Source organism: Molothrus ater, chromosome 4, assembly GCF_012460135.2.
Source record: "Molothrus ater isolate BHLD 08-10-18 breed brown headed cowbird chromosome 4, BPBGC_Mater_1.1, whole genome shotgun sequence".
In the NCBI taxonomy this organism is placed as follows: Eukaryota; Metazoa; Chordata; class Aves; order Passeriformes; family Icteridae; genus Molothrus; species Molothrus ater.
In genome coordinates this window covers 18,815,704-18,959,882 of record NC_050481.2, presented here as the reverse complement: position 1 = coordinate 18,959,882, position 144,179 = coordinate 18,815,704, and the positions used below count along the sequence as shown (strand labels likewise).

General features: G+C 40.9%; 1 protein-coding gene across 1 annotated transcript; it reads left to right on the top strand.

The window, feature by feature from the left end:
- Nucleotides 1–31,254: 31,254 nt before the first annotated feature.
- TECRL (trans-2,3-enoyl-CoA reductase like) lies at nt 31,255–90,465 on the top strand. Its single transcript, XM_036382100.2, has 12 exons — nt 31,255–31,507; nt 44,806–44,857; nt 64,133–64,177; nt 65,513–65,616; nt 77,363–77,478; nt 79,495–79,600; nt 80,664–80,736; nt 82,499–82,542; nt 86,110–86,167; nt 87,054–87,139; nt 87,558–87,603; nt 88,718–90,465. Exons 1-12 carry the CDS (start codon nt 31,274–31,276, stop codon nt 88,843–88,845), a joined length of 1,092 nt encoding a protein of 363 aa, XP_036237993.1. The 5' UTR covers nt 31,255–31,273; the 3' UTR covers nt 88,846–90,465.
- The last annotated feature ends 53,714 nt before the right edge of the window (nt 90,466–144,179 follow it).

Sequence of the window (144,179 nt, the reverse complement as noted above, 5' to 3'; positions counted from 1 at the left end):
CAGTAAATCAATAGGGGCTCTTGTGGGACGAAACCCTCAGCAAATTAACAATGTGTAATGACCTTGACAAAGAAAACCCTGAGAGCCGGGCTAAGCATACAAAGTCATTGAGAAAGCAGTGGGGATACTAATAAATTAGCCTAATTCCACAAGGACTGGCAAATTCTCCTCTCCCCATTCCTAAGCCTACAGAAAAAAAGGAAAACTAAAGACAAAGGCGTCAGGAGGAGGCTGAGGGCTGTCAGTGCCCTCTGAAAGAGGGACAAGTAGAGGGCCATGCTTAAGAAAGATGCCAAAACTACAGTAAGCCTAGAAATAGAACAACCAGAAATAAAATTGCTGATGTTTCCCAACAGTGCAGGCCAAAACATGGTTCCTGTTTGAACCATTCAGAGACTTAGGTTAGGGTTATAATACTTGATTCTGAAAAGACAGACTTTCAGTCAAGTTTTGATTGAGGGGACTCTGTGGAACCACTGCAAAGTGCACTGCACTTATCTGGTTAATGGAGCATGAGAGAGGTGAAGCTGATGGTGGTCAAGGGAGCAACACACTATAAATTAAAGGAACTGGCTCAAGAGGAAATGAGCACCACTGAGAGTGAGTGCAGAACTGTTGTACCCAAAGTTATCCGTGTGTACAGATCATTTCACTGTCAAACTGAAGATCATGAAACATGCCTAACTCTTAGATAGCTAAATTGAGGTTAAAGCTGTCATTTATGCCAAGCAAAGAGAAATTCTAGCAAAACAACAAACTAACAAAACCCAAGCAAGCCCTTCATCACATTTTGGGCAGCCTCACTGAAATTCAATCAACACAACAGGATGAAAATAACCACATGTTATCATGTTCTCCTTAGAACACTACTTTAAAGGGAAAGTATGCATTAGGTTCAACTAGTTATGAAAAGAACATTTTGCTGCATGTGTCTGTAATTTTTGAAAATGATGTTCTTTTCAGTGTTAACATGTTTATCTTGAACTACATTATGAACATACATTGGTAAATGGATGCCTGCACCAATCTATTTCCAGTCTTGGATTAGGACTAACGTACATGAAAAAATCTAAGTGTTAGGAAAGTGACATCGTTCCATTTTCTGCCAACAGGTCAGCTTTTGAAAAAGCATAAGGAATAATACATATGCTTCTGATATTCAACAATCTGTCAAAAAAGGTTTATGTTGTTTTGAATTCTCCTGAAATTGCATTTCATTAACATCAAACCTCAAAAACATTTGTTGTGCTGGTAAGAAGATGAAAACCTAGATGGAAATGGATATAGGTTTAAAAGGAAGGAAAACCTTCTCTTTTATTGCTTTTAATCTTCTACCTTCAATTAAAATGATTTCTAAGAGATATGCCAGAGGCTGCCTGAAGGAAAATTTTCTGTTGACAACAGTGGTGACTGTATTTTATTCATATTTGTGATAGAAGGGTTACTGCTTTGAGTGGGGCTTATTTGCTTGGGTGCACATAAAACCTCAAATGATAGATTAGATTATTAATACTTTCTCTGTGTTTACACAATGAGTAAACCTAATAGCATTCCTGCTGATACTGCCACTGATTTTTATTTACTTTCCAGAATATGATGCATAGTGAAGTTTTACAACACACAGTTCATTTGGGCCTTGCTTTACTTCTGCTTTTGCCTAAACCCACTTCCACTTGAAAGCATCTAAGCACTGCATAATTACTGAGCAACGTGGCCCAAGGAATCTGTGGATTTGTGATTGTGTAACCTGCCACTAAATGTTACATCTTTACATCCCTGAGTTGTGGATCAGGTGGGATACATCTTCCTTAAGCATCCAGACATTTTCTATTCCTAGAATGCTAGAAATAAGCCAGAACTATCTTGGTTGGATCTCTTTTTCTTCCTGGAGATTTACCACAGTAGAAAAAGAAGGACCTGCAGAATAATTTGGAATAATTTATACCTACACAATACTGAATTCTTTGGGGCTTTTTCTACATCTTTTTGCAAATGGAATAGTGAATTACCAGGAACACAGATATTATTATCTGGTTCTTCAGGCAGTCAGATTACCAGGGAAAATAAAGACAAACGTAAATCAGACTGCGAAAAATATCCTTCAAAAATATTCTACTGGGAAAATTTCAAAAAGGGAAAACAAAAAGCCATTCATGGAGCATGCTGTGAAAGCTGAAATATTTGAAAACAACCTAATCTGACTGATCATATCACAGGTTTTTCATTAAAACTTTATGTGGTCAATATATGAGTAAAATCATTCAGGATTCCCACCCATAAGTACTCCTGAATATTTCTTTCTAACTCGGATTTCTGAAGTGATATGTACCTTTCTTTACATTTGCTCTTGGGTTTCTTCTTCTGCTAAATGGTGATGCAACTTAATTTTCCAATCATAAAATGGCCTTCTGAACTTTCCAACTTGCCGGGAAAATTAATATTTTAACAATACTCACAAGTAACTGCAAGCCAAGTATCTCCAATGCTTTGCCTCCCAAGCAGCCATAAAAATAAAAATAGCCAATCACAGAAATGGCTGTAGACCTCCAAACCTTTTCCATTTCAGATTTTTCACCTTCCTTCAAGTGGCTCATGATAGAAATGAAAATAGCAGTAGCAGCAGCAAAAAAAAAAAAATCAAAACAACAAAAAAGGGAGAGGGGCAGAACTGACTGTAATTAAAAAGAAGTCACTCATTATGGGTATAGGAGTGGGTGATGCTGAAATAAGACCAAGAACTGACATTTACGGTTCCTTGGTTCTCTACATGACACATTAATGTACTCTGGATCACTGGATAAATGAATGAAGAGGGAAGACACAAAATGAAGCACTGAAAAAAGAACCACCCAGGCCAAGGTGATTCCCAGTAAAAATGCTCCTCCTTTTGTACTTGCTCTTTCAGTGATTACCTTTTGCCATTAATTTAATCCAAGATGACAGGGTGCTGCACATCAGCCCCGGCTGCACATCAGTCTGATCAAATGGCAGAATCCAAGGAGCACGGAGCACAACTGGCCCTCAGGTGCTCCAGGAATGCTCACAGTCCAGTTATGGCTCATGGGTCAGACATGGTATACATCAAAGGGATGTTCTACAGACCTCTCAGCATTAATTAGGCTATTGCATACTGGTCTGTGATGACAGTGAACACATCCTACAACACATTTCAAAATTCTGTGGTGACTGCAAAACCAAATATAATTCTAACATTTGATTTGCAAATAGTTGGGGCAGGTGAAGAACAATTCTATAATATCCACAGTGATGCCTTCTTATTAAATTCATTGAGTGTGGATACATTTCAGATCTGTAGGTATTTGCATAATGAGCATACTTGATAAATAATTACTAAGTTACAGTTAATTGTCCAATTAATTATGAGAAAATCAATTTGAAGAGTTGAAATTGAGAAGTCTTACAAGTTGCAGCAAGAAGACGTGAAGAGCAGATGAAAGGAAACGGTAAATTCAATTAAAATGCCATCTAAGCCAACTTCATAATTTTTAAGACAGTGAAGAGGGGTGGGCAGCTTGCATCCTACTGCTGTGAGATACTTCTCTGCCATTGAGATTTCCAACACCATTAGCTCTGATCCTCTGAACCTTTGCACAGTAGCTCTGTCTATTCCACAGAGACCATTAGTCTCACTGAACTCCGCCTGCTTTCCCTCAGGGAGGTTTGCACACATAAACAGAGATGCTTGAAAGCTTCTCTGTTTAATAATACATTATTGCTTTCTAAATTGGAGCGTTTTCATTCATTTTTGCAGGCTAAACACAGGGCTTATAGCAAATACAGCTAGATCATGAGTACCTACGTGATGGTGCCTCTGGCACTGCCCTCAGCTCTGATGGCCCTTATCTGACACAGATCTGTCAGCAGCAAACTTCAGACCAAATTCTACCAAAAGCAAGAGCCTGGGCTAGTCTGGCTGCACAGGACACAGCAGCACATTAGCCACACTGTGGGGAAAAGAAAAGCTCATTTAAAGTTTGCTTTTTTAAAGAGGAGAGAATAAGGCCAGTGCCTTACAACAGAAGAGCTGAAGAGCAGAGGGTGAATTGCCCTTTCCATGAACCAGCACTGCAGTCACTCAAGCTTGACAAGACAGGAGGCAGCACCTTGGAAGAGTTTGGGAAATTCTGATGTTCACTTTCCTTAATCAATTTAAAGCACAGCCTCTACTTTTCACGTGCTGCTTTCCGAGTCTCCCATGTCTTAGTCATGCCTCCATGCATCAGCAGATTTACTTTTCCAACAGCACTTGAGGTGAGGAGAGAATACCTGCAGTTTTAATCATGAGCATTTTCAGATGTGTATATGTTTTTAGTGAGCAGAGTGCTCCTTTCCTTCCTTTCCCAGTAATTAGGTATAGATCTCCTAATAAATCACCTTTTATTCTTTGCCATTGTCTTCTGAGGAACTTTCCTTGTCACTCACACTTCCTGGGTAGCATAGGAGGTCTGCCAGTGTGCAATATGGTTTATTGATAACAAAAAGAATGGACCACCTGGCTATTTCACCATGCCAGTGTGACAGATAGTCCTCAAGGGGTAAGTGAGGGCTTCCTTTATGCTCCCCTGACTTTTTTTTGCCAGGGAAGGTGGGCTATGGGTGAGAACAGAAAAACAGATACAGATATCCCAGCTCAGCTGACCATGGATAACTGTACTAAGTCTTCACAATCATTGGAAAAGAGGAAATCTGGATATGTCCTAGTGCTTTTCACAGTGAGAATAAGCTGATTTATAAAGGTTTGTTTTGTTTGCTTTTAGGAAATTGCCAATTGTCTTCCCAATTCAAACATCTCTGTGTTGCTAATCACAAGTTACTGATGCTCCCCAACCAATCTTTCAGTTATTGCTCATATTGTTCTTGCTCCTTGGCATTTTCCTATTGTGTTATTTCAGATGTCTGCTTCAACACTAACTACAGACTGTCTTACAGAGTTGCACTGTAACACAATTTTTTTCACTGAAGGAAGCAGGCAGTGTTGAGAAGTGATTGGCATCAGATGATATTGGGGAGAAAAACAGGGTAATATTTGATGCTCAGTTCCACCAGGATGGAAAGTGCAATGGTAATTCATAAGTGAGAGATATATATGAGGTAAAAGCAAAGCCAGGCTAGTCTGAAAAATAAAAGATCTGCTTTAAGGTGCTCTTGGTCTTACCACCCACCAAGAAAACAGTGTGTTTGTACAATGTGCTTTCATGCTCAGAGATTAATCTCCTAATATCATATTTGTAAAGGTGTTTAGGGACAGTTAATTTCTAGTGATTTTACTGAGTTACAGGTGCCTTAGCAGCTCTTGAAATAGGCTTTTTTCTTCTACGGGCTCAAATTACCTGGACGTAAAACAAGCTCCCCAAAACAAAGTAATAAAACTTTTTTTTCACAGTTACATGGCATTCAGGTTTGAGATGCTGAGGTGGTTTGGTGATGGAAGGGCTGTGGAATGCTCAGAAATCACCAAAAATGTTTCTTTATGTACCTAGATTAATCCCTAATCCTTGACTCAATCAGAGCCAAACTCATCAGCTCCAGCATGGCTGAAAGCAGTGCAAGGATGAGGATGGAGAATCTCCTGGTGTCACCACATCGGTGCAGAGGCACTACCAGCAGGTCCCAGATGGCAGAGCCAGTTTCCCCTCTGGGCTCAACTGAGCTGCACTGAAATCAGCATCATCTCTCTGACCAAGCCATGCTGCTCAGCAGTTCTTCAGAGGGGTCATTCAGGGCTGCTTTGTTCTCTGATGTGGGACATGCACCTCACTGGGCTGTAATTAGGGCCCTTGGCAGATGTAAGAAAAGTCAGGCTTTTCTAAAAACCTGTTACAAGAGCCTCAGAGGCTTTTGAATTCACAGACATTTGCCCCTGTAGCCATGTGCCCATCAGCCCCAGCCATACAGCTCTTTCCCATCTCGTTTTACGGCGGGATGTGAATATTTGTTCTTGGTTATTTTCTGATAAAAAGGTGGCATTTCAGGGGACACTTGGTCTCCTGTCTAAGGTGGAGGATCAGTTCTTTGCCGAGCTCTTTCCCTCGGTACCACTTGATGGCACACTTGCATAGCACACTGCCGGCTGAAGGCAAGAGAAATCCACATGCAAATCCTGTCCAAAGTTGTTCCACTTAATTTGTTCTGCATCATGAATGTACCTGTTTAATTGATTAAAGAAATCTAACACTGTACTATTGAGTAGGAATAAGCAGGGCATACAAAATAATTACATCAAGAAAGCCCTGTATTTTGCAATTTTAATCCCAGAAGTTTGCCTGGATAATTCATTACTTTTTCATTATCTCAGTAAGTTTGGTAAGAAACTTGCCTTTGTCCTGCTGAGCCTTTTCTTGCAAGGGGGACAAATTTTCCTTTCCCAATATTTTATTCTTCCTTTTAGAAGGTTTGCAGCAGGTTTGCTCATTGCATGTGTTCCTGGGTGCTCCAGGGTTTTCTTTTGTCCTCTCAGTTCAAAATAAATAATAAATTGCTATTGAAACTAAACAATTATACCTTCTGTTTGGCTAAACTGTAGGTGGTAATTAGTTTATGTCCTTTGAGTAATAAAATTATGATTCAACTTCATATCAAAGTAACATTCTCCAGTGGTCTATTTGAGTTTAGTAATGCATATTAAATGTTGTCACATATGCCACTTCTCTCTGCATGATTATACATACATCAGTGAATGCTGCAGATGGCTACAGACCACAGGTAGAAACAACTTGCTGGTCTGTTGGACTTTATGACTTCATGAAGAAAACAGAGAAACATTTATTAGCTCTTTATGGGCAGAATCTTAATGAAAAAATGTAAATGTCCACAGCCTGAAGTTAAAAAATTTCAGGGACTGGGGTGAAATATGTAGAGTGGCTGCCTGTCATAGGAGCACCTTCTGTTCAAGGGCTGGGATCCAGGTTCTGAAGGGGAACCTCGAGAGGGAAACGAAGCACCTCAGTCCAAATTAATGAGTGACCCTTGTATTTACCAAAGCCTAAATCCCACCACCATTTCTTACAAAAACTTTATCTAGTCCACAATGCAGTAGCTAAAATTCTTTCCTGGCCATGACTTTAACTGTCTCTTACTTTGATGCTTCATCGGCTCTTCAAGGGCTAAATTAGCAAGGGCAAACTTCTTGCCTTTGTTCTCTAATTATCCTTGTTTAACTTAGTGACTTTCTTCCCCTCCTCCCCCAGCGCTCCTTCCCTACTCCTTCAAATGCACGGGTAAAAGATGAGCTGCATGTTTAAACCAGGGAGAATTCATGCTTTTTATTTTTCCTGAAAAACCAGAGAGCAGAGTGGGAGCCTCATCAATAAGTGTCATGGGAAGGTAGCACCTGGGAGGTTGTGAAGCGTACACTGTCCTGACTTCCTCCATTACCCACTGAATTGCATTGGCAGTGATAATTGCAGCTTCAGGAAAAATAACTGCTAAACAATGATAGCACTAAAGCCCTACAGCCTTTCTCAATTAAATTAAGTGGAAATTTAGTCCTTGAGTACTACCTCTGGAAGGGGCTGAGCAGAATGAGAGCAGGCACCTGGTGGGCTGCAGGGTAGTGTAGGGCAGGAGAAACACTGCTGGCTTTGCTCTGTCACCTCTGTCCCTGTGCCCCTTCTGAAAAGTCATTGTCCACCTCTGCCCTAGAGCTAATGTTGGCATGGGAATAAAAACAACAGATTGCAGGCTAAATCTGCTCTAACAGAGGCCATGTAAGCTGGTGAATTTAGGGGAAGGCCAGTGCCACCTCTGTAGCCATCATTTCTCTTCTGGTTTTGCATCAGCAGCTTGTGCTTCCACCATTATTCATTTGTCTCAGCTACAACCTCTTGATCTTTGAAGGCTATTTTAGTATTGTTAGAATGTCCTTTCTACCTCATTTATTTCTATCCTTTCTGCTTATCCTGGCACTTTTGCTTTTTATCAACACCATCTGCAAACATCTCACATTTGCTAGTGGGTCTTACAAACTTTAGTCTTACAAATTAGGACTTTTTGTCTCTCTACATTCCTGTGTGAGGCAGTACTGGAATAATTTTTGCTAACAAAGGAAATGTCTTTATACTCATTTGATGTAAACTATCCAAAATGAAAGAACGAAGCAAATGAGTACGAAGTCTTTGTCACAGTATTCAGTGAATCCAGAATTTCCTCAAATAACATCTAAGAGAGCATCTACTTCAGCTTTCATAAAGGAAGGGGAACTGAGCCTTAATGAACATTATTTGAGACAAAGATGGGATAGGAAGGACAGGTTTTTATGAAAAAGAAACACCCAGAAATGAATAAAGACTTTTAACCTCTTTCTACAGTGCTTAGAAACAATAACCCAAATACCTAGGAAGGTTTTTAGACAACCTTTACATAATTTAACTCTTGAATTGCTGTCTCAGAGATTCTGAGCACAGATTTCTGTGTCCAAATTATTCACAGTGCTTAGAAAAAACACCTAAAATTTGGGAAGCAGGTAGAGCACATGGCTATGTCCTAAGAAATCTGTGTGAGCTCATCTTTGTCTATCAGCCAAAGCTTGTCCACCTGACTTCAATTTGAACTGTTCTCCCAGTAAAGTGACCAAGTTTTTCAGAGTCCTCGGGTCTGTGAAGCTCCTTTTCTGCCTTTCATGGTTTCTTGTGCCAGTTCCCCACTGCTTTTGGTATTTTGAGCAGCACTTAACCCCAGCACTCAGTGACACGCATTTATCGCTGCAACAAAGCGTCTCTGCTCTTGTGCCAAACAGAAGTAGTCATCTGTCTGGAAGTTGCCAAGGCTCACTACAGGTTGACATGTAGAGTCAGAGGCTGAGAAAAGAGAACTTGTCAGCTTTACCTTGATAAGCCCATGAGTGTGAAAGACATGTCACATGCAATTTCCATTACAGATATCATCAGGAATCCATGAGAAGCATGAATGAGTGGAAGGAGTCAGGCATTCAAAAAATGGTTTAAACTGGAGTCCTTGGACAGTTCCAGGTCTGCCTGCTTTCCATAGGAATCAAGGGGATTCTCAAAACTGTTTTACAAGATCAAAGCAAGATCATCCATTATCAAGTGCATCAAAATAGCAACACAACATTTTCAGATTAACCTTCCTATTTCTCCCTCCCCACCCCAAGCAAATAATAAATTCTCTCACAGTAAGAAAACAGGTTTAGTATCATCCAAAAATGTTTTTGTGCTTTTCCCACTTATTTGGGACCATCTTCTTGGTTCACTTAAGAGCAGTGTACCACATCCTCCATGCCTTTCCCTGTTGATCCTCTCCCTTTGTGGTGTAGGAGGGATGTGGACTGCTGGTGCAGTCCAGCATTCAGAGGATGAGAGCACCAGCTGACCTGTGAATGAGAGATCAAATACTTGCACTGCAGCACCACTGCCAAGCAGTAGACGTCATATCCTTGAATTTGGAGGTTTTGTCAGATGAGCAGTCATAATTTGAAGCATTTTGTACCTATAATTTGTACAGCACTTTAATTCATGCCTGAACCAGCCTACAGTGGAAGAGGTCATGGAAAGAGCAGGGCAGGCAGTGGGCTAAAGGAGGTACTGTCCCCCCCAGACACTGCACACGTGCCCCACTGCTGATCAAGGGCCAGCATGCAGCTCAGCATCCTTCTGGCACAGATGTGAGACTAGCTAGGGGACTGAGGCTCATGTTCCTGAAGATGGGTGTTTGGTGTCAGCTGGGACAGATGCAGCTCAAACATGTCACAGTGCTTGGTTTCCAGGCACTGACTTTGTTTTAAAAGCTGATTGTAGTTTAGGGAGGAAAAAAGCTTTTGTTACTTGCATTCACACTCTCACACAACCGGTTCTGCATGTGGAAGCTGGTGGCAGCACAGCATACTTGCACAGGTTAAAAATACAGCTTCACTTAGGAAAAATAATGTCCTTTTCAAACCTGCACTTAGCTGAACAAGCGAGGTAAGATGTATATAAGGCCTTTCAGACCAATGCTACCCGTAGACAAAGTGTTTGTTCATCAATACAGTGCTAAAATAGCATCACTGCAGAAGGTCAGCAGCCCAGTTTCAAGAAATAAAGTCAGATAATGGGTAATTTTGTAAGACAAGTAGAAGCAAAGTCAGCTTGTGTCAATCAGTGTGAAAATGTAATTTAATTCAGTGCAACAGAAATCAATTTTTTTCTCCCAGGATCTAAGATAACTAAATATCACACAGTCAGCTTAATTAGTTTCTGATATTTGTACAACTTCACCTTTAAACTCTGGGAAAAAAATCCACAGTTCGTGTGTTTATTCTTTGTAATTCCATTCTTTTCTGCTTTACTGCTTAGAAGAAGGAGACTTACAAAGCTTTACTGTGGCAATAAAATCTTATCCCAAATCAGACTTCCAGTTGGCAACCAGGAGATGGAATCAATGCTCCATCAGATCCATCAGGCCATCGCTTTAGTATCACTAAGGCAAGCTCAACAAAAGAACACACTGAAATATATTTTCTGTAGGAGAAATCTTCCTTCCTAGTGGGGGATCTTTCCTTTGTTTTCCATCACTTACACTGTTTTAATTCTGCTTCTGACAAAAGATAAGTGCCATTACGGCTACAGGATTATTTTTCTGTCCCTGTAATCCAACCTGAAGAAGAGCCCAAAGTCACGCAGGACAAAGCGCCGATTTCAGCCCCCATATGATTAAGGTCAGGTACTCTACACCACAATAAGCACTTTTACAAAGCCATGCTCACCAAAGGGGGCTCCTCAGCATAGTGTGCTCCAGGTCTATCCAGAACTGTCTTGGAGAGAGAGGGGATGGTTGCTTTAGCACAGCTAAGTGCTCTTGTAAGTGCAAAGTCATGGCAAAGTGAAAGATGGAAATCTGCATCGTGCAGTGATAAAGATGATTATAACTTCCAGTTCTCTTTAAACTTACCAAGGGCAATGGGGTGAGAGCTTAGTTAATCAATCCTGAGGAATCCTTTCCTGATATCTTTTCCATCAGCAAAAGAATGAAATCAGAAATGATGAAGATGATTCATAGCCAGCAAACAAAGGCAGAGGAAGCTCAAAGTGCAGTTGATTCAACACAGCTTAATTAAAGCAGGCATTGCAGGAGACATTTGATAATGCCCTCTCACATTTCTTCTTTTTGAAGTGGTTGCATCCAAATTAGATAGGGTCTTGAGGTAAAACTGCTCTAAAATTGAAGGCAAACATCTTGTCACTACCCTAACACTTAGGTACACTGGGAAGAAATCAGCACTAGTATTTGGAATCAATGTGGTTTTGCATAACCAAGAGGTTAATCCAAGAGGTGAATTTTTCCAGGAAGTCTTGAAAATCTCAAAACATACAAGGTTTGTGCTTAATATCTCTGCAGATCTGACTTACAGAACAGGATAACTTTGGAGAAAAGTAGTCTGTGCCATAATGGGACTTGGGTTTGTCAGCAGCAGAATTAAAACAGTATAAGTGATGGAAAACAAAGGAAAGATACCCTCCTAGGAAGAAAGACATCTCTAAGAGAAAATAGATATCATTTTTCCTGTATTTCATTAGTTTAAAAATTGTCTAGTTTCAAACTGTAGCTTTTAAAGTCCAGGATAATTTGCAGTGCACTGGCTTGTCAGAACTCCTGATGAGAGCTTGACTCTTGACTCAGGTCTAGTTTTGTCTTTTCAGCCTTACTTGCCACTTTCTCTTCCTATAACTTGCTGGGTAAACTACACAGATTTCCACTTTTTCCTGTATTGACTTCTCTCTTATCATCTGATATCAATAATCTTTCATGAAATTTGGCTGGACTCTGTTACATGCACCTTACTTCATGCTACTCTAAGGGCCTGAATTAAAATTACAGCTTCTGTGTGGATTTTCCTTGGGATTAGAAAGACATCCCAAAGCTCTAGGATGTGTCACAGCTGGTGAAAAATGGTGTTTATGTGGGAATGGGAGATGTTCCTGTCAAGAGTTAATAACAGCGTTAATTTCTGGATCACTGTGGCTGTACCCACATTTGGCACAGATCAGGGCCAAACATTTAGTGGCTGAGAGCAGAATTGACCTGTGAGATCACTGATGAGGCAAATATTACCACTCATTACAATATTACTAGCATCTAATAATGAAAGAACAAATATGCAGCCCATATGGAAGGAGGTACAGAGCATTATCTAGCTGGGGCCTGCTGGTTTCCTGCTCTGGTACTGTCTGTGTTAAAATCCTGGGTGTGTGATGCAGCTTAGAGCAGCCCCAGAGCAGCTTTAAATAATGTGGCCAGTTCTGGTCTCAAGAATCAATGTGTTCGAAGCAGCTTTCTCAAAGTCTGCAGTTTCTAATGTGTTAATCAGTTTGCTTTGAGAAGTTGAGAGTGTTCAGCCTGATGTATCTGAAGGTAAAGAACAGGATTTTCTAAAGCAGTTGTGATTAATTTTGGTTATTTAGTAAGACATAGCAAGGAATTGTCTAATTAGCAAATCCAAATATCCGATTCCCTGACTGCTCTTTGGTGAGCATGAAGGGCTGGTTTTTTGCTAGTGTTACTTCCAGCGTGTCTTAAAGGACAGTTTTTATTGTGTTAACCTGCACTCAGGTAATTCTCAGCTCACCATCCTGTTGTTGCTCTGTGGGATAGATGTTTATGCCTTATGGGATGCAAAAAGTGTTGCATTTTAGGGTGGAAGGGCAAGAAGTAGCTACAGTCATCTTTCCAGAAGCTGGCAGTCACGCCACTGTCCCTTCTGTTGCTATTCTGAGAGAATGGGCAGGATGTAATTCCCTTCATCTCACACAGAAATTACTTGGCCATGTTGACATTTGGGGCCCTCTGGGATAGCCCCAGCTACTGACCTGTTTGCTAAACGCTAGCTCAGCTGTGTCAGCTCTGTCCAAAACTATTTCCTGGCACTTGTGTTCAGCTCACACTATTTTGCAATAACCCTGGTCGTGATTTTTTTCTTTCTGGAGGAAAATAATCACTCTACTTAGGCAATTGAAAAGCTGGGTGTTAAATGCCTTTCATGTCTTTTCCCAGCACTGTGAGCCTGCCTTTGTTGTGAGGAGCCATTGCTGCTGGTAGCACGCCTGTTTGTCACGCTTCACATCCGCAGCCTGTTTGTGGGTGCCGTGCTCTCCGAGGAGCTGCCTGGCACAGAATGACCTCTGAGCACTCTGGCACTGCATTTGTGCTCAGAAGCAGAACTCAGAAGCACAGTCCCTGGAGCAGCAGAAACAGCAACATCTGCCTTGGGCTGTGAGGGAAGCTGAGTCCTCAGAGACACAGAAGCCTGAAGCTATTTCCTTCTGTCAGCTATTCAACTGAAGTCACTGGGAAATGACTGAGGACAATACATCAAATTAGAGAGATCAGTTCTGCACCTCATCACAGCACTATGCAGCAGGCATAGTTCCTTCAGTAGCAAGCAGTAAAATTACTCACAGACAGGCCTGCAATTCTTTGAATTACATGTGCTGCAAGCAGCATAGCCAAGGACTCGTTTTCTGTTTGCACAGCAGCTCTAGCACTACTAGATAATAATTCAGATTGGAGGACTTTAGCTTTGTTCCTTCACTTCTGCACTGTTGCCCTCTGTAAGCATCACAGGTGTCCCCTACATCTCTCCTGGTTGTGTCATTGCATTTCAGAGGTAGCTAATCCCAAACACTTAAATGGCGCACGCTCCAAGGAGATTTGGTTGGGGCTTGTGTTTTACTGAATGAGATAAACAGACCTGAGAGTCTGTGATACAAAAAGACAAAAGCATTGGAGTGGGGAAAACCCACAAAATTATACCTGGAAGTGAGGTGAGTTTTATGAAATTGTATTTTTCCCAATGAGTTTTATCAGAATCATCCACACTTACGCAGCACGGAAAAAAAATACTGAAGGAGACAGAGTCTACTGTCTGGATAGCAGACCAGAATTAGACATTGGCTTGCAACCTGCTTGGAAAAAGGCAGTGGCAATCTGGGTTGCCTTTACACAAGAACCCTGGTGCACTCATTTCTTGAAGGTTGTGCTGAGTCTGGGCATTGTGTTATCAGCAGGGAGAGGTCAGAGCTGAAAGAGAAAAAACTGATGAGCAGATTGTTGACTTGGAATGAACAACTTATACAGTGTAAGAAAGATTAAAAGTTCTGAAGTGATTTATGCCAGCTGAGGATCTGAGCTGGCTAGTTTTGTTTTGGCCACTAGCCAACCTAAAGGGTGAGAACAGGGCCCAGTGGTCTGCAAATAACTAAAGGCTATTAAATACCAAGGAGGAAATTAAATGATTTAATGAAGCACACAAAGGTGTAACTAGAAGTAGTTAGACTTAATTAAGTAAGGGAAAATTGTAAATGAGAATCCAGAAATCTTCTTGCTAATGAAATATAATGCTCTGAAAATCACCTTTGCCTGAGACTTAGAAATGGGTGTGACAGAATACAAGTGTCTTGAAGGTTGAGAAATTTATAGTGTGGTAAATTTATAGTTGCTTGCAGCCTTGGGCTCAACCATGTGCACCTTACCTTTTGCATGCCATCATGTATGTTTGAGGGTCATACAAACCCACTATATTTTTTTCTACCTTTAATGTGTATCCACTCCTCTCTCTTTTGGAAAAGAAAAACCCATAACCCAAACCAACAAACAATCTAACCCAAAATCTCATACCAAGGTATGCTTAATAGAGAGCTGGTTTTATGGCTAGATGGACAAAAGTGCTGATAACTATGTGGAAGAGTAGCCAGGATAGTCCTTGCCCAAATTCTCAGATTAAGATGTTTTCTGAGCTGCCTCAAAATTCTTAGAAAATGTCCTCCCTGCAGTGAGGGCGGTGCAAAGAGACTGTGCAGTCTCAGGTAGGAGAAAAACTTGAGTTTGCCTGGAGCATTCAGGTACCTCTATGATGTAAAGAAGAGATACAGAATTGTTGCTGCTCCCTTTACATTCAAACCAGTAGCAACAGGCTAGGGGAGTGACATTTCCATTTCTGAACAAGCTGTGTGAGTCAGTAGCTCAGGTATTTGAGAGACAGAGATTATTCTGAATTTGCTAAAATGGCCACATCTGAATTTATTTCACAGCTCATTAGGGAGCTGTGTATAATAAATTACCTAGCATGTTATGTTCAGCTAACCTGCCAGCTCCCTGGTTTGTTTTATGCTCTGGGTTGCTGAGTGTGAATAAGCAAATAGTGCCTATTCGACCATTGTCTCATTGTGCAAATGACAGAGAAAGGGACTTGACAGAGGGTTTTTTTTATTTTACATCAACCCTAAAGTGGTTTCTTGCAAACCTAGAGTTGATTTTTCTGCGCCCTACATCCATGAGGGCTGTTTCCAGTTGATAAGAAAGGACATGTTAGCAGGAGGACTGAGCTACCCAAAGGCAGGAGGGTTTATTTTTCTTTCCTAATTGTTGCTTACAGGGATGCTTCCTCTCTGCCCAATACTTTACAGTGATGAGTGGGCAGGATTTCCAGAGAGACTGGAGATGTCTTGTAGACCTCAAGGACATGCTGGACAGAGGCTCAGCCTCACCATTTTGCTATTCACGTGGGGCTGTGATTTCATCTGTGTGCTGCACAGCACTGGGCAGAGGCAACAGGCTTCACTTCAATTTTCATATGTAATTGCTGCATGTTTTGGTATTTTTACTTGACTGTGCAATCCCTCTGAGAAGGCACAGTTGCTGATGTGGGGGATAGCAGTAAAGCAGGAAAAATTTCTTTATCATTTTTTTAACCAATTCAGCTGTTCAAATGAGAGGGACTAAGGAGAGGGACTCCTCTTTATCTTTTTCTCTTTTCTTTTCTTTTCTTTTCTTTTCTTTTCTTTTCTTTTCTTTTCTTTTCTTTTCTTTTCTTTTCTTTTCTTTTCTTTTCTTTTCTTTTCTTTTCTTTTCTTTTCTTTTCTTTTCCTCTCAGTATTTGAGCCCTGCTCTTATTTTTGCTTAATTTTTTTTCCTTATGTTTTTCACAGTTATTATCCCAAATAAGCCTCTGTAGAGCGAGAAAATGTTTCACTGACTTCTTTGATGCTTCCTAGAAAAAAGAATAACTGATTACAGGGACTAGTAAAATCCCTCAAATATATATTTATCTTTATGCTTATACTTATATTTCTATTTTTACTTATATATTTATATTTATATTAATACATTTATATTTACAGGTATATTTATATTTCTATTTTTGTATGTCTAATGGTATTTATACTTCCTCGTAGCAAAAGCTTTTCATGATGAAGAGAGAGCTTTGGGGAGATGTCTCACTGTAGTGTGTTTCCCTTTTCTGTCAGTACCATCCAGGATAAATTTTTATCACAGGCTAGCTGTTCCAGGACATAATGACAGCTGTGGGAGATTGTGTGGGGACAGCTCCTGTTTTCTGTTCTGGCACGTTTGCATTAAATCTGGTCTAAACACAAAAGCTACACTGACGGTCTACACAAATTTCCCAGTTGGTTTCATTACATCAACTGCCTCCATGAATTTTATAAGTATTTTAGATTGGAGGTGGCTTTATTCAGTGTTCCAGAAGTTAAAAGGAAAAAAAAAGCCAACAACTATTGGATAGTCTTATCTCATATAAGGAGTCTTGTGTGAAGGAAATAAGTATGTCTTTACTAAGGCAGGTTTCAAACAGATAGGGGATTGGTGCTCAGATAGACTCAGGTTCTTCTGTGAAGTAAGTCACAGAGTAGACTTTAATTTCCAGGCTGGTCTTAAAGGATCAGTGGCTTTCACAGGTACATGAAAGCAATACACAGGTGTTAAGGCACCTGAAACCAGTTGCTGCATTTTTAAAATCAGCCACTTCCAGCTTCTGGGATGAGGTTGGGCTTTTTTTAGCTGGTGTGGTTGTGTGGCAGACCAGTTTGTGTGCTGAGCCAGCATTTGGGAGCTGTAGGTGCCTTGCAGCAGGCAGGAGCTGTGAGTATAACCTGAGGCAGGCTCTGCCATGCCTCTGTTTCACCAGCTGTGGCCAGGGGAAAAATTGCACTCAACTTCTTTATGTGTGTGTTGATGACAAGTGCTCTGTTGGAGCCAGGCACTGGGGCTAAGAAACCTGTCTTTATTCCTCTGCAGCTGGTAACACAACTAAACAACCATCCCCTCCCAGACACATACACCCAAACAGCTCTGCAGGCTTCTGATGTTGTCTGACACTGACCTAAGTAAAAGGTGGAAACAATCTGCTCTGTGCAACAGAATAGAGGGATTTCCATTTCCCTGAAACCGTGCATTCCACCTTAATTGCTTTCCTGTAATAATACAGAGATATGGTGTTGGCTTTGTATGAATAATTCAGGGCAGTAAAATGATAAAGTTATCAACAGAAGATGGCTTACAGTGATTATTTAATGCAGTTCATAGATATTTCAAAGACAAAAAGACATATCTGCAGGTGGAATGCGACATGCTACATTGAGAATGTGTACAAATGTATTAATGCTATTACTGGGGTAGAGGAAAAATAAGAGTCAGCTGAAGATAGTGAATAAAACATTTTTATATTCCCTGAATGTATGCTATCGTCTTCCAGTAAATAATGAACAAAAGATCTCTGCAAAATTCAGATAATCTCTTGTGCAATTGGTACACTATATTTTATGAAAAGGAATGGGAAGGCTGGAAGAACAGGGCTCTTTTCAGGTGGGGTGGTTAATAAATGTGGCAGTATGTGTGCAGCAGCAATTTGTAAGGGGGCAGATTTTACAGGTGGGCTGCACGTACCAGGGGGTGCTGGGGCTTTGCATTAGAAAACATGCCCTGGGTGCAAAAGCTCTTCTTTCTTTGTTCCCCTTACTCCCCCAGTCCCCTGCTCTGCAAAGGAACAACTGAAGGCAGCTTAAAACCAAAACCTGAAATGTTACAGCCCTGAGCTGCTGGGATGCAGTTGTGTTCTGTGCTGCCTCTTGAGCCCAGGCTCGCGCTGGAGCCGGAGGAACTGAGGGAAACAACTTGTTGGAGCAAAACTCAGTGGCTACTAAAATCTCCTGACAGCTTCAGCTGTGCTAGTAAGTGTGAGCTGGGGTGAAGGGCAGCCCACATTTCCCCAGGTCCCCAGTCCCCGTGGTGGAGCAGTCCTGGTGTGTTGCCCACTCAGGAGGCGCTGCGGGCACAGTGGCACAGCCAGCCTGCTCAAGAGCCTTGAGAACTGCTTGGCAGAGCAGCCAAGACTGAAAAGATGAAGGCTTTGAATTTTTAGGGATGAGTCTCAAGCCACTATTAAGTTTGGACCACAGTTTGCTTTATGGAAATGGCAATAGTAGGTTCTGTTTACCCTTGAGAATCACCTTGCAAGCACCACTAGAGGTGTGCCCCTGAAACAAGCTTGAAGATTTCTCCTGTATTAAATTGCCTTGTTAAATATGTCTCTTTCTCTCTTTTTTTTACATTCCTCCCCTTTTAAAGTGAGCCAAAGAGGAATCTTCACTCTACAGTGTTAGAGAAAAAGAAAAAAACCTAATTCTCTGATCTCTTTTTCCTCCCCATTCTATCACTCTTTACACTATTCATTTACCTGTTTACTATTAAAATAACTATCTGATGGTGGCATTACTTGGTGGAGCGATATAGATATGCTAAGTGGAGTGTGACAGATGAATTCCATAATTTGAAAGCCTGCTAGCTACGAGGTAGCAAGCAGTGTCTTTTTTTCTGTCTTTATTGACTATTAAAGTGCCACTTTGCAGCTCATGCTGTTCCAGTGACATGGTTTTCCAGGCAAAAAAGTCCTGGGCTTTTTTTATGAAAGCAAAAAGTCTTCCCATCTGTGTTCATGTCGTTGTGTAATAATAGGATAATTTGTTCAGACCAGAGAAAATAGTTTGTTTTGTTAAGAAAATGGCTTTTCATTACCTTCCTAGAATTTTTAAAGTATGTAAGTTAGAGCCTTGCATATTAATTGCAGGGCATTCAAGTGCCATTGGCATTGTTTCAGTATACCTGTGCCAGAGCTGCTGCTGGCCAGGATGTGACAAGGCAAAGGGAAAGTATGAGCTTGTATGAATACAGCTGGTCTGAGTGATCCTGATGGGAAATCTGACCACAAATACTTAATTCCCTTCTGTGATTACTTTCTGGTCTAATTACTTTGAGAGAAGATAGAATGATTGTCTTTTCAATAAGCTGACATAGTTTTTAGATTGAAACTGTAAAGCATTTTTCTTCAGTGGAGGTTTCCATTTTAATAGACCAGGAGTGCTTACGAGCTCAGCTTATCTCATTTTGGCTCAGTTCAGTAACAGCTGAGGAGTAACTTCATTAAACATGTGCTGTGTGGCAGGAGAACTTTGCTTTGCCAAAATCTATGCTTATTGTGAAGTATATTATTTTAACAAGGGAAAGCCAGGATTTCATTATACATTTATTCCCATAGTAAAGATAATTGTATTTGTGTCTCATACAGGAACTTTCATGGACCTTAATAAACATGAATTAAATTTAACCTAGCCATTTAATCTGCAGAAAAATGATAAATATCCATCTTCAAAAATCAGTTCTCAAAGTAGGCTGTGATTTTATATTTGTATCTGCTGTTAATTGGACTGTGTGTGGGTAAAGTGAAAGACCAGATCCTGATCTTAGTTGCCCCCTAAGGAGTGTCAATAAATGTGCTGGGGCTAACAGATTTGTGCAGATGTTTCCATAATAAAAAGCTTGTCTCAAGTGTTGATGTTGGAATTCTGACCTTGTCCTCCCCTCTCTGGTAGCAGGTGTTCGTGTGAGAATGGGGTAGTAACTTAAGTCCAACAGGGCTTTTTGTAGCTGAAATCTAAGGTGCAGTTTCTGATTATGTACAGCTTGGTGGGATCCTTCTGCTGGTCCCAGGATTTCAGCCTGCAGTGGCTAAAGCAGAGCAGGAAACAGAGCTTTCACTCCTTGTGAGTCTCTGGTGGTGGGCATCTAGAAGGATGTTCAAAGAGCCCAACCCTAGGTGTGCAATTCCATGGAAAAGGAAAGGGTTTTTTTCCCTCAGGCCTGATTCAGGTGCCTTGATTTACATTCTCTTCACTGTGTATGTAGGAAAGGTATAAAATGCAGTTTCCTGTGCTGGATGGTGTGAATAGCTTTATTTTATTAATTTCAAAATAAATTAATTTCAAAATTTTTCAAAATCATCTGGATGAGATCGTTAAACTGAGAACTCTTTAAACCTTTTATCCTATAAAAAGTTAGTATCTCTTTTAGGTTTCACTATGTTTCATTTTTTAAGTGCTTCATTCGGTTTTAATCAAGGACACGAGCATTTTGGTGTTACTCAAGCAAAACCAAGTCTCCTCTGGTTGCTGCAAAGAGTTTAATCTCAGTTTGTGTTGTTCCAGAGCTCAGCCTCCAGGTCCCTGTCCACTGAGCCCCCTGAGGCCTTCAGTTTTTGGTAAATTCTCTCTGGCCAAACGCCCAGTCCATGCTAATGCACTTGCTGTGATTTTCAAAATTCTGCCCAGATGGTCTTTTCCTCTGCAATAGTTGTGATGCTCAACCTCCCATTTTCCTCAGGGGAGAAATATATAATTTAATTTGTGGTTTTCAGTAGTCTTACTAATGACTTTCTGCTTGTTCAGTTGTTTTTAAGTAGCTACAGATGCTTCACTGGCACTTTTATATTGTCCTGCATTGTTTCCATCAGTTGGTGGATTTTAGGAAGGAGAGATGTAAACTGTGCTTCAGCTTCTCTGAGACAAAGCTGACAGAGCTATTGAAAGTGAGGCACATGCTGCTGTTGAATATTTTGCCTTTCTGAGTTGCATTTTGCAGGAGAGAGCTGGGAAAGTATATTCATGAGAGAAACTCCTGATTCTGAGATGCTTGTCTCTCAAAGTCCAAAGGGCATCAAGTAGGAAACCATTAACTTTTGGCTCAGAACTTGCCCTTTAGCAACACACAGAGCATTATTAAAAAGCAACCTTTAAGGATTTTGCCAGTGAGGATGTCTGACTATTTCTTTATCAGCATCTCAGCAGTGCTGACTGGAGGTGTGGGCCTGAGGAGCTCAGCCTGGCTCCAGTCACTGTGTGCCAATGGCAACCACTCCAGCCTGTGCATCACCTACAAGAGGGGACCTGCTGGGCTCTGTGTGCAGCATTCCTGGGGCCTCTGGTGTTCTTGAAAACCCCTCTCTGTTTAGGAGTGTTTTAAAATGGAGTTATAATAAAAATGATAAAAGCAGAACAAGTAGAAATTATTTTATCCTTGCCTTGTGGAAAGCTGTGCAAAAGAAAGATAGAGGGCTGCTGTGTTCCTGTTCTGACAGAGTCTTTTTCACCCTTGAGAGCCACAGCTAGCTGAAAACAGAAATGTTTTCTGGGAGTAACATCAAGAGAAATTAATTTTTTTGGCCCTGTTCATTAAAGCTGTATTTTTATTCTTGATGAAGAAGCAAGTAATTAAGTTTAAATGGGTATTAGTCTGCTAAGGGAGTGCTCTGAAAGAAACATTTTGAGGTGGAGTTTGTGGTTTTCTCTAGGTAGGTTGTGTCCTGTGCTTAGCTTGCTTACAATGAGCTGACACCAGTGGTCAGTCAGCTTTGCTCTAAGTGCTGTGAATTCAAATGTTCAGTTAGAAATCTGAGACTTTAGTACCTAAACCTACAAAGACGGCGATCAACTCTTTTAAAAAGTTTCTTTCCTTGTCTGTTCTTGGCTGTTGTGCTTTTGCATGCCAGATCAGCTTTGTTTTAATGCCACTGCCAGATTCTCTGTATGAACAGCAGACCAGCAAAGCAGGTTCCTCATCTGAGAAGAAACTTGCAGGCACAGCCAGCTGCTCCTGGGGCTGACACACCACCAGGAGCTCAGGCACCAAAACCTGGCAACTGGATGGACTCAGGCACAGCATCTCTGCTGCTTGTCTGTGGTCTGGTCTCAGGGAAAGTTGCATCAGAAAGCAGCTGGGGCAGTGTTTTTTGTGTGGCAGTGATGGCCACAGCTGTCTGCAGCTCTGCAGAGAAAGAAGAGGGACACTGCGAAGGCACAGTGGGGCTGTCACACATGCACAGCCTGTGACCCTGGTCAACTCACACCCCCCTGTCCTTTCAAATGCAGACATGCTCCAGCCTCCTGCTGGGAGATAGCACAGGTAAGCCAGGGTGCTTATTAATATTAACAAAAAACCAAAAAAACAACAAACAGAAAAGAATTTCTGTATCTCATCAAATTGTCATACTTAAAATAACTGCATCAAGTCCCACTGGGCAGCTGTGGATATTCCCATCCCACCATTTTATTTCTAGCCCTGGAAAACTGCTGATGTGACACTGAATCTTCTCTCATTTTACCCTTTGTATATGAGCTGCACCTTCAGCCTTTTAGAGTACTTCCTACAGCTGGATATAGAGAGAGGGCATTGTTTCTAACCAGGGGTTTTATTTTACAGCATTTTTGAAGCTGTTTGGGGAATGGAGTTGCTTTCTTCTACAGGAACTCATCTCATGGTGAAGCATGTTGATATCTTACCTATAATGCTCCAGTGTTGCTTCCCAGACTGTTAAATGTCAGGGCTGTCCTTGTCACACCTATCTCTATGACCTTGCCCCCAGGATGGGTATGGAAACTGCAGCAATGCCTTACACAGACAGTTCTGAGCCCAGAAACAGCATCACCTTTTTCTTTTTTTGTTTGTTTGTTTTTAAAGCAAAGATAATTTTGACAGCTGGATGTAACCAGGTGGTGGTTGTCCTGCCTTTGCTTGCCGGCTGGCTGCAGTCACTCCTGACAGAGCTGCTCAGCTGGAGCTCAGGCTCCAGAGGTGTTGAGCTGTTGTTCTCATGTGCCAAGCAACAAGTGCTGCCTGTTGGCAGCCCAAGCTCCCATATCAGTTCTGTTGAGCTTTTAGAGCCCACCATGGCAATCTTGTGCTTTGCTTGCCTCTGGAGCCAAACTCCTTATCACTGAGATGTCACATGCTGGCTAATATAAGCTGCATCCAGCCTCTCTGCTTTTGACTTGCTGCAGGACAAGGGAAACCTGTGCATTCAAAGCTCACACAAATTAGTGCATTCTTCCTTGCCAACTGGGCTGGAAAGAAGAGCATTTTTTACACTAAAACACTTGTGTGGCAATGTTGGTGTGATAACTGGGTTATGCCAGCAAAAACGAGCCAGGTGGAAAATGCTTTATTCACTAGGAGTGCAGGTGATGCACAAGAAGCCATGGAGGCATTTCTGGAGCTAACAGTACCACTTTCCTTGGAGCTCAAGCTTAACATCCTGCTCTTTTCAACTTGTTCCAAGTTGCTGTGTGGTATAATACCATACAGAGATGAAATGCACTCTTGTTTGTGTCTGTATTTCTTTCTGGTAGTCAACAATGGAAGAGAGGGGAGGCCTTGAGCTCACGTGGGCTCCATCCTCTCGTGCATGGGAGGATGCCCTGATGTTGTGCTGAGGTTCATTGTGTCTGTGGGCAGCTATCATGTTTAGGCATGAGCAAAATTGGCTTTTGAGAGAGCCAGCTCTCATGGGTCAGTATTACGCGCGTGGCTGTGCTACTGGGGTCCCCATAGAGCCACCACTTTCTGTGGTTCTGTCAGCATCCCCTGGTGAAAGGCAGATTTTATTTCAGGGCATGTGGTGTCTCCAGGTGCTGTGAGGATGGAAGGTTTGATAAGGTGGTAATCCTGAGTACATGAACCTGCTCAGTTTGTGGCAGTAGGTCAGTGACATTTCCACCTCAGCCTGCTGCCAGCAGAACTGCCTGGCCCAGCACTGCTTCCCATGCTGGACCAGCCCCCAGCCCCAGCAGAAAAGTGATCTGTCCACAGGTGAGGCTTCTTTCTGCTTCTGAAGTGTAAATAAGGAATGGGTTTCTTGCAGTGCCTTAAATAGGATAGATTTCCTGCATTGGTGAGGAGAGTGTGGCTCTGATGCAGGCTTGGCAGAAATAATGGTCAAAACAGAAGGCACTAGCACAATACTCAAATTGGGGCAGGGTCACTTTTTTATCAGGGTTGTTACTGGGAATGGCAGTAGTCTGGGGGCAGAAGAGCCTTAACTAGAGAAAGACTTTAAGAAAAAAAATCACATTTCATTCTGATGAGCATGCTTGCTATATTCCCCCCCCCTAGATTTTGCTACATTTTTCAAACATTTCAAGTCTGAAAAAACCTAGCACTGAACAACAGCTCTAATGAAATAAATAAGGTCCTTTTTTTGTTTACTTGTCTAATTCCAGTTTCCAGTAATTCTACTGTTTCTCAAAATTATTCAGCTTTGAAAGAAAAGTATCACAAGAATATTTTTTAGTCACAAAATGATTGTAAAAAAAGACTGATAATTTAGCTCAGGGACTGAGACTGAGTATTAAAAATGTCATAATAAATGGGAACTTTTCTGGAAACTTGAAAGTTTGTGAAAGAAGGAGGTTATGCTGACAGATGTTTCAGAAACCTAATTAATGAAGCCCTGAAAGGAAAAAGACTGAGAACAGTTTGGATTCTTGTATGAGAAGAAATACCACATAACATTTCAAAAGCAATGAAAGACCAATCACCCCAAGAACTTCAGACAATAAAGAAGGATTGTAAATTGGAGTTAGGCTTCTTTTTGTCATTATAAACTTTTAAACGTATCTCTGGATAGAACTGTCTGAAAGAGCGTGATTATATTTTGTGGCAGTTACTGAGCTTTCAGGATTTTATACATTCTACATTAGCAAACAAGAGCTTTTGAATATGTTAACGTCAAAATAGCTTCTTTAGGAATCTGTAGGTGTTCTAATCAAGGCTGTTCTTCCCTCCTGCTGGTCAGAAATTATTGAAGAGATCAGATTGTTCTGAACCTCAAAATCTTTTCATCCAAATGAGTAAATGTTTTTGACTGCTTCAGTGTCACTGAAAAATGCATATTTGAACAACATTTTTTTTCCCCTGAAACTACTCCAAGTGACTCCAACTTCATCTTGCATGTAATAACTTTGCCCAAATGAAAGATGCACCTAATCTCAGCTGTAAGAACATGGATTTGCTGGTTCTGTACGGCTGCCATTTGTGAAAAATGGCTTTGCCTTACTGTATTTCTTTTCATTATCCTTACTTAGTGGCTGATCAGCTTCCAATAATGTGGTTACTTGATCTTATCCTGTGAAATTACAATCCATTATCTCATCAGGGTATGTTCTCAGAGGGGATTTTAAAAAATGCTGTCAGTAATACCTGTACTCAGCTGAAATTAAGTGAGGGCATGGAGTAAGCTTCACTGCTGCAAAGTACAGGGTATCAGCACCTGTCCTTTATTAATCTGCTCAGCCCTTTCTCTTTACTCTGTGAAGTGACACAATGTCACAAAGCCACAATGAAATCCATGGAAATTTGCTGTCTGCCCATGCTTTGAGGAGTCTCACCCACCCAGACACTGCCTTGTCTGATAGCTTTGCTGCTGGGCTGAGATGGGCAGGGAGCTCATCCCAGTGGCTCTCCTCAGGTGCACAAAGCCTGTTGTGAAAAGCTGAAATAAAGGCAGACATTTGCAAGCCAGTTTCTAACCTCTGTTAATTGAGGTGCCATTTTATTAGGCAGAATTGATGATGCAGTAAGGGGAGTCACACTACATTAAGGCAAATGTATGAAAGCACTTATTGCCACTGAGAGGCAAAAGCAGCTTGAGGACATGCTAAAGGATGAGTGTAATGCTGTAGGGAAAATTCTGCAGGTAAAGGTCAGTGGAGTTTTCCTTAAAAGTAGTTCTTGGACAAGTTTGGGTGACATTTTTTTGTCCGATTTCTAATGCTGCTTTCTAATCTTTGCCTCAAAGTAACCATGGGGTACAAAGCATATTGACTGTACAAGGACTTAAATATGTAGTGTGTTGGTCTACCTGTCTTTCTGCAAAATGCCAAGACTAGCTTAAAAATAATAGACTCTGTTTTTAAATTAAGGAAAAAAATCTTTTTCCTTAGGCTTTTTGAAGTCAAGTTTTCAGATGTTCCTGTGTGTTTAAAAGGGCTACACGTTTACCTGAGTGAAAGACAATGACAAAATATCTAAGTTTAAAAAAAAGACTTTTCACATAGCCATGTATTTCCAGATGCATAGAGGAGAAGACCTCATGCCTCAAGTAATGGAATAGCACAATTTTCACTGTTTTCATGTAAACAAGAATTGGAACTTCACAGCTGTGAATATGCTATTTATTGTCATCGACCTTAAAAGACTGGTCACTTTTAAATATTCATTTGGGTCTCTTCATCACCAGGAGCCTCTTCTTGGGCTTTTTCCATACTACAGTCCAGCAGCTGCCTGTTATGATATATCCTGCCCATCATCAGACTTGAGTTCTGTATCAGGCTGTACTTATTTTGGTAGAGAAGTAGGTGTGTGTTTGTGTGCTACAGGGGCTGGGGGTGGAGGTTTCACTGTGTACTGCTTGCAGATAGAATTACTATCCTATATTTCAACTTTGCTTATTTCCCTTGTGTCTCTGGTGGATGTCTGTGGGGGATAAAACAAACACTGCCTTTGGATTTGATTTGTGCTGTGAATTTGCTTCTAATTGGCACCACCCACACCAAAGTTTAAAGTCAATATTTTCAGTTTTCCAAGCCAGGAGGATAAAACCAGGCTACTACAGTGAGATTTTAAACAGCTGACAAAACATCATTGGTCTGGTCAGTGGTAAAAGCTCCTGCAGGGACAAGCTGGGCACTGGAGATCCCAGGGCTCTGCTTGTAAGCTGCTCCTTTGACTCTCCCTTCTCACAGCCTCTGAAGGATGTGGCCTCAGGCTTGTGGCCATGTAATGTTTCCACTGCACAGCTCACAGGGTCAGCAAGGCTGTCCTCCTGTGCTGAGGAGCCCTGCCAGTGTAGCTGGAGAGGAGGAACATGGGTGTATATCACTTTTACCCTGGCCCCTCGCTGGTGGGGTTTAGTCCTGACTTCAGCATTATTTAAAATAGCTTTAGGATTGTTTGGTGCTAGAATCAGTCACACTCTCCTTCTGTGCCTTTCTCTTGTCCACTACTTATTTAAGAGACTTAGCTTCAAGAGAGAAAATGAATTGACCTGAGTGGTTTTAGTAGGAACGCTGTGGAGCTGCTTCTAAGTGGCATTTTTGTGTGCAAGCATGTAGATAGAATGTTCTAAATTGGTTTTATGAGTTCTGAGGTAGGTGTGTGCAGGCAAAGATATGCCAGAGGTTCATGCACAGTGGTTTTTGTTGGTCTTTTTTTTTTTTAGGCTCATGCCTATATTTCTGCAATGCTTTAGAAATACATTCTAGTTGTTGTTTAATTGCTATGGGTAGCAGAATCAAACCAAAAATTTAAATGCAGTAGCCCCCCAAATAATCTGGTAAACCTATTCCTAAACTCTCTGCCAGATGAAGCCAGAAGCCAGGCACACAAATTACTGTCAGTGTTCTTCCAAATGAGTAAATTAGATCAGGTTCTTAAATCCTTCCTTGGACAGCTCAATAAAAAGGCACTGGAAAAACAGCTCCACACTCCTGCCTGGCCCTTAGAACATGAAATCTAACAGGGAGATGTTAACAGTGTGGTTAGATCAAGCACAATACCAGGTGTAAGGGCTGCACAGCTGCTGAGAAAGGTGAGGCCAAGGGCCACATGAACACACAGATTCAGATCTCCCTCCCCAGCAAGACAAATGGCACAGACTCCAGAAATGGCACACTGAGGTAAGTGTTACCTTGGCAATCTGCTTTGTTTTAGATTTCATGACCTGTGGTTCTTAACCCCACATACTTTGGGCTCTGGAGCTGTGTGTCTGTCTGTGGGAAAAGGAATAACCCCGGTTCCGCCAAGCATTCCAAATGTGTGGGATAAAAAAGTGACATGTGAGGGGCTGCTGACAAGCATCTGGGCTGACAGAGGTGACCCTCTGCTGCTGACTTAGCAGCTGACATTCTGCAGGCTGAAAGGAGATGACCAGTTCACTGGGGAAGGAGGAGTTCAAAACATCACCAGAGATGAAAAGGAACTTCAGAAGCGCCTTAAGGCCCCAGCTGAGATCTTCTGAAATCCCTTTGTGCCAGGATGTCTGCAAAATGCACAGTGCAAGAGAGCCTCACACAGGGATGGCATGTGGAATAGGAAGGGAAAAGCAGGAAAACCAGCAGCTCCCCAACACCTCATGGAAATCAATGTCATAAGCAGAAACTGAATGCTAAGGTCTTAGTCCCTGACTGGTGGTGTGTTACCTATTTTGTCATGACCAGCACAGGCTGATGCTTGTTTCCAGATATTGATTAGAAGGGTGAAAAAAATCCTTTACAGGTGTAACTTTTTTTTCTGAAAATATCAGCAGTTGTATTAACCAGACATGATGGCCAGTCTGTGTGATTTGGGGGCAGGCATTCTCTGCCTCCTTGAAAAAGTGCATTTCAGAAGGATGGCTTAACCAAGTGCTTGCCTGTCTCCAAAACAGCTCATGTGAGCTGAGTGCCAAGGGAGGAGAGGAGGCAGAGCCACACTTTGAGAAGAGTGATTCCCATTCTTGTGGCCCCTCAAAAATATCAGCCCTTTATATGGCCTGAACTTCAGTGCGAGTTGAAGCTGTCAGAGATGATTTAATTCTTGCTGAGTGCTCTTTGACTCCTCTCAGAGTCCCAGAATGAAGCTGAGGTCAGGGGCTGGGTGGCTGCTGGCAGCTAGCCCTGCCACAGCTCTGGGGACAGCACCTTATGGCCGTGTAATGAGGATCAATAAATCTCACCATAGGGCTGATCACTTGTCCCCGTGTGCTGGGACTGCCCATCTCCAGTGCTGAGGACTGAGATGAGGCACAATAATGGCACTGAAAGGAAAGATGTGCCTTTTGTCCAGTAATTTATACTTCCCTTCTGTGTGCACTTCCACACAGAATGGGTTGGATGGCTTCACATTGAGCTGGAACATCCAAACCCATTGATGCCATTTCAAGAAAGTGCAGCACTTGTTACAATAATGGCAAAACCATCACAGCTTTTATTCATCTCCCTTTTTGAGCTTGGGTTATCAGTGGTAACTCTATCCCTGATTATTTTTGGTAGAGTAGCTCTCATCCACCTTACATGCAAGCATTACGTTTGCTGCAGTCTGATCCTAAATCCATAATACAATAGAGGGAGGAAAAGGGCCAGCCACCTTTAGGGAAGCTCTCCTAATTAATGTCACCAAAGTGTTTGGGTCTGCTAAGATGGTTGTTCATCAAAATATTAAAATTGCAAATGATTAGCTTGGATTGCAAAAAATGGGAGTATATTTTTGTAAGCATTTTCCTGGAACTGGTTCAGATATTCAAGCATTCATTGGTCAGTAATAAAATTCTGATCATTTAAATGTCTGCAGTAAATCAAAAGCTTTTTTTCTCAGCAGCAGCAGCAGCTCAGATGTTATCATTTTAAGTGTTATAAATATACTTGCAGTAATGACTGTAACACCAGTTCCTTTATATACACAGAAATTAGCCTTGATGATCAATATTATTCTTTATGGGTTTTGAATTGAAATAAATTTAGAAATTTATTAATATATGCTATTACAGCTCCCTTACTCATATAAATCTTACAGCAAAAAGGGGATATTATATCAGTTTGTCTCATCCCTTGTACAGCAGTTTGTACAGTTTCTTTAGAGTAGCCTGTTCAAATAAGTGTATCTCACACTTGGATTTTAGGACCTGTGTGTTCTGTGGTCTTTAGATGGCTGTCTTTAGCAAGACCCTTACAGTAAGACAATAATTTGCCATTCTCCCTGTTGTGACTAGCTTATACCAAAATTTCTCCTTGCTCTATTGACTCCACCACGGTGATGGTTCCTTGAACCCCTTTCCTTTAACCTCAGAGACAGATGAACTTCTTTCATATGATATAATCAAGTCCAACTGCTTTTTTCCTGTAGATGCTGACTAGTTCTGCACCAATGGCAAGACACTAACTGATTCCAGTTTAGTCAAAATTTAATCCTGTTTTTTTTTTTTTTTTTTTTTTTTGTAGTAGGGGATCGATATTGTTGTACACCTGCATTCCCCCAGTCAGGGTTTTTCCTTAACAAATCCAGTGAAGACATTCCAAGGCTGCATCACCAAGCAGTGGGGGCTTTTATCTCGGTCTAGGCTACTTCAAAATTTGTTATGTCGTGTGGGCATAAAGCATCTTAGCTATGAGTTGGGGTTAGCTCCTTTAGTCAGAACTATGGCTAAAGAACCACTACATTTTCTCCAAATTGGAGGCAGAATTAGAGAAAAGAGACCTGTTCTGTTTTCACCCTACATCCCCAGAGTGGGGATTAATTGTGTGGTGACTTTTACTTTGTGGAAGCTTTTTCCCACTTAATTAATTTCCACAATGTAACAAATCCATATGATTTTTGTAATAGTGATTGTAGTTTTCCCTGGATTTTATCATGGAGAAATGTATTCAGAATTTACTCTTTGGAAAGAGCTGTCTGCAGAAACTCATGGTGCCCTTCTAACACTATAATCCTAGGCAGCCCAGGGAAATTTAGGGAGAATTTCAGGATGGAAAAGTGCTACTAGTTCTGTTAAATCCTATTAAAAAAGCCATACATGGAGAAATGAAGTTTAAACAAGGCTTGGGGAAGCTGCTTCAGAGAAAAATTGTTGTTTTATGCAGTCTTTATTCTTACCATTAAAGCTGCTTTTGTTTTGTTGCAGACTTGTATTGTAAAAATTGTCAGGAAATAATAAGAAAGAAGTGAAATGATCCAAGCCCTGAATGAATGCCTTTAAGGTTATAATTTCCATTCCTTCAGTTGATTTTCCCTGGCAGAACTGTAAGGAAAGCTCCACCCTATTAAATACCAGAAAATCTGTAGTGCTAAAGCCAAGCAGATACTTGCAAGTATTCCCTAAATTTTGCTGATGAACTTATGCTATTTGGTTAGTAGATATTTCTAGAATAGATGGCATCTGATGATGATTATTCTAGAACAGGTGACATTTATACCTATACATGTGTGTGCACATGGACATTTTAAACATCTGTCTCAGTAGGTAACAGTGGGATTTACAACATTCATTTGTGGTTGCTCCTCTGAGGCTCTGGATCTGATATCTGCTAATAGGGAATTTCAGGATGTCTTGTTTCAAACGCTGGTTTAAATAAAATGAAAAAAAAAAAGAAAATAAGAAAGCAGCAGCATCAACACAGGACATCACGCCAGCAGATTAAATATAGACATGGATTACAGAGCCATTGTTTTCACTCCTGCTAAATAAGCCAGCACACTTCAGATGGAATGCCACTTGACCTTTTGTGTCTGGTCGCTCTGTGGCTGTATTTAACTGCAGCAGGGAGGAAACATTTTCCCCTGGAACTGTCCCCTGCTGATATGAGGATCGCTGCTGCTGGGGCACAGCATGCTCAAGAGGCAGAGCCCCGGTGCTCCCAAGCACAGCCGGGACCCCGCAGCCCATGGAGCAGCTCTGCCCATGTCTCACAATGACTCACGCTCCTTTTTCAACCTGTCCCAGCTGGTGCTCTCTGCTGGCCAAATCAAACCATCACCAGCGCTCAAACATTCAAAAATCAACTACTTTGAAGTAGAGATTGTTGACGTGCAAAGCAAGAAGCAGATCTGCATTGTGGACAAGGTGAGTGTGCTATCCCAGCACGCTGGGGCTGTGCCTGGCTCACATGGTGCCGCTCTGTTTTCAGTGTGCTGTGGTCTTATTCTGTAGTGAGAGTACTTTCATTCCTTTCTCTGGGAGTCACGAAGAATTCCTTGTGAGTCATAACCCTGGGCTGGTTTTCTCCAAGATTTTTACAAATAATCCTGCACTAGTTTGTTTTAGACCTCTTGGCAGCTCTGTGGGCTCAAAGTTCCGCCCTTAGGCTGACTCTTGACACTTACAGTGTCTATTTCAGAGCACGATACTTAAACATTTGTTTCAGAATGGATACTCATTTTTAATGCATTTGTAAAGCCTACCATCTCTGCAATGCTGTGAGTACTTGCTGGTACCTAAATGTACTCAGCTGTGCCCTGCTTATTAGACTGGACCTGGCAACTTAAAAAAAAAAATTCATTTTAAACAAGAGTCTTAGTTAAAAGAAGTGTTTTGAATTTTTGTTTGGTTTGGTTTGTTTTAATAATGTGAGTAAAAAACCATAAACTACAGCCAAATTGCATAAGTAGGATGAGAGGACTGGGTAGGATGGAAGTTCATGCACTCATAAATAACAGCTAAAATGCTTCATAAATATTTTCATCACAGTTTTCATGATTCATTGTCCGTCAGCGAAAGAGTTGGTCTCTTTCATGCCATGAAAATGGGAATCCTAATCTATTTAGCCTATGGAATTTTCAGTAAATTAGTGGAGTTTTAGGACTTACTGTTTTTCTAGAAAAAAAATTCCCTTATCCTCATTGGCAACAGCTGGAACAGGTAGATAAGTTTGCTTCAGATGTTTAATTTCATGCCTTTGAAATATGCAGGTGGAATACTACCAGATTTACAGTGTTCTTGGTAATTTAAAGGTTGTTTTTCCAATTTTTGTCCCTAGTTATAGGTAAATGTCTCATTTGTTAATTCTCAATGGGGCAAAATATTTTCTGCTATTTTTTGTTAACCTAGCCAAAGAGGAAACATGCACAAAATGGTCAAACAAATAGGATGACTATTAATAACAATTTTGATCGTAGTGTTCACACTACTTTATTGAGTGATATTTACACAGTTGTTAGCTTATCTACATACATTTAGAATTAGGTTTTGATCAAAAGAAAGACAAATCTGTCTCTTATCTTGGGCTTTCCTATAATGTCATTAAAATATGTGTAGTAGTATAGTACAGCAGTAGTATGGTACAGAAACAGCATTGGGCAAAGAGCCATGCCTGTTTCAGGAATCCTTCCATGCTGCTGGGATGATACCAGACCTGTGTTTTAATCTTTATTCTGAGTTTTTCTGACCCTGAAGATTTTCTACACCTCCTCCAAACCACGGACTCTGCTCCTGTAGCAGTGAAAAGAGAGACATGAGTGGTGATTGCCAGGTACTCTTTATTCAGAGGTAAAATACAGGGTAGCAAGTCTCTGCTCAGAAACAGAAATATATGTTCAATTTACATGGCCAGCAGTATGGGCTTTTTAAAAAAATATTTTTGGCACAGTACCAAGGAGTTGGTACAAGCATAGTACAAGGCTGAGATTTCCAAGACTGCCTAAAGAATTTGGTTTCTGAATGCTCATTCACCTGGCTGTTTAAGTCACTTTATTTGCTGTGATAATCCCTAAGTCAACTCTGAAGTTACAGAAGTTGAGTTCCTTGCTTCCATGAACATTTGTTAGTATTGGTGAACTTAATTTTAGTTGGTTGTTAGAGCAAACAAGAGACTGGTGTACTGGATTATGCATAATTTTCTGTTTAATTAAATATAACTGGTACAGGCCCAACAGGACACTTCTAATGCCTGTTTCCTGTTTGTGAGATAGTTATGATTAACTTAATTTCTTGGCTTTGCATGTAATTACCGCTTGCCAGAATAGGAGAGAATAGGAACCATAGATTTTAAAATGCATGTATTTAGATTCTTATTGCATATTGCTAGTGGTTCAGAATATTATGATTTAGCAAATGCATTTATAATATTCTCAGGTTAATAAATCTAAAGGGAAAATTTATATTATAATGGCAGAGAGAAGAATCCCTTCTTTCTCCACGCAACAGAAACTCAGGCAGAGTGATTCAATGCTTAAGGCTCTGTGGTTAAACAACAGGAGCTTCTTCAAGAGGTTGAGTTTCTCTGAGATCCTTGCATGTGCCTGTGAATCCCATTCAGATTAGTCTGAGCTCTGTAAAGTCTGCAAAATTATGGTACATTTAACTAGTTCTGGCATTTAGGAAGAAATATTTTCCTGTCCTCAATGAAGTATTAGGAATTTATAAAAGATGTGTTTGACTGTGTCATCTTGAGAAATCAGTTGACATCAATCCAAAAGTTTTGAATCTGACACAATTAATTCTCTGAATTAATTATCCATTTAAAAAAGGAAAAATAGCATTATTTCCTTTCGTTTTCTTACCTATCTTATACTTTTGGGAAGGAGCAGTCATGTATATTAAGTGGTTATTATAAGTTCTTGATCGTCTTTAACTTCAAGGAACAGAATAAATACATATTTGTTTTTTAAGCCTTTAAAACACACTCACATCTTATTGCAGGGTTTTCCACAACCAGGAAAGGCAGACAAAATACTGAAAAGAAGCAGAAGAAGAGAAAAATCCCAGTCATTTTTGGTCCCATAGTAATGTCCTGCAGGAGCAGGGTTTGGAGGAAAATTACCTAATCTTGCAAAACTTAAATTCACACGAGTCAGCAACAGTGGCAGTTTATTTTGCACATGCATGCTGTGAACATGAAATTCTTTATAGGAGTACAATTTCTTTTATTTAATATTGTCAGCCTGCTATGGGGACTTTCTCTGCTATGGATATGACATTATGCAAGTAGTTTGGTGCACACAAGCTTTTCCAGTGAGCTACTTAAAGAATTTAGAAGAGAAATAATAGCAGTGTGAGATTTTTTTCCCCTAGATTTGCTCTTAATTAATTCTGAGGTGATGTGCCATGGAGAAGAGGCTTCTGATTTTGGAGGATGGGGAAGAATCACAAACCAGCTTCAAGTTTTTGTTTTTTCCCCAGTTATTCTACAAAATGTCCCCAAACTAGGGGAAGTCTCCAAGTAGGGAAAGTTATCTAAACTTAGGCTACAACTTTCCTTAAAAACAGTATATAAGTGCTCAGAGGAAGTGTCTTGGGACTAGGCACTGAAGTTTTGAGGTGGTGTACAGACAGCCTGCTGCTCCACACACTGCCCATGGCAGGACAAGAGTTCAGGTGTCTGGGCCACTTTGCAGGACACCATCCTGGGTTTTCCTTGTTTTCCTTCTTTTTTCCCCACTCCCCAGAGAGGCAGATCCAGGAAAGGATGTTTCTGAGCAGAAGGGCTCTTACCCAAGCAGCCAAAGGCAGAGGCTTTACAAGAGCTGGTGCCTGAAAGCCACAATTAGGAAAATTTAGCCAAGAAATTTGGCCCATATTTTTAGAGTCAAGGAGTGGTAAGCAAGAGTTGAGGGCCAATGTCCAGCTCTTTACCATGCACAGCAATACTGCATTTGTGTGAAGATATTCTGTAGCTGAAACATGAATCATACATGTTTCTTGCTCAATGAGTGAAAGAAGTATTTAGCAAGGAATAAATCTCTTCTTTGGCCAGTGTAATAAAGCAGTGAGCCTGGATAATCAAAAGTCCCTTTTTTCCTCACCATTTATTAATTTGTATGGATGAAATTGCTATCTCTGTGTAAAGATGAAAGCATGTAATTAAAGATTTCCTGTAAGAAATATTTTCAATTAAATAGCATCGCAAAGTGTCTAAGGATTTTGGCTTCTGCATTGCTTCCAAAAAGCCACAGAAAACAGAAGAACACACAAAAATCATCAAGTCTTATAAATGAAAGAAAACAATTCCTTTTTGTACTTTTTAACAAATAACCCACATTTTTTTGCCACCCACAACTTATGAAAAATACATGGCTACTCAAAAACTGTTTCCCTCATACATCGTTCCAAAAACCTGATGTAGGTTGGTTTTAAAGTTATTGATGTGCAGTGATTTGATTTACAAATGCTGTTAAAGCAACTCATAACTGTTTCTTTTATAGCATTCATTGTATAATATTTTTTTCTTCAAATTAACTTGTAGTAAAATGTATTTTCCCACAAACATAGTGCAATGTAATTAACTTTGCATGAGTTGCTTTTAAGGCAGGAAATGTTACACAGTACAGTTTTTACAGAATAAATCACCCTGGAGAAACCAGCAGAGAAAGCTTTTTCCCATCAAAAGCCTCAGAGCTCAGTAGTTTTGTGCTGTACGATTTTGCAAGTTAAGCTGTAAACAGAGGTGCAAACTCAGGTTTTGGCTACTGTGCCTACCCTCCTTTTCAGAACACTTCCCAAGGCCTGCAGAAGAGATCTTGCTTCTTCAGATGTGCAGGAAGAGCCTCTTTCCTTGATGTGTTGCAAAGATAATGGAGGCTACTTTCCAACTCTTCCTTAAGCCAGCTCTCCATCCTCCACCCAGTGCCTCCTCCCACCAAAATGTCTTTGTAAAACCCAGTGATAATTAGTGATAATTGAACATTTATGGCTCACAGTGCACACTGGAGGAACTTCTAGCTCTATGTTTGTGAGTTGTAGGCATTGTTTGCTGTGCAATGCCTGCAATGAATGTCATGGGAATATTGTTATTTTTAGGGAATTAAAATGCCCTTGCACACAAGCCTATGCATCAACCCAGTCACTTGTACATACTGAACACTTCTTGCAGTTAAATATTACAGTGTGTATATCACTGCATCTTTTGCCAAAGATGAATTAGAGCTTATTTTGATTGCTCTGAAAGGCCTGTTTTTCTCTGAAGGAGTTATAAGCTTTTTGTTTGTTTCTGTTTTGTTTTGATTTGTTTGTTTGTTTGGAAAGCACCTGAAGCAGCAGTGTGTTTGTACCTGCATGCTATGGCTTAACAATGCAATGAATTTCCACTGGCATATCAGCAAAGCCATTTGCATGCAGAAATGCTGTCTCTGGTATCAGAAATCTCTAACTCTTGCCTGTGGGTTGCTGCTCTGTCACAGAAAGGGAGCAGCCGAGGAGAACAGTCATCTCTTTTGCACAGTCAGCTCGAGCAAATAAAAATAACTCCTCACATCATGGCTTGGAGGTTAGACATACCACATTCATTTTAGGTGAGCGAGTGCAGTCATTAAAGCAGGCAATGAAACTCTGCAAAGGAAGTCTCTGCAGTACCAGAACATTGCCTCTAATGCCAGGTTCTTCCCATTAGCCTCATTCTAGGCAAGCAATGGAAAGAAGTCCTTTCCCAGGAAAGAGATTAATATTTTCATGGCCATTTTAAGTATTCCCCCCCCAAATCTTTCACTTCTAATATTTCACTTCAGAGGAGTGTATATTCTTCTCTGCGGAGAGCGAGCAGAACCTGTGACCATCCGCAGTGGTCTCATTTCATGCTGAGGATTTTTATCATAATTTTTCTCATTAAAGCAATCTATCATTAATGGTGTCCCACCTCTGATGCCAGAGATGCCAAAAGGGGCTGAATAACCAGCTGTGTCAAAGTAGGGGGCTTCCATAGTGAGACATGGATGCTGAGTCCCACATAGCAGCAATTCCCACAGCAAAATGGCTGAAGAAACGCAGACACAAAACCAGCTGGATGTAGGCTTAGTGCTGTGGAAATCCTCTTTTTTTTTTTTTTTAGCTTCCTTTTGGAAGGAGGATTTCATGGTGTCTTGTGTCTTTCACTGTACATTTTCACAGCATCCAGCACAACGGGGATCTGGCCCCTGCTGGGGGGCACTGAGAAAAAAAAATACATTTATAAAATATGTGACTTTTCTTGCCTGTAAGCTGTGACTCTTATGCCCAGCCCACAGTGCTGGAAGTGATGACAGTAGTATTTTCTTCCTCAGTTATTACTTATACTTGGTAAAGTAGGTAAACATATTCAAATTCTGTTGTAGCAATGCATGACAGTTATTTCTTCCTGCTCTGCTAGAAATTCACATAATTTTAATGTCAATATAGCTATGGATGGCTTCAGATGAAAAGATGCAACTATACATATTACTTTTTGCTTGCTGTGAGATGGCTTTTTAAATGGAATACCTGGAGAAATGGCCTTTGATTTTTCTACAAGAGAGAGACTGGGGAGGGGAGAAGCTGGTAACTTTAGGGCATTTAGCATTTGCAAAGGGATAATTTAAAGAATTACAGAAGCTGCAACAGATGACTAATGCTTCAGCTGATACCAATCAAAGCTTAGAAGTGCCTTTAAATGACAGATTTTATACATCTCTTATTTTAGATAAAAAAGTCTAAGCCTGGGGGAAGAAATGAAGAAGCAAATATAATAAATATTCAAAAAATTAAAGTTGCATTCAAAGTTGAGCAAAACAAGAGTGAATTTGTGAGACACTGGTGGTGCTCCAAATCTTCCTGAACATTCTGGCCAGCAGCAAAAGCCAGCTATGCCACCAGAGCAGTGAATATTGCCAAAACTGCATCTGTGGAGACAGATTCCCAGCCAGTGTGGAAATGTCCTCTTTCCCACCAAAGTTATGACATTTTACCCCAGCCACACATTTGCCTTATTGCATCAGAGATAATTCAGAGATTATTGCAAATTATAAAGGTACTGGAGCAAGACAAGTCCATAGGGAGCAGTAGGTGTTTTATTAGTCTAATAGTTAACAGCACAGCCCATGATGGAAAGTTAGGTGCATAATGGCATCTCTTATAGGCATTATTAGCATTAAAATACTCCTGCAAATGATTTATTGCTCCATCAGAACATGCTTCAGGTTCTTTCTGAAATCCAGTGTGTGATTCTTCACAGAGCACCTGAGGCATGCAGTCATGGATCTGTAAATACCCAGCAGTACATGTTAATGCTATTTTTGTATCTGCCTGTGTTTAAGCAATTTTGGATTTTAAAAAGTCCTTAAAATGTGAGCTTTTTTTTCCTTAGCAGCTACATTTCTTGTGCTTCAAAAGAACAAATTGTGGCAATCAGAGGACCTCTACCAGAAGTACAGCAAGCACTTGGTATTGAATAATGAAAAGTACTTGGATTTCTAACAGACCTGATGCTGCCTGGCTGTTCTCATATATCACCCTCACTTCCCATTCCTTCCTGCTTCTTCTCAGCTTCCAACTCCCTTCCATGGACCTGCTTTGTTACCCCTCCTAGCCATAGAGTCACTTGTTTTGTCAAAATATATTCTTCTGTGAATTTTCTTTTGACTTGGTTGATCTTTTGGCTTTTTTTTTTACTTCATGCAGTCCCCAAAATAGATTGTGACAATTTTGTGATAAATACTGGTTGAGTTTCTTGGGTGCACTTCTTGATTTTTAGTTTTAGCAGTGTGTGTAGATATAAAAAAGCAAATAAAAACCTATACAGCTATTTGATAGAAAAGGGAAGACAAATTCAGAGGTTCCACATCTCAGCCATATGCTTTATGCATGCTAGAACTGGCAATCAAAATCCCAACAAAAAACATAAACACCACCCTGAGCCTCACTTTCTTCCTGAGAAATATGGGCCAAAATTACTGCTTATTATTCTTTATTATTTATACTTTGTTCAATAAAGCAGCACTATATTTATTTCTAATAAAATATTATAATTTTTAAAAGTTTATTTTATTATTCATGGTTTATATTACTTTATTTTTGTCAACTATTTTGTTTTTAAGTGCATATCCCAAATGTTGTTTTCTTTGAAAATGACAGTGGAAAAAAATGACTCTTGAATTTTTGATGAGGAAGAATTTGGGAAAGATTACATTACAAATTAGTTTTGAAATATTTCCATCTGTTATGACACAATAAATATTTCAAGTTCAATTTATTTTACAACTTAATAGTGCATTTCTTTGCATATTATTTCCTATTGGATTATTTTCAATGACATGAGAGCCATGTGTTATATTATTTGCACTATCATGATAGATGTGTCATAAAATAATGCAGAAATAATGAAAGTTCTATACAGATGAGAAATAAAAAATAATGAATATAACACAAAAAAATGATTTTCCAACATGGGCCAGAAGCAGATTTTTTTATAAATTTCTATTCAATTTTTAACATTTGAAGTCAACACAAATTTACACATCCAGGGTTTTGCCAGAAAAATTCTATTTCCCTGGTAAAAAAAGTGTTGTGACAGAGGCTTCCTGACAGGTTCTGCTGTTCAGCTGCTGAGGTGAGCAGTAACCTTACTCAGCTCCCCTTAATAAAAGCTCACAGGGCATGGGGATGTACCAATCTAGTCAGATTTGCTCAGAAATAGGTGTGCATGTTGAATTCTGCACACCTTCTCTCTGCTAATGAATCACATTCTCTGTACTTCCACTCTCATCTTTAGCAGAGAGAGAAAAAGCTCTTTTTGGTGTCTGACACTGTCAGGCAATTTCTTGCAAAGAGAGAGGAATTTTTTTTTTTTTTTTTAATAGGAATACCCAGCTAGCAGCACAAAAACAATTAATCATCTTTAGAGACAAACTTGGCTGGTGTAAATTGATACGACTGCACGCAGCAAGCATGTGGCTCTGTGTATTCTTAGCTAATTTGGCCCATAATCACTGGAAATATTAGTCAGTCAGATTATCTCATATGCCAAGGTTCATGTGACCAGATAATAAATAATCTGGAAGATTGCTCAGTGAGACAGCCTCTGCTGACGTCCGTGTGCTGGAAACCACCTCAGCCCAAGCCGTAATTCGGAATATCTCCTGCTTCTGGAAGGGCTGGGCTGAGGCCAGAGCCAGCTGTTTGGTAGCCCCTGCAGCCTGCTGAGAAAAATACAGGATTCTAGATAAAGCCTTTGTGTAGCTGCTGACAGCACTTGTCTATATGTAGGTACCTCTACGTCATTTCCAGGGTGAGCTCGTTTATTTATATCTCCTTGGGCATGACCAGCACACTGGTTCACCAAGAGAGCTGTGTGGGACACACTGGGAAAGGTTAAAGCAAAAGTGCCCAATTTTTAATTCTGACTCTGAAAACTGATAATAAGAAAGAGCAAATCTGATCTAGATGTCAAATTCACAAAACACACAGATCAGCTAGAACAGGTATTTTTCTAATTAACTTTCTGTGGAATGCTGCTGGTTTTTTATAATACAGCATGGTCCCAAAGCAAGGACAGGGTGCAAAAACAGTAATGATGAAGTATTTGTTGAGTGCTGAATTTGGAAATAACCTGGCTTTCCCATTAGCTGGTTAACTGTCTTGCAGCCAGATCCTCAGCTGCAATAAACTGATGTCACCCTTTTGAACAAATTTACTCTGGCTGAAGATGGGGCAGTGGTTAATGAGCAACTGGAGTGGCAGAATTTCTGAATTTCTGCAATTATGGAAAATGCCTGTTACAAAGTAGGCGAGACTCAGCAGTGCAGTGGTACTGACATGTCACAAAGAGAAAAAGGTATTCAGGGAGAAATGTTGAATGAAAGATTATTTTTTTGCTGAAATTGTATTACTCAAATTCTTATTGATATTCTGCTGACCTCTGACCCCTACAATAATTCTTTAGTGCAAGAACTGTGTGATGCAATTACATACAGATCACCAGACTTGGCATAATTCCTTGACTTACAAATGTGAAAGAGGTATGAAAGTGGATAACTATCTGATTACCTTGCACTCACAAAAGGCACTGTTAACTTCCCTTAATATCTTCCACTTATTGCTCTTCCTCAGTCCTAGTATAAAATACTAACATGGTATTTTAAATCTTAAAAAGAAATGTGATGCTTTGTGCATTGATGTCTGAAGGAAGAATAGAACTGATATGGATGACCCAGAAGGTCCTTTAATTCTTGAATTCCTGTAAATAAAAAGTTTACTTTCATTTGCTTCAAATGGAAAAGTTTTCTGGCTGCGAAAGTACAGGAAAATCAGGATTTGACATTTTGAAATAATATTTTTCTGAATGAAAAGTGTAATGACTGCAATATATAGCTGTAAAATATGTATTTATTCATAACATTTTTTTCAAAAGAAAGTAATCTTGAACCTTACACGTGATAGTCACTTACTGGAAAGTTGACTACACTTTAAATCAGATGTTAGACCACAAGTGAAGAAGTTGTAGGGAAAAGCTTGGCTTGACCATCAGATTGTAGAAGATACATATGAAATAAGAGCAGAAATCCATCTTGCTTTAAACAAACTAAGGGTGGTCTCTCACCCTGCTTTGCCTTTGCATATTTGTAAAGTGCTGAAATAGAGGAAAGAAAGGGTTATAACACTTTCAGACATGATTCAAAAGAATGAAAGGAGAGTAAGACTAATAATTACAGTGAAATATTCCAGGGTGTTGTATTCAGTTAGCACAAAGGATAATAAGAGCAGATGCTTTCCCGGTCCTTACAACCCCTTACCTTGTATTGATGTACAATGAAAAGAACAAAAGATAATTAATGGTCTACGAAGAGGACACTCTTAGTAGTAAGCTGGTGTCTCAGCATCCATCTTCTCCTTGATCAATATTGGAAACTATAACTTCACTGGTTGTTTTATGAGGTCTTTAGAAAAGGACACAGAATTATCAAGATCATAAAAAAATGTATTTCATTCTTTTGTGGCTATAACCTCATTAGTCTGCCTGGGAAAGGACACTGCCATTCTTCTGTGTCACAGCCCATTCTGAAGGGGGAAAGTATTTGTGTTACTTTTCAGCTGACGACCTGTGTAGTTTGTCTTGAGTGGAAGGGTCCTTTTGGAAGGCAGCTGGCTCATATAAAACAAGTGTCCTGCTGCCCTCCTGGCTGGATGGGAGCTCCATGCCTTCCCAGGGTCCCTGCAGCCTGTGTGGAGCCGAGCAGAACTGCCAGACCTCAACTTGCCAGCCCAGCACATCTCTGGCCATGGGCTGGCAGGGCTTAAAGCAGCCCTAGCCCAAAGCAGCTTGGAAGTGGCCAGGAACAGCAGTGTCCTGCTAATGAGCTCTGCCTCGCTCAGGGATGTGCAGGGCATGGCCCTTCCAGCTGGGAGTGCTGTGTGGTGCTGCTTTTCATCCCCCAGGGGCACACTCACCCACTCCTGGGCTGCAGCAGGACACTGCAAGCTCTTGGTAGCTTCTAAACACCTGAGGCATGTGGGTGGTTCCACAAGTGGACCTAAAACGTGAACTTGGATTCATTTTTTAAATAGCTGAAATTAGGCGTTGCCTCCATTGCTGCCATAGCAGGATTTGGGGGTCAGAAAGGACTGATTGTCTCAGGATGAAAAAAGGGAGAGGGATGTAAAGGTAGAGCTGCTAATAAGGGCTCGGCTAGACATTTTGAACAGATTGAGGACAGCTCTGCCCTGAAGTCAAAACATACTCAGGAGAGCTGGAGATGGAGACCTGGCTCTGTTTTGAGCAAGCACTGCTCTTTAAGCGTGCTAAGCTTTACAGTTTTTCAGCTTTCTTCATCTAAATGGGTTGATCAGCTCTCCAGAGCATGGGTTGGCCCTAGCTACTCTGTCCCAGAACCCGCCATAGTGAGGTGTTGATCTGTAGGGATGCAGGCCCTGCAGCAATGTGGCTTATACTGCATTTAGAAAGCCAGCTCATCCTCTATCAAACTGGAAAAAACCATCCCTGTCCTTCAGCTGGCAGTGCCAGCCCTGAGTACCTGCACATCTACCCCATGCTAGGACACATGACAGATTTTGGCCTGCAGGCTTGTATGCTGAATAGGTGTTGCCAGCTAACAGCTTGCACCCATACCTGGTGGATTCTGGGCTCCAGGCCTCACAGGTGTGAGATTACAGAGTGTGAGAAAGCAATTTCAGACATTTTTAGAGGTCTCGAGAACATAACCCCCCCAAGTCCACAGATGTTGCACACCTGATAGGAAAAATACACAGAGACTATGGGAGATGTGCTGTTCTACTGGGTATTACATGGCTCAAGTGCAAAAAACACAGATAAAATATTTTCTTTCCAACAAAGAAAGATAAAATGGGTTCTTCTATTGTTTCCTGTAGCTAGGAAGAAAAGGGTCTCCAAGGGCAGTGTCTCTTGCCTGGCCTAGTACAGTTCAGCATGGTTTGGGACAACATGGGTGTTTGGGACAGGGAAAAAGGGTAATCCTTGGTTTCAAGGAGTCTAGGCCTTGATTTGGGTGGAGCTGGCATTGCTTAGCAGCCACATCAGAGAGAAAAGTCAGGGTTTAAGTGGAGTTTCATTTACAGCAGTTTCTGTAAATGCCCAGTGAAACCCTCTCTAAGTGTGGAAAATAAAGTGTTCTCATCTAAACCCAAGATAAAACTTAGAAAAGATCTGTACTTTACTACCTCTTAGCACAGGTCTCATTTTACATCTTTAGATCACTGAAATCTGTATTGAGCTCTCTGCCTGTTCGTATTAGTGGAAGCAAGTTGGGTTACTCATAAGTACTAAAAGCACACAGACTGTATATTTGTGTGGGGTGTCAAATTACATAAGAGTAAACTTTTCTTTCTGCACTGATTTGTTGCTTTAGAGTCAGCAATTTTATTTTGTTGCATCAGTATTTCTCCAAACAGTCTTTTCAACAAAACAGCCTATATTAAGGTGCTAAATGATCTCTACTAAGAGAATTTCTTTTGTTCTTCTCTATTTGCTTGCATGGTTATTGTCACAATCCACTAATAAGTAGCTCAACATGCTACTTCCTCAAGAGTCCCACTGCCTTTCCTTGTAAACAAAGGCAAATCCAAGTATTTTGCTCTAGTAAATTCTAAATGTGTTTCTCAGGTAATTTGAACAAAGTATATTAAGAAATCAATATACATAATGAAATAGAGCCTAAAAAGCCTCCAGACTGCCCTCTAAAGCTGTGATACCTGATTTGCTTCAGTGCACATGAACAAAAAGCATGCAGAAGCAAACTCATTTCAGGCAGAAAGGACAGAACCTACCACTTTTGCTACTGCCCCCTCCAGAGAACCCTTTCATGTCTCCAGGACATGGACCTCAGCATGCTTGAACCTAACTTTAAAGCTGAACCCTAAAGTTTTCCCACTGGTTTGATCTAGGAGGCAATTGCTGCATCAAGCAGGGCCAGCAGCTTTTCCTCTTGACTCTTGTGATTTTACCCCTCCATCAACCAAGCAGAGGTGGTCCAGATGATGAACAATTCAAATTTTGACAATCCTTAATAACATACCAACCTGTGAAAACAAATTTGCTGATATTTTCATTTTAGCCTGAAGGACTTGCAGACAAATTTAATCATCTCTTCATTGGAGGGGTGGAGAAGGGACCCCAAATTGAAGAAGAAAGAAGAATTAATCTGCATGTATTTTGCTTTCTTTTCCAGGTACCTCCAGCATCTACCGTTCTTGATGTGAAACACAAATTTCACAAAGCATGTAAGTACTATGGTTACCAGGCTGGAGACATGGTTAGAAGCCTTTTGCTTAGAGAAATGGTCAAATTTATTTTTCAGGAATCTCACACAAAAGCTGAGACTGGCCTGACAGCTCCAGAGCTCAATAAGAACTGAGTTTGAACTAAGGTTCTATTGTAGCTGTTGCAGATGGGAGAGACTGGAAGGAGAGAACTGCATAATTTATCACTGCCAGCACATGAGGGGCAATAGTTTTTATCTTGTTTTTAACATTACATGGTGTCATTTCAAGGCCAGTACTGCATTTCTTCTCCCAGTGTTATATTGGATAAACTTCATTAACAATAGACTGCTTCAAGCTGGCCATAAACTGACCATGTGGACCAGAAAGCTGCTGTAGTGGGGAACGTGAACTCAGAGTGATTAAATAAAATCTGGATTTAGGTTAGATATACAGAAGAAATTCTTTCTGGTGAGGGTGGCAAAGCTCTGGCACAGGCTGCCCAGAGAAGCTGTGGATGTCCTGTCCCTGGAAGGGTTCAAGGCCAGGTTGAATGGGGCACTGAGCAACCTGGTCCAGTGGGTGGCATCTTAGATACTGAGCTTTCATTATTTTTACAAAAAAAGGGGTGTGTTCAACTAAAGGCTAGATGCCTTTTACAGGGAAAAAACAAAAAGGATTGTCAGCCACTAATATGCTTGAGTTCAGAGTAGGGTAAGTAAAAAAAGCATTATGCTTCTCCTGTGTCCTTATAATTTTATAAAACACTAAAGCTTAAGGCATCTGTGGTTGCACACGGGTTCAGCTGATGAAGCGAAAGGCTGTTAACCTGACTGCTCCAAAGTTACTTATTTTCCCTCCCTGTAAGGGCTTGTAAAATACAAAATGGCAAAAGTTCAAAAGCCACACTGCTGAATATGAAAAGATCGAGTGCAGAAGTTTTAATATTTCAATAAGAGTATGTCCTCCCATTAGTTTGTCAAATGCAGTGCACTTCTGCCTAGAATCTCTTAAATCAATTGAAACTGGGTTTATATTGATGCAGTTTAAATCAGTTGGAGAACACTGGCACAGAGGTTTATGCCAATATAACTGTAATGAGGTTTTTAATGGATTTGTGCTAAAATGATGTGAGATTGTGCATAAGCCATTTTAATGGCACCTGTTTTGATATTAAGAGGCATCTTACTGCTCAAGTGCCCCCAGTGATGTGAGTGGAGCTGAGTATAAAGTAAGACAGTAAGCATACAAGAAAGCACAGTATACATCATGAACCAAACCTCTGTCTGTGCAGTGTGTTACAGCACATGGAAGGGCTGGCAAGTGCCTTCAATGCTTTTTAAATTCTCATTTTTTACATCAATTCATCCCATTCCCGGGAGTACCGTATCAGTGTCCTGTGTCCCTTCTTAGTTCAGCTCATTGCTTTGATCTCTCTTTTCCAGTTCAGCCTGGATGTTGTTGTCTCACGAGGTTCCCCCCGCTCCTCCTTTCCCAGTTGCAAAGATCAAACCTTCACTTTTTTCTCTTTGTGTAGTTAGTGGGATGACAGCTGATAGAATGCAGTTCTCTTAGGCAAGGGCTGAGAAGGGGCTGAAGCTGATCTGTGGATGCCTTTGGTTAGTGTGCTATTTTGTACTGGCTCATGCATTCATTTCTGTCATTCTGTGTGTGCCAGACTCACATGTTCCCCTATAATCTCTCATTAAAACACTCTCCTACGCACACCCCCTTACAGTCTCCCTGGTTTCATACATTCTCCTTTGATCACCCATGCAATTAAGCTTTCTCCTCAGCTGGTATCTTGTCAGCCCTTCAGTGAGAGGAACCCCTGTGCAGCAATTTCACAAGAATCATCTCTGTCACTGATCAGGTTTTGCTGCCTGATTCAAGAAAGGAGGAAAGAGACTGAATTATGAATTGCAGCACAAGCTGTTAGTCATTAAAATAAAAGAAATGGGATGCAAGTGACACTTGCCATCTTACTGATAAGCAGTTTCTAAGTTAGTCAAATATTAGTTTGGATGTGTGTTTACACAAAAGGCAGAATATGGATTAGAAGTTAAGGAACAAATACTGAAATACTCCTCAGCCCTCATTTCAGCAAAACTGTCTCTACTGAAAGAACCCCCAGAAGGCCTAACCTTGTGCTTTTTGTGGCATTGAGTTCAGGGGGACAATCCCAGCTTTATTGCTGGAGATTCAGGGATCTCAGTGGAGAATAACCATTTAAGACAAAGTGCTATTTTCATGGGAATTCAAAGGCTTTGTCCAGATTGAAGCTGTTTTTAATTATCCCCTGGCTGCTGTAGCCACTGCCCATGGGAGGGATGGGCAGCAGCAACTGGGGTCAGCCCAGCACAGCGGATTCCCTGCTGCAGCCCCCTCCAGCCATCAGCTCCACAGGGGCTTTCTGGAACAGATGTTAGAGCCAGGCTGTCATGCTTAATAGCAAACATCACACCTGCCCACCATGGATCTGTCTAATCCTTTTTAAACCTACTTACAGTTTTGACCTCAGCAAAATCCTCTGGGAAGGAGTTCCACAGTATAAGCCTGTTGTGGAGAAATGGCTACACTTTTACAGCTTGATATTTTCTGCCTGAGGATGAGTGGCAGCTGAGTGTCAGGGTATCACTGGCCGTGGTGCTGAGCTGTCTGAGGCACGGTGCCATGCATTAGGAGACTTTACTAGAATTTTCCTCATTCCTTTGGCTAGCTGGCAGAGATGGAACCAAGCCAAAAACTGAGTGTATAAGAAAAAAGTCTCTTGACCCATTTTCTCAGTTGCTTATAATGAGTTAGCTACCTGGCATTTTCTTTATCTATACAGATTATGTTTTTGATGGAGAAAGAAATATCTTGTGGGCTAAACTTCCTGAGCTCTTGTCCTTGGCAATAACTTTTCACCTTTAATTTATTTTTATCTTTGCAAAATGTATTGGACTGCTGGGGGAGGAAATCTTACAGATAGAAAATGGAAGACTGTAATAATAATGCTAATTCAAGTATCACATAACTAAAATAAAATACTCCTAGAACACATAATATATAATATAGTGGTGTCAGTGATCATTAAGTATTTTCAAGGTTACTGCATGAAAGTTGCTGAAAAAGCTCTTGAAAGAAGAGGAAGGACTGAAAGGAAATGAGGAAATAAGATCTCAGCAGCGCTGTAACAAACTGACAGAGGCAACCTACTGCTCAAGGAGGACAGCACAGCTGCAGCTACATTTGGAAGCCAGAAGGGTGAGCATGGGAAGGCCAGAAATTGCCCTTTAGGCAGAAGGAGCAGGTGGGAAAGGAGGAAGCCTGGTGATGGGTGGAAGGAAAAAGGGAAGTCCAAGAGATAACATCATGTCAAGGGCATCCTGGTCCCTAGAGGGAAATAAAGTGCTCAAGGAATAAGGAACATCTAAGCTAACAGAAGTTATATAGGGCATTTAAAATAAGCAATATCAATGAAAGCAAATCATAAAGACAGGATTTGTCAGTAGATGGCACTCAAGAATAAACAGCATAATTTCTGAACAATATGAAACTTTAGAACCCTGCTATACCATCTTATAACTGCTCCTTACAGGTATTTCTATAATGATCCTGGGAGCCATGTTCTCTGGAATGCTGCTGAAATATTCTCTGTTGTTTTTCTCTAGAGAGAGGACAAGGAAGAAGTGTAAATCCTTCTTCATGATGGCACCAATCTCCCTTTCAGCCTCCTTCTTACAGCAGGGCAGTGTGTTAGGAGTCATCTGCCAGGTTTTGCCTTCTGCTCTCATCCTGCATGTGTCCCAGAAGCCACAGGAGAACTGGCAGCCCTGCAGATCCCATCACCCATCAGTAGTGTTCAGCTCAGGCAGTGCTCAGCAGCTGCAGGGAGAGCAGCATTTTAAAATCAACAGGTCCTCGTTCACCCAGAACCCTGAAACAGATCTTCAAAACACAGAGCAGGGGAAGTCTAGCTGACAGGGTGAAGAGCAAGGAGGAGAATCTCTCATTACTTAAAAATCACAAGGCAGGCTTTGTGAGCACAGGTCAAGGCACAAGAAGTAGTAAAAATAGCTCTTTAGTGGAGGAAGTCCTCTTTCTTTCCTCCTTTCTAAAAGGGCTGCTAAGGGTTTTCATGCCGTGAATGTGCAACTTTTCTGGTTTTCATGAGACCTGAGCAGTCAGGTGCACCTAGTAGCAGGATTTCAATAGCAAGGGCACCAGAAACAACTGGATTTTGCCAGGCCTGTGCTGACACACAAGAGAGAGATGCAGAGCTGTTGCTGGAAAGGATGGCTGTACTGCATCCTGTAATTCCCTTCTGGAGGCTGGCTGTGATGTTAAACTGCAAGGCTCAGAGAGGTGAGGGAGGATGCTGTGGGGATTAGTCATTAAGAACAGTACCAGGGAGAGCAGTGACTGCTAAGCCAGTCCTTGCCTAGCGGCTCTGTATAATCAGGACTGTCTGATAACACAGTCTTGCTGAGAACCTGCACTTCTCTGATTCCTCCACACTGCCTATTACAGCTGGATTCTCAGGTTGCAGAAAGTTAATGAAATCTGTCAATTTTGATGCCTGGAGAGACTCATGTGCCTGATGAATACATCTGCTGGGGACTCAGAGAAGCTGAATTATGCTATTTATGGCTCAGCAAAGTTGACTTCATAGTCTTGGCCTGTCAATCAGCCATGTGTTTCACAAACCAAAGAGACCCAAATAAGTTATATCTAGGGCACAGAGCCTTCCAGAGGGATCTTTCTTCTGTCCTATATTAGGAGATCAGGCTTTGAGAAAGCCAAAACGTTTGAAAGAGGGCAATGATCTGATCCCACCATGAGTCACCTTATGCTGGATGCACTCCCTGGACAGAAAGGCAGCTACAAAGTCTATAGCTTTTATCAGATCTCAAACTCCTTCCTCCCTGATTGTGTCCTAAGTAGCTCACACTAGCCCAGAATCCATATATGAAGGAGTTTTCCAAAGGACAGACAATATCCTGCTGTGCAGTGTCTGATTGCAGAGCTCAGAGGCCCCAGCATTACGTCCCCAGTATGGATTCTCAGAGCACATTGGGTTGGCAGTCACATCCAGCTATTGTTTTCCATAAATTCTCCCCTCTCTGCATTCATAACAGCTCAATTGGAAACCACACAACTAAGGCAAATGGCAGGGGATGGGCAGTTATTACAAATGGGCCCTAAGAAGGACAGTGATTTCATCAGTGTAAATTGCTCATTCATCTGTGTTGACTTTGTAAATGGAAATTACTAGATTAGGAGGAAACATGCTATTTATTTCATCCTAAATTTATAATTTATTTTTCTTTTGTCTTAGTCACACAGCAGAGATCAATAGGATGCCAGCTCCTGATGAATTTCAGTATCCTTCAAATGACACAATTCTAAGATCTTTTTACTTCTCTATGCCTGTCAATACAACCCAGTTTATTAGAAGCTCCTTGAATTTCTTGTTACTGCCACAGTGAGGCTTGTATCTTCTGAAATTCTTTACTTTTTGCTTCCCAGCTCTAAGCACGAAGTGAGCAACAGCTCCTGCCACAGAACTCAAACTTGTTGCTACCTCTTCCTTCCCAGCTCACAATCAGAGATCTCACCCATGAGTAAATTGCTTCCTGCCTGTGCAGCACTATCAGAGTTCTTGCCTCAGGATGAGGCTTTAGTCACAAAACCAGCCTGTCCAGTAGCTTCATTTCTATCCTGTGCAGGGAGAAGCACCAGGAGGATGACCCCCTCTCAGCTTATTTGTGACGTATCTGTGCAAATCTCTCTATATAAAATACAGGAGTCTGTCTGCTGATACAGATTCATGTGACCTGAATTGATGGCTTGGCTGTCAAAATAATTGAATTGAATGGGAATTTTTTTCACTCCTTTGCAACAGCCAGTCAGGAAATGAGAATGGCATCATTGACCTAACACTGTTAAAAGAAAGGAGAAGCCAAACTGAGTTAACCTCATGATTTTAATCTTCTGAGTGAATGAAAGTTTACCTTATACTCAGGCACCACACACCCCACACCCCATTCTGTGCTGGAATTTCAGAGAAAATTATTCTAGAATTGTTCCAAAAGGGAACAGACAATGCATGGAGCCCATGGCATACACCCTCCAGAAGATTCTGTGCATTTCACAGACACTATTGTGCATCCTGAGCCGTGGTCATAAGCCTCCCATTCAAGCCCAATTCATGTCTCTTGGCACTGCTAAGGCCCGGATTTTGTATTTGGACGTTTCTAGCTGGGCTGCTGAGATAAGAACAGTGAGAGTGAGCACCAGACCAGGCATCTGCAGCTCATTTCTCTGCTGAGCACTTGAATCTCATTATAAGTTGTGGAGGAAGAGATAGTGCAGCAGTCTGAAAAGCATCTGACCAGGTACCCATGATGTTTTGCTTTCTGAAATACATACACCGTTGCAAAAACATTTTATTATTGAATTCGGAAACTATGGTGGATGTTTGGCTCACCAAGCTGATTTAGAAGCAGGGCACATGGAATTTTTAACAAGACTTTCAGAGACAGATGTTTAAAGCATTCTGGTCTTCAAAAGCGAATCATAAAAGCCAGAAGGCCCCCTGGGACTTTTGAAGTTTCCTGATTAACACTGTAATAAATGTGATGTTTAAGGCTTAGGTCTTTAAGACTTGACCAATAGGAGTCATGCTATTGACAGGGGTGAGTTGTGTGCTAGACACTTTCTTCCTTTTAAGCTTCATCTTCTCATCTATAAAATAAGAATAATTAACCTGCCTTTCATCCACCTTGGGATCTTTTGTCTATTTTGGCTGTGATCCCATAAGAAACACTTGGGACAAAGAAAGACTTAAATATATGTTTAATGACCTATTGAACCAGAGGGAGTAAGGTGTCTAAAACACAAAAGCCAGGATTCATTAAAGCTTTATAGAAAACAGATGACCTTCAGAAAACCAGAAATAATCAGCAATGGAAAAAGTGAAGATCAAATCAAGAAGTTTAATGAAAATTCACATTATTTCTCTTTTTTTTTTTGACAGCTGCTGCATCTGATGTTATTGCATTTCATTAGCAGGATTACAGATATCATTTCAGATGAATAACATAATAAAAGAAAAGGCAGAAAATCTATTGAGATGTAGCTTGAAGCAGAACTGTCCCCCTCTGCTCTCTGGGATATTGTTCCCAGCTGAGATTTACAGGGCTCCAACAATGCATCACAAATGACATCCTATGTAAACAATTGGAGAACAAATGTGAGATGCTATTTAAATGCCTCATTAAGGGAAGGAAATTTCATAGCTAGATTCTTTGCTTTTCTTGATTTTACAGTAAATTTAATTGACAGATCTAGATGAAAAACATCCAAATTTGTTTACCAGAATTGCCTGTTATTATTTACAATGTATCTTATATTAGTGCCTATGGTGCAACTGAAAAATTACAGTAGGAGGCCCTATAGAAGTAATCCAGGCCCCAGGAACATCCAGTCTTGAGGAATTAAAGCCTACCCAACTGTTAACAGAAGATGCCAAAGTAGTTTTGGGTTTAAAACTGCTCCTACATCAATTTAAACTCAGATATTAATGTTTTTTGTCTGAAGAAGAGACTCATTTCCAGTGTTAACCTGGTGTTCACTAGCAGACTCGTGGACTTCATGTTCATTCAAGGAATTCAGGATGCTAAAAGTCCCAGTGGTCCTTCATCAGTGTAAAAAGAATCTCATGTCCATTAATAAGACAGATATCTGTTGATTAAGGCAGGGTCAGGGTCACCTGAGGCTGTAGATGTGCTCTGCATCTACATCAGGTTTTTCACAGGAGTCCCTGCACTTTTGAACACCTAAGCTGGCACGTGGCTTTAGTGAAAAGTCCAACAGCTTCCCTCACAAAGAGCTGCTTGAAATGTCCAAGGAATTATTGTGAAAGACAGCCAACAGGCACTGGGTAACAGGAGAGGAAGTGAATCTCCTTGCCAGAATGAGAGGAACCTACCTCCCTGAAAAACCTGTGAGAACAAGAGAAATAAATGACAAATCCTATGGTGTCATCTCTGCTAGACAGGCTAGAGAAGAGGCAGCAGCTTCAGCTTCTAAGTTCAGACTTTCCCCCAGGTCTTCTCTTCCTCATGGATTCCCTGGATGAGCTTTTGCAGCCCTTCCCTTCTGTGGGGCCAAGAGCTGTGCTGTATCAAGCAGCTGCAATTCCAGGGGTAGGGTCAGGTGAGCCCAAGAGCAAGGGGGGCTGTTCAGGACTTCATGTGAAAGATCTCACCCTGTGATAGTGGTTTGTTTTGTGTTTGTTTAGACACAAGCACTCATATTTGTAGCCCATTTCTGTCTTTATTTTCTTATTTGTGCATGGTGGGAAAGAAACCCTAAGAACAACCAAAATAAGAAAGCTTTCAAACAAAATTTGGTATTTGCAACTGTTTCAAGTTAATGAAAGTAATGCATCAAAGACAAGAAGGTGAACAAATGATTCACAAGAAAAATAATGTAGCAGAGTTTTGCCTGTTTCTAAATTGTCCCCAATCACAATGACATTGAATATATTTGCTGTTGAAAATTACTCACTGCTGAAACAAATGATGTGTGAGTTATACTGGAACAATGTGTGTTGCTCTGGTTTAAATACGTACTAGTGCAAGGCAATATTTTTTTTATGTTCTGCCATTAGACTGCAAGTTCAGAGTGCACAAACAGCCTGGATGAGCTGTGTCTGTCACATTTACAGAGGGGAGGCAGCAGAGGTGCTCAAAGGCCACAAAGTGTTTGCCATATAGATTGGGATGAAACATCATCCCTCAGATATGAGAAGGAAAACTCACCAAGCAGTGTAACCACAATCAAATCCCTTATGGGCTGTGTCTGTAAAGCTTGGAAAAGTACTTTGCTGATCAACTTTTAGGTTGGGAAAGGCCTCTGAGATCATTGCACCCAACCTTTGATTGATCAGCTTGTCAGCTAGACCACAGCACTGAATGCCATGTTCTGTTGTTTCTTGAATGCCTTCAGGGATGGTGACTCCCCCACCTTCCTGGGCAGTCCATTCCAATGTTTAGAACACTTTCCATGAAGGAATTCCTCCTGATGTCCAGCCTGAACCCCCCCTGGCTCATCTTGAGGATATGTCCTCTCATCCTGGCACTGGCTGCCTTGGAGAAAAGCCTGACCCCCACCTTCCTACCACCTCTTTCAGGGAGTTGTAGAGAGTGATAAGGTCCCCTCAAGCTTCATAGCAGTGCTTCTGAGGCACAAAAGCCTTTCCACAGCCTAAATAAAGGGGTGGGATGGGGGAATGAGACCAGCCCTAATGAGCTTCTCCAGGAAGGACAGTGGAACATGACAGCCTCTGGCTCCCATGCTAGTGTCTGATCTGCTGCCAGAGCAGGGCAGATCTCTGCTGCCTTTTTCTCACTGCTTCTGGAGAAATTACAGTTTAGCCCTGTTCTTAGTGGGGATTAATTTTCAGTGTGGTGAATTTACCAATGAATTTATGAGAAATTAATTTGTTCTCAGGACAAAATCGTGTCAATTCAAATGTGCTCAGTTAATTGTTGATGGCATTGGTGTGGCCATTAGATACAAAACCCACATTGCTTTGGGGGTCAGTAAGGGAAAGCATCCTGATTAGCTTAGTGGCTGGAGAGAGCAATATCCCCTGAACAGTCAATATTGAAAGAAAATGGTACTTAATTAGCATAATTTATTAGCTAATTGACTGTGGAATGCTTTTAAAGAAACAGCTAGAGCCTGGGGTAGGATTCTTCCCAGTACATCAGCAGGGAAAGCACAAATGAGCTTTTGAGTCATCTTTCCTGTATCAGCTGTGATTGCTGGACCACTGTGTACTTCCTGATGCTGGAACATAAAACCAGCAGGAGCACAGTCCTGCTGTAACCTCTGTTGGCACCGAAATGCATTCAGGCAGCGTGCAAACAGCAATGGTTGAAACACTGACCTCACCAGTTCCCTGCTCTCTGTCCCTCTTGCAGCTTTGGAGAGCTGCTACCTAAATGCACTCAGCAGCAGTGCTGATTGCAGCAGCAGAGCTTTGTGCAGGGAGGGAGCAGTGCCCTGTGTTATCAGTGTCCTGAAGCACAGCATATCTACGACACTGCAAGGCACAGCACGGTTTGTTCCCCCAGAACCTGGCACAGGATGAGCAGGAACAAAGGTTTCAAAAGGAACATTTTAAAACAGGCCTTAATAGCATACTGCCTGTGTTTGCTGAGACCACAAAGGTGGACAGATACCTGTGCTTAAATGCTCTGCTTTGCTGCCAGTGAAAAGCTTGTCTGGGCTGGCAGCTCCACACCAGCAGAGATAGTTGAGCATTTATGAGTTGAGATAGACAGCAAGTGATCCCATTAACCACCAAATATTAAGCTGTGTTTTTAGAAATCCCATGCCAAATTATGGGCAAGAAGATAGAGAAGGAAGGATCTTTTTCAGCCCTGAAACACATACTTAGTTTGGCAAATGTGTGTTTCTTAATGTGCAATTTCTCAGTTTGTGTTGCCCTTCATGTGAAGGCTTCATTGATAGAGCTTATATTTAGGAAGGGAATCATGCTCAAATTCACAGTCCCTGATACCTGAACAATTATCTTTGTTACCCTTTCCAGACTTGTGGAGATGGGAGACTCAAAGGCAAACACAACTACCAGAGTACAGATCCTCACTTGGCATAAATTACTCATCTCTCTTTTAATCTGGGCTGGCATTTCAGAGCCAGAGCACAACTGTCTGTGAATACAAACCCAGCTCTGTCACAGTGCACAGGTGACAGACACAGCCCTCCCTGGGGAGCCCTGGCCCAAAGAGTGCCCAAGCCCATTGGGCAGAGCCCAGCAGCTCTGTGCACCCCCTGCCACCCTGCAGTGTGTGTCAGTGTGCCACAGTGAGGGCAGGGCCAGCCCTGCAGTGCCGCTGCCCATGGGGGTCACGCTGCTGTCCCTGCACAGCACCCCCTGCTCAGCTCCTCCTCGCCTCCCTGAAGGGCAGCCCCCCACAGGAAAGTTCCTTCCAGCTCCAGACTTGTCAGAGCACCTATTTTCTTGTTTCTTTGTATTCTGGTCTGTGGCTGTTATTAATGAAGTAGAAGGTGAGCCTCATTCCCTTCCCCTTCCTTTGCCCACGCACATTAATTTAAATGCAAATTCACTCAGAAAGATCAAAATTAATTATGCTTTCTGCAGCAGGCTACACGGAAAATAGAAATGCACAGGGCTGGCTTTTTCCCTTTTCTCCTTGATTTTTTGGAAGTGCAAAGGAAAAACAATGCAGAAAAATATTAACATATGCATCTAAATGTTGCATGCTTGGTTGTGTTTTTTTTTCCCTGATGTTTTTTGCTCATCTGAAATTCCACAGTTGCTTTCATTTACAAACTGTTTCAGAAGGAATATTGAAAGGTTAATCTCAGTGAGATAAATTGACATCCAAATGACAAATAATATTTTGTTTACCACTAATAAGAATCAATCTCCATTAAGAAAAACTGTGCTGACTCTTAAGAAATTTGTCCATTATTGCCTGATCAGAATATAGCTGAAGTATGAGACTTTAATTTTTTTTCAGTGGAGGAAAAAAAAAAAAGGCATGGGGGAGTTTTATGTTCCTCAACAAGTTCAGGCATTTATATAGGTTTTTTAAATGAAAATGCATTTAAGTAAATTTGGGACTCAAGGTGCAGTGCAGAGTCCCACAGGCTGGAGCTTCACATTTGGGCACAGTCACAGCACCTGAACTGCTCCCAGGAGCCAACATATGGACAGGGCTATCCTTTTGGGAAAGAAAGGCAAAATTCTGACAGTTTTTTTAAGGAGAATAGGTGCAGGAATTATGTGCATTGTGCTATAGAGACATCAGGTATGCTCTGAGAAACCTTCTGGACCAGTCTCTGTGAGGCTTCAGTGGAGCTGCCAGGGTGACTGTTACATGGCTTTATGCAGGAAAAATAGGTGGTCACAGATTTAAACACTTAAGGCCAATGGGAATAATGAAATGAACAGGTAAAGCAGAAGCATTTGGCCAGATATGCAGTCAGGCTGTGCTTTACTTGCTCAGTAGTCTGTGGGAAGTGCATGCTGTCCTTCCTCTGGGCCAGAGCCTGTCCTTAGCCCTTGGCCAGTGTGTCTGGAGACATCAGCTCAGGCAGATCACTGCCTGCTCTCCCTCAGCACTGTGGTTGTAGCTCGATGAATTCAGGTACTGCAAAAACCAGAGGAAAGAAATGGATGCTTATGATCAAATAGCTAATATTTCAAATTCCACATGCCATTAAGAAAGTGCTTTTTTGTGTCCCCATAGCAACTAGAGTTCAAGGTGCCTTTGTAAAACACATGGCCAAAGATCTTCCCTGGAAAGCTTACAAGTGAAACAAATCAGAGAGAATATTCAGAGAAAAAAGCTGACAAAGAAAAGGGATTTATCCCCAGCTATGGAGCCATTAAAAACAACATCCATTTCAGTACTCTGCTGAGATTTTACTGAACACTGGATCTACTTTTTCCACTAACTTCCCATAAAAACATGGATCTAGCTCAAGATCTGTTCCTAATCTTTAAATATGCTGATACACCCTCTCAAAGGTCCTTCTACCAGGAAAACACAGCCTAGCTGAATGATCCTGGATCCAGAAAGTGCCCTCCTGAGGTCAGCCTGTGCCCTGAAGACTTAGCAAGAGGTGGAAGCAGCACACAATTGGTAGCCTGACCCTTGTGAGCCCTGCTGGGCTCAGGAGCTCAGTCTGGTGTCAGCTGAGGGGTACCTGGAGGGGCCTGGCTAGAGCTGGGCTCTGCACTAGCTCTGGAAAATAGACCCAGGTGACTGTGCTGGCACTTAGTGTGTCAAAGCATCTCCTGGCCTGCAGCCAAGGAGGGCCTTCTGAGAGGGGCCATGTGAAGAGATGCTGTGGCCCTGCTTGCCCCAGGGTGCTGCTGAGAGCTGCAATCCTTCAAGTGGGCTGGTCGTGCAGATTGCAGCTCTCAGCAGCTGCCATTTATTACAGGGGAGGCAAGCACAGTAAATAATCACTTCTGATACTTTCTCTCTTGATCTTGTGGCCCAGCTTAGTTTTACTGTGGTTTCCTTGGTGTGCTTTGCTTTCTGCCATCATGCTCAGGAATCACTCGAGTGCAATGTTAGCACAATAAATCACACCGCCTTTTTTTCCAAATAAAAGCAGAAAGCAATAGCTTCCAGTCATTTCAGCATCCTGCTTTCCCTGCTGTCAGCTCAGTGAAGCAGAAGTAGGCAAACTTCAGCCCTGCAAAGGCAGTGGTTGCTGGCATGGTGACGTCTCTATCCTTGTTTTCTCAGAAGTGTTCCTGGAACACTCAGGCAGGGCAGCTGCAACCAAGGGAGACAACAGCATGGCCACTGTCTGATCACAGACAAGGGACAGCTGTATTTGATCAGTGGTTATTGTCAAGGAAAGACCTCAGCAAGTTTGAAGATAATCTGCCTGTCTCTATAAATCATGCACAAAGCCAGCACACCCACACATACTAAAATGTGAATCTTTCCTAGCAAACTCTTCTTATTGCTACATGGGAACCAAAACTGCCATCTGGTCAAGGTGGTGGAATGCACTGCAGCCATGCTCAGTTCACAGGAGCAGGTGCTGTTACACTTCTCAGCTCATCTGCAACATTTTTGTCATCAGATAAGGGAGGTTGGTGCCGCAGTGGTTCCTTGGAATTTCCACTGTTTCTGCAAATTTAAGCAACATGCTGCTGATGATTGATTATAGTAATTTTGTTGTTCATATCACCCTATTCATATCACAGCAGGTATTGTTTGTAATTATTAAGGCTATTTGTTATTAGAGATGCATGGGTGGTGAAATACAATGAGAAGCAAACAATTTAACTGGTAATAAAATTAGCTGATGATGGAAAGTCAATCTGCTAATTATCTCCAAATTGTGTCTGTCAGTTGTGTTTTGCATTTCTTAGACTCCTCTCTCCCCAGCAGAATAGAATAGTTTTTGCAGGTCTGCATTCTAAGGAACACACTGAATTCCCCAGCAAGGGAGTTTTTCATCATGTTACCTTTGTTCTCATACAGGCTCACAAAACTTAATAAATACTTTGTGACAAATGGACATTTGATTGTGCAATTTACTGCAGAGCAGACAGTGCAGTAATTTTTTTGTAGAAGATTCTTTAAGAAACTTAGTAAAAATTAGTTCAATTCCTTCAATTTCACAACTATTGAAAAGTACCAAGTACTTTGATTTCTTACCTGTTAAATTTTCAAAACATTTTGTGCCATTTAAGTGGTGGAGCACCCATTAAGGTCAGCTTGAGTCGTGTCCAGAGTACCTTTGGACAGTGTTAAAGCTGCATAGGGGCTTTTCTCACTATTCTTGCTTCCTAGGGTTGTCTGATTAGCAGATTCATTTACTGGGATCCTAGTATACAGGCAGTGAAAAAAAACCTACCATGTGGGCAGCAGGAACAGTGGAATTTGGTTTTCTGTGCATTTTTGTGCAGTGGTATTTGCAGCTGGGCATGGCACTGAGGCTGTCATTTTAGCTGGTATTTGTATGGTTGTTTGACAGCACTACATCTCCTTTTTATAGCCAGTATTAATAGGTAATTCCATAGCTGGCTATGGGAAAATTAAAGGTGGCTGTCTGTTTTTTATGTGTCCTGTCAGTTTGCTTGTATTCTAATTTCTCTTTTAAATATGGACAGGTACAACAAATAACCAACACAAAATTAAATATTGTTCCTCAGATCCATTTTTTAGAAGAGGTTATTAAAGGTAAACATTGAGTTGCTTTCCAAGCAAATACCATCCTGTTTGGAAAAATTATGAAGCCTTAAACATCACAGAATTAAAATATTTTAAGGTTTTTTTTTTTTTAATAAATGTATGGATTTTTTTAATGCAAAGTTGGAACAAATTCCTGATAGAGAAGATGGAATATGGTCAAAGACTTAAAACCTGTCATAATTGCTTACACTTCCAGACTAATGGAAGCCTGTACACATAGATATAACTTTGCCTGAATTATAACAGAATTGTAGCACACAGAATGTGTGTTATGTTTATGTCTTTAATAACTCACAGAGCTGTAGAACTGTTTGGGTTAAAATGGACAATCAGAGATCATCTAGTCCAGCCCCCCTGACATGGCCAGGAACATCCTCAGCTAAATCAAGTTGCACAGTGAAGAAGAATGAAATTGATGTCACTTAAATGCAAGGAATTTGTGAATGACTTTTCAGCTGAGGAATGGGCAATGGTTTCAGGTGCCAATGTGCCTGCAGTTGGGGGGTGACCATATGGGGGTCTGAGGCAAACAGCCGTCCAGAGAAGGATAAGCCAGCAGAGTAGAAGTAATCAAAGAGAGATGGAAAACTAGGAAGACATTTCAACAGCTGTCCAATGATGCTGCAAAGAGAGGAACCAAACCTGTTTTACCTAAATGCTAGAAATGCAATACATGTGGAGGAACCACAATATTGACTAAACATTAGAGGGCGTAATATTGGCTAAACAGACCTGTGGTTTGAACCACCATGGCCACTCTTATTCTCTGGACAGTCTGCAGCTGCTTTTCCAAGTCAAAGCCAGTCTGGGATATAAGTGAGCTGAAATGTTATTTTTACAACTTTGTTCCAAGTGTGAAATACAACATCCAAACCCATAAACCCTGCAAAAGGGAGCTGAACAGCTCTGCTAACCACAAGGATTATACAGAGACTGTGACCTGCTGTGGCTGAGCTCTGATGCACCGTCACAATGTCAGAAAGTAAATATTAATGTATGCCTGATCTCAGATGCAACAGGAGTCACAAGAGAAACTTCTGTCACCCGTGGTCTTGGATTGCCATTAATCTCTGCAGGAGACAGCAATGGAAAACATTAATAAGAAAAAAAAGCGAATTATACACTGCTAAAAACCCCCCAAAACAACCCTGCAAAAGCGAAACCCTTCAGCTTTAGACTGGAAGCAAGGGGAGCCCTGCCAGGTGTGGGAGTGCAGAGAAGCCTTCAAATGCTGCCCACAGCTGCAGCTGTGCCTGTGCCCTTAGCAATGTGTGTGTGTGCTCACCTGTCTGGGAGCAGGACTCTCCACAGGCACTCCTGAACTCCTGCTGGTGCCAGGTGAAGCTGCTCTGCCAGACAGCCCTGGCTCTGGGTAGCCAAGACAGCCATCAACCCCTCATTCTGACAGGCAGTAGCAAGAATTCATACAAGTGATAATTAGTCCCTCAGTTTGGCTTCTTTTCACTCTTTAAAGAAAAGAGAGCTTTCCTGCTACGGGAATGAGAGGAATGTGTGTCTGCCATAGGCAGGCTGGATTGGAATAGCTTCCCACATTGCCAAACAGAAATCCAGAGCTGTTCTAGTGAGATTTTTGGAGGATCCACGTGGAAGATAGTCATAGGAGGAGGGCAAATAATTGGTGACAGGTGGGGCCAGGGTCCCTTTGTCTGACTGTTACCAAGTGGTGAGCAGGACACCCAGGAATGTGTGAGATTTTCTATCTGAAAGGAGCCTTATCAAGGCAGGAGAGCAGACTCCTTGTGGGGGCACACTTCTCCCCAGAAAGCAATGCTGGTTTCTGCAGGACCCTGGACAGCTAACACTTCGGAACAGCCTTGCTAGACTCTGCTGAAAGTGGGAAGCTTTGGTGATCTCACTCAATCCAGCACAGAAACGTGTTTGGGCTTTGTCCCCCACTCCATTTAGCATTTCCACTTGAAATTAGCTAGTGGCCCCCTACCAAGAGTAAGAGCAGGGGAGGAACAGCTAATTCCAGATCCTTCCAGAAGAGTACACACAGCTTTCCAGGCATGGCCTGGAAACCAGAGACACACTGATGTAATAACAAGGTCACTGCAGAGGAGCAGCAGCAAAGGCACACTTCCATCTGTCTAAATCTTTTGAGTATGTTTGAGCATAATGGTGTACTGAGGCTAAAGGACTGGAAATGTGGGATGACGTGCTTAAATGCACAACCTCTGTTTGCCCTTGTGAAGATTATGAGCCATACCTAAAAGAGCATTGCCACAGGATCAGGTAAATTGACTTTTATTGAAACATACTGTAATATGAAGGGGGGAAGCTGGGGGGAAGATTCCAATTTAACACAAATACATTGCATTTCAGGCTCCCAAATAACTATTGATATCTGCTGTCCTGGAGCAAATCATATCTTCCCTGACAAGTCAGACAGCTGCTCCTTCTCTATCTTCCCTTTGTTATCTTTAATAGCCATGGATTGTTGTGGTACCTTGAAAAAAATGTTTGCAGCTTACTTGATGGATGTCTCACCTCCTGCCATTAGCCCTGGTTCATGGGTTCATCTAATGCCTGTTCTTGCCTACAAAAGTCAGACCAAGTGCTTTTGAAATGAGTGTGCTGAGTGTCACTGCACAGTGCACACCCTATACAGCTCCTTCCCCTCCAGCTGGCAGCTGGTGGAGTGAACAAGCTCCCCTCATCACCCTGAAATAAGTTAGGTAGAAACAACCTCCAGAGCTCATCTCCAGATCCAGATTCCTGCTCAGAACAGGGCCAACTTTAAAGTCCTATAAGACTGTTCAAGGGCGTCCCCAGACAAGGCCTGAATATGTCCAGGGAAGGAGATCCCACAGCTCCTTGGGGCAAATGTTTCCATGTTTGATCACAGTCACTGCAAACAATTTTTTCCATTTAGAGGTAGGGGAATATTTGTACCTTAAACACAGGATCACTAAGAGTTGTAAGATACATCTAAAAAAAATCTGAGCAATTTCACATAGGCTTTGAATTGAAAAGACAAAGCAAATCTCCTTCAGGCTATCAACTGTCCTCAGATGTGTCAAAGGAAATAAAGACAAATGTGTGGTAGAAATGGCTGGGGGTGGTGATACTGCAGCAGGGTCCTCACTTTTCTCTGACAATCTTTGCTTCCCCCAAATGTCAGTCTACACTATGGACTATGGAAGTTCTCACCACACTGCATCAGCTGAGCCCAGAAATGTGCTAGGTCAGCCCCAAAAACCTTCAACAGCAAACCAAAGAGTGTGTATGGGTTAAGCAAAGTTGTCCTTGTGATGCAAAGGAGGAGTGTTTGTATGGTCCATTCAGCAGCACAGCTGTAGCAGCACAGCCTTCTGCACAGAGGAACTCAAGAGCTGGCCAAGTTACAACTTGAACAGCCATGATCCTCTCTGCAGTGTGTTGGTGGCAATTCCCTGCTCACTCCGACACCAAGGGAAGCAAATGCAGCTGGAGATCCATACCTGTTTGACCAACCTGACAGGTCTCTGCTCCAAATCACCAAAGGAATCCTATAACAACAGCCAACTGCTATTGTGCATTTTGGAATGACCTTTAAACTAGAGCATTTAAAAATCTACTTCTAGGAAACATCCTCGAGTTGAGGGTATCAAGGAAGTCATAAGTCACCCAGTATTAGCTATCCATGTGCTTCTGCTCTCTGTGCCTCTATTTCCCTGATTAATCTGTGGTTGAGCGCTAATACAAACTGCACGTCCCTAGTTAGGTTTTACATTCCTAAATGGAAAACACAAAGTCCTGGACCAGGCTCTAGCACAGGCATATTTTTTAGGAGGGGCAAGGCTGATACATGTCGCAGACATCGTTCATGAAAAATCCTTTCTCAGGATTTTTCCTTGTGAGAAGCTGCAGTTTCAGCAACCAAAAGTAAACAATGGTTATCTGCTGCTGTAGAATGCAACAGGTAGACCCGTGATTGGTCTCCTGTGGATGTTTAGATTTACTGACCACTCATGGCAGAGCTGGCTCTTGCTCTGCCTGAAACACAGATCTTTGTTATTCATTCTTTTCTATTCTTAGCTTAGCTAGCTTCTGAAGAAATCTTTTCCTTTCTATTTCTTTTTAGTATAGTCTTAATGTAACATATATCATAAAATAATAAATCAAGCCTTCTGATCATGAAGTCAACATTCTCGTCTCTTCTTCATCCTAAAAACCCTTGTGACCATAGTCACAGATACATGTAGTACTGAGTTTTGTCAAATACAGTAATAAACAGTATCCTCTCTATATTTCCCAGTGCTGCCCACACAAGCTGTGCTGATGGAGCATTCAGCATTGAGATTGGCCCTTCCAACACTGAAATGGGAGAAGGGATTCATGCTCTAATGTGTGTATGTGGGGTCCTCCCAGCTCTCTTGTATAGATAAGACCAAAAGAAAGATGTTTTTTATTCCATCTCACTTCTGTAGCTATCAGCTGAAAAAAACCCACCCCAAACCTAACAGAAATTTAGCCTTTCTATCACGAAATTAACAGCCATGCCTTGTGATTGGAACAGGTCCCCAGTGGTATCCATCCCGTGTTGGCCTGCAACTGGAACGCAGTGAGTATTTATATGGCTGAGTACAGCCACCTAGTGTATTACTAATTACTAATCCACCTAATCTATTACTAATTACTAATCCACCTAATGTATTACTAATTACTAATCCACCTAAATTCTCTGGCAGATTCTCCTCCTCACAGCATTGCTCTCTCCATTCGTGTTATTGGGTGAACTGTTGGTACATTCTCATGAACTGACATCAATTATTACCTTACTAGTTTTTCTCATTAGTAAAGGAACCTAATGGTTCTCATAACCACTGAGTGAAGTGTTCCAGAATACAGTCTATGATCACACAATGAAGACAAGGCAGTTTTAAGCCCATTCTCCCCCTTCTTCCCTCACTGCATAACCTGTTTTAATATTTGCTCACTGCCTCACCAGAAGCTGCAGCTGGCTGCCAGAGTCAGCCTCTGTGTCAGTCCACAAGTTCTTGGTGGACATGGCAGTGGAAGATAAAGTTGCCAGAGGCTGTTTGATGTTTGGTCTGTGGATGTGTAGAATTGCAAAGCCATAGAAAATGAGGCTGGTGGGTGCTAAATTCCATCAGCACCTGTTGGAATCTAGCACCCTCACTGATGTAAACAGTCAACAAATGTATATTGAAAGAGAGACCATACATAAAAAAAAGAGCAAAAAGGTGTTGCAGCCATGGCAACATCCTATGCCAGTGGCTGTTGGATTTTTCCAATAGCCAGCTCACTACCTATATTAAAAAAAAAACCAAACAAACCCAACCAAATATTGTTATTTGGTGTCTGCCTGCACACTCTAGATCCAATAGGACTGAAAGCAGATGCCTCAGAATACTGCAAACAGTAATGTAATGCTCAGATACACCTGGTCTGCCTAGGTCAGACAGCCAGCAAAGAAATCTTGGCTTGTGAGCTTTTGCCCAAGAGGTTGCATTGATCATCAGGCACTGCCTGCTGTGAGAATGCAAATGCTTCAGCACAGTATGCCAGTGAGGGAGAAGCTGTGCAACACAGACTTTGCCATTAGTCCTGCAAGCCAGAGCTAGAGGTGCCCAGTGGAGCTGTCTGTGTGGTTGCATGGCCTGTCTCTGATGGGCCACATTAACAGGGACAGCAGGGTACAGCTGTCACACACTGCGGCCCTGTGTCACCGCAGCCTCACGCTTCTGTTAAAATGGGAAGGGAACAACTCTCATGGAAGAGCTCTGAGTTGCTAACCTGGAGAATAAGCACCAGGTCACCCAAGTAAATCAGAATCCAAGCTGGGCCTACATCTGGAGCACTAGCAGGGCAGCCTCAGCACTGTGCTGAGCTTCTGCTGCTCACACCATCTCCTCTTCCATTTTTGTCATTGCAGATGGGCCCTTTTTGAAGGATTCCATCAGCATCCAAAGCCTTGCTGTTTCCTCCATCATCACACTGTATTTCACAGACCTGGGTCAGCAGGTTGGTTGGACCACAGTAAGTATGTCCTTGTAACAGTCAGCATGATACATCTTAATGGACCTCATGTTTTGGCATCAAATTGCTTCAACTTCCTCAGCCGGTGCTTCCTTATGTAAAATGGTGTAATTAGATTATCAGCACTCAAAATAGAATTAAATGGAGAGTGAGCCAAGTTATCAGTATGCTAACTCTGACTTCCAATTAAAGATTAGAAGGGGAACATAAAAATATTGCCTGAGGAAAAAAACCCAATTTTAAAAACCAGTTTTAGCTTATCTTGGGCTCATATGCCTGTGCAGAACTGTAGCCAAATACATTAATTTTCTGAAAGACTCCTCAGCTTTGAAAGTGGAAGGATATTATAAAGAAAATATGGATCTCTAGTAATCCTGTAACTAATGCAGGAAAATAATTGGATGGAAATACCTTACTCTTTGTTCAAGCAAAGAACAGTTCTGACAGAGGCCAAGGATTCCAGGCAGAAGATGTCCAGCCAGGCTCAAGAGTAAAAACTTTTGAATCTCCTTGTAAAACAGAAACATTTGTCATGACAATAGTACTGTCTTATGCTGTAAGTAGACCTGGTTTGACTTTAGTTATTTTCCTATAAGCAGCTGTGGGAAAGTCAGGGTGTTGAGAGAAAGGCAGTTCATTCCACTCCAACGGGCTATAGGGAACTCAGGCTCCTTTGGGAAAGTGAGAAGGGGAAGATTAAATTCTCTCACAGCCCAAAGACAGAAGACAGTAGAAGGGTTTGAAAGGACAGTGAAGGAATGGGAGAAGAAGAGACCTTTCAAATGTCCTGCAGCAGGCACATGTGAAAGAGCTAAGAGGAGTCTCACAATCACTCTGACCAAGCTTTTGCTGCAGTTTGCATGTAGAGCTGAAGTAACACACAGCCCACATCTGTACATTGGGCAAGGAGATTCCCAATTTCTGCAGTGAGAAACACAGGTAAGATAGAACTATGGTTTCTGTAAGCCATAAAAGCTATGAAAAGACTACTTATGGCAATGGAAAGCAAACCACTGATTGCTTGCAATTCCTTTAATAAAGCAAGTGAGTTTTTTGCTAACTGGCATCATGGCTGTGGCCAAATTATTAGGCAGCCCACAGATCCCACCCTGCTCACATGGGGGGACTGCAAGCCACTGTCCTCCCTTGGCTGTGCCTCCAAGGATGGAGCTTTTGAGTGTCAGGTGTTTGAGCAGCTTGCAGGTGATAGTCCCAGTTCCTCTCTCCCATAGGTCACTACAGGCTAGGAAGCATTCCTACAAGACACTTGGAATGGACATGCTACTTTACAGTTCCTTATCTGTTGAAACATACACTCAAGGTGAAGGTTAGTGCTACAACAGTAACCCTTAACCTGGAAAAGCCAGCCTCTGGATCAGCTCTATAAGGTCACATCTCCATCCCAGCTGCTCGAGATCACATGCACTTCTCCCTCTCCTGAGCAGCACAAATTCTGGCAGCTTTTAGTCCCTGTGATGGAACATGATCTGTGTCCATCCTTCTCAGTTCTGAAAGGATCCAAATCCCCAGGGGGTAACCAGCAGTTTACTTCAGTGGAGCTAGAGCATTTCCCACTGTGTGACCTACCTGTTTGAGTAGAGGTCTGTGAGTTTACCCCATCCTGATTAATGGCCTGCTGGGACCACACTAATTAATGCTAGTCCTGTTTCCTTCACGAATCCATTCCACCACCTCTCAACCATGGAATTTCCTTGCAAAGCAAAATTGTGATTACTGCAGCTTCCTGTTTGCTACAATTAAGTAATCTGCAAGAACCTTATTTATTTTCTCTTTTCCTGGTGGTTTATGTAGCCTAAGACAGTAACATAACTAAAGCTTAATATCCCATTATAAATACTGCAGTTATGACCAGGACTGGGTACTGCAGGCAGTGGCATTTTTTTATGAGTTAATCTGCATGCAAAAAGTTGACTCTGTGAGTTTTTGAATATTCATCTTATCCCATTCTGCTCCATAGTCTAAATTGTCTCCATTCTCAGTGGGAGAAATCTTCTTCCTAGCCACGTCATTTAAACAGTCAAGAGACCTTTATATTATAGCTAGTCTATAGCAATAGAGAAAAGGTTCACAGAAGACTGTACTCTAACAACAGCAATTAGAAATGCATTTGTACACAGGATGTGTAGTTTTACTGCCATTTTTACTGTCTTTAGATCTCCTGTGCTCCCATCCCCCTTGATGCTCTACCAGATTTATGCACACAATGAGGGAGGCTTCTGATTTAAAGGTTTGACATTTAAATAAACAAAGCACAGAATAAAAATATGCTTATCTTGTCAGCAAAATGATAGCTAAGGTACAAAGGGCCACATTCAGGTTTGGACCCCAAAAACAGATCCAGAAGGACATAGAGACATGTTGGTTTTCCAGAGGTCGATGCATGTGGCATAGGTCTGTCTAGGGGAGCCCTCAGCACAGAGTTGGGTTTTCTGGGGCTCTGTCACCTCACTGGAGATCCCACTTGAGGGACAAAAACACCTAGTGCTGGAGATTTATGCCAAGAAAATGACTTCTGGTTTTTAAAAGGGGAGAACAGAATCGACCTCCACCTCCTGGGAGCAGCACACTTTCCAAACATGCTGTAAAATAAAAGGTGATGCTGCTGTCTGTTCCCAAACAAAGAGTTTGTGTATCAATAAGTCTGGGAAAATCAAGACTTCCCTTTTGGAGCATGGACAGTCTCAGATTTACGATACCTGTCACGCTCCACCTTGGCAGCTCAAGGGTTTGTTGTCTCCTGCTGCCTACTTAGTCCCTCTGCCAGAGGCTGGCACCTTGCAGGAAGGATGTCTCCTCCTCCTCCTCCTCAGCTTTCCTAAAACACTGTTGCACAGTGACCAAAATATTTCTGGTGTTTTGTGCTGTGAAAGGCCAGACTTCCCCTGGGCTCACACTTCCCCACAGCTCTGAGATTGGCTGATCAGTTTTCAACAAGTTCTGGAAGCTGGATTGCTCTGATGGAGGGAGGAGGACAAACTGGCGTGAGGGATTTGTGATTCTCCTCCACTGGAACAATTATTTGTCAGTCTCTTTTGAGAAATGAGGTCCTTTTCTGGGATAAAAGTAGATATTCAGCCTCAGCTGGCTCTTTTAGAAGAAAGGAGGCCCTCAAGGCTGATTTCCAGAATATAATTCAGGGACAAAACAAAACCTGTTTCTTAGTAGCATGAAATTTGTTAGAACTCTTGCTCTACTCTCCCTTCTTTCATATAAAACAAATATTACCTGAAACACATAATTTACTTCTGCACAAGGCTTACCAATTTCTTTACCCTGCCTGGAGGGCATAGTTGAGGTTTGCTGACTGATGCTGCAGAGATACTAATGGGAGCTGAGTTTATAGATTTGTTCTGTATGGCCCTGTAAAGACTTAACCCCCAGGGATGTTTGAAATTCCCACCACTGGAGTGATGGCTTTTATTTTTAATCTCTATGCAATTTTGGGTCTAAGGATGTTTGACAGACACCTCTTTTTACATAATTGCAATGTGGCATGGTGACTTTTTGAAACATTGCTGGTGTTTAACCGCTAAGAATACACACTGCTGCTGTAGTGAAAAGAGGAAAAAACAGAAAAAAATCCATTCTTTTGGCTCAAATTCACACTGCTGCTAAAGCTTTCCTTATTTTAGCAAAGATTGCAATTTCTGATTTATCAGCTTCTGTTGTCCTGTTGCAACCTGGGCCATCTACCAAAAGGATCCAAATAGAACTGAGAAAACAGCATAGAACTGAAAAAAAATATTTCACAACCAAGCCAGTGAATTTCAGAAGAATAATCCTGAAACACAGTCCTTCAGTAAATATTTTTTGTTACTGTGATTTAAAATTAGGAATTGCTTAAGTACTTTGACTCCTGAGGGTCTTAAAATAGTAAAGCTGGCAGCAGAACTGCTCCACTTCAAATTTTCCAATGAAAAAGATGCTGCTCAATTTAGAAATGTAGAGGCTAATACTACTTTAAACCCCGGAGCATCTTTGAAGTCTGAAAATCCACATTTTTCACTAATTCATCTGTTCTCTCCTGGCTGGCAAGCAAATTTATCGCCAGGTTAGACGCTGTGGGAAATGAACAAGAAGCCAGGAGGGGATCTGTGTGTGAGGCTCTGTGGTTATGCCCAGCAAGTGTGGGCAGGGGGAGGAGGTGCTACTGTTCTTTCAAAGGGAAAGCAGTGTTTTGGTCAGTGTGGTTCTCTCCTCTTGCACCAAAGTTTTTGGTGCTGTTGGTGAACAGGGGAGCAGCAGTTTGCTCTGACTGTCTGGCACAGCTCAATCCATTGGTGTCCTGTAAATGTGGAACAGTCCCAAGAAGTCAATGGGATGATTGTGATAGGAAGCAATTTGCATATTGATGGGTTTGGAATAAAAAACAGCCAAACTGCTGCAGACTCATTTTCTCCACCTTCTCTACACTGAGGTTGGACTTGGACTCCCCATGGGGAGCAACTTAAGATATTCTCCCTAATTTGGGAAGAGAAGAAGAGATTTCAGTAAAGGTTTATAACCTCTCAATGGGATGTAAAAGTACAGACAATTACAACAGAAGGAAAAAGAGAGGATCTGAGAAGTTCGAAGAAGGGTGAGGACTGGGAATCCCAGCAAACTAGTGAGACAGTGTAAAGATGATAGATAAGAGTAAGAAAACTCATATTATCATAGCTTAGGAAGGAATTTGAGAGGTCCAGGTAAGAGACAGAGCTGAGGATCTGTTTGATGTAAAGGAGAATGTCACTGAATATGGTTCTCAGCAGATACATATCACGGTTTCCATATTTTGTGGCCACTTCAGACAGAATTGGTTGTGGGACCCTACAAATTGAATAACACACTCAGGGAATTGTGGATATGTGAAAAATTTTGCAGAAGGGCCGAATCAACAGAAAGTTTGATTCTCTGTGGATCTGTTGAGTGGCCTAAGAACAGCTACAAAAAAGGGCCAAAGACAGAAAAATTGTCAAACTGTTTTTCATTGCTAAGCCTCCTGGATCAATAGATAATTTGGTAGAGAAGATAATGTCCAGGAAAAAAAAGAAGTCACTATTTCCTTGACAGCACATTTTCCAACTACAATTATTTGTAATGCAAAGCACCTCTGTTTTACAGCTAACAATTTGTACTTGGCAGAGGTCTCTGCTAGAACACACATTAAGTGTTGCTCTACCTTGGTACACTTGGCCAAGTCTTGAGCTGATCCCAGTCAAAAGCTGAGGACTTTTAAAAACATTGTGACCTCTCACAAAGGCAAACTACACACACAAGATTGCTCTTATTTTTCATTAATTAAGTCTAATATTTTTCAGCCTCCAGGGTTATCAGGAGAGAACAGCTTGCCTTTGCCTGATTTCTTGCCATGCTTTTATATTGTTTGTGCCTTTCCTTGGGCCACATGCACTTCTGGCTCTTTGTTACTGCCCAGTGGCAGCATGAAGTGAACTGATAAGGGAAGAGGAGATCTCTGAAACTGCCCAGCTGGCTGATTTGGATTCCTCAGATGCTGCTTCTAATGATGCAAACAGTGTTGCAATAATTTCTCTCTGGTCTCAGCAACAAATGCCACAATGAACCATGCCAGAGTGTCAATTTTTCAGTTGCCAAAGGGAATTAGGGAGCTACTAGAAAAATTAATTCTGAGGGTTCTAGTTACTGTTAAGCACGGTAAAGACTGAAAGACCTATGCCTAAGTATTTATAGGGATGCCCTTGAGTTTTTACCCCTTTAAGGGCAAAAAGAAGGTAGGGGGAATTCAGTAAACATAAATAGAACAAAATGTTTCTTTCAGTTATACATAATTTTATGCTTAAACCCTTCCTGCTACTTAAGGAACAAAGAGCTGCCTGATGTACAGAGCTGGTAAATGTAGACATTTTCCTATTTGTATTCAGAGGAACTAGGGAGGTTGACATTTTGTCAATCTATGCAAATTTGAGCAGTGTTAGTCGCTCTAGAATGCATAAGCCTGGCACAATTATTTTGTATGGGGAATTTTGCCTGACCCCATCTAGGGTGTGAGGGGAGCACAGAGAAGAGTGAACCACAGGGTGAACCAGTGTTCAGCACAGAGAGCCAGAGACTGAACCAGTGTTTGAGAGGACCAGGTGTCCCTTCACCCAAGTCACTGCCCTTGACAAGTCACTGAATTTCTCTGTATTTCAGCTTCCAAGAAAGTAATAGTATTTTCCACTTTGCAAAGTGCTTTGAGGCTTCTGGATGAAAAGCACAGATAAGGTTATTTACAATAACCAGGTGTTTAAAAAGCATTATTTTGTTTACATATCTACATAGCAGATGACAAATACACATTTTAAAATGATGCGCGTTATAAGGCAGATTTCAAAATGCTGTCAAAGACCTGGAAAGATGTGGCAGCAAGTTTGAAGTCACATTGGTGTTTGGTTACAAACAGAATTTGTATTCTTCACTGAGTATGTATCAGTACAAACACATACAACATACATGTATGTGTATGCCTGAGAATAACATCTGTTAATTTGCAATAATCGTCCATTTTGAGTGAGAAACATGAAAGGGCTTGTAGTCTCAGGGAAGAATGTTGACCATAGTAAGAAGTGGTCTGATGCCATGGTTTCAGACAGGTCAGTCTTAGAAGAGAGGAGGAAGTTGGGATTTCACCTCCCTTATTTCACAGGCCTGACTCAGGGACAAACAGCATCTATCACTGTTCACTCCCCAGCTCCTGAAACTGGGCAGAGTCAGCTGCAATTTGCCTACAAAATCCTACAGCAAATCCATCCCTATCTCTGGTATTTGCAGTAAATGCTGAGCAGCAGCCTGAAATACTCATGGACACTGAGTCCCTACAAAATCTGCCCAGACAAGGGAAGTTTCAGGTGCCCCTCCATGCACAATTTAGGTTTTGTAGAATGGATTAGTCAGTTTCTTGAGAACTGGAACAAAAAGTAATTGAATATTCAAGCAGGCCTTAAGAACTGTATTACCTGATGCAAAATTGCTGCTGCTGTGGATTTTTGCAAACATGAAAATACAAAACTTTAACAAATGTGAAGATTTAGGGAAGGTGCTAAGATTATGCCATTATCATCCCCAGGTAACTATATGGCCTTTAATGAGGTAACAAAGTGTATGAAGTAGAAATTAAACTAGAAATTAATAATGTTTCTTAATGATCATTAGCTCAAGAGTACTTAGGGCTGGGATTGTAAAAGGAGTCTAAGGCAGTTATATGCTAAGTTTAAAGTGATCTGGGGACTTGGGAGGATTTAACTGCCTGTTTCTCTTGGGTTTCTCTGAAATCCCAGCTGTGCTCTGTACACTCACACACAGCAATGATCTGTCTGTCTGTCTGATAGCAGGAGATCCTCCTCTTTGTGCAGTATGTACTGTGCCAGCCTGACCTTGGCTCAGACCTGCAGCTACTGCCTTTGTCTCACATTTATCAGAGAAACGAAGCCCTGTCCATTAGATAATTTATATACTGCAGCTGCTTTTCCATCAGAGTCACCTAGGACATGACTGAGCTGTTTTGTGTATCTTGCTGGGCTGAGGACTACAGACAGTGACCCAGAGTCATTGTCCTGGCTGCAGGCATTACCCTCATCCCATGGCCTCTGCTTCCATCCTGACATCCCATGGGCAGTGGAGGAGAAAGCATCACAAGCAGCACTGGTGCCTGGGAAACTGGCCCTACATGGCATGGAAAGAGCTGCAGGAAAAGGATCAGTGTGGAAGAGGCTCTATGGCCTTTCCTCAGCTCTGCTGCTTGTCATAAATGAGATAATGTGAGCCTATGCCAAAAGGCAACGAGATAGGGCATGCTGTGTGATGTTACAGAGAGGGCAGGTCATAAAAATGACAGAGAGGAATTAGCTGATGCCCTCCTGTGAAGATACTAATATGTGGGATGTTCATTTTTAAAGATTTGGTTGGACTTTTTTCATATTCCCTCCACTCCACTGCCTGTGTTTACAACTTCCTTTTGTCCTGTTCTGCCTTTTCCCAGCCAGTACACATGGGACTTTAACTCACATCAAAACCCTTTCCACTCTCTTTGGCAGACCTGTTGGGACTGTGTCAGACACTATGGCACCCCTAACAGTCAGAAAATCCTTCCAATATCCTTAAAGAATTCCTTTCATCTCTGCAGCATTCATACCTCCCTAAATATACCTCACAAGGCCTGGGATTTGAATTCCTGGCTGTTTCTCTGTTCAGCAAGGTGTTGCTGGCACAATGAGCTGAATAAGAGATAAGAGAAGCAGGTACAATCTGGTTTATGCAAGATGAGATGCTTTGCTGATTTGGAGATTAGCTCTCCTGTATTGTTTTACCTTTTGTTCCATCATCTCTTGGATCATAGAAACTCCCACTTAGCTCTCTTTGACTGGTTTTAGATCTCAGTTTTGCTGTTTACATAGCAGATATTTCCAGTTTAGGTGTTACTGAATCAGATCTCAGAACACTGATAACTGAGATGGTTAAAGAAGCTTGATTTTAGAACCTTGTATGCTGACCAGGCTGGTGAGAGTTTTGATTCCAGAATACTTTCATTTAAGAGCACTTTCTCTATGTTACTGAGAATAAGAGGTCTACAGAGTATGTAATGCCAGACACTGGAGAGGAGAGAAGGAAGGTAAGAGAATTGGACACTGTGCAAGACATGAAGAAGAGTGTACAGAAGTGGAAAGAAAAGGCAATCTCCTGTTTTCTCTCCTCAGGGAGTTAATGATGAGCTCAACAGTTAAATCCTGTTGAGATATGCTCATTGTTATAGAGACATACTGCTCCTCCAGGAAAATATATTTGTGTTTATTATGGATCACCACATTTGGTTGCACCCAATACATCAAAATAATCTAGGCAGGACCATAAGATTGTAAAGAAAAAATAATTTTCCTCTAAATATTGGGGTTTGGTGTTTCTGTTTGTTTTTCTTTTTACATTTATACAGGGTAAGTGTGCTCTGTGCTTTGAATAATAACTTTAAGAAAAAATATATATTCCTTTTCAGAAAAGCAAGCTACAATGTTATTACTTTCAGGCCTTTGTTTAAAATGAGATTATTATTTTTGCAGAATGTGTCATCAGGGATTACTAATTTTGAGCACCTATAAAAATGATGGGTTGAACTGATCCTTGACACAGCAAGTAACTCCCCAAGCCCAGCAATTAGTCAGCTATAGGATGAATATGAAGATACTAGTTAGGCTTAATTGCACATAATCATTGAGAATCAATAGTAAAAGAATGGTGCTTGCCCTTGATTGCCAGTGGGTAGAACCAGTAATTGTAATGTTGTGTTAATTTAAGACTACTTTCCTGTTCACCTGCTAGAATTAATGGGAACTTGTAGCAGTTTCTCTGCCTGCCTTTCTGAAACCTGTTTTTCATTTATGACAAATTTCAAATCAGTAGGCCAGAGAAGGAGAGCAGTGATCACAGCATGGGAGATGCAACAGAGCAGAGTCTGAAACTTACCTAAACTAATGTAAAGTACAGCAAAAACTACTGCAGCAAATTGAGCCTCATCCTCTAAAACAGAATGCTACTTATCTTAACTATGTGCCAGTGTGACTCAGTTATGACAAAGGCAAACACAGTCCTGTCCACCAGACAGTGCCCAGTGTGATTGCAAATCTCCTGGCTGACCCTGCACCACCTGCCTCCACAAGGGTGATGTGACAGACACACAGACAAGACTGAACCCTGTCCCCACCCTGATGCTGCTCCCCTGCACAAACCCCAGCTCAAGAGCTCTGTGAGTGCTCTCAGCTGCTTCTCTGAGTTGCATTCAGGCATCCCTCCTTCCTATATCAAACCCCATCACAAGGATTCTGTTATCTTGTGCCTGGAGCTTTGACTTTTAAAAAGAGATTTTTTTCCTAAATCTTGAAACTCTCCTTCTCCTTTCAACGTCTGAAATCAGTCAGGGGGTAAGGGGGGAGCACTTGGTGCAGTGACAAGTAAACACAACTTGGTGCTAAGTCCTGCCAAACTCCTCCTGGCAGCTTTGCAATGTGCTTGTGCCAAACAGATGTTGAAAGCTGGCAGTCACGGATGTACTTTGTGGTGCAGCTCATGGCAGAGAGAAAAAGCTTCACTGAAGAAAGCAGCTCATTCCAGGCTCTTCCCCTGACCACATTACCTGCACCTCTGTCCCCTACACCACCAAAGTCTAGATTTAGTGTGTTAGGTTTAAATAGCAGAGGCCATCCCTTACAGTGTTTGCAGAGTGCCAAACACAGTGGGCTCACATTTTGGAACAGATCCATACAACTGCTGTCAGGACAAAATTCTAATAAGCCCTTGGTTGTGAGGTATCCTACAATGAGTGCTCTTGGACTCCTGGATTAAATATTTTTGCACACACACAAACACACACCTGCTCTTGGGATCATGCAGAGTCTAAATGGAGCACAGGAGTCATGGTGTCACTTGGAACAAAAGGGAATTGGATGTTCCCCTGGTAGAGAACACTTAAGTCTGTTGTTACTTTTGGAGACTGTCCTGCTATGAATGGATAAAATTTCAAAAGGTTTCCCCCTGTAACAGAGGAAAAGGGAACCTAATTGCCAGATATTCCTGCAGGAAAATCTTTCTCTTTCAATGTTCTTCTGAAGAGTGATTAGAAGAACAGCCTGATGGGGAGCCAAATACTACTTCTGTAAAAGGTGGTCTGAAGTCAGTGTTGCTTCCTTAAGCCACAGGTGTTTCTTCATTACAGTTCTACAGCAGTGCCAATAGACACCATAAAGCCAAATAACCCAACAGTTATAAATCTTTCTCCCTGAAGCAATGATAGGCACTTGAGATACGATTTGCCAGTCCTTGTAAATGTGTAGGACTACACCACTTCCATTTTATTCTGGGATTCAGTCCAGTGGTCAGTGACAGGTGATCAAATCTAGATCTTTCATCACTCTAATGTCATTTTACTTCTTCCATCTGTGTGTGGCTTAAGAATGCTCCCCAACAAAAAGCAATGCAGACTGTACCCAACCAAAGTGAGACCTTAAAACTGAGGGTGGCTCATGTCGTCTCCATGACTCTGCCTCCTCTCAGCTCTTGTGCCTAGCAGGGGTGACAATGGTGAGATGAAACGGTTTCTTCTTTGTTTCTGTCACAGTAGGGCAATTTGTCCAGTCTGCCCACCACAGGCTATTTCTGCTGGTGCCTGCACAGGAAGGAGAACCACACAGTAACCAAAAAAGAGTTCAAGCACCATGCAGGCTGGTCCTGCTCTTCCATCCTCCACCAAATTTCAAGCAATGATAGCCTCCCTTCCAGATGACTCTGCAAGCTATCAGGATTCAAAGCTGTGTTTGTTTCTGTCATGCCTGGTTGGCTTTTAACTGATGTACCACTTAATTGCAAAAAGCACTGGCAGAAAGCAAGCTGCCTTCAGTTTCTTGGCCTTGTTTCTCAGTGTTATTTAGATTCCAAATAGGCACTTGATGGCACAGCCAAAAATATAAAGAGGAGATAACTGTGATTTTGACCACCTTCCATGAAGCATTCCTGACTGGGTTAATGTTCTGCACAGAAACCTATCTCTCATTTCCTAGACGGATTTTACTCCTTTGCTAAAGAGACTGCAGAAGAATCCCTTATGTGTCATTTAAATCCTGAAAATGAAGCCAAAAGTAATTTGAAGGATGAATAGGGGTTGTGGATAGGGGTATTCTTTCTCTCACAACTTTCCTCATATAATTTTCTACTCTGCCACAGCTATTTTATCTTTCATTTCCAGTTTTTTCTAACAGAGTACACCGGGCCTCTTCTCATATATCTGCTCTTCTACATTCGCCTCTCGACTATTTATGATCAAGTGGAAAGCAGGAAGAGCTTCCGCCACCCAGTGGTTCAGTAAGTGACACTTGTGGGAATTATCTTCCTGGATCAGGAGAAATCAAAGGGATGGAGATGGCATTTCCAGAGCTGAGGGTGTTACAGAGGGTCTGAGGCTGCCTGCCTGGTGTCAGATTCAGTTATTGCCAATACCTGTGTGTCAATTTAGCAACACTCATAAGCTTGACGAAAAATGGAATCCCAGCAATGGATTGCCATGGAGATGCAGTGTTTTCCTCAAATACTTTGACATCAAGTCAGAAAGTGAAATAATAATCACAGTGGGTAGTAACCCAAAGTCGTGCTTGACAGAGAAGACAAGACTTCAGGTGCCCCTCTCCCAGGTGCCTCAAAGCACATTCCTGCTCTTGAGATGAGCAGCATCAGCATCCAGCACAGAAGATAACTACCCCCACACCAGCTCTCACCTAGGCACAGGTGATTCCTGGAAAATTCCACAGGTGTACGCGCCATGAGTCAGGTCAAGAAACTCAAAAGAAGCATCTCCACAGGAGGAGGTAGAATGCACCAGGCAGCCTGGAACTTTCATAGTTAAAGGAACTTTGCTTCAGTGGAATTGTCCCCATTCTGGGTGATTAGTGCCTGGCAGAAGGGTGACAAGTGATCAAGGAGAGCCTGTCACCTGCACAAGCTGGACCACTCATAGGAGGGTACACAGGCACCTAGGAGGCTCAAGGACTGTACAGATTTCTCACACACTTCTTCCACACTGTGACTGCAGGATCAGGGGAACTGGTACACAGCAGAGAAATACAGTGAGTAATAATGCTATTTACAGACAGAGGAACAGGCACTTGGAGAGACATTAAGGGAGTTAGTGGAGCTGGGAATGAGAACACAGAATAATTGAATTCAAATCCAGAGCTGCAAGATCCTTGTCTTCCTTCTCTTGTGCATATGCTTAAAAGGAGAGAGTTTCTGGCAGCACAGAAGAACCTGCAATGCCTTTGCCTTCTTTTAGGTGGGCAAGGGTTGTGCAGAATCCTGCCAGTGACCACTCCTTAATGGGTTCATCTGAGGTCCCCATCCTAAGCCAAATTAATTAAAAAATTTCCAGCAAAGCTGGAAATTTGCTCCAGGCTTTGGATAAGTCGTTAATTGTTCGAAATTCTCTTAGCTCAACTCTCTCTGGTTTAATTACTTTGAAATTGTTTAATCTTTGACTTTAGCTACTATACACAATGCATAATAAAATTATTTGAGAATTCACATGCTGAAAAACACTTTTCATTTATGTCTTATAATTGGTTTGCAGCAAGAAAGGCTATGGTAATACAGTAAATGTAACCAAGATAAAATGCCATCAGGAATCACTCCTGACATTTGTTTCTGAAACTCAATCACTAGGAGCTGCAGCTCATTCTCAGAAGCAAATCAGCAATGCCTGTTATTGTTTCATAATCTTCCTCAAAAGAGAATCAATATAATAATTTCTACCACAATTGCTTCATTTCTTTATAACAGGCAACAAAAAAGCCATCAGAATGGATTAACTTGCAACAGAATCTCATTTTGCGTCCACAAGGAAATGAAACACAAACTATCTCCAAGCAGCTACTTGAGCTGGCAAAGGACAAGGAAACCATTCAGAAGATATTCAGAATGTTTTTAAATGTCAGACACATCCTACAGGAGCATTAAGGTGGCCTTAAAACGTGGGAGACATCTTTTGGAAAGGCGCATCAGATGTCTGGCTGTACACGCAGCTGTCCTGTCTAAATGTCTTGTCAGGACTATGTATCACATTCAGAGCTCCAGGAGCTCTTTTTATTTCAAGGCTAGTAAAAATAAGTTGCTTCCCTGCAAAATGCAAGCAACTTTGTCTAACACTGAAAATTATTCCATTAATCTTTAGTTCCAGATGCTTCAATTAAGACAATATCTTAAATCCCACAATTTTAATGTGACTGCAGTTTTGGAATATTAGTTCTTATTCCTTTCATGACATTAACTGTGAAGTAATAAAAACAATCTTTCACTTACCTTAATTTCCCTTTTTTTTCTCTCTTGCAGCTTGGCCTGCTTCTGTCACTGTTTACACTACATCAGACATCTTCTGGAGACATTATTTGTTCACAAGTTTTCGGAAGGGCACACTCCTCTGAAAAATATGATAAAGGTGACAATATTTTCATCATCTTGTGTAATAGAGAATATCCTCATATCAAAGCAGTCCTTGGAAGAAGATAGGGAAATAAAAATTAATTTATTTTGTAGCTCCAGGAATTATGTTTAGTGAAAATACAGATAACAGGATGGATTTCAGGACCATGTCTCCAAGGACATAAATTGAAATCAATGTCCATTTTTGCTCCTGCATGTAAATGTCCACTTTGACTCATTCACCCAAGGGGCTGATTGTCAAGTCCAGGTTATTTTTAAGACTCAGTACTATTTTATGGTGATTGCTGCTGCTGCAACATCTAGCAGTGTTGACAGAAATCATACTGCTTCCTTGGTGCAGTATAAATACAGAGCAAGAAACAGCCTTGTGCTAGGGAGTGAAAATCAAATTACAAGTAGGAGAAAAACATTCTCCTTCTATAGATGGAGGCCTCAGGCAGGAAGATACTGAGCTGGCCAGGTCTTCTCTCTTCCAAAGCCTCCTGAATTTCAACAGTGTGTCATTACTCACAGGACTTCTTTTCTTTTATTTTACACACTCTGTCTTGGCCTTTTTGTACCACCCCTCCATCCCATTCAGTGTGATGTAAAGACCCTCCCTTTAAACATTTAGGATTCTGGTGAAGGAGATTAACATGTGGCTATGATACATGGCTTTACTTTTACTCTTTCTTGTTTTGTGTGGTTTAGTGTTCTGTTTGTCTTGCTCTATCTTGCCTGGAAATGCTGAATTTCAGGTACAGTAACAGCTCAGCTGTGTTAAGCAGCCCTAGTCTTTTAATAGCACTGCTCATAGAAATGTAATCTTCAGCAGTAAAATCAAAAAAGGAGACCAGTGCCAATTCCTACCACAGGATAAAAAAAATCTACACTGTATCCCAAATTTATTTTTTACTGGCTTCACAGCATCTTAGAAAGGTATATATTCTAAGGCTCACAAGCAACTGCAAAGCCTTTCAATGGTCACCCAGGTTTTGCACTTGGCAGAATTTATACTTTGAAAGTTACAGTTTGCACTTCCTTATTGCCCTTTCAAAATAATTGTCTGTCTGTTCCAGGGCTGTGCCTTTTACTGGGGATTCACATCCTGGATTGCATACTACATCAACCACCCACGGTACACGCCGCCATGTAGGTATGGGTAGGACACAAAACTGACAAACTCGCTCTGAAAACGTCTTTGCCGTGTAACCTGAAGTTCTCAAAATCAAGAAATGGGTCCCACATTAAATCATATCCAGCCAGAAATTAGTCTTTGCTCCCTGTCAGGAGGAAGATTGTTGTGTTGGAAGCAACTCTGCTTTGTGCCACTGAATGTTCGTGCCTGTTCAGCGATGGTCAATCGCTGTCCAGTTTAAGAACAGGACATTTTGGACAAGCAGAGAAAACACAAAGATCAATATATTTTGCTCCCCTTCACAACATTTCTATTAAAGAAGGCAGGAGAGAAATAGAACTGGTTGCATTTTCTCAGAGGAGATATTTACTTGCTAAAGATACATACTTTTCATGAAAATTAGGGTTTTGGTTTTTTTTTCCCCTGAGAAACCAGTAAAAATCCATCACATACTGCTGACAACACAAAGATTATTTTTTAAAAATTTTTGGATTTCATCCATCATTTTGTTCCCTCTCATCATATTTTATTTTTGCACTGCTGTTTCTTCATGATTTTTTTGTTTTCTCTGTGCACTTTTGTTTCTTTGGAGAATAATTGGCACAGGTTTTATATTCTGCTACTTTACTTTCCTTGTTATACCTTAGTCTTTCTTTTCCTCTGTATCTCAGATTTATATATGAACTTTGGGGAAAAAGCATTTCCTTTGCCATTTTTATTTACACTTAGTTAAATTGCTAAGTTTTTTCAATCAAAAATTTCTCCTAGGTGACACTTGCTTTTCTTTCAAACTAGCACAAAAGTTGTATTTCAAAATGATGTGATTCATTGAATGACAGGTGGATTTGGTGTGGCTTTAACAGCAATGCTGCAAACAATGCAGAAACCTCCCTAGACACAGTTTTTAGTAGTCTGGGCTATCAAATCAATAAGTGCAGCTTCTTTATAGGGGAAACTCTTTGTTCAAGACACAAAAGAGGAAGCATCCAGAAGAAATATTTCTAATTGCCTGCCACTGCCTTAAAATGCCTTTGGCACCACAGAGGGGTCCTGTGCCAGCCAGGAGAAAGGAGTTCTCAAAAGTAAAGGCTTGATGAGACATGGCCAAGGCAAGTGAGGTATGTACATAGGATTTGGGTCCCCCCGCCATGAGGGGGTAAACCAAGGTTTACCTGGGAATTGTAAACCTTTGGAGATGAACATGGCAGAGACCTAGACTGGTTTGGGGACAACCAGAAAAAGGAGGGGGCAGCCAGATGGCAAGTAAAATTTACAAATATTAAATGCATTTCTTGCATGACTGTGAAGCAGGTAGTGGCTGTGTAGTAAAGCCTCACTATTGCCTCACTACTAAAGTAAAAAGAAGGTAATGGATAGGTTATAAATTGAGTTTTCTGCTTCTGGAAGTAGAAGGGTCTATGGATAAGGCTGCAATTTTCAGCCTCATTTTGGCACTGACCTTCATTCCACTCCCCTCCTTGCCTTTTTAAGGGATTCACCACCAGCTGCTTTGACAAAACACTTGGATATATGAAGCTGGCAAATACTAAAAAAAGTTGGCTGAAAACTGCCTTGAGATCAGTGGTGTAAAACTGGCATTTCTAGAGTGCTGTTACTGGTTGTATTGTCTTCATATTGTGTGTGATAATATCCAATCTCTCTGCAGAGTCTGTCAGGAAAGAAGCATTTCTGCTGCTCAGCACTAGATTAATTTCATCCATAGCAAACCATGTGCATACCGTAAAATGCAATTTATAATTTCATTCTGTTTTCTAGCATTTGGCCACAAACAAGTTTCTTACGCTGCTCTTGCTTTTCTGGTATGTACAAAAATGAAGTTTTTTTTATGATGATGGAATAGGATTAACTCACAATTTAACAAAATGCAGTAATGCTTCTGTGCATTTGTGTGTATAAATGTATATAAGTCCATGTGCACAGCCTTGTGTACTTTGACTGGATCTATTCAGGTTTCTCAGTCAGGAAGTATCCTACTAATATTTATGTACACAGAGTTTAAACTGAAGTACTGTATTTGAGAGCTGTGAGAACATTATCAGCATGATTACTACTGGTAATTGTGTTAGAACACTAATATTTAGACAGACTGAACCTTGTCATTTTTAAAACACTGAAGAATTATGTATCAAGCAGACTTTGCAATAGTTCAGTGTACCCTGAACAACTTACATCAACAGCTATTAAAAATGATAGAAATAAACCCTGCCAGATTGGGAAAAACCAGTTTGGGATAAACCAAGGGAAAGTGTAGCTGATGAAGGATGGCTGAGACTACCCAACCTGCTGTTTGAACATAACTTTATAGTGAGCCAGAGACTTGGTAAGAAGCTCTCATGGAAATGTATAGCCTCTCTGTCCTCTGGAACTGCTGAGCCAGAGCCAAAGCATCCTCTTTGAAAATCAGATACAATTCAGTTTCCAGAAATATGACAGGGTGATGGGACAATAATATGTCTAGGCTCCTTCAGGCGAACACTATTCAGAAAAACATCCATAAACTCATTAGCAATATTTAAATGCTTTTGTAAATTGGGACCCTTAAAGGTCACAGTTTTGGCAGTGTTGGTCTCTGGGTCTGTCCATGCAGTTCTTGGTTTTCTTGCTCTCACAAGGTACAGCAAAGACAAGAAAAATACCTCTATGCAGAAGCTCACACACTCCATGATGCTCTAGAGCCAAAAGCAGTAGCCCAGTACTGCAGACAGGAGGCTGTGGCACTGGCAGCCAGCAGTACACCCAGACCCTTGCTGTGTGCACCCTTCCCAGGCTCAGGGTGTTTGAATCCAAGCAAACTGCTTGCCTGAATATTCAGTGCTGCCAGCAAAACTAGTCCTCATCAAAGTCTCTGCTTAGAGAAAGCCTCCTTTTCCTTTGAAACATCCTTCCCTGCATCAATGGAATGTGCCCTGCAAGGAAAATGCTGCCATCAAGCAAAGGGATGAGTCCTGTTGGGGGTATTTGCTATAAAGTATGTCAATCCCCTTAAGGTCTGCATCAGGACCTGGTCTAGGCTCTGAATTCTTACAGCTCTTTTGAGAACTCCCTACCCATGGAAACTCAAGACCTGTCCCTTTGAGATCTTGTGTTGGTAGATTCCCAGACAATTTAAAGCATGAACATACAAAATAATATAATTTGAGCTGTTCTCACAGGTTTCTAAAACATATGAATAAAATATTTGGAAGGTTTTTTTTTTACCCTCTTTAAGTCTTGTCTTTATTACACATCCTGATTTAAGTGTATACATCTGCAGCTGCTGTAAACAACAGTACTGAGTAATATGAAGAATTTCTGCAGGTCCTCCTGGAAGATTCTCATGTTTAGAGAAATTAAGCTTTGCAGGGATGCTTTTCTCATAGGGTATACTTGGAATATAAAGAGGGGAAACAGTGTCTAGGCTTCAATATTTTACAGTTGTAAATAGCTTCAGCTTTTTCTCTGCTGTTTCCTGCTCCCACATATTTTATATATGATCAACTGAGGACTAGCTTAAATTTAGCACGTAGAACATTAATAGTCACATGTCTAAAGAAGAACATAAGAGTTAATCACAGCAGAATGCAGCTGCAGAGTCAAAGGTAAGCCAATAAAAATCCCTGCAGAAATGCCTTTAGCTTGTTTTACTTAGAGTTAGTTGGGGTTAATTATAGTGTGTGAATATCTCTTGCTCTACAATACTATAGGCATCTCATTAGCTATAGAGTTTTACAAAACCACTTCTAACCACAAAACCTATTTCTTTCAAATAATAGCAATCAGAAAAAAACAAATCACGTTCCCAGCTCATAATTGGAAGTATGTAAATTAAAACTACGTCCATTGCTATGCTTAGAGTTATAGCTTCTGATATGATATTTTATAATGGAATTTCATTTTCTGGCTATATAGTGTTTTACATCTGGTATTTATAGTAGAGGATTGTCAGTTAGTTGGAATTAAAAGAATTTAAAAGGACAGCAGGACTTGAACTGTAACTACCTCCTCATGCAGAATAACAGCTAATAACAGAACTATTTATGAATAAACCTGATTTAAATCTTCCAAACAAACCCCACAAACATCTCTGTCAAAAAGGGGAAAATTCTTCAAAAATTCTTCTATCTACAGTGTTCTTTCAGGTAATAGCACATTTCAATATAAAATGAAATTACATATTTCTTTCAATTAGCTTTAACAAAAATTTGTTATGGATGACTTTCAGAACTGACTTAAAAATGACAGTTGAAGTTCTTCCTTTTTGTATTAATTTTGTGACTTCACACTTTTAACATCTCTAGCTTTTAACATATTCCTTTTTATTTTAATTTCTTAAAAATTTTTGACCCTTGCAAGATATAGAATGATAAATTATATAAGAAAATGCAACTTTTTAATGCTGCATTTTTTCAATTTGAGAGGGTAAATCAGTCTTTAAATCCAGAAATTAATAAAAAAGTTCAATTCAGCCTGAGCTTGAACTGTATACACAATTTCAGTTTTCTTCACAGAGTAGGGGAAAAATGAAAACCATAAAATTACATAGTTGTGATGACAGGTTATCTTCTTCAGGAATTTAAACTGATTTTGCTCCCAGTTCCCATTTTAAATATGGGCAAATATTGATTTTCATTCTTCAGCAGTCATAACTGATGAAGTACTGAAAGCCTGAAGCAAATCTGAAATCAGCCTGTGCTGCAGGCTGTATAACCAAATGGAGAGAAATGGTACTGCTACCAAAGGTTGGAAATACCTAAATATTAGAGACCAGCTTTGAGAAGTTGGTTATGGCTGGAAATGGCACAACCAGAGAGTTCCAGAACCAGGAATAGGACTGGCTCCCTTCCTTTATCAGTCCCTGACTACTGGCCATTCAATCAGTCTGCCTTTTAGAGATTACTGTTTTTTAATCATCCTTTTTTCCCTTTCTGTTCTGCTGCACACCTTTGAAAGCATATGTAGGAAGACGGGTAGGGACATTAACCAGTGACATCTTTACAAAACCAGAGGTCAGCTTTTCACCTGCTTCTTTGCAGCTTGGATTAAATCCAGAAAAAAAAACAAGAAGAGCATCTTGATGGATTCCTTAGAACCAGGGAATCTCCCCAGGACCAAACACGTTGCACGTGCTGGGCACGGGAACCCCACTGAAGGCCTGGCTGCACAGAGCTCAGTGGAGATGTGCCAGGGGCTTTCACCCCAGGCTGCTGTACCCACAGTGTTCACTGGACACTTGTGTGTGTGACAGAGATCACAGGCTGTTGTTTGGAGTACCTATCTCCTGGATATAGAGACTGAGTTGTAACGGGGAGGGTTCTGGTTATGCACTGCACACAGTTGCCACAGCCTTTTAGGCATACGACTGAAAATATGTTTTTAATGTCTTGCAGATGTGTGAAGCTGGAAATCACTTTATCAACGTAGCTTTAGCTCACCAAACCAATTCAGGTCTGTCTTTGTTTCCTGTTCCTTAACCTATCCATCTTCTGCTGCTGTACAGTAATTTATGTACCTACAGCCATTGAATAAAGAAAGATGAAGTAGTAACCATGCCATTGGTCTAACACCTTCAAAAAATTGTGACAGGGAAACATTAGCAACATTACTGTTGTTTCAAAACCTATAGCAAATTTATCTTAATTAGACACAACTGCAATTTAAATATGGATTTAAGTGCTGAAGTTCTTTAAAGCATGCTGGTGACTGACATCAATGCATTTAATTTTAAATAAGTCTCAAAAACTTCCAAACCATATTGCAGAGTTTTTAGACACATTCATCTCAGGCAAAGATGTACATGCATATATTCAAATACACAGAGACAGACTCATGAATACTTACACAGTATATATATGTGCTCTTAACAGGTTGGGGTTTCTGCATTTTTGTGTCATGAGAATAAAGTTTATGCAATATATACTGGAAAGTAAAATATGTTTCCAGACACTAATAGTGTAATTTCCCCACTAGAACACTCTATTAAAGAAAATACCACAGTATGATCAACCTCACACACAGAAGTAAATTTCTGTTCTGGAATGTTTTCATGCACTGTGGTTAGGAAACTGCTTATGTTATTTCTTGCAAGGGGCTTAATTCAGCTTAAAAGCAGAAAGAGCCAAAAAATTGATTTAAGTTCTTTCTCACTGGGATAAATACAGCTTTTGCTACCTCAAAAGATTTCACTGAAACTTTTCTAACAGGTTGTACCCTGAGAGCATTGGCCCAGGAGATTGCTGTTACATAGGCAGGCTGTGGTTAGGCTCAGTTCCCCTCTCCTGGACTGAAACTGGTTCTGAATTTCCCCACCCTTTCTTTTTTTGCCTTTCACAAGGAAATAGAACCTGTTTTCCAAGTCCAACCTACAACCCCTTCACGTGGCTCTTCCTGCTGGTATCCTGTCCCAACTATACATATGAGGTACATGACTTTCTTCTGCTTATGTGCAAAGGGTAGGTGGGTGCTGTTTCAGCCTTTGTCTGCAGAAAGTCTGCAACACCTCCATGCAGTTTCCTCCGCACATCCATCCTCGTGTTTCATATGTCAGAGTCTGCTTGCTCCCACAAACATTTCTCCACCAGACCCTCCTCTTCCCTCACATCCCTACCACATGGACTTTTGTCTGTGTTTCCTTCCACCACAGTCTCCCCAGTGATCTAAAGATTTACCACCCATCTCTTCACTCCATCCAGCACACTGGGGGGTTAATTTCTTACTATTTTTCCTCTTCCATTTCCAGTACAAGTACCACTCTCTTTTTCCATGGGGAACTTTTGAAAACTTGCCATTTTGCTTTACATAAAATGTAGAACTAACTGTGCCTTTTTCTTTGCAACAGGCTGGGTCTTGGATTAGTTTCACGGTGATGACACAAACTCTGCCAGGTAAGTTTGAAACAGAATGAAGACAGCATTTAAAGTGTTTGTGGAAGAGAATTCTAGAAATCTAAGATTTGCCAAAAAAGTTTATAGTATAGGAAATATTGCCATCAAATTTGTCATATGAGATAAACCTCCAAGATGCTCGGAAGAGCAGCCTGCTTAGTGGAATTTGAGACTCTTCCTCAGTACTTGGCTGCATCCTTAGAAGACCTAAACACTCACAAAAATATGGTGCCTGGAACTGAGCTATCCAAAACATTCAGTTTTTAAATTATTTTTCCATTTCAAAACAGAAACCTATAAAAACTGCTGGTAAGAAGTAGCCCCACATGGCTTACAAATGGAAAAGAATGAATTTCAAAAGTGGGTTAAACTGCATCATGCAAAAAATAAATTGAAATTTTGTTTGAAAAGATGAAACATTCTTGTGTTTTAGGCTTTGATATGAAAATTATCTGAAAGTCTGGGGAAAATGGAGGGCTGTCCCTACAGTGGCAGGAGCAGAAACATACACAGCACACTCATCCTTGCTGTAATTGTCCCAGACATAGCTTGACTGGACACCAAATGGATGTTTCTGATTAACCACCTCCACATTAATCAAAGGATAATGAATTTGCAAAATGCAAATGCAGTAAAATGATCCCCTATTTGGTGCCTGTTTGTTGGATCTGGCAGCTACTGCCTACTTGCTTTAGGGCTGAGCTCTCCCTCTACACAGCAGGGAGATGGAGCACAGCTCCCTGTCATGGTTGAGAGCCAGAGGTAGATACAAAGAAGTGTTGTAGTTCAGAAGCAAACTAGAAATATGGTTGAGGGAGGTCATGAGTTGAGACAGCACCATGGCCAAGGATGCCTTGTGATATATGGATTTATGGTGAAGTCAGAGGTGCTAGAGGGTGTGTCTAACAAATGTGAAGATCATCTGTGTGAATTCTGAGTTGAGGCTGAGCCTTGGGCTATTGTATATCAGCAACTGTCAGGCTGAGAGGAACTGCTGTGTTGTCTCTGTCCACAGAAGAGACTGCAAATATTTCCATAAACCCTACTGCATCTCCAGAAACAGGCACTGAAAGAACACACGTGATCCTTTTCTTTAAATCTTTTTCCCTGCTAGTTGGCATCTTTGCTTTCCTGATGGTCATCCAGATGTCTCTGTGGGCCCAGAAGAAACACAAGCTCTATCTGAAGAGATTTTATCCAGAAGTGAGAAGAAAAGCAGCTATGATTCCCATCATCTTCTGAGATTGTCACCAGAGTTGGAGCCTAAGTGTACACTTGAAGAGCCAACTCAGAGTAAATGAGCCATTTCATCCAGGAACTAAGTGGATCAGAGGAAAAACTACTAGATATCTTTTTCAGGAAATTAACAGTTCAAGATGAAGAGGTTTTAATTAAATGCAAAAATTTAGCTCTTGAATTCTTGGTTCCTGCTAAAAGATATGATTTAATTAGATTTTCTGTAATGGAGCTAATTGAAAAGGGACAGGAAAATTGCTTATATTGAATGCTAGATATTTAGCTGGTATAAATGGGCACCGATGCTGCTAAAATTAATGAACACGACTCGTCTGCCACATTCAGGTATGGTAATTTTAAGGTTCAGTGTTAGATGTTGAGGACAGTCTTGGATTTTTTTCATCATAAGATGTTTCACAGCCTTATTTTTATTAAACTGCACAGAAAAAGCACATTCTGCCTCAGCTCCTCTAAAGCATCACATCAAAGGATGACCACTATGCTGTGAACACTGTTTAGTCTAGCTTCACTAAGTTTTTTTTTTTTTTTAAATCAAATCTCATAGCAAATTGTTTAATACAAATTGGCTTAAATTGCTCACTGCAAAGAGGACTGTCTTTCTTTTATTTTTAGGCAGGCAGATCAGCCCCACAATCCCACAAGGGGACTGTTTGTGATCGCTTCCCATCTTGTAACTAATTTGAGGCATAACCTTGGGTACATCATTGAGGCTCACTTCCCTTTCTCACACTGAACAGTCTAGAAATAGCAGAAAACCTTCTGCACTAACAAGTGTGTTAAGATCCCCTTGTTCAGTGCCTGACTGCATCCAGACACCATTCACCTTACTTGTATGAAGCAGTGTTAAGTCCTTGGGCACAAGGTGAAACAGAGTGTGGCTCATTATCAAACAGGAAAGAGATGCCAAATGCATTTCAGTCCATATCTGAACTGCCTCAGGTGGACACTGCTGACAGGCTTCAGCTCCCCTTCACCTTGGCCAGGCTCTATCTGCTACTTTGCTTTCCAGGACATTATTTTTTAAGGGATTCTCTGGGCTTGTTATTCTAGTCCTGGAAATACTGAGTAGCTCTCTTTGCAAATCAGCGGCACCCATGTCATGCAGGAGCACAATTTCAGTTAGGCAGAGCAAAAGAACCAGAACTGCTTCAGCAGGTATTAGGATATGAAGAGTTAGGGCATTGAGTCCAGCTTTCATTCTATTTCTGTTGCACATTTATCAATACCTTTTGGTGCCCTTAGGCTGGTGAAAAAAATCTTGCCTAAAGAATTTTATAATCATTAGAGAAACACTGGAGTACACCAGCAAGGCAGGCAGTTTGTCTCCTAAAGGTGCTGTTATCTTTGCTCCAGCTCAAGTGTTCTAACAAAGTTAATTTGCCTGGTAAATTGAGTTCACATCCCTCTTCTAATGTCTAACTTGCAACACTTATCCTATTAGCCACTGTAACTCAGTTTCATCTTTGTAATGTAAATACATCACTTTCCACATTTTTTAACTTGCAACCTGTGAAATAAAATTTTTATTCCTCTCAATGGACAACCCTAATCAAAGTGAATATCCAGTTCTCCGACCCAGACTGCTAATAAAGATCTATTTTTGAAAAATTATTTTCTGTACTCTCTATTCAAATACTTAACCACAATATTCTTAAAACTCTTTTTTTTCCCAGACAATGTTAGATGTGTGAATAAAGGCGGTTGTCTGGTTTTTTTAAAATCCAGCTACTGCAAGTCTCTTCCCTTCGTGTTTATTAAGTGTCTTATTTTAGCAATCTTAAAGTTTTAAAATAGTCCATGCAGGAGAGTAACTTATTAAAATCAATTACTTATTTATTAATCTTTTTATTGCAATGGTTTCAGCTTTAAGTCTGTTCAAGGTGTGTTTCCAGTGGGATTCCAATTGCTAGGAACACAGTTCCTATTCAATAATTAGCTTAGGTGGAAGAAATACTTCTAGAACTGTTAACTCCCTGTTTATTAGTTGGTTATTCAGTACATAGGGTAAGGGGGAAAAGAGTTTTGGCTTTTGAAGTAAATGACTGAAAAAAGTTTTGGTTTTTGAAGTAAATGACTGAAGTGTTAAAGTAAGGTAAAAAGTAAAGTAAAGGGTGAGAGCAAACACTAGGTAAGAACAAATGAAGATACATTGCAGAAGGCTGTCTCAGATAAACATGATAGATATTTTGAGCTTCACCAGTGGGGTGTTGAGCTAAAACTGCTCTGAACAGTGTTAAATGGCCTCACAAATAGCAATAAATCTAACTTCCTGCACCTTTACCTTCCTACACATCCTCGTCTGATTTTCAGGGCAAGTTCCATGCAATTAGAAAATGTAAGTTAACTTCCTGGAATTGGGTGCATATTCTGCTTTAAAAAACCCAAAAAACGTTTATAAAAATCACCAGTCTTGGTTTTAATAAAAGTTTCAGAGGCCTTGCTTATAGACAAAAAAAAAAAAAAAAGAGCCAAACAAAGAAAAGAAATCCACACAGTTAAAAAAAAATATTACTGTATAAAAATATCAACAGTGATTTCAGCCCACAAGCACCATGCACATTTTCAACCAAAACAGTTGTCTTCACACAAACATTTTAATGAGGAAGTTTCTCATAATTGTGCTGGTTACCTGGAGAAAAATGCCTCATTAAGCTCTGTATATCCAGGTCTTTTTCCTATGAGGGGCTGATGAGGAAGTAAGTGGTTAACTGCAAATTCCTTCGTCTCTGTTTTCTCTTAAGTGCAGACCTCACTTCCCAGAGCCACCAGTGGAAGGAAGGTATGGGCAAGGCCACCCCACTACCAGAATCCCACCACACTTCAAGGTCAGAGGAAGTCAACCTCCAATAAGAGCCATAACGGCTCACAGAGGCAAATTACTACATTCCTCACAAAAGGGAGGAGGGCAGGAGCACTGGGCAGCAGGAAAATCAAGTGGTTGAAGCTGGAAACATGTTCTGGTTAGCCATGAGGAGCTGCTACAGACCAATGTATGTGGCAGTTCCTGCTTAACCCTCTTCAGGAGGGAAACCATCGGAACCAAGAGACCACAAATAAAGCAAGATACAGGGACTAGACAGCAGTTTGGTCAGGAAATGTAAAAACAAACCAGATGGAGGATGAATAGATCCTTCCTGGCCTGCCCAGTAAGGACTGTGTGAGTGGAATTGCCAGTGGGACCGAAGTATATCTCAAAATAATACCTGTTCCACACAGAGAGATTGCTCAACTTCCAGGTCTTTCCACGTTCACCCTACAGCTTACAACTGGGATTTTGCTGGAACTTTCCACATGGATGAGTCCCATCTGTCCCAAATTATTCCTAAAACATTCAGATTAAGGAGTCTAAAGTTAAGCCTTCAGATACACAGCTCTACATTTTTGTGGCTTGTTCTTGCCATAAAATGCCAACCTGGAAAAGAGCAGGCACCAGCTCAGGCTTTCTGGTGGTGCAGGGAGGCGTTGTGATGGGGAACTGACGTGGCAGATGCTTCTATACACAACTTGGCAGCCTATATTTGGATTAACCCAGTTTGAAAAAGCCCTTAAGACCCAGCCATATGTTTGTCTTATAAGATGGTTACCACATCTTTGCAGCTGACAGGAAAATGATCTCTGTGATTTCATCTTTCCATAGGGAAAGTGGAGCTCAAAAGGACACTGAAAACAGGAGAAGTGAATAAAGGCAGATGGTCATCCTTTTTTAAAGTTGCTATTATCATCAAAATATCTTGTACTTTGCATTGTTTTGTATAAAGTAATTGACTCCAAATTGGCTTTTATCACACTAGGAACTGAGATAAAACAGCCTGTTATCAAAGCAGTTCTCTGAAAGAGAGCCTGCAGTGTTAACTAAAAATAATAAAATAAAAATCACTGAATGTGAAGACTTCTAAAGCACACTATAAGAGGAAAAAAGCTATAGGAAGGCAAGAGACTATTTATCTATTTATAGGTTTAACAAGTGTTGCTGAACTAAAAATTAATTCAAACCATAAAAAGCTTTTCAGCAAGCTAATATTTTTCACATGATGCTTTATTAGCTTTCCTTTTCTATATTTTCCTAGGCACAAGTGCTGCCTACAAGTGATATTCCTTGTCATTAACATTCATGGAAGCTTTTAGAGAAACACACTCTATGCCTATCCCAGTGTTCAATAAATAAATGTAGATGAAGAGTTGTGCTGTCACTGAACACAGATTAGTACCTATATGAACAATATTTTTTTATGAAAGGTCTATTTTATCATAGGTGAGTGCATAGAGGCTGCTGTACAGCTACAATTAAAGGTGATTTTCACATCACACGTGTTTAGCATCACAGAAGAATGTTTATGTTAACGGTCTCTGCACATCCTTCAGCCACCTGTGACTCAGACTTGCAACTCTTTCTGCAGGTGTCAGCTCCAAGACCTGAACTGTTCCATGCCTTTATCATGGTCCTGATGTTTGGTTATTCATTTGTGTAGCACACCAGAGACTGCCTTTCACCCAGTTCTTCCCTGAGAGGACATTTGAGAACACATTCATTTTTCCATCTTGTCCAACTGGACAAACAGCCATCCAGTGTTGGTCACTGTGTGACTGAAATAATCTGTGTTGAATTTCCTTGGAACGTAATAGTCAATCTAAAGCCACTTTATCAAAAGAAAAGACAAGATAATGGGTCCTGAAATATGTATGCTTAGGTTAAAAAAAATCTGCCACATATTAACACCTCCACAATGCCCAGGCTTCTATCATCTACCTGCTTTTATGTAACTTCTGAAGCCTTTGAAAACTCAGGAACCAAGTATGAGGAAATCATTTATAGTTAAAAGAAATATGATAAGGCTATTCAATAATACTAATGAATTCCATATTTAAAAAAGCAAACTTCACATCTTTTGTCAAAGAAATCTGATTGTTAGCCAGTTTTTTCCTAACACATAGTATTATTCCTGTGAAAAAGTAATACAGCTCTATGACTGATTCCTTTCAGTATTGTGAGTACCTGGTCATACCCAATGGGAAAAGGCTTTTGTTTCAAAATTGCAGGTTTCAATTGGGGACTCTTCTAAAGCGCTACAAGACAGGATCCAAAGAAAACAGACCACCGCATCAATCATTTTTAAAACTCTAATTCATACTGAAAAGCTGATGAGTTTTCAGTTGATTGATGAAACTGTGACACTAAGTTACAAAAGAAACAAATATTGAAAAAGGTGTCCCTTTCCTCAAGGTAAGAATAGGGAAAAAAGGGTACTTTTAATTTTTGCTATTAATATTATGAGGCCATTTCCAAGGTTCTAGGGCATCTTTGCAGAAGGAGACATTGATTAGAGATCTGGAAGGACCAGAATGGGGTTGCACTGTGCTTTTAGGGATTAGCAGTTATGTCTTTTTTTGAAAGAAATTTCACTCTTTCTGACAACCGAGCTTGACAGAAATGGATTAAAGATGACACATCTCCAATATTGTATCTGATGAAAAGCAAAGCACCTATTCTTGAACCAACAGGGAATTTTTGTCACATATACACACACACTCTTCCACCCTCTGGTTTATGTCATCTCTTTGCAGAGGGCGCTTTGCATTGGAGTTGTAAGCCTGTCATTCAAACTCTTAATTACTTAGCTTTTAGAGCTTTGATATACACAATTATGTCACAGGAAAACCCCTTCATTTCAAAACACTGAAGATGTAGAGTCTTTTATATACTGTTAACCAATTCCAGCCCTGTTGCCCCATATATGCATTAATACTTTGCTGCCATTTTTAGATATCCTTCCAATGTGAAGCACAATGTTCATCTATATTCAGAGACTTGCCAAACATCCCACCTGAATCCAGTTGCAAGCAGTGAGCTTAGTCTTGAAGCAGTGAGCTGCAATACCTGGCACTATCTGAGCCCTAGCTTCAAAATGCTTCTCCTTGCTTCCTTTGCTCTAAACCTCTGAAGGGCTGGAGCTACTCAGGCATTTCTCTCTGCAAAAGTAGAGGTTTAATTCTTCCAGGTCTGCATTAGTATCTTGTTATGAAATTGTAAATTTGTAACAATAGAAACAGCAACACTCTCCCCCATGTTTGACACATTTTCCTATTTAGCAGGCTCTAGCAGGTAAAAGGAAGACAGATATTGTGCTTTTACAGATACAGGGACAAACTGAACAGGGCTATGGTAATACGAGAACTACTTCTACTTCAGTCAGGCTTCTGCTCAGGGGCTCAGCACCTTGGGCACCTCCCCCAGGAAAAGGCAGTGCAATAAAGATTTCCTGAAGTCTAATAAAGGTGATCTTGATTATGGATAAAGAATGAAATAAAGAGATAATATATTTGATCACATGCAAATATTTGCTGGAAGCTGTATCTCAAACACTATTGCACTTGGCCTGGAAATCTCAATTTTAGAATAATTGTCACTCACAGACATGACAGTAATGCAAGTTACACAGCATGACCTGCTACTGGATCTCAGAATCATAGAACATGCTGAGTTGGAAGGGACCCATCAGAATCATCAAGTCTGACTCTGAGCCCTGCCCAGGACACCCCAGAAATCCCACCCTGATATCTGGCCTGATAGCCAGATCCTTAGGCACACACAAGACTTTGACTGAGGGTGTGAGAGTGTGTGAGCTTTGCAGAGGGCATTCAGCAGTCATACACAGGAGTTAAAGTCCCCATAGACTGCCCCACCCCAGTGCTGATGGTTCTGAATCCATGATGGACCAAAGCCCATCTCAGCCACTCCCTCTCAGAGTTCCTTTGCTGATGGCCCTGGCCCTGACAGGCAGTTTGAGAAGTTTCACAAGCTCTCTTTGAATTGCTAGAGTGTCACAGATATGACAGGAGATGTGCTACAAGTGCAAGGCCAGGATGCTGAAGCCAAATGCAAGATGTGCTTGGCCATCTAAATGAGTAGCCTACTTTTTCATCCTTTCTTGGGTTTCTGTGGTTGAGATGACCCCCGAGGTATTAAAAAGTCTTTTTTTTCCCAGCTCTGCAACTGAAGAAGAAGTCAAGATTTGTCAGTTCTGCTCTCCAAGGTTGTTTATTTTCTCCTACCTGTTACATTCTTTCTTTGACCTGGTGAGATCTGTCCAGCTGATCAGGTTGTGGCACAGCGCCTGCCCTTGGGGTGGTGTTAACTTTTTATACTATAAACTACATGTACTTTTTTTACAATAATTTTCCAATACCTATCACCTACGTTAGACAGTTTGTCTCTACTCTAAACCAATCCAGAAGTGTCACCATCACAGCAGAAGATGGAGGACAAGAAGAAGGAGAAGAAGGACAGGACACACCCAGATTCCTCCATCTTGCTTCTTGAACCCCCATTCTAAAACCCCAAAATTCTACTTTTTCACCCTGTGACAAACTAACTATCATTCTACTTAAACTCTTGTGGCTTGTAAATCTTCAGACAAAGTTGGTAATTTTTCCCATGGGCTAAAATCGAAGGCACAGGTGTTTTTGACTCTGTGCTAAAGTCTCTGAGCCCCCTGCCAGGGTCTCGCATCACCCAGGGCAGCCAGAGGAATGTCCTGGGTCCCGACAATCCTTGAGCAAGCAATTGATGTTTGCTGCTCATTCCTTGGGCAGTTCTTTTAGTCCTTCCCAACCTGTTTCATTCAGGCACACATCTGACTCACTCTCAGTGGCAGAGGACTGCCCAGACCAACAGAAGTGAGGAGAGCACCCCCTGCCATCAAGCACTCAGAAAAATGACTACTGCTATTTACTGTCAAACAGCTCATGCTAGAGCATTAAATCTGGCCATGTGTAAGGCAGTATGGGGCAAGCTTGCCTATGGCACTTCTGGGGCCTTGGGACTGCAGATGCATGTATCATCCAAAAAGAATACCTAAACAAGTAAAAGGAAATACCTTGTGTAATTACACAGTTCTGAGATAATTAGATGCAAATAATGCATTATAAAACATGTGGACAAGACCCCCAGTTCTCAGCAGCTCTTCAAGCAGTCACTTTTTAGATATCATTGAGCAAACAGAAATAAAATCAAATCCTTCCCTGCCCACAGATGTAGAGTTGACATACACAATCAATAGGCAGTTACAAAGAGAGAAAAACTGCGGGAGTTTTCTTATTTGAGATAAGGAGCAGGGGGAGGAATTTTGCTTTGCACCCCCCAGTTTCAGCAGAAAAAAAATTTTCTCTCTCTTTCAGAGAAAATAAAATTGATTCATTGGTTACAGTGCAAGGAGATGAGCATCTCTAGCAGAAATTAAGGGCACAAAGAAGGTCACAATACATAAAATTTCAAGCAGCAGCAGACAGAGCTGGCTAAACTGACTGCCATTTTAACTGCAGTCGTTGATAAAATGGTCACATTAAGAGGCAGCTGAAGGATGGTCAAAAGGTTAAGCCAGGCAGGCTGGTAGAGAAAACATAAAAAACGTCCTCTGCCACAAGAAATGTCTGCAGATGGGGCTTCTCCTGCTGCTGTCCTCATGGGGAGGAGGGTGGGAAACTCAGGACAAGTAGGGGTCCTGCTGATGTCTTGATCTCAAGTAGGACTTGTCATCTGAAGCCAACAAAGGTTAGTGGTACCAAAAGTCAGGCCTAGAATTTCTATTATTTCTAGAGCTTCTAATGATTTTCCCTGCAACGTTTTCTCTCCATCTCATTTTCCTTCATCCCCAGAGGATATACTATATGCCTTTATGTTGCAGCAAAATATTCTACAGCTGTAAGTAAAGAAAGCCATCTGTTCTTTGAAAATAAAATGTCTCAGCTAGGATTTTTTTGGGTTAGGTTTTTTTTTTTTTCAATTAATACAACCAATCTATCAGGTTACTTGCATGTCACACACAGCTGAAATATTAAGCATTTCAGCATAAGCTAGGAAAAAAAAAAGTTCAGTCAATCCAAAGATCACTGCTTTTCTCCCTTCTGATTTTTGATTTGCAAGAAGGGTTGAATATTTATGTTTACACCAGGAATAAAAATGTACTACTTCCCAATGTGAGCCTCCTTTCCAAATCTTCTTTTTAGGAATGAGTTGCTCAGTGTGCTTCTTTCTCTAACAGCAAGAACCATTTCCTTGCTAATTACTGTAAATTACAAGTGCAAGGGGCAGCATTCTCTTGTTTTCTGTGGAAAAAAAACCATGTGGGCTGAATGCTGCAAACTGGAAAACGTACCGTTCGATTTCCCCAGCAGAAACAAACCCTAACTGCTCTCTACATGGGAGTTTGACAGCCTGAACTGTGAGTGAACCAAACCTGATGCTTCAGACCACTGAAAAGTCAAAAGAGCAGCAGGAAAATTCAGCTTGCTGCCAAGGGGAAAAATCTGGAAAGCTCTGATCTTCTATTTAACAATAGAAGAACATTCTACATTCTACAGAACAACAGAATATGTAATGTGGCACAGGAGTATGAGGGGAAAAAGTCTTTGCCATAACTGAGAAGCTTTGTACACCCAAATTTTTGCTCCCAGGGATAAGCAGGTGGTGAGATGGGTCAGGCATTTCCCCATGCCTCACCTGGGGGTTCAGCCCCAAGAGGCTCCTTGTAGGGTCACCAGTGTGCATGGCTCCACAAGTGCCTCAGGGGAAAAAGGGCTGAAGGCACCAGAGACACCAAAGTGCCCCTCTACTGAGCAGGCAAGCCTTTTCACTCCAGGAGAGGTGATATCCTTGAAACTCTGCCCCATGCCTCACATTCCTGTGCCACTCATGGTGCATTCCTCCAAAACAAAAGGTGCCCACAGTTGCAGATGGCCATTGTAATCTCACTGAATGGCACAAATAAAATAGATGGATGCAAGCAGACTAATGATCTACCCTAGGATGGTTGGTTATGATGCATTGGAAAGAACAGCTGGCTGTCAGCAACATATTTATCAGGAATTTAAAAGACAGCAACAGCCATATAATCCAGAGGATTTAATGACAGAGTGGAATGAATGCTGAATGAGTGCTCCTTTCGATAAACTCACAAACATTTGGGCGATGCAACAGTGATTTATATTCTTCTGGGAGAAATAAACAAATTAAGGATTTCAAGCCTTGTGGAGACCAGATTTTGTAAATGTGAATTTCTGTGTACTTTCAGATTAACTTTGTCTCTCTTGGTATTAGTGGAAAACAAACCATGGCATTTTCAACTTGCTAGAAACTCCAATCTTTTGCTATTCAGCTTGCTTGTTATTCTGCCCTCCCTAAATCAAGTAAGGAATGTTAGTTGCTCACTCAAAATGTATTGTGGAACAGAATTTTGTACCTGATCTATAATGAAACCATACTAAAATTTTACCTTTATGAATGTCAAAAATGTTTTAGCAAAAGTTCAATTCTTACACTGTCAAAATGTTTCTTTACAGCATGGTAGAATCACTGGAATTCATGAGGCAGAGTACGAAAGTTGCATTTAAAAATTACTAATCATTCAAACTAATACCAATAGGCAGCACTATTGGTGGATAAATAAAACTATCAGGAAAAAAACTGTGTCAAGCAGGATGATGCAGTAGTGCTGCACAGAGCACTGCTTGTTCTCAACTCAATAAACCCAAGCATGCATAAGTTACTCTCTCCATGTGCACCCTCCAGCTAAGCAAACCATGGAAACCACGGAGTCTGAGAGTAGAGAGAAGCCCTTTGGTAAGGCAGCACTGAGGGAGAGAATGATGAATTGCCACTGAATTTTGGCCATCAGGTATGGCATATCAGAGGGCTCTAAAACAGAAGTAAGAAAACTCTTTCCTGTCCCACCCTGTGGGTGCTGTTAGGATTTGAAGTGCATCCCATATGGATCCCGTCATTAGATCAGAGAATTTCAGAAGGAGAATTTCTCCTTCTGAATTTGTGACTTGGTGTGGGGCATGACACTGCCCAGATGGTTCTCAATAGTCTATAGCATACAACATAACATTACAAATAAGACATTGCCAACATCACGATAGTGGATCCTGCTATTTACTGATAAAATCCTTTTCTTCTTAGCATAAGATATTGTTGCTGTCTTTTGTTGAAGTCCTTACTGAAATGCAACTCCCTTCATCTTGCCTCATCATCAGAGCTTCAAAATTTCAGCTGCAAACATGCATCATTTTCACTGTTCTTAAGAAGGTTATTCTGTACCCTAACTGCTACCTGCATTGTTATTAATCTGCAATTCATGAGCTTTCAGAGCTCTCTGGTTGCCATCCTGAGCCAAGACAATCACACACATACTTAACCCCAAGCAGACTGCAAGCCCCACACAAATCAATGGGCTAAGACTCCTGCAACCCTCAGTGCCTGAAATTTAATGCTGAAAGCAGTATCCAAACCCTTCCCCTGCCCACAGTATTCAGCTGTACAGAAAGGACATTATTTTAGCACTGGCTAAAAGTTCATGAGCTCAGCAGGGGAATAGTTTTTCAAGTTCACCAAGATGCCTATTTCTCTTTCTGATTGCTGAAAGAAGCAATGGTCCATATTTCCCACCACATGCTCTGTTCCTCCAGGCAACCCACAGTCTCTTCCTGTTTCCCATATATGGACCCACTGTTGCTTATTAGTTGATACATTAGCACTTGACTCAAAGATCAGGAGATCATTATAATAGATTCTGTAAGCCAAAATATAAAGGAAAACAATCCTTTACTCCCATCTGAACATGAGGAGAAAGGGCAAATAATGCATCCAGGTATAGGGGTGATAAGTCTTGAGTTATGGAGGATGACATGGAAAGAAAAAAATCTTCTAGATTTTCATTACCAACTCATTTGAGATAAACTGTAGGAACGATAATTTCTTGGATGGGAAACGAACTTTGTACAGTTAAGTCTTTGCTGCCAAGAGCAAAAGATAAGAATGACCTTTGCTTTTAATGTATTTGTCTTTCCGTATCCATTATAGACAGTGAACCCAGTCTATTAGCACCATTGGTCTAACACTAAAAGTCAATTTGATTTAACCATACTTGCTGGCACTGCAAACTGCCTGACTATCACTCAATTAGAAAAGAGACATTAGCTCAGGTGTTGCATAGGATCTAACTGCTCTTTCACCTCTGTAATGTACCTGAGATTCCTCTTTAATTCAGTGTTCTGCAATCAGCCATCTCTAAATCAATCCAGCATTGTCAAAAGCATATGGGATCAAATGAAAATGCAAAATTTAAAATACAAATAACCACTGAAGGTAGATTTTAAATGCTAGTGCCGTATCATTATGGCAAAGTTGATATCATTTGCAGCAACATTAAAGCAAGTGTTATTAAGAGAAAATGAAGCATTTGTCAATGAGTGTTTTTAGTGTCATTAGAGGTCTTAGAATTAACACACTTGCAATATTTTGACTAAAACAAGCTCATTCAAAGGCTCTTTTTAGCATATTAGCATCTTGTTAGACTTTGAGGATGATTCAGATCTTCCTTCCTCTACTAATAAAGGAAGAAATTAAATTCCAGCCAGCACATTACAAAACTGTGGAAGTGTACTATTTGCTGTTGCATGTACTCAAAATACAAAGATCAGCCTTTTTTTGGCTGGGAAATATAAAATTTTATTTTCAGGGTCCCAAAAGGAAATATGAGCCAAGTTCTGATATCCCCAGTCATTACTGAGGAATTTTTTTATTATATTAATTACCCATTATCTTTTATAGGGCCATTTCTTCAGTGAGAATGCACCATCTGAGATTAGAGGTCTGCCTCCACCATCATAAAGTTAAAACAAGCTGTGAATATCACAGATGGGCATACATTTATTGTGAGAGAATTTTTTGAATATTCAATTTCAGGAGAAAACTTGTGAAAACCAGTCTGAGTTCTTTGCAGAGTCCTCATGAATATATTCCTCTGTCTCATCTCCAAGCACCTATAGTGTCTTGTCTGTGTGGATATCTCAGTGCAGGAACACGCATGGAAAACCACACACACTGCACACTGTGCCAAGAAGGATAGATTCCCTCCTGCAGGAACAGACAGCTGGATTTTAATCCCCATCACTGGTGTCTCAGCACCTTTCCTGGACCAGCCCAAATCCTTGATTTTCTCACCCTCTTTAATACAATGCTTCTTTACAGAGCTGCCTCAAAAAGGATGGCATTTCTGCAGTACACTGCAGAGGGACATTCTCACCACAGGTTTAAAAGCAGATTTAAAAGTTAATGTCTAGGTCTGGCTGCTCATCTTCGGGTGTTCTAATAAAAGCCCATGTTGAGCCCAGACTACCCCTTTACCAAACCCTAGAAATGCAAGTGTGGTGTCAGGAAAGGGGTCACGAGCCCAAGAGAGGTTTGGGGCACAGCTGTGGGCAGCCTACCTGGTGTTAACCAAGGTATACACCCTTAACCCTTGCATGCATTCACTAAGTTACAAAAACTATGAAATAAGTAAAATTGTGCAGAAATGCATGCTGGGCAGCTCTACCTTATTGAGTGTCATCCTTTTCAGCTGAAGAAGGTCTGACTCTGTGGCTTTATTGCTCAATTATGAAGTTAATCAAAGAACTAATTGAGCTTGGTCTGCTTGGTCTTTGGAGTCTTTTCTTATGGATTAGCTTTTATTAGAGCTAACAGAGGACATGAGGAAGGCTGTAAAGGGCAAGGAGATGATAAGCCTAATATGTGAGAGGAATGATAGTTGTATGTCATATTTGTGCAGACAAAATTGGGTTCTGGGAAGGAATATGACAGATCCATATACCTTTTCAAGACCTATAACCTGCATGGCATTTGAAACCTTTCTTGCAGTGTTCTGCCATCTCAAGTGTTCATTTCTTTAACTGTGCTTTTCTAGCCTCTTTGCAGCAAACCAGTGCCTCATGGGAGTGAGGGGTTGTATCCGTCTGTCATTGTGACAAGTAAAGACTGTTCCTCTTACAACAAAGTGATCTCAAGGAGAAAACCTAAGTATCAATGTGATATTAAAGATCTGCATCTACAATAGCATTTACAGGAAGAGAAAAACTAAGACAGAAGGGGCCAAGCAGTAATATGGACTGTACAGAAGAAGGATGATTTCTTAAAGATGTCGCTCAAAGTGAATTTGCTTTGTTGGATGTGGGCTTCAAAATGAAGGCACATGATTAAGTTATGTGAAAAAAGAGCAATGAGTTATAGTTCCTGACATTTTTGTGCTATTTTTCTCTAACACTAATATGGAGAAAAATATTGTTCTACACTTCAGAGCAATCAGAATATCTTTTAAAACTGTTTTGGAGAGCGCATATTCTGCAAATGTCTTAGCTCATACTGGATAATGACGAGTAAATGAAACAGAATTTCATGCTTTCTAAAATGTAAATATAAGGAGGCGTTCTTTTCTCTTCCTAGTGATCATCCTATGCTACAATTACCTTCCTTTTGGCTGTCTAAATAATATTCTCTTGATGAAAGGAAAGTGCTTATGCGCACTTCTATCACATGGTTACAAAGGAAGAAAATATCTTATTTAATGCACAACAGCCAGAATTCAAAGGGAAAGAGTTGAAATTGAAGATGGTCCCTTACTGTGGGATTTTTGCTCATCTTTGGTCTGGTATAAGATAAGAGCTACTAACTGGGAAATACCCAATTAGTGCAAAGTTCAGAGTCAGGTGTTTGGGCACACACATTCACCTCCAAAGGCTCAAGCAATACAAGCCATTTTGGTGGCCCTGATTTTCTCCTTCCAGGAGATAAGAGTATGATCTTCCACAGAAGGCAACCTGGGGAAACACTGAAGTTTAGGGGGCAGTGTTTGCCAGCTCTGTGTAAAAATAAAAACTAAAGTGGACACAGGTGAAGGACGATTGAAAAAATGGTGAGTTTATCTCTCGAGAGTGAGCTGTGGGTTTGTCTTACAGAGCTTAGCAAAGCTGAGAGAGATGTGACTGAGCTCTGGTGTGTGCCTAACTGGGATGAGACAGCACGGCCATCTGTGATGGCAGCAGACAGAATCCAATTGATTCTTCGCTGCCTTATTTTTCCACATTCATTTTCTTGGGGGGATTATCATCTACAGAAACTATTCTGCTTTGTGTTCTGGGATGCTATTGAAGCTTTCAAATAAATATAGGGATGCCTATGGGTAAGAATCAAGGGGAAGGCCAACAAGGCTGACATCCTACTGGGAGTCTGTTATCGTCCACCCAGCCCGGAAGAAGAGGTGGACAACCTATTCTGTAAGCATCTGGAGAATGTTTCAGGATCACAGCCTTTGTTCTTCTTAACCTACCAGACATCTGCTGGGAACTTAAAACAGCAGAAAAGAGGCAGTCCAGGAAGTTCTTAGAGTGTGTGGAGGACAATTTTTTGTCACAGCTGGTGAGCAAGCCCATCAGGGGAGGGACTGTGTTACACCTGCTGTTTGCAAACAGAGATGGGCTGGTGGGAGATGAGGTGGTTGGAGGCCACTTGGGGCACAGTGACCATGAAATTATGGAGTTCTTGATATTTGGTGAAATCAGGAAGAACATCACTAAGATTTGTACACTGGACTTACAGAGGGCAGACTTTGGCCTATTTAGGAGACTTATTCAGAGAGTTCTATGGGAAACAGCCCTTAAAAACAAAGGAGTCCAGGAAAGGTGCAGTGTTCTTCAAAACAGAGATCTCAAGGGCACAGGAACAGACTGTCCCTTGTGGTCAGGTGGGGGTCGGTCTCTTTCACCAGGCAGCAACTGACAGAACCAGAGGACACAGTCCAACCTATATTTCCCTTTACCAAGGGAAATATAGGTTAGATATTAGGAAAAAGTTTCTTATGGAAAGAGTGATAGAGTACTGGAATTATCTGCCCTGGGAGGTGGTGGAGTCACCATCCCTGGATGCATTTAAAAAAAAAGATTGGATGTGGCACTCAATGCCTATGGTTTAGTTGAGATGTTAGGGCAGGGTTGGACTCGATGGTCTTGAAGGTCTCTTCCAACCCTAGTGATTCTGTGCCTCAGCAGGGCAAGTGCCTGCCTTGGTGAAACAAAGCCTCTGGATTTTGGACCCAATCACATGCCCTGTACAGTATAAGAGTATGCATACCTCAACCTATATGATTCTCCTAAAGTCAAAATCTCTGTGCAGTACAAAACAGTGGTTCTCAGATACTAATGTCATGAACAGAAATATAGAGCAGAAGGGACAGCCCTTTATTCTTTAATTAACTCATACAGCTCTTCAGCCGTACCATACATCAAGCCTGGCCATAAAAATGGCAATTTTATAGTGTGTATAAAAAGAATAAAATGATTCACAGAGATTGAAGATCCATTTACAGCAAATGTATATGCCTGTCTGAGTACAACGGATTCCAAACAGATACATTACTGTGACCCATAAAAATACTTCAGTAGCTTATTTACTGTAACTTTGGGTGACATTGACACAGATTAATAGTTTTGTAAAAGGTTTAGGTGCATAAGGTCATAATCTTGAAAGATTTTTTTCTGGTCAGATGTGTGATGTTGGTGTGTAGTTAATGACCATGGCGATTCCTTGATATCCATTACTATGTCTGCATATTGTTAGGATGGGAAATGAGTGGGTGAACATCAGAATAGTTTGGGAAATTTAGGACAAACCTAATTTGAATATTTTGCACCTAAACTTTTGAACCTGAAAACTTGAAAGACAAGATTTAAATGCAACATAAATGTGACCAGTTTAAAAAAAATTATGAAGTTTAAGATGCAGATGGGAATAAGAATTTAAATGCTGTAATCTCTGAAGAGAACCAGCAATCAAAGTCTAATATCCTCATATTGTGCCAGATAATGAAATATTAAGCTGGAGATAATAAGATTTCTTTCCACTGAATAGTCTTCAGTGTAGTTAAACCTATGAATGAGCAGCTCAAGTGTTTTATATAAGAAAAAGGTTATATGTCAAGGATTCTGAAGACTGAAAAAAAAAAAGCCCCAGCCCATTTACTACAAACTCTCATCACTCATTCTCTTTTAAAACTGTGGCACAATTTAAAGCATTTCAAGAAAGACAACTTCACTGGTGTGTACTGATGGGGACTGGGAATGCAGGGGACACTTTTTATCTAGTTTCCCTAAGGAAACAAAGGCTATGTAATGACCCTCTCTGTGTATGCACATCTACATCTTCCCCAGTAAATGCGAATATTTCCATCAAGTTTGACAAAATGGCAGAGATCTAAAAGACAGTAAATTCCTGAAAACGTTCACAAAACTAGGAAAGCTAATAGAGGGATATATGAGCAGCCTCCAACTGAAGGAACAGATGTGGCTGAGTCACCTCCATCAGCCCCTGACAAGCCAACACTGACACAAAAAGCCAGAGAAAACCAAATTAAATCCATCCCACCACCCCTGGAGTTGTCTGCTCTCTAATGTGCCATGAGGTGCAAGGATGCTGGTTTGGTAACTCCTGCCCTGACAGTCCATGGCGCTGGATTTCTGTGGTCATTCAACAAGTGGTTTTATATTTAGAACTACAAGGAGGGAGTGAGTCCACCATGGAGCAGAAAGAATAAAAATGAGCTTTACACTGCAAAGGGAATTTCAAAAGAGAAATATTTCTCCTGGGGTCTTACAGAACGCTGTGAGACAAGCACAACTCAGCGAAACACAGCTCCCTGCCTCCTTAAACTTCATGTGTAAATCTCAGAGAATCATCTTAGTAAGAGCTTTAAAACTGAAACAGGAATTACATGCACAATACTTGTGGATCAATTCAAACATCCATGGAGTGAGTTTCCAACTCTGAGCTGACAGGAAGAGGCCCTTGCATTGCAGAAGAGCACGGATGAGGACATGGGCAGAGAACCCCAGTTCCTCTGGGACTTCCTCCCACCCTCCTGCACTCTGGACCCTTGCATCCAACAGGCTACAAGTGGGCCACTGCAGGTAGCAGCTACCACTGCTACATTTTCTACCAATGTCTTCAATGCCCTTTTCCCCTGATCCTGCTTTAGGACAGATGTTTGCTTGTTTTTACAAAACTGGTATAGATGTTTTGCCTATTTTCAATGCCTTTCAAATGCCTTTGAAACCATAAACCATCCGTGCTATAATACTGTGCTCAGCAACCTGTTGTATAAAGAATGACAAAAGAACAATCTTCCATACAATTTTTCAAGATGTGGTAACTTGTTAACACAACGAGGTAAACAGTGGTTATTCATGGAACAGGTTTTGAGTGTATGCTCTCTTTTACCTGTTTATGAATGCCTATGCTTTCTTTAACTAATACAAATATTCATCTCTACCTCATCACAAACTACAATTGCCCATCAATTAATCTCTTTTCTTCCTCTGCATTTTTGCATGATCCCTTTAGGAGACAAATTGTGGAGAGGCAGAAGTATGATTCCTTAAAATATTAGCAAAATTGCTGTAGAAAACATGTGTAGAGAGTGTATATTTACACTTGTAACTGAAGTACATTTCCAGGAAAGACAAAGCCGGGTCCTCTTGGGAACATACATGGTCTCTGCAAAACAGTGAATATGTTGGGATTTTTCTTCTCTTTCTAAAACAAACCACAGCACTGCATAAAGAATGTGGCAGATGGTTACTTCCTAATCTGCACATGAAATATCTTCCAGTTACAGAATTTGTTGCTTAATGTCTCAAAGTCCATATTAATTATACACACTAACAGAGAGGCAGTACTGAAAATGACTGGATCTGGTTGTGAGCCTGCACAGTCTTCATTGTGGAGTTAAATTGTCACTCATAAAGCAGCTGAAAAGCTGAGACAATGAAATTTTGGCAGATGGTTATTGATAACACAAGATGCTGGGTTGCTTTTTCTGCTGCAAATGACCAGGGGAAAAGCAGGTCGTAAAATCTCCCGTGGGTTTGAGGATTCGGGATTTTTTAAAGCATGGAATGGAATTTGTGCTTGTTTTTGAGGCGTCAACAAGGTCTACTATACCTTATGAGACCTCAAAATAAGCTATAGGTGGTATTTGATTGTCATACATGCTCTATCCTGATCTTCTGTCAGGGCTAAATACTCAATACCTTACTATCAGTCACTGAACTGCAAGAAAATATGTTTTCAACACACTCATTAAGAAATCAGGTTAATTACACACCCACACTCTTGTGAAGCCTTAAACCTGCCATAGAGAAACCAGTGGTTTTATGATGCTGAAAGGAAAAAAAAATACCATGGCAACTTTCCTGTGTTATTTAATCACATTCACCTAAATTTTATCAGGTGCTTTTGAAGTAAAATGACAGGAAATAATCTATAAAAAAAATAATGTGCTTTTAAATACAGAGACCTTGAATTTGAGTGTAAAAGGAAACCAAATCTCTAATTTAGTGGAACCAGTATGATTAAAAATAATTACATTTGTAAAGTGAGCATTTGGAGAAAAAATGATTAATGTGCTCAATAATAACATCCATCTAATTTGTATAATGAGCATTTTCATCTAAAGCCATGTTTCCATTCAGGATATGAAGAGATTTAAAAGGAAATAACTTAGTTAGTATCATCTACCCATATTTATATCAGCATCCTGATTCTGAGTATGTCACGGCCTTGCAGCTCTGTTTGCCATTCAGTCTTTACAAAAAAACCCCCAAGAAGAACAACTTGTAATTAAGTGTTTTAATTTATAGACTCATGTACACTCCATGAAACATTAATTGTGGCAAATCAAAAGAAATACTAGACATTTAAATACTGATTGCTTGCCATGTCAGCAAAACCACAGAATTTAGCAACCTATACAGATACAAATTAATATTCATTAGAGCTTTATTAACTTTCCCTGATAACAACCTCAGAAATATATTATTTTTTCTTTCTCCTTACGCTTATAAATTTAGATTGTCAGCCTGTTTTTCTCCATCCCAGACTGAGCCCTCTCTTTCTCTATGAAGCTGCAACTCATTGTTTGCATTGTAGGGGATGATAGAGGATGATGAACTAGAGCACTACAGCTCTTTGAGTTAGCTTCCTGACAGGATGCAAAATGAGGAGTCCCTTAATTTAAAGAAAAAGAGGTGTTGTTGCTTAGAACATACCTCAAACAACCTGCAGCATCCAACCTTCACAGTGGCAGCAAGCCCTGAGGGTTCTGTAGGTGGTTGGGATTGACACCACCAGCACAGACACTGCAGAGGGTCAGAGCCTCCCTGCCAGATCCCAAGGGGTGCTGCATGTGGCACACTAGCCTCAGAAATAGAGCACCAAGCTTCACCTGAGAGCTTATCCCTGCTTTCCTGCCTCTATATCTCATCCTTGTTCCTGCTGGAAATAAAGTAAAAAGTGTTTGAAGGAGTTTTCCAGGAAAGCAGCCACCTAACTCACTAAAGTTTGTCTTCATGAAGTTTTAGGGATTTATTAGCTCCCATGAGCTGCTTAAGAGAGTAGCTAAGAGCATGCACTAAACCCTCTGAATTTATCCAGGTATGGTGGGCAGGGAGGAAGGGTGATCCAGAGAACAGATGCAGGTAACCTCTAGCTCTAACTTTAACATTCTTTTCTACTCCCTATAATTTAACTGTTCCTTATAGGGTGTGTCTCTGACCTAGTTCATTGCATTTCAAGTCAAATTCAAGAGAAGTTCCACAGGAAAACATAACCTCATTTATATTACTTCTTTAATGCAGTGGTTGTTTAGAATAACTTCATTTCTATTCACTCCCTAAAGGTTTTTACAAAACCAAAATATGTTTTCCATTTGCTTGCTAACTGAATGAAGAGGAAAAGAAAACATTCACATTCAATCCAAATTAATGTAAGGCACCAAAAATGAGAATTCTGTTTTCAGTTCTCATTTTTCAAGGAGACTTAAACAGGAATTTAAAAAAAAAAGAAAAGGTATTTTCCACAAACTTTCTTTAAGTGTGTCACGTTCTGTTTTCTGAATGCTTAATAAGACTTTCAAGCTTGCAGACTTATTAAACAAGACAAGGACATTGAATTTCTCCTGTGTCTCTAGCCTTGTCTATGCCAGAAAAGTTTAAATTTTTATGTTGTCTGACTAAGCTAGTTATACTTGTCTGTGCTCCCAGCACTGAAAGACTGAGAGTGTACAAAAGAGTTGCAAAAACATAATCTAATATTTTATGTGTTAGATGCCCAAGGTCAAGGGTGCAAATCCCTTAGTCTGTGTGCTGGTGCATCAATGGAAAATTAATGGGGCTGTTAAATGTTAAGAGGTGTTTCAGTCACATTATTGTGCTTGCTAGCAGGGCACAGGGCTGAGATGCTGGTGAGGGCATAGCAGATGATCTAATAGAATAACCTTGCAGGGAGCTCTCCTTCCTCATCTGAGGGGCAACAATCTGCCACAGCCTAGCTGGAGGAATTTCCTCCACAGAGATCATATGCTTCATGCATGCTGCAAGATAAACAGGAGTGCTTGTTGCTACCAAAGTTCCTTCCCCTTTTCCTCACACTCCCCTTGCAGAAGGAGAGAGGAGAAAACTCAGCCCCCACAGTTCTCAGCTTCTGCAGCTGCTTTGCAAGTACAGCTCCCTTTAAGAAAAAAAGGTCAGCCAGGATAGGAGAGCAGACTGCCATTTCTAAGGTAAGACAACTAAGAATCCGTCATGACCATTATTCAACTAATCAGAGATAACATCAGCGACCTCATTCTGTCAAAAAATATGTACAACAATGACCTCTTCCTTTATCAGGAGCAATGGGATACGACAGCACAGCCATTATTACTGTGTAGATAAGAAAGCACCCCCTTGCACAGTAATGTGTGCCCATGGCTTTTTCTAATGTCTCCCATTTCTCATGCCTGGCACATTTTGATTCTGATGACAATAATATATTTAAATAACCTTGTAAAAATTTGCAGATATACCTCACTGATGAGAATAATTGGTGATGGTGGGGTATGGTGTGGATTTGGGGAGGGCTGGAAACCCCATTTACTTAGGAAAGGACAGATGGCAAATGTGGCCTGGCTGCACCTTAGCTGGGAAACCTGCACACAGGGTAATTGAACCATTGTGTTGTGCAAACTTCTCAGAAAATTGGTAGTGGCTTAAAGCTTTATTATTCTAGTTCAGAGTCCATGACCTGCATTTCCAAAGTGATTAATAAATTTTAAGCATTTTAATAAATTTGCAAGGATCATTGTAATTTTACAGGCTTGTGCTCTGCATAAGGCCAGGCCAAAGATCAATACCAAATAATTTCTGCATCAACCCCGTAATTCCTGACTGAGCACTAGGAGTTTGCTCTAGAGAGATGTCACAGAAAGATCATTCACCCCAGCTTGAGGTTAGCTGTTCCTTCCCTGTTAAACATTTCCATTTTATTTATATACTCGTTTTGGCCAGGTTCATTTTCCAGCCAATTATTTTCATGATGCCGTTTTTCCCCTAGAGATTTCTCGTATCAAAAATCCCTGCTGCACTTCTCCCTGAGTCAAAAGTTTTTGCAGCTCTTGTTTGTGAGGAGCTAAGTGGCAAAGACTTGATGTGAAATCAATTAACCTCAAATTGCCTTCTTTTCTTCTTTTTAACTCTTTAGTGGATAGAAAAAGAGCTGGAAGGTTGAGAAGTAAGAGGTATGTGCAAAGAAGAATCCCTTCATGTGTTTGAAATTAATTTCTTTAATGCCATTCTCATGAAAAAGTTTTTCCTGCAAATGTTTGATTAGGACTTCAAACTGCCTGCATTAATGACAAATAACTCTTCTGCAAGGCATTTACATATTTTCTTGTCACTGCCACAGACAGCAACTTCATCAAGAGTGAGAAAAAGAAAGAGGGAAAGCTTGGGGAGAGAATTCACAAACTGGGACTCTGTACTCACTGCAAATGATCATGTGACATTGCAGGAGAAATGCTTCCAGCATGTGGCTCAGGAAAAAACCCCTGTGCCCTATTATAATGGTTTGCCATTGGCAGATGTTTGCAGAAGTCATGGCCTCACATTCTGTTGGCTGGTACAATGCTCAGCTCCTTCCCTGAGACACCATTCTGTGAGACACTCCACACCATCCACTCAGGAGGAACCACAGTGTCATTCCTGGATGTAGAGCCTTGTGCTGATGGTGCTATAGGGGCAGTTCAAGCTATGGCACCACACACTTTCACAGCACCCATATAATGGGATTGTGCCCATTACTATTTTTCATTCTACTAATTCCATAATTTTAAATTTAGTTTTGCTTTTTTAGTCAGAGGTTGAACAGTTTCCTCCAGACTACAGAAGCAGATATTGTAGACTAATCAGTCCAGTGAGGTTCCTGGGGGAGCTGTCAGATGTGTGACCATTTTGTTGCTGACTCCCTGTTTCCCAATGCTTTTAGGTATCAATAAACACACTTGCAATTGGTTCAATAACAGAGATGTGAGAGGAATGAGATGACTGTAGACATTTTGCAGCAATCTCCAGACATGCTGACATCAGCTATAACCATGTTCAAGCTCACTCTCAAAGACAGACTCACACTTCTTCCCAATGCTAGCAGTTCATTTCATCCCAAAACCCAAAGTTCTCGGAACTGGGAGAGCCAAGGTCACACTGAGCAGGGCGTGGCCAAGTAAGGAACAGCTCAGTTCACTGTGCTTTGAGCTACAACCCTATTCAAACCAATAGTGTGGACAGGGTATAAACCTTGGGACTTCATGGGCTCATGCCCACTCCCACACCTGCAGCCAGGCACCCAGAGATGCACTTCCTGACGTACCCCTGCCTTTCCCTCACCTCTCTCCTCCTTCCAGCACCTGCTATGCTGAATCCCAACATCCCAACAAGGGCAGCGTGCAGGCAGTTCCTTTTGTTCCTACCCCTAGGAGGCCTTGTAAGACCACGAATGCTTACAAAGCACAACTACTGATGAGTTCAGGCCTTGACTGTCCCCCAAAAACCTTCTCACAGCACAGAGGAAACACTGTCAGTCACTTGTGAATTCAAAGATGCAGGTCCAATCTGTGCTTTATATTAGAAGTTTCCTGTTTAAGCTGCACAAAATTCAGCACTGCTTGGAAGGCTAGATGGGAACTGAGATAAAGCCATTACAGATGCCCTTATAATTTTCTTTCACACCAATTATAAAGCTCCATGCCAACATGCAGTAACAACAGGTTGCCAATTAGGCACATTTAAACACTGAGCAGGAATTGAGGATATGTACTCTACAAGGCTGGAGGTAGAAAGGAACAGTGAATACACAGGCTGAGCGTGCTGCTGGCACAATTTGTTTCAAATACATTGGGTAGAAGCAATGTGTATTTATGGAAGTCACAGTGGTCCCTGCTGCCTTGAGAATCTGTGCATCAGTCAAATACTGGGACAGTGCTTTCTTGGTTGTTGCACTGTGCGTGCAACTTCAGAGCACTTTCCATAAATTTCATTTGGCTAAGCAGAGGCAGGAAGTGCTGCTCCATGGAAAAGCAAGGGGTAGATGGAGAGCTGGATGGGCAGAAAGAATCCTGGCTGCAGGGTGGGAGTGCATTGGTACAATGTACACTTGTACATATGTTATTAATTTTACTGCTACCCTTTAAGCTGAGTACATTTGGAACACCAGCTATGTACCACCACAAGCCATGTGGAGTAAATTCTAAAGAAGGGAATTAAAAATGCAGTTAATTTTTCCATGGGTTAGAGCTAGATTTTACTCGCTATACAGATTCCCAAGGAGACTCATTTGAGAGAGCTAATGAAACATTAATGCCGGCAAAAGATTTTTAAGAGTGGTACTTTAGGAACTATTTGGCTTTGATGAAGGGTTTGACTGCCTGATAACCCTAGAGCCTGCAGTTATAGTACAGTATTTATAAATGGAAGAGACATTTACAGCCTCATAAAAGCTTCTGTTTATTGTTATCAAATTGCAGTTGCACTGAAACATTAATATGTAGCTTAACCTGTTTCTTGTAGCTTTGTTATGAGAACTTATGAAGTAGCTGAGCAAGCACAATGGACAGAAAACTAGCAAATGCCACATGGCAGGGACAGTGCATGACAATGACAGGAGACAATCCAAGCACTGCTACCACATCTGTAGCCTGCCTTTGGTTCTTGAGATATCCAGCTCAAAACCACAGACAGTGCCATGTTTCCTGCGAGCAAGAACTGCTTTGCACTGACTGAATCCTCTGCTATTCTAGGACATAGCACAGATCACAAATCTCACTAAAACAGGTCTAATCAGAGTACTGGGGAGTAGATGGGCTAATATGTTCTCCTGGACACCCTCCTGCTTAGCAGATATGCAATAATTTCTCCCTTGGATCCCGCACTGACTTGTTCTGGAATCCTGCTCTACTCCTGCATGTGTGTAGCCACATTTCTCTTCACAGAGAAAAGCAAGGCACAACTTCCCAAGAATATTTCTGGGTTTCACATTCTCTGAACTTCAGAGAAAGGAAAAACAATTTTTACCTCATTTGCTGTGCCTGTGTTTGTGCAAAACTAGAATGCAATATGGAGATTGTTTACCCAGAGTGATGGTGTTTTGTTTCCTTGGCCTGTCAGGGCCAAGTGTGTGTGTGTGTGTGTGTGTGTCAGGACTGTCAGCTGACAGTCACAGAATTCAGTGCAGAGTTGTGAGCAGTTGAGTGCTTGGTAGATTCAGTTTAGATGTAATGTAATATAGTATAATAAAGTAATTAATTAGCCTTCTGATAAGATGGAGTCCTCCTCATCATTCCTCTCCCTCGTCAGGGGCAAAAATATCCACTATACATGTGCAACTACAGGGACTGAACAAACCTGCAAGAAACAGCATCTTATTTGACTGAGTAGACTCACATCTTGATCCTGAAATGTGCAGGGTTTGGTGTGGAAGCTGGGTGATGAGCTGTCCTGGATATCTCTGAAAATTTCCAATGCTCAGGCAAGTTCTGACTATGAAATCAATATCTTGGAAATACAGCAATCAATACAGCAGGACAATGGAAGGAGGGTATGGCTGTGAACACTTTTGTTGCCCCTGTTCCACGTGGCTAAGCAGCACATTTGACACAGCAGCAGCCTCTGTACAGCTGCTGGAGGATCAGAAATAGCACGGTGCTTCATTTTCCTCTCTGATGGATATACATACACATGGCAGGCTCTGAACAAATGTATTTCAATTTAAAACATTATGAGTTCATCAAGGATTGCAGAACTGACATTGATGCTTTTATTGTCAAATCAGTTCAGCATATAACCTCTCTCCTTCAAGGAAAGCCTTGAGCAAATAGACCTTGCAATGAGATGTGAAGGTTCATCAGTGTAGTGCTTGTCTGGCTAAAACTGACAGAACAATGCTGCAGTTGCTGCTTCTTCATTTGAGATCCCCAAGGTGGCTTCTGGAAGTTGTACTTCTTGCCCTGCTTTATGGCCCAAGATTCTTCTATGAACTACACCTTCCCTAAAGGACTAGATCTATTTTGGTGTCAGGCTGTGAGGTACAGCTCAGTGCATGCATTTTGGCACAGTACACGTTGGAAATGCCAGTACTTGAGAGAGTCTGTCTAGAGGAGATGGAAAGGGCTGGAAATACAAGTTACCAGAAGAATCTACACCCTAGCCTCTTATTCATAAATCCATAGATCCCTAAAGTTCAAGTATTGAAAGTGACCTATAATGGACTTTTCAGCTTTGCCACTGGAAATAAAATGCCTTTAGCAATTCAGCAGGAACCATATTTTCTACTAAAATACTTTTTGGATAACAATTTCCTGTCCAGCTCTATAAACTCCTAAGAAATCAGTCTAAATACCATAAGTACTTTGGAAATTCTATTTTTTTTTCTATCCACTGAGAATAAGAATCTAGTGTTCCATATTTCAATTACTTTTTTTTTTTTTTTGGTTACAGCCTGTTAGGCAAAACATCAGTGAAACCCTATAAGGGACCTTGAGGTCTTTCCATCATATACATACAACTGGCACAAACACTGTAGGAGGGCTTTATGTTCCATCCTCAGCACTCTGGGTTGCAAATAGCAGCAGCGTCCTACAGACCAATGGGTCCCAGCATGGATGTGGATGATCAGAATGAGTTATCAGATTTGTAGGACAAGGGGAAATAAGGCCAGAAGAAACTCTACTTACTGTCTATCCATCTTCCTTCCCATCCATCTTACATGCCTCCTCAACTATGAAATGTTTATTTTCCATGCTTGTCTTCATATTTAAGGCATAGTATCTTTTCTTCCTTTCCTTTGGAGTCTTCATAACATTACATGAGCCATTAAAAATGAAGAAGGAAAATATTCTTTTGGCAATAGTAATGCAGACACATAAATCTTCACTGCTTTTTCAATTCACACACTGCATTCTTTTACACTTGCTCCCTGCTGAAACCAGCATGATAACTGCAAATTTGAAATTGGCTCTTAATTTGAAGACCTTTGAGTTTTGGTGCTCTAGATTTGCATTTTCAAACTTTGTGACGTTTATGCGAAGGGACCAGGGTTATTTCAATTTATTTTTCATTATCAGTAAAAGAGCCTTCTATATATTTGTCATGATTAATTTGAACACAAGTCCCTGAAACAAAAGAATGTAAAGGCTTTTAACTTCAAACTTTTAGTACTAAGCAGTTTTTCTTGATGGGAAACTTTTGTAATACATGATACCTTTTCTGCAGCTTACTGGAGAATGTTAGGAAAGTGGAGATGAAGTTCTTAAGGTCATTGTCCATGCAAAAGGACATGTCTCTGATCATCTCACTCTCCCCCCCCCCCCAAACAAAAAAAAGGGAAAGGGTTCTGGTTAGTTTGTTTCCTAGTTGTCAAAGCATAAAGTAAATATTTTACTATTGTGCCACACTATCACCCTATTTCAACACTGAAAACAGCATGCAATGAAGACCAAACACACAAAACTTTACTCCTAGATGTAAATACAGTTTCCACGTAGTGCAGATGACAATCTAAATGCATGCACAGAGTGCCCAGAGATGCTTTCATCCAGTTCAGACTGGTGATTTGATGCTCACTCACTTGTGTGCACCAAACTGCTGTCACGGGTGCTTGCCAGCAGCACTGACTCCAACTGCACTCTGCAATTTCCCTCCCTTGGCAGCTCTGGGGATGCCTTCCCTGCTGGAAAACAGGATGCACAGACATCCCATCACTGCAAAACACTGAAACCATCTCTGCTGTAGCCCTGCTGCTGAGGAAAGCACAGCCCCTGCTGCCTGCCTCCGGGGAATGGGTGACAGCAGCAGGAACACGAAGGTGTCACACCTTGCCGTGCTCAATTCAACAGCAGTTGCTGCTGCCAGCCTTGTGCCACATCAGCTGGCCCCAGCAGGCTGCACGTGTAGCACAGGAGGAAGCTTTGCCAGCAGCGGGGTGAGCTGAGGCTACGCCTAGGCCTGGGAGAGGAAGAGATGGAACGGGCTCCACCCCACATACTCCTCCAGCAGAGGCCAGAAAACACTTACTGCCATTCACAACTGTCAGCCCCAAACATAATTGATGTGCAATCACAGCCAGACGAGCATCTTAAGGGACAACATGGTCTACTTAGCTCACTTACTTGTAGTAAAAAAGACTTTATTTTTAGGGATCACTGCTAATGGCAGGCAGTTTCTTGGGGGCCACCAGGGCTTAAGCAGATGTGGGAGCAGATGGCAGGACAATAATGCTTTTTTGGATGATTGACTAATGCCTTTTGCCAAATGCCAATGGTAATAGAGATATTTTGCCAATCTCAGATCAAGCGACAAGGAATTTTCATCCCAAGAGGTGACAGAAGTTGAATTCTACTTTTTGCTGTCTGTTTGTAAACACCAAGAAGTCCCCATGAACTATACTCAACAACATTTTTTGCCTTCCTTCCCTCCATCTAAGAAATTACTTTTCTCTGTATATTTTGAAAAGGTAATACAAATATTTAATCAGTTTTGTCATGTCTCGACTCTGTTGAAAGCAGGATGACATATATACCAAAGCAAGGGAGTAAAATCTGTCCAGCAGAAGGGAAAATTTATGGCTGCAATTTTGCAGAGGGGCCCCTATGATGCAGTAAACTGCAAGAATGAAGCATGAAGAGTTTATTAAAGCCATAAGAATCCTGAGATGAGATTACAGCCTTTATACTCTGCCATGCTTCAGATTTGATAACGCATGTCTCTCACCGACCCCCTCCCCCTGCCAGCTCTCCTGGAAAGGCAGAGAGAGGAAAGAATGCACAGTAGATTGATTTTGATTTCACATGTAGCATTCTCATTAATTTTCAAGGCATCAGCTCGTGCAGATCAAAGTGGCAGAAGACGCTGACATCAGCTTTCATATCTGAGAGGTTATCACTCCCTGATGATAAAATTGCTGGATTATCAAGGAGTGCATCTGAAAGTCTACAGCTACTGTAAAAAGCATTGTGACACATAAATGCACAATGTGACACCATTACTGTATCATCTTTACTGGAACACTTAGCAAAACATTTTCAGTGACACCAAATGACAGTCATGCCTTTGATTTTATTTCTCAGTTTTGTAGCCTTGGAAACTGTAATTTGGGGAGGGGTGGGGTGGAGAGGGGGTAGCACTTTTTTTTTTCCTTTGTCCTGACTGCCTCCAGCTCTGACATGACCATCTGCAGTGGAAAATGCCATAAAAGATCTGGACCAGCATGGCCAAGGAATTTTTCACCTTTTTCAGACCTGCTGATGGAGTGTCATCGCAACAGCAAATGATCCCATAACAACACCATTAGAAATGCTTATATTAACATTTCAATTTTTGGTTTTCTTTTTTTTTACACTGAGTTTGCTCCTACGCAGAACCTCAGGAATAAGAGATACGGTGTTCTGTGGACTTTATATGAGCAATGCTCACTGGTTTTCCTCTTTTGTTAGCACAGGAGACAAGTCCAGCAAAATACTATCTCTTTCTTTAACCTTCCTCTTTAATGTAGAGTACTGATACTGAGTCCTAAGAACACTCCGGGCATAAAATAAATAGGAAAACAATTTCCCAGTAACTGGGGAGCATATAATCTCTTGTACTTGGTTTTTGACAGCAGAGAGGTGTATTGCAAATACTCTGTGAAGCAGGGATAACAGTTACATTCACAGCCACTCTTTTCCCTCTTCTGTGTCCTACCATTACACACAGGAGCCTTAGGGATGTGTTCCCAGCAGGAATACAGGGGAAGGGTTTTCTAAGAAGCTCGGATATATAGCTACACATTTCACTAAAAGCCTGGCTGGTTGCAGTGGTCCGAGGTAGTTGAGAGAAAACAAACCTGCAAAATTTCTTCCCATTCTGAGAATCACAGAGGAGAGCAGATTCATCCTTTCTTGTTAATTGCAGTTAATAAAAACACCAAAATATATTTTGGTGTTTTTATTGACTGCAATTACAAGGATTGCAAAAGTTAAGTGTAGAAAGTACACTTGGAGCACACCTCATGTAGGTTTTCTTCTCATCAACCACTGGGGCAGCATGGGGAAGAGGGAAGGCTGTGCTCTTGCTCACCACAAGTCTAAATCACTCCAGAAGCCTTCAGTCACAATTACTGCATGACATTAAATTTCAAAACACAATTCTGAAATCAAGCTGTTCTGAAACTGCTAATACTCACTCCTCACCATCAAAATGTCATGTGTGAGCAGTCCAGAAGAAAGTTATTTTTATGGCTTTAGCCTTGGCCAACCTGCCATCAACCTACCAACCGAGATTTAGTGGACATCCACCTGCTAGAGTTGGTTCTGCTCAGCTGCTTCATGTAAAGCACTGCAGCTCCACTCTGCCTCAGTGCTTTCCTGATTATCTTTGATCTGAGAGAGTACAAAAGAGTTACTAGCACTGGTCAGCATGTAAATCACATGCCTCACTGAGAAACTAAAGACATTTGATTAGGTTTATCTAAGACAACGGTGTGATTCAAAAAGGCAAGGGGTTTGCAGTCAAAGAAAACTGAAATTAAGAGTCATGTCCTCAGGGCTGGGGCAAACACCATCTGCAGATGAAGGTGTTGGGATGGTGTCTGTGGCTTTGAGCTGACTGCAGGCTGCAGACACACCAAAGTATGCACACATCCAAACAGCCAGAAACTGCCAGAAACCCTGGATGTCAGCTCAGGATGTTGGCTGTGCTGCCTAAACTTGCTTTGAAATACCCCCTACACCATATCTACCACCCCATCCATCCTAAGGGGGCAGGTAGATGAATGGCAAAACCCAGCCCTTCCTAAGGAATGTGAGTAACCTTACCCAACCCTCCACAAACAAAACCAGAAAACTCACGTGGCTGACTAATGGGAATAGCTGTTTGGTTTGTGATTAGAAATAATAACAGGCCACACAGAGGAAGAAAAAAAAAAAAGCCAGACCAAAACAACAAAGAACAAACCACAAAAACCAACTAGCAGAGTGCTATGCTAGGATAACCTGAATAGGAATTGCATAAGTCCCTCTTTGGAAAGACACTGACCCCCTCCTTTATATACAGTGTGTGGTCATGCTCACTGAAAAGTGAATAATGCATAACTCTTTTTCTTTTTTAAAAAAATGAGCCTGTGATACAAGATCAATATAATGAGTACTTAAACACATTCTAGACAGAACTCAGACTGAAGACATAATGAAAAAATACCACCCAGTAGAAGTAATAATACATCCTGTCAGTACTTGTAACAGTCCAAAAGCAATTTATCGACTAGAACCATGAAGAAAATATTTCTGTTCAGTGGGATCTTATGTCGTTTTGAAATGCATTTGTATTGCAAAATAGCACAAGAGTTGATGTTTCTTGTGAACCTTAAAAATACTTAAAAATGCTTGCAAAACTTGTGAAATACCAGAAGGCTGTGTTTTGGTATAGATGAATCTTTTTGGTTTAAAAATAGAAGAGGATTCCTAAAATGAACATTGAAGAAGTTATATAAGAAAAAATAAAGAACATTTTAGCTTAAAAAGAATGTTACAGTACAAAACTGTCAATGGAATTAAATAAAAGAGCATGAAAATGAAATGTTTTAACTAATTGAGAGAAACAACTCAGCGCTACTTAAATGACATGAACAAACTATTTGCTTCCAATCCCTCCAATCAAAAAAGACATCAAATTGCATATGTGCCCATGAAGTTTCTGCTTTCTGAAACTGCACTATTCCACTGGAAAACCCTTGTTTTGATACGTTTCTTATTTTGCATATATAAAATATGGAGTCTGTTGCTGCAAAAAAAGGGCTGCACTACTGTGTTCCTGGGTAAGCAAACTGGTGATGACTTCAAGAGCCTCTGGTTTTGCAGCTCTTATCTGAACAATGGAAGCTGGTAAATGGTGAAAAACACCTTTCAAAAATGGTTCCTTTAAGTTCGAAGTATAAACAGCTGTCATGAGATCCTCAGATAATTCCTGGGAGATTCCCCTGCTTAGTTGAATTTTGAGAGCTACACTGTTTTTTAATGGGACCAGATGCCACTGAGGTGTGTTGAGGGGGATTTAGAAGCACAAATCCTTGTAAGTGTCACTAAAAGTCTGTGTCAGATTGTGACCTTCCCAAATTCAAGATATAACATCATTAAGCACAATGCAGCCTATCAAAATGCTTTTCTACAGTCTTGTACTTCCTTTACCAACTCATCAACTCTGGTGAGAATTTTTGATACTGTTCAGTGACAGTACATTGATAAATCCAGTATCTCACTGATGTTTTCAGATTGCTTTATCCTACAGAGCTTCTGTCCACTTTAACACACAAGCAAATGTCCTCTCATTTGCCAAAAGAATTTCATTGTCAGCCAGGGCAGATGAGGATCTCATTCTAAGCTGAATGAAAAGCTGCCACTGAAGACACCACTGGGAATTTTAAAACTTAGATCATCCCAAGTCTTTTCTACACATGAAAAGGTTACTATTTAACCTGAAGAACTGTATGTGACTAAAAGGTCAAGCTTCTAAAGGAGTTAATATTCTAATGCTATCAGCAGAGAACCTGTTGAGTTAATGCCCATCTTAGGTCACCAAGTCAAGTGTTCTGCCCTATTAATATTTATAGCCAAGAAACTGAATGAAGAGATTTGGAATCCACACAGTGCATTATTGGGCACACACCCTGCACGCAGGAAATGGTGAATAGCATGACTGCTAATTTACAGGGCAAAAAACCCCAAGATGTACAGGGGACTGGCTGCCACACACTTGTCCAAGATGGCCCTGAACCCCACAATGCTGGGAAATGGACTCAGCCATCCTGGTGGCTGCCCCTGCCAAGACACGAGCTCTTAGCCAACATGCAGCTCTGACCTGGATGACAAACCGGAGCTCCCACATCTCCAGGCATGCTCGCTGGAGAAGGGGTTGGAGAGAGGGGATGCTACAGCTCCTGGCACTACCATGGACACACTGCAGGAGAGCAAAGGACAGTCCTGGCAGCAGACAAACATGATTACTAGCATTGATCCCTGTTTTCAGACTTTTTTACATTGTATTTTTAGCCCCAAAAGTTGTGTCTTTTTAAAGACACTAATAATACCTGCATTTTCATTTCTTGTAAAGTTAAGAGTAGAAATAGTTCATTCTGACTGTCATCAGAGTGTCTCCAAATCAAACCTTCAAACTCTAAGTTGCAACTTTTGTGCTCCATGGGTAAATCATTCTTCTACTGTCTCCCTCTCTTATTGAGTTTGTTTCTATACTATCCTTTGGGTTTAAAATTGGATTAATGACTAAAGAACCTTCCCATTTTTTTACCCTCTGTGAGACTTTTCAATGTGTTTGTTGACCTTAATTAATCTTGAGAGGATTTGTTATACATCTATCTTGAGATAATTAAGTTGCATTGTTTTAGGTGCTCTGTCTTAGTAACACTCTCTATAATTACTTCTGGAATCATACATCTCCTGTAAATCTGTCTTTTGTTTCAATTTTGTTGCCTGTTTGAAAGCCATTCAAAAAGATTGCTGTAAATTGAGAAATGAAATGCTGTTAAATGTATATTTTAACCTCTTCTTGATCAAAAAACCACATATTTCTAAAAAGGTTCCATATATTTTTTGCTTTGCAGAAGCGTGTTGTCATCAGCTATGATCTGGTACAGTACTAGAATTTTAGCCAAACCACATTTTTTACAATATGGTTCTAAACAAGTTTATCAGGATCCAGTACAAATACACTGCATCAAAGCTGAAAACTCTGAAGAAGACTGCACAGGGGCCTCAGTCACACACAAAGCATTACTCAATCCCCTCAAGAAGTGTGTGGACTGTTTAAAGCAGGGTCATTCTGCCCCAGCTGATCTCTCCTCCAGTCCTTTTTAATTCAGCAAAGATGTGGCCCTGCAGCCTTTGCCTGAAGTAGTCCCCTTCTCATTTTGAGCTGATGGCCCAGGATGGGGAAATCAAAATTACAGCTTGATTCCCATCTGCTGCAGAGACCCACCTTCCCTCCCAGAAGCTGTCAAGTCTGGTGTTGCATCCTAAAATCCTGTGCTCCATGAATGACAGTGAGGAATCTATCACTTCTTTGATCAGCTCACACATAGAATAATACAAACAATGTCATAGATCCACATCCACCAAAAAGTCAGATCAAATTAGAAATTAAAAGTGTTCAAGTCCCCCTTTTTATTTCTTGGCTGAGAACTTCATAGTCTGTTTTGAAGGTTGTTGGAATGTGAGCTGGAACAAAACTGTGCCCAGCAGAGATGAGCTGACCTGACCCCTTTTTGGGGAACATACACACAGATGTATAAATGAGCCTGCCCATACTCCAGACCCAAATTTCAGTAGCACAGTTTGTATTTGCACTTAAGGGTTATGACAAAAAAAAAAAATAAAGGCAAATGCCCATTAATAACTTGATCTTTAATTTTACTATTTGAATGCATTCCTTTGTGGCACCTACCTCCCCAAAGAGATCCCAAAAGATACTGCCAGGAAATGCCACCTGCAGAATCCTGCCCATACAGTGGGACTGGCAAGAGTCAATTAATTTTTTACAAGAGAAGGGCAATCACTGCTGAGGACTGCCTTTGGACACACGCAGTGGAAAGAGGAAAGGATTACCCTCAAACTGACCTGTCACCAGCCCTTGCAGGCAAAAAGACCAGCAAATTACATCACAGAACTGTTCCACTCTGCTTTTCATTTATGTTTTCATTTATAGTCTCAGTGGTATCACAGGTCCCATGCAAGATAAAGCAGTACGTGGAATTTCTTGCAGAGTGCAAGCCAGGAGGTCCAAGGACAGCTCCAGAGCTATCAATACACGTAAGAGCTCCCAGTCCAAAACCTCAGTAATTCCTTATCCAAGAAAACCTGCTGTGTATCTTGTACAAATGCACAAGCATGGACTTCAGGACTGCAGTGTTTCACACAGCTAATGCATATATGCTCTCATTCATTCCAGTCTGATAGCCAGCCCTAAGGCATTCTGTCACAATCCTGCCTCTTACAAGTAATTCACATCACAGTACTGCCCCTCCAAGAAGAAAATGTCAACCAGAAATGCTGCAGCTCTGCAGTACATTCTCCTTCTTTTTACACTGAGGAAAATCCCTGAGCAGAAACTGAACCCAATGGAAACTTCAAATATTGATGGAACACAGGACAGCAACGAAAACTAGTTAACCTATTGAGTAACTAGAGGATTCACATGTGCTTGCAGCTCCTTCTCAGGCAAAAAGGCTTTCCCAAAAGTTCTTATGGCATGAATTAAGAATGACCTGACATGCCAGAGAGAAACAGGCTCTCTCTGTTCCAAGGAATTTTTGATGACACATTCGAAGTGGAACAGTGCAATCAGAAGGAGGACAGGAAAAAGGAACTCTTTTAAAAGTAGATAGGTCAAGTGCTCTGCTGAGGTGCAGTGAACTGAGGCTATCTCACAGCTGATGATGTTTCCTACATCTCCTGAATACCCACATCCAGATGACAAAGAATGAATAGTTCTAGAGTTAGAGGTCTGTGAACACAAGTACACCTGCAGATATGCATATATTCATGCTCTCTCATTTCTTATTTTCTCTGTTTTCTATATCACAATGCAGTAAATGCATGCTCTTCACCCTGTTTTCCTCACCCCAGCATGCCAAGCACGACTCAGGTTTTGTCCATCAAGCCAAACAATGACCTGTGCTCCAGCTCACATCTACCACACTCCTGCAGCAGATCCCTACTTAGAAGCAACACCCCAGACAACTATTTAATAGCATCACATGGAAATTATAGCTGCTCCAAGAAAACTAATCCAAAGATTAATGACACCCAAGTAATTGGAAATGCTTATATGCTTTTGTTCTTATTTTAATTAAATGTGCTCAAGTTTGCAATGCAAATACAGAGACTCAAAATCCCCATGTCTAAAGGGCAAAAAGTTAGACTGGATGTAAAGAAAACATTTTTTTACAATGTAGGGGGAGAAACTGAAACAGGCTGCCCAGGGAAATTGTAGGTGTCTCATCACTGAAATTGTTCAAGGTCAAATTTGACACAGCTTTAAGTAAACTGATGTAGTGAGTAACAGGAGTCTGTGCCCATGGCAGGGAGGTCCCAAACTATTCTACTGCAATTGTGTGATTCCTACCAAAAGCAAGAACACATATAGTGAGGTAAATATGTCTTGCTTGCCAGTTTTTAAATGAAAACCCTAAAATTTTATATCAAGAAAAGTAGTGAAAACGCTGAAGTTGCAGCATTTCCTGCCCAGAAATAAGGAGGTTCCTGCATAGAGATTAAGGTACATCTTTGTCACTGATTCCTCTTAGCTTTCTTATCAGGTGAAGGTTTCACTCCAAGTGCTGAGCAGGAATGAAGATCAACATGCCTTAAGGTGATCACTGGAAAAAAGTGTTTTGCCTATTAAGACTTAGCTAAAAGTATTTTTAAAGAAAGTCACATTGAAATGTTAAAAATGAAGAAATTTATAGATATTGATTATGTGTCCTGGGCAGGAAAGGAAAGAAAGCAAAAGGAACAAAAAGATGATGATTTTATTCCTGGAAGCAGTGCTGATCCATCTGATACAAATCAAAATAAAAGAACTTGACATATCTTCAAACAGTAATTGATGAACAGATTACCGTATTAATTCTGTCATGGCATTTCCTATCTTCCTGTGTTCAGTTTTCTTTCTCACTAGCTCTCATTTTGCAAAATTATTTGTATCCAATTGAAAAATTTTCTCAGTTACAGTGACATGAGATGCCACATGCAGACTGACCGTGGGACACACTGAAACATTTCTTGCTGTCAGCGCATTCTTTGAATAGGCCAAAGTGCACAGGAGTCACCATGCACAATCCCTGCAGAAACCTGATATACATCTATCAACATTTCAAATTTGCACAAGGATACCTCACTGACAACATAAGCAGCCTAATTTGCAAAAGTGCTTGGGACACACAAGTTGATTTCCATAGGGATTCCTGGAAATCAAGGCTTTTAAAGAGGCCCATCCTTGGGGAAATGTGCTTGACAGTGCTAATTATATGTCTTCAAGTTACTTGGCACTCTTCTCCAATCTCCCTGGCTGCTGCTAGGAGAGCACTTTCAAGAATCAAGCCATTTTAATCCCCTAGAGTTAAATATGAAAGTATTTTTAGACACAATACAGAAGGAAAAACTAATATATAAGGGTAGAGGTCAAAATACAGTGTGCTATTCAAAACCATAACATTGGCTTGCCATGGACAACACTGCAAGTTCAATTTCCCACCTAATCAAGGACTAGGGTCTCTTTGGGCTGCTGGATAACTTTGTAGCTACCAAGAACTGATTTGGGGTGCAAAACTTGTTTTTAAACAGACAGCACACAAGATCTAACCTCCATGAGCTACATCACAGTTGTTACTACCTCTCTCCCAGCAGCACTGCAGCTGCAAATGGAAATCCATACCATGAATCTCATTAATATCACACTATTGACCATCTTTCCCTCCCCACAGTAATTCATAGTTCCATTTCCCTGCTTTATTGCTCTGCAAGTTCAGGTGACACACTGCACATAGTGACTGTGTGTGTCTGTTTCACAGTTTGTATCACTCAGAATCATTCCCTCCCAGACCTTTTGCAATGTGTGACACCCTTGGCTGACCATTGTGACATCCACTGATCAGCTACGTTGTCAGGACTGAAATTTGTTTGCACTAACTGGCTGGAAATTTTGCTTCTTTCAGTAGAAATTGCAGCTGGTAAAATAGAAGGCCCTGTGGGACCCAGACCCAAACCTTTACCCAGGCTGTATACAGGCATAAAATCACATATGTAACTTAAATCAGTGAAAAAAGCACTAAAGGACAGCCTTCAGTTTTGGCTGGGGATGAAATATCTTCACTCAGAAGTGACATATACAAAATCTGATACTGGAAATGGAGTATCAAATTGTTCAGTCCCCTCAGTTGCTGTGGATGTGCAGAAATAACAATGCATTTTGAGTAGTGGTGGTGGTTTTTTTTTAAACAAAACACATATCAGTGTATTGTTATTTAGCACACAATCACCTCAAACTAGTGAGTAAAAGTGGATTTAAGATAACAGTTTTTAACACTGAGCACTTATGGGTGAGGACATTACTTTTGGAGGCAATCCCCTCTCCAAAGTTTATTACATTTCAAAATAAATTAAGTTTTCTTAATCTATAGTTAGCATCTGCACTAAGTGCATCTTTTCTCTAAGCAAAGATAAAATGCCATGTATAACAAACTAATGGTTTAGAAATAGCTTTGACATTAATCACCCAAGTACCAAATTGGTGCCAATCCATTTATCTTGTCTGTGATATTTTCAGAAGAATGATAGATAAGTAAACTGCCACAAAAATATGGAGGTGCTTATGTGGAGTAGAATAAATTCCAGTGTTGGTTAAAAGGAAAATATGAAAGAGGCCATTAAACACATGCTCACACAAATTTATTTACATTAAAGAACGAGGGGAGCATTTGCTGTAACTAAATGTAAGATAATTAGAAGTGGGAATTACCAATTAGAATCTATAAATTATCAATAAGTACCATTAAAAATACTGCAGTGCTGAATGAGGCACTGATAATACCAGCTCATTTTATTTTTTGGCACTGCCATTTCTAAGAACAATTCTACACTGAACTTCTAGTGTACAGTTTAGTTTACTGATTTCTGGTGAGGTCAAAGCACTGAATCCCCCCATAAATTAAATATCCAGTAACAGTATGAAGCACCCTCCCTTCCAAATGCTGCTTGCTCTCACTCTGCATTGACCTAAACATGCATGCACCTAAATCCAACTTCAATGACAGCTTGCATAGATTGACTACAACCTGTATCAGCACCTACAATAATACAGAAATAACTCTTAAGAAACTACAGAGCACCTGCAGAAACACCCAGGCCTGATGATTCCAGGCTGGTGCCCAAAAATCTTGGTTCCCTTTCTTTGTCTGTGCTGCTTAGCAAGGTCTAGTCCCTCAAGATGGTTACTCTTTTTCAATGGATCACTTTCTTGTCCTTAAAATCAGGGGACACTTCCAATGTAAAACATAAATTTGTTCCTTTGAAACCAGACTGCCTGAAGACCTGTTCAGTTGTGCCAGCTCCTGGTTCAGGCAGTGCCAGCCCTGAGTTTTAGGCACCACCACCGTGAGACTGATAAGGAAATATGTGTCCCTGTCAAAGGGGAACAAACTTGGGGAGCACCAGGAGCAGGAACGAGAGAGGATAAATGACACATGGGTAACTTGCCATTTTTGACTGAAATGGTGGCAGTTTTTGGATAGGTAGGAATCATAGTGGTTCATAAAACCCTGATTCCCTGTAGTCCTGTTCTTGAAGGCACTTAATTTCTGCTAGTAACCCAGTTCACTCTTATGACAGCAGGCTTTAGTCCCTGCAAAACAATTATAATAGCCTCATAAATAGTAAACATTTATAATAGCCTCAAGACTGAGGCTATTGCAGGGTCTATTGCCTGCAGACTAAGGAAATATAATCAGTGAAGATCTCCTGGATCACAGTCCCCATCATAACACAGATGCATATGAAGACAAGCAGGGAACATGCAAAATAGAGATGACATGTCTTAAAATACAGATTCTTTTAGAGATGTAATGCCCCCAGAACAGGACCTCAAGGCCTCACTAGAAATCTATGCTGTAGGCTACGAGGTTGCTTAATTTCAGTGATCTTGTAAGGGTCAAAATTACAAACTGCTTGTCTGGGGCTGGATAGGCAAGAGGGGAAGTCACTTCTGCTTATGGTTATTTTACATTTAGGCTCAAGCTGCAAGGTTCCCTGAGTGCAGGTTTCAATACTGGCATTGTCTGCAAAACAGTAAATACCATCTCCTGATTCTTTCAGACATCTTGGGTAGCCTGGCTATGAACACTATGGGAGGTAATGTTCACAAACAGTAAATTCAGCTGTATTCATCTCATTTAGTGACATGAATTGCTCTCAAATCAATGGGAATCACAGTTTTAGTTTTAAATTCACCCCTTTTGCTATCTCTGAACCCCTATATACTTTTCAGTATGATTTGGGGGACCATACTACCTCCATTATTCACTTTATTAAATATTTTTCTGTATAGTTTTGTCAGGACAAAGGTCTTCTCTAATGCTGACAAGTGTTAAGCTTTCAAATTTCTCCAGGTCCTTTTCTGTGGCCTCGTATTTCTTCTCCTTACTTCTGAACTCCATTTATTTCCTCAAAAAGCAACTCATGACAACATTTGTCAATGAATTTAATGCTCTAGTTAGCAAGGAAGAAGCTTGTTAGCCAACATTTATTATAAATTCTCTTCACTCAGTGGGCAATGGACTATACAGGCATTTGACTAGGAGATAAATTACAGAAAATAATTTTAGGTATTTTTTTATCCACTCAAAGTAGTCAATCTGAACTGAATGAAACAGAATGATTTTCATGGCAACAGCTGTAGCAAAAACGTTCCTATAAAAGTTATGCCTGTACATAAAATATAGCCTAGAGGAAGTGCTGCTTGTAGTTAGAAGGGAATACACAGTATTGTGCATAAATCTCTTATTATGCCAGGCTAAGGCTGGTGGTCAGTGGGCATATGAATGCAGACCTAGGACCATCTGAAATATTTCAAATAGTGAAGGAAGGTAAAAAAAATCTAGGCAGCTTATAGGGTTATATAGTGTGCTTATAGAAATTTGGCCTCTGATTCATACTTAAATCAAGATGTTAGGCTACTTTTGGAAAAACAAATTAGGTATGTATCTCCTTCTAAAGGAGTCCATATAGGCTGTAGTGTCTGGCCCTCAAGTAGGTCTATTGTGGTCCCAAATCCAACTCCTGACCATCTCAGAGTATTTCTAAATTGCCATTTTCATAACACATTTCCTAGAGGAACATTTCCTAGAGGAAGCTCTGAGTCAGAACAACTTTTGTTGGAAGCACAAAAAGAAAAACATTACTATGATGCATGGAGCATTAGTCCCACTACAAAAAGAAACAAAATAATGGAATCGCACTGTAATGATTTTCAAAACTATTAACTTTGTTAATGAGTCATTAAAAATTTACTCCCTGCACTGATTCAGTGAGAGAACACAGTCATTCATTAAAATCTCATCCAAAAGGTTTTAATCCAGCTGCTTCTTGAAATGTGCGGACAATGCATGTGTTTGGTTCTAAATTACCAAAGTTTGGGCTGCTGAGAAAAACCCATTTTGGAAGGAATAATGCAAAAGTTTCTTCAAAGTATTTACTACAGCTTGATTGCAGATGTGTAACTGCAGCTAAAAAACATCAGCCCAAAAAAAAGAGGTGGACTCACACCTGACATACACCAAATGCTCAGCTATTTATCATTATCAAGCACTTCTATCTCCTGTTAATCATATGTTTAATGCAAAATAATTACACAAGGTCACAGAATAAGAGGCATGTAATAAAGGACAGTTACAATTATTATAGGAACAGTAGTCCAACTTTAAAGGGTTTTTTTTTAAGAAGTAGGCAAAGGAGAGAAAGCTGGCAGTCCTGCCAGCTCCTATGATTTCATTACAAACCCAGTGACATTTCATGCTCAAGTTGTGGCTCCTGAAGCCCTCTAACATGAAGGAAATTCTCAGCTTTTCTTTTATTCATAAGTGACTTGCTTTTCAGCTGACAGAGGAAAGCTTGAAAAATATAGACCCTAAAGAAATGCCCAAGAGAAATACACATCCACACCCCTGGAGTCTCAGGATTTTGAGGCAATCTCACGACTTATGGAAATCTTTGCTCACAACTTCTCTACTCTGGCAAGTATTGGAGTTTTCTGAAGTGATCTATGAACGTGAATACATAATTACAGCATTGGCATCAGGCACTATTGTATTTTAAGTTAGAACATTTTCCTTTGACATGTGGTGAACTAACAGACAATGGTGCCGTGAGAAAAGTCACCAGGGAGTAAGTAGCAGGCACTTCTCAAGAAGGCACCAGAAGGAAGGCAGCCAAGTTTCAGGCTTCCTGTCTTCCATCATCCTGCCAGTTCTGTACCACTACAATTTAGGATCCAAGATCAAAAGTCCTTACCAAGACAGAATCAGGAATATCTGCTGGAATTGTCTAGTTAGACTAGTTGAAAGAGATAATTCGGAAAGAGGAAGGGATGGAGAGACTTTTCAAGCCAAGTAAAGGTAAAGACAAACAAAATCTGAAAGATGTCCTGAGTTTATTTTACTGTTTCAGCACAAGCAAGATTGGAGGAACACCCTTTCCAGCATCAGTCTAGAGTTTCAGTACAAAAACCTCAGTACCCTCCATCACTCTGGGAGGCATTTAAACTGGTTCTCTCAGGAGCCTCTATAAGCAAAAGTGTGGTTTTCAATGAAACCTCTGAGAGTAGGATCACAAAAGATTTATCTTTAGCTTCACTAAAGAAAGAGAGACTAAATCACTAAGAGGCAGGGAAGTTTTATATATTAGTTTCAATAAAAGGGATGTAGATCTGTAGAAAAGCTAATAAACCTACCGGACTGTTCACAATATTCAATATGAATGTTCCTGTGGGCCTTAGAAATTCTTCCAATCCTAGTGAGAATGATTCTATGTATTTTCTAGATTAAAAAAAAACCCAAACAAACATACTAGAAGAATACAAAACATTCAGAAAAATGAAGAGAAAAATATTAGGTGCAAGAGGCTGCACAAATTTCATGCAGTGGTAGGGTAGCGTTAAGTGAAGAGAATTCTCTGGTTACCTGAAGGTCAAGCTACACAGCAGAGCTGCTTTAATCATCCTGACAAATGGATAAACTATAATTAATTACTCATCTCACCAACTCGGGCCAAAGATGAAGAAAATAATAACCCTTGCTAAAGACCTTCAGTCAGATCACCAATGAGGTTGATTAAGGAAGTTCCTCCCCTTGGCTGTACTTAGAAAGGTCTAAGAACATTTAGAGCAGGAGGGTGAGGAATGAGCCCTCCTGCTGCCATTGTCTGTTTAGCCAAGAAAGGGAAGACTTCAGAACCATTTGATTTGTACTCATGTCACAGGTCAGAGCACATGACTGCTGTGCCCCTGATCTTCACAATGCATTTACTTTTGCTAAATAGCATCAAGGCAGAATAAAATCCAACAGCTTAATGGAATTCGCTATTTTTTTTCCTCTGCCATGAGAAACTGTGTCTCTGTTAGCTCCCAGAACAACTTCTGGCCTCTCCCTTTGCTGCTGCAAGAGTTTATAAACCAAAGGCCCTGAAAACAAATGCAAACATTCCTAAACTTTTCATTAAAATCAGAGTTTTATTTTCAGTTCCCTTTCCTAGGAGTAACTTATTGTGAGCAGGAGGACCACGTTTCAAAGTCTCTTCATGATAGTCTCCTCACCAAAGTTCAGAGGGTTTTTCTCCAAGATCTGGAGAAAAGCCCTCTGAACACACTTTCCAGTCTCACTGAACTGTTTTGTGGAGATCTCTCACCATAAACAGACACAACTCTGTCAGCACATCCAAGGAGACACTTTTCCAAAACAGCAAACAGCAATCACTGGAAACATGGCAGCAACCATGTTAATAAATCACAATTAAAACCCATCATCTTTAATAAGGAAATTTTCCAACACATTTTATTTTCCTTTGTTGTGTTTTCAACTCCTTTGTGTTGCTCTCATTGCCCAATGCAAAAACTGCCCTTGTCCATGGTGGGCTGATCCTGGCAGGTGCTCAGGGCAGCTGTTGAGGTGCTGGCTGCCTCTAGTTTCTATCAACATTGCATGGGAACTGAGGAAGCTGAGCATGATGTAGGATGAGGCCCAAAAAGCACTTTGAAAATAGATGTTTCTCCTCTGGCCTCCTGCAGGGACAACACACCATTGGCTGGCACACTGATAATTATTTTTCCATTACTCTGAGAGCAGTTTCATCCTTCTTTATAGTCCCTTAATTGCCTTGACACTATTTTCTAATCTGATCAGAGTGAAGCAGATTTTAAAAATATACGTTTTCCACTCTAAACACGATGTTAATTGTTGACAAGCCTTAAGCAGTTTTGTTATGCCAAAAATGGCTGCTTGCTCTGGACCATTTCAAAATATGAGAAGCACAATGTTTCCCAACTGCTGTGTTCTGGTTCCTGTGCACATGAAGGATAATACAAGATTAAAGTATCCTACTGGAAATGAAAGTACTAGTGTTTGCCTCAGGGCTGTGCTTGCAACTTCATGTGTAATCAGGAAGTATCTCTTAACTTCTCCCCTATCTTCATCAGTTGTACAAGCAAAAAAAAAAAAAAAAATCCTTTCTCTCAGTATTTTTGTCTTATCTGCTTATTTTAGCACATCTTCTGGGACAGGAATGTCTTCAGTGTGTGCACAAACACTACAGCATCACACAGGATACCAGATCCTGGCTTGGCTGGAAGCCTCTAGCTGCCACAGTAGTATGAAAGAGCAAGAATTATTGCCCATATCTAAAAGGCATTTGAAAGCTGATCCTGCTGTAGCTCTGCTGAAAACACCTACTGCTTCTGCATTAGAATTAGTTAGCTCATCATCAGATATATTGCTCTTGAATTTTTCCCACCAAACTAAAATACAAAATAATTTCTTATTGCTTTCTGCTATGAAGGTCACTACATTAGCCTCATCATGAAAAGCACAAATGAGCTTTAGCCCATGTCCCCAAAAATATACTCCAGATGGACTCCCATTTCAAACATGAGCAATGGATGTCCATCAAGGTCAAAGGGAAAATTACAAAGTCACTTGGAAGTGGAAGCAAAGAGTGGTTGCTTTAGTCTGAGCTGAGCAGCATAACATTGCCTGTTCTTCCTTCCTGTCCCTGCACACAATGTTGTGGCTTGGTTTTAGCATAGTTTTAACCTTCAAAAATAGTAGCATTTTCACACTTCCATAACCTTTATTTCAAGATATGTTTTCTAAACTATCAAAATACGTCCTCTTTGAAAACACCACCTTTATTTCAGTATTTTGAAACAAAAGCAAAAGGGCATGGCAGGAACAAATTGTTTGCAGGTTCAGGCTGCATTTGGTAGGTAGTTAAAGTCAACAAAAACCATAATTTTTTCATCAGATAAACTATTCAACCAAAGCCCTGTGCACATATCTGTTGTGAACACTTTATTTGCTGCTTCCTTATTGGGTTTGGGAAAGAGTTATTGAGTTTCCTTATTGATTTTTAGTGGGTGAAACTGTAGTTTTTGTTGGGATCTTTACTGAACTAATTGATAAACTCTCGCCAATAAACAATAGCAGAGGCAAAAAGGTAAATGAAATGCAATCAATGTGAGTCAGAGCAAAAAAAATGCCTTCAGAAACTTGCAAAATGATATCATTATAGCTACAAGCCAAATGTTGCTGCAGAAATGCCTGAGAGCTGTTGGGGTAATGAGTGCTATTGGAAATGTAATGATTGCACACTGAGTAATTATCATGTTACGTGAATTACTGGTACATCTAAGGATGCATGTTTATTTTAGCTTGCTGGGCAAGATTAAGTAAAATAAAGTATTCTATAATTTATTTGGCATGGAGGTTTTATTTCCTACAGCTTGGTTATAACTTAAAATCAAAGATGCATTTGCAGACATCCTCTGCATGCACTGTTGAGTCAGTAGGGGTCAACTTGAAAACCATATCAAAGACCACAGCCTGATCTCCCGTTGCAAACTATTGATAACTGAGAATTGACCCGTTGTTCAGACAACTTGTGAAAGGCATAATACAGTATGAGTCCTTGTATTTTGTTGATCCAATGCCTTCTAAGTCATGCCTGATACAATCTTTGTCAATTCACCCAACAAGCAAAAAAAATCCCAACCCACAGTTTCACAGGGAAGTGGTAACTCTGCCAAGACAATGCAGATATAATGCAGCTACTCAATAACCTAAAGGAGAGTGCTTGCTTCCCTCCTTTTTCCATGCACATGTACTTTTAGATGTTATTAATGGCCATTATGAAATTGGCTACAGGTGACAGTTCAAAGCATTCATTCCTATAGCCAAGGAGGCGAGCTTAATGCAGTTAGCGTGGAGCATGTTGGGCAGATGCAGAGTTCATCCCTTCCACACTGCTGAATAATCAGGCTCAATTGTGCAAAAGATGTAGGCAAAGGCTTGGAAAAAAGATGTAGAAAAGCATTTTTCACAAATAAGAGGTTTTTTTTCTTTTTTTTTAATGGAAAGTTGAACACTGTCAGGTGCCATTGATACATAACTGGGAGTACTGTTGTGGCTCCCCATGGGTATTTCTGTGTCAGGGTTTCTCTCCAAGTAAAAGGCTTCTAAGTGGACTACATTTCCCATGAGATACTGAAAAATTGCCCCTCTTGCAAGCTGCTGTGCCCTCAGAGCCCTGCATAGCAATGGTCCAGAGGGGAAACTCAGTGCTTGAGAGGGAGGGAGAGGGTCACTGACACCATCACAAAAGTCACAGCAAACTGTCAGAAAAAGACATGTCCTGCCTCTCTCCAGACCTGTGCACCTTTGCAACAAGGCTTGTCTCAGACCCAATGACAAATTTTTCCCCTTTCCAGAGTTTCAAGTTTGCTTGCTGCTTCTGCTCTCCTGGCCTCAATTAAAAGATTCAAATGGATGCTTCTCCTGAAACCTTGAACACTGTTCAGACTCACCTTAAATGAGTCTGTAAAAGGAGATGGCAGATGAGCACAAAGACAGTGTGCTTGATAAAAGGACCCTTTGCCCATCCCATTAATTGTACTAAGTGATGCCTCAGAACTCTGTTTGTGTGAAACCCATTCTTAATTTATCAAGTCAGCTTACAAAATAAGGAGAAGATATATGCAAGAATGCCTGGCAGTCTAGTTGCTTTGCATGCCTGACAATGACATCCTCACATTTTCCATGGAAAAAGACAGACAGTGGATTATAGAGAATGCTGAAACCACCCAAATCACCACACAGATCCTAACAAGCCAGGAAGTAGAGAAAAAGTGCTTTGGAAAGGAAAATTCATCTTGATACCTGTGAGGCACCTGACTCAGTCAGGCCACCCTGTTTACCACTCAGTTTGAGACAAGAGGGGCTGAAAAAGGAAAAAATGGAAAAAGAAGCTACTGTTGCTTGCTAACAGGAGGATGAAGAGGGGGAAAAAAAGGATACAAATCTTAAGGGTTGGAGTATGACCTGGCATTAAAAGTGCCATAGTGAGTTAGTAACCATAATCCTTTGAGACTTCAATTCTTTAATTCACAGAACAAGAGTTGAGGCTCTTTAGACAAGAGTGATGAGCCCTTGCTCTGGTTCTTACACCCTGTGCTGTTGTACCCCTGCACTGTTCTGGTAGAGCACAGCTTCTTGATGGGAAATGAAAGATGGTTTAAATTTCATCGGTGGCTAGAACCAATGCTCTCATCTCACAGAAAGGAAAGACATTTCAGCCTTGCCAAGACAAGTCAACACCAACTCACTCTCATCTCAGTGCCTCTATCCTAAACCAGGCTCCTGATCTGAACAGATTTGCAAGAATTATACTTATTCCCTTCTCTAGGTAGGATGTCTCATGAGAAACTTCTACTTTACCTCACAGCCCTCCACAGGGCTCAGCCTGCTCAGCATCCACAAAGCTGAAGGGGTTCCTGGTGTGCCAGTGCCTGGATTAAGGAGTGTACAGATGTTTTAGATGTTTTGGTTTTACAGACAATGAGGGCTTCCCCCACAGCTGAAGCAGGATTGAGCATGACTGCAAGCAGAACTGGCTTTTAAGGCAGCTGTTCAACTACTTGTACCCTAGGTGAGACTTTCAAGGTTTTGCCAATATTCTTAATGCAATTCGTCACCTTGCAGGGAGCAGGAGAGTCAGACAACTGTAACTATGGCAATAAGATCATTACTGGTGCAGAAGATCTGGTCATTCCCCATGCTTCAGCAGCCTTCATCCATGATGCCAATTAGACAAATTCTTTGTGATTCCTTCAGGCTTCTACAGCACTGGATGGAGAGACTCAGCCTCTAACGAACAAGATTTACTTAAAATTATGTGACATAACCATTGTTGTAAACTATGTTAAACAAATTTGGCCATTATTTTCCCAGGCTCTGTATCCTTTTCCATTTCAGCATCATCTTTAAGGACTGACAGCTAGTTACTGAAGACTGAGACACATGTCTGTGTTGTAGTGGGTCAGAGCATGTTCTGCCAGCTCACCCTGTGCACATCTCTTGATGATGCTAAGGGAATAGATTGTTCCCAAAGAGTACCAAGCCACTCTACAGAGCTCTTTAAACCATTATCCCTGGTGGAGGTGCTAAACACTTCTGAAAAGCAGGAACAGGTGATACACTGGATGGTATTTGTTACACCTAAGGTCATATCTGCTCATTCTTTCTTCCAAAGACTGGGCACTCATTCAATTTTTCTACAGTGAAAGGCTCCAATAATCTTTTGACCATTTCTTAGTGTGAAATAAAGAGCATGTGTAAACATCTCAGAGGGTTACAGCTAACACTGAATAACTGTTTTTCAGCACTCCTGTACCACTAGAAACAGGTATTGGCCAGAACTGGATGGCTTTGTTGGCCACATCCCTTTTGACAAAGGATAGTCACTTGCTTTTTCCCTTCCTGGCTTGCTTGCCTTACCAGATCCTCAGAAGTTCTCCTGTGAGCTGTTGGATTTCCCAGTTCTTAGAGACAAGGAGGACTTTCAAAGACCACACATCCCAGCTGTGGTGCTGGTCATCCAATGCATCTGCTATGATGGAGCATTCCAAGCCCTTGGTCTCCCCTAAGCTGGCTCTGACCTTAGACTCAGCACTGCTGTTTTTCATCTACACCTCCATTTTCAAGCTTTACAATGTTTTCTGCAATCTCTGCTCAGTGCCCAGTTCTTTATTTCCTCCAGAGCTCCATGGACAAAATAAGAGGAAGGTGAATTGTGTGTGAAACACTCATGTATTCCATTTTCCACATCAGCTTCCTCTCACAGTTTTAGCCAACCACCACTTGTCTTTTTAGTTCTGGCCCAAGGTGCTGTGTCACCTTGCTCTGTGCTGTACGTTTCAACTCTGAGCTACGCAAAACCTTTCTCTCAAAATACCTTGAGACAACTGAGAAAGCGAAAGGATCAAGGCTTACAAAATGCTTTGATGCTAATCATCAGATGAAAGACACCTTTGGAACAGAAATATCTTACAATAAACAAGAAACAACCTTTAAAAGTATTTTCTTTTAAATAGTTTCTCCTGAATCTTGGCAGACAGAACACATGCAAAGGGAAGATATTTTGGATGGGGCAAAGTGAGGCATCACTCCCCTAAAGATACAACAGCACTGTAATGGCAGCTTAAAAATTTATGGACAGATAAAGTGTCAGCCACAAAGGCTGATGTAAACCAACAGCTTATTTGAAAAGCCACTGCCCCCACTATTTAACTCTTCTGAAAGAAGAGCAAAACATTCTGTGGAGGAAACATTTCCGAGCAAAAGTGGACTAGGAGGATGAAGTGAGTGTGATTTAAAATAGAAATCTAACTCTCATCATGCTTGACTTGATTACTGTGCCATCTAAGCCAGTGGAATTACAGTGATAGACTCAGGAGTAAAAAGTGAGAGGAACTTGTAAACATCATGTTATTAAAAAACCCCTGTATTTACTGCAAATCTCTTTGAAACACCCTCATTATGTGTCTTGCACTGCCTGTTTCAACAGATCTTATTTACTGTCATCTACATTCCCCTTTTAAAGCAGATTATTACTCTTGCTGATCAGCTCTTGTTATTGTGTGAAAGTGTCCTGATGCAGGCAGAATATTAGGTGCTTTTTGTAAAGGTTGTCTTTTTGTAACTGTTCGACAAGCAGATGTTCATAATTCCACAGCTTAACAATTACACTAATTTTTAAACTAAAGGTTGGAGCCATAAATTTTCTCCAGTATTTCCTGCAGCTAAAGAAACACAATAATCAATAAAAAGAAAGCACTAATAATACTTCATGGCTTCTTTATTTTCTTGTCACACATGCTGCAATAACTTATGGAGATAAACAAGTGCCTGTTTTACTGATTTCATTTTGAACACAGAAATCACTGTAGGGCACACAATAAAACTTGATTTTTGGCTTATGCTCCACAATCAACAGCTGAACATGTGATACAAGGTGCTCTGCTTAACCTTTTGTCTGCTGTCTCCCTCACCTTTTTGCCTGCTCTTTGATTTCAATTAAGCTGAATATATCACCTCTGGGTATTATCTTTCTTTAAATTAAACAACTTTCCTTGAGATCTTAATCAGAAGCTCCTTGAGGGGAGTCTCTGCTGTTACAACTGTCCACCAAGTCCTGCCCTCCCCAGGGTCTGTGAGTAGAGCAGTGTTTGTGGTAGACCACGAGAAGAGGAATGGGGCTGCCACACACAGACAAAGTGATCAGACATTGATGATAACCCTGATTTTGATGCCAGAAATAACAACCTGTTCCAGGGAAGGAAGGGAGGTAGAAATTCAGCTTTTCATCAAGCACAATACAAATAAATGTAATTCAAAAGCTCGCTTTAGATAAATTTGATTGTCTGGTCTATCTTCTCTGGCCCAAGCTTTCTTTAGGGTCATCCAAAAATTTTCAGAAGCCAAGGTCAAATTATCAACTTGGCATGTTTAATATTTTGATTAAATTAATGCTAGGTAAAGCATGTGAATTTTTCACTATAGTGGAAATTTATCTTCCTTGTGCCAGTGTTGGTATTCCTGTGATCCTGAAAAATTACTTTTTTATGGACTGGGAAGTGTCTGTGTGAGGCTGCCTAGGAAGCAGAGGGATACTGCTGCTGATACTGTGTCACTTAAACTAAGTGACCACTTATTTTAAACAGTTCCTTGGACATTTGTTTCTAATGGAACCTGCTGCAGACCCACAGCTCAGATGGAAAGGTCAGCCAGCCCTAATGAGAGCTCCCGATGTTTCCATTACACCCACTGTCATATTTCTTGTTCTGACCCAGTGCAGTGCAAACAGCTTCACAGAGCAGGCAAGCAGTGAGACAGACATCCCCAAACTACCACTACAACTCTCCTCTGTATCTACATAAAACTACAATGTGTTTAAGTCAAGGTATTCAGAGATGCTCCCAATCTGAATTCCACTGCGTCCTTGCTAAAGATTCCTCTAAAAATGCCATTGTTAAGCCAACATGTGACTTTAAGAAAGCCTTACAAGCAATGACAAGGGGCAGCAAAAGGCTATTCAGATAGCCTGCATTAAGCAGCTTCTTTCTGATGCTTAGCCAGGAGCCTGGGCTCTGCAGGCTCTCTTAACATCAAAGGAGGGGAGCTCAGAGGCAGTGACAGTGCCATGGCTGTGACACCTCATTTTATGTGTGTAGATTCAGACACCATGGCAGGTGACTGAGAAAAACAGCAAAGGAGGAAAATAAGCCTAAAATCAATGTCACCTCATGTACCATCACTAGAACTCCACAGACCAAACTGCAACGTGCAAAAATCGCATCAAGCGTGTTGAAAGCTGTTACTGCAGTGCAGAAAAAGTTGCCAATTAGGAAACATGCTTTGATTTGGGAATATATAAAATGAATTTGGAATCCATTTTATGATTGATTTTATCCTTTTTGGTCAACCTATGATCAAAAGGTCAGGTTTTAGCTAACTACTACATGAGAAAGTGAATACTTCCTCCTCTGCCAGAGGGACCCTCTGATCTCTAGCTAATAATTATTAGTGAGTTACTGTAAGGGAATGGTTCCTAACACTAAAATCTCCACAGAAAAGGGGGTGATGCTACAGACATGCTATGAACACACAGTTCTGGCTTTTTGTTGCCCATTTCTCTGCTTGCACAAAACAAATGAAGCCCTCTCCCTGCAAAAAAACCTGCAACAAACCTCAAACCAAATCCAAACCCAAAACCCAAGCCAAACGCCCAAAAGGCTTCCCTACCACTAAAAAATGGTTTGATGATCCCTAAGGGGCTGTGGGAGGTGTATGCTATGTGTTTATCTACCTGTCAAGTCATCATCCTTTCCATGCTCCTTACAGATCAGTAGGGCAAGACCACTTTCCTTCTAAAGCAAATATTTTAGGTCTCCTGTATCCTTAAAGATCTGACATTTCAGGGTCTCTGTGGGGATGTGTGATGGTGAACTTGTAAGTTAGTGCCCTTTTTGAGGCAGCATGGGATGCTCCCTCAACAAATCCTGCCTCTGTACATAGAGAGCCTTGTTCCTTAATGCCACATTGAAAATGTGCATGCAAGCACATGGAGGGGTTGTATCTTATGTGCTGAAGCAGAAGTGGGACTGCTCAGAAGTGGGGAAAAGACAAGGGATCCCCATGGGCTGTGATACCTTTATTTGTGGATCCTTCCAGCCTGTCCTGAGAAGTCTGTGCTCCCCAGATCAATATCTGGCCTCCTTACACCACAATTCCCCCTTGCACCTGAATGTGAACACAAACATGTGCAAGTATGATTGCTCTCTTGTGTCCTCTGGGCTTGTTTCTTTCTATAAATGCCAGAAAAGTTCACCTCCACTTCATGAGTGGAATAGAAAACACTGAACAGCTTTGCTCCCAAACAAGACTGTTTGTTTGTTCTTGGGAAAATATTATCTTGCAGATGCCATTCTTCAAACACCCATTCAGCATCCACTTAAAGGTGCAAGTGGCTGAAATGGGGGAATAGTTTTGTCACATGGGCTTTGCTTAACCATTTTGCACATCACCTTTCTCTGGAGCACACCATTTACATTAACTGCCTGGCAGTAAACTACCAAAAAAGCTACACATTAGTTTCAGTTAGCCTCAATCTTAAGAAAGGTATTACATTTTGCCTGTGTGTGTATGTTCTTATTTTTGGAAGCAGAGATTAAATCTCCTTTCTGACACAACCACTGTGTAGCCTTGGTCATATCTGGTGATTTTTGCACTAATTCCTGGTAGGAGGGATGAACATTTCCTGGCCACAGTCTATCATGGCTGTACACAGCTTAGGAAAAGGCTGTATTTTATTATTAATGAACTCTGTGCTTCCCACATGGAGAAACAGTTCTCATTTAAGATCATTTAAGATCTTAAGCATTATTTTAAACAGATGAGACAGGAAAACACCCTGTGCTGCTTAAAGCTTGTTAAAAGGTTCCAAATGCTGTGGTTTTTAATATTCTCCTGTATTAAGACTTGTGACAGGAAGAAGATGGTATTTCTGCCTGGAACAGTCTTCTGCCTCGAGTTTGAGGTGACAAAGCATTAATGTATGCAAAATATGCAGCCTACAGCTTGTTCATTAGGAAAACAGAGAAGTAGAGGAGAGTATGTAGATTAAATGTCACCAAGGCATATAAAACTCTTTGTGGCTATATAAAACCCTTCCCTATACATGGGGAAGTGCAATCTATAAAAAGGAGAGAATGTGGAACTGCTCCACTGTCAAATGCCTAGCGATGGGTGAGTGCAACATAAGCCAGGAGCACATGGAGACCATAAAGCTCAGTGAAGGCACCTCTGTAAAAATGTGAATCTTAAGGATTAAAATTGCCTGCAAGATGTGCTGGTTTTACTGAGGCTCTTGACTCATAAGTTCATTCTACCTGGCTGCATTTGCTGCACTTCACAATGCCTTGATCCACCCCTCTCCATTCTTCCTCTGTATAGGTTCAGGGTCGCTCACTGCTTGCAGCACTAAGAGCATTGAGGATGTTGCTATAAAGTAGAGACAGGTTGTGCCAAGAAGGCAGTACAAGGAATAATGAATTCCAGTCTTGGATTACTGTTTCCATACCACAGTGTTGGGCCTCACTTCTTTTCCCAGCACATATCTCCTGAAGGAGCTGAGTTTGGCTTTCCTCTCATCAGATTGGTCACAATCCCTCCTCCTCTCATCAGCACCTTAAGTGTAAGGCTTCCCACTTTCATGGCCACATGCAATACACAAAACAAGAACTGAAAGCTGAACAATGATCCACCAATTCTGCTAATTGCCAAAAGGGGGTGAAGAATTATACGTCGGCCACATTATTAAAATTTAAAGACATGTTTCTGAGCCCATCCAAACAGTCATTGAGTTCTAGTCAAGTTCAGAAGACGGTGGAAGGCAGAGGGAAATCAAGTTGCTTAAGTTTAATATTTTTAAAATGAAATTTTTCAATTTAGAATGTATTTAAACTACATGTGCTAGCCCAGAGTTTCAGCAGTACTGTTGTATCAATTCACGATCGAAAAAGAGCAAAAGAGTTAATTTTCAGCTGACCTTATGCATGCCTATATTAATTCTCACTGCCCTACTTCCAGGCCCTCATGTTCCTACAAAATCAGAGACAGCACAGCTCACTGCCACAAGCCATTTTATTTTTCACCAAAAAGATGTTTCATCCACTTACATCACTTGTTTTACTAAAAATGTGAAGCCTGGCCTATTGTTTGAACAGAGCAGCTTCTTTTTATTTTTAGCATTGCCTTATTTTTTTTCTTTTAAAAACACATGACCAAAATCAAAACAAAAACTCTGCCAGGTTTAACACTAATTGTTGAGGAAAAATTAATTTCAGAATTCTTTTTTTTGTTATCCCGCTTGGAATAGAAATAATTTCTTACCACAAATCAGCTATAAAACAGAAAATCTAGGTCCAGTGCCTTTCTAATATATGCAGAGAAAAAGCAATGAAGGAAGAAAATACCTTTTCCTAGCATTGACTTTTATCAAAATGTGCTATTATTGAAGAATTAGCTATACCAGTCCATGAGTATTTCTGGTTTTAGAGCTGGCTAGAAGCTTTGTTCCAGGGGCCACATGACAAGAGCTATAAATCAGGGAGACATTGCAACTCAGATATAATATTTGACCTTTCTCACAAAGCTTTACCTTCTGCTCTCAAGAGACAGAGGTGAGGTAGAGGGAAATTTTCCCCTTTTTCCTAAATAGTTTTTAGCTCATGATCGAGGAAAAAGCCCCCTCATCTCTAAAGGCATTAAGTTCAGAAAAACAACCCTCATTAAAGAAAGGAATCCAAAGATAAGAGCCTTCTCTGTCCTAGATAAAATCTATCTCGAGGGAGCTAACACTTTATCGGTATGCTTGGTTCTATGCTTATGTTTTTTCCCTGGACAAAATGCAAAATCACAGACAAGATCT

Bases quoted from the DNA above. Each gene is read 5' to 3' on its own strand.
- TECRL (XM_036382100.2), top strand. From the start codon at position 31,274: ATGCTCAAGAGGCAGAGCCCCGGTGCTCCCAAGCACAGCCGGGACCCC. The intron at 86,168-87,053 runs GTCTGTCTTTGT...GCCTTTCACAAG, and splicing joins AGCTCACCAAACCAATTCAG to GAAATAGAACCTGTTTTCCA. The intron at 87,604-88,717 runs GTAAGTTTGAAA...TTTCCCTGCTAG, and splicing joins GATGACACAAACTCTGCCAG to TTGGCATCTTTGCTTTCCTG.